We start from the raw sequence: 142,932 nt of genomic DNA, 5'->3' as shown, positions 1-142,932 counted from the left end.
CAGCCAGAAGGTAAATACATTGGGGCCAGTAGGAACCTCGTCAAGAATGCTGCCAGCTGGCTAAGCAGTTAATAAGGTTCCAGAAGACCCATGTTTGATTCTCAGCATCCATTTTGGTGGCTCACAGCAGCTTGTTACTGGAATGTGGGAGCTCTGGACTCTGAGCACCTGCACTCACATGCATATACACATTTTAATAAAAAGTGAAAACGATCTTTGGAGCCATGTGACCCAAGTGAGGTTGTAGGAAGCAGAAGGGACAGGGCTTCTGCACGTGGTACAGCACCGTGTCTGGCTTGTGAGCATCCATAGCTGCAGCACGGTGTCTGGCTTGTGAGCATCCATAGCTGCAGCACCGTGTCTGTCTGGCTTGTGGAGCATCCATAGCTGCAGCGCCGTGTCTGTCTGGCTTGTGGAGCATCCATAGCTGCAGCACCGTGTCTGTCTGGCTTGTGAGCATCCATAGCTGCAGCGCTGTGTCTGTCTGGCTTGTGAGCATCCATAGCTGCAGCGCCATGTCTGTCTGGCTTGTGAGCATCTATAGCTGCAGCGCCGTGTCTGTCTGGCTTGTGAGCATCCATAGCTGCAGCGCCGTGTCTGTCTGGCTTGTGAGCATCCATAGCTGCAGCGCCGTGTCTTGCTAGCCGTGTCTGTCTGGCTTGTGAGCACCCATAGCTGCAGCACCGTGTCTGTCTGGCTTGTGGAGCATCCATAGCTGCAACGGGAAGCTGGGCAGAAGTGTGTGCTAGACCGAAGGGTTGCTCTTTCCTTCTTTGCAATTTCAGATTTTGCGCATTTTCTATAGTGAGCTTCTGAGAGGAGGCAGTGAGTCAACAGTCACATGGACTCAGAGCAGGCCCATGGGCCCAATGGGGCCCAATTGGTGCATGCTCTGATTAAAATGGCTGATTGCAGTCATAACACCTATAAAAGACACCACCATCAACAACAACAAAAACCAGGCTTGGGAAAGAGCCTACTGGCTAAAGTATTTGTCATGCTAGCATAAAGACCAGAGTTGGGGTTCAGCATTTGGAGTTTGGACCCCCAGATCATACATAAATACTAGGCCAGTGTGGCAATGAATTCCAACCTCAGAAGGTGACAGGTAAACAGTTCTCAGAGCAAACTGGCCAGCGAGTGGAGCCATATCAGTGAGCTCTGGGTTTGATTGAGAGAGCCTGCTTCAGTGAATAAGGTGGCACCGGGATGGCAGGTGGTTCCTAACATTCCATAACACTCCCATACATATGTGCATAGTGTGTCCACACCTGTGAAACACACACATGCACGCCCACACACACACAGACACACACACACAGACACACACAAGACACCTCCAGCTCTGTCTCCTTTATTCCTTCTGAACCCGGGTCTCTAGCCCTGGACGCTCCTCCACTGCCGTTCTTGTGGGCTTTCTCTGTGCACACACATGTGCACACCACTCTGTTCTGCACCCCCAAAGTCCATAAGCTGGCACAGCTAAGAGATGGTCAGGCCCTAAGCACTGTGTGGCCAGGGTGGGTGATTTCAGCGTGTGCACTCCTGTTGGCTCTCCCTCCCTCCCTGAGCCTTCTCCTGTCCACCACAGGACAAGAAGATCCTCACTAGGTTCAGGCTCTCCCCTCCCCCCTTTCAGCTCTACAGAGTGTCAGATGCCTGCTTGTATCCCTGGATGGTCAGTCCCCAAGCAGCCCTCTGTTCCAACCTGTCCTGCAGCCACGGCCACGCAACAGTAAGAGCACAGCTGGAGATTCCCTTGAGGCTTCAGCAAGCCTGGCCACTGGCCTGCTGTGCTCAGTATGAACCATGTGCATGATGGTAGTGGCAGTGTGTGTGTGTGTGTGTGTGTGTAGGGGAGGGAGGAGAGGGGGAGAGGGTAGAGGGAGAGGAGACAGCTGAGGGGGCTGTCCACATTCTTCGCTTTCATCCAATTCCTTTCTGGATGCTAGATCTATCCTTTCTTGTTCCTTTGGTTCTCACACAACCAGTGAGCAGGGCGCTGGTCACATTACTGTGGGGCCATTGCTTGGACTTTTGTTTTGTTTTGTTTTGTTTTGAGACAGGGTCTCACTCTGTAGCCTAGGCTTGTCTGGAATTCGCTATGTATTTCAAACTAGCTTCTTCTAACTTGAAGCAATCCTCCTGTCTCAGCTTCCCAAGTGTTGGGGTTTGCAAGCATGAGCCACCACACTTGAGTCAAATCACTGTTTTATCAGGTTTTCAGACCAGAAATGCCATGGTGGCACACACCCAGCAAGCTGCCCACTTCCTGCAGGACCAGGACCTGTGTTTCGGCAATGAGTGTCTGCAGGAATGGAAGACACCCCAGCCTGGGATTTGAGAAACCACTAGAACAAAACTGGCATAATTAGCTGAAGATGGTGGTGGGGACAGGAGCTATGGGGGGGGGGGGTTGGGGGAAGACTAGAATGCCATACCGATGAGTTTGGATTTTTGCTCTTGCCTCTAGGGAGCTGTCCCAGCAGGGGAGGAACAGCTACAGATGGACACCTCTCTCCCCACGCTTTGCCAGCCTCAGCACCTTGGAAACCGACCGTTCCCTGGTGGTGGGAAGAGCAAAATTGACACTTAAAATAAAGCAAGCCCCAGGGCACCCATTCTGTCCCTGGAGGAAACAGATCTGTTACTAGGGAAAGGCTGGGATGGTGCTCACAGAGAGGGCCTCATGAATGCTGGTACAGACAGGAGCCTCCCACAGACAGGCTCCGGGCCCACTCCGCCTCTGCTCTTGTGGGTAGAAATTGAGGCGTCTCCTCATCAAGGGGCCTGAGCTGTTCCTGCTTAGCCCTGTGCTGCAGACTCAGTTTTCCCAGCAGAGCATGGATTACTCAGACAAGCCAAGTACTCCCTCCTCCTGCAGGAGGCAGGGCTCACCCACCTTGCCTTTTGTGTGTGTTTTGATTTGCTATTTAAGAAATCTTTGTTTATGCTGATGCATGTATGTGTGTGCAGGCTACAGCTCTGCTCATGTGTGTCGGCCACAGCACAGCCTGTAGGAGTCAGGTCTCTCTGTCCATCACGTGGGTCTGGGTATCAAACTCAGACTCGGGTGGCAAGCACTTTGTCCATTGAGCCGCCTGGCCAGCCCTCACCTTGCCTTTGTGGTCTGCAAAGCTTGCTGGTTGGTTCTGCTCCCGTGCACTTACCCAGATGTTCCTCCTTGGCTCACGTGGTGCTTTCTTCCCTGTAGGATCACAGGGTATGACCTGTGCAGACTTCTCAGATCTGTGCAGTGTCACGTGTGGGTTCAGCTGCCTCATAGCCTGAGAATGAAAATCCTTCCTTACCAGTAGGACGAAGAGGGTGGATTAGAATAGACATTGTCTTTCTAGAAGGTTCCTTAGGCCTCAGTACTGGAGACGGGGGAACAGGTGGGAGCTGGGTGGTAATGCCAGAGAAGAGGACAGGAGGTGGCTGGCCATCTACGTGAAGGACGTAAGGCTCTCAGGGGCTGTGAAGTGGGACCTGAAACCAAGAAAGTCCAGCAGGCAGTGACAGGGGGCCTTTGCCTACAGAAACTGGGGCAATGGGCCTGAGTCCCTAGATGCTTGGGGATGTTTTAAAGCACATGGCCTGGCAGGACAGGGAGGCAGCCCGCATCTCACAGGGTGTAGGGCAAATCCCATGGCGGCTGCCAGTGTTGAACAAGCTGAGCCTTGCCGTGAGGGCATGGCTGGATCTCCTTATGTTGTCTGGGCTAGCCTGGAACTTGTTGTATGGCTAAGCTGGCCTCAAACTTGACGGAACTTGAGGCCTTGAACTTGGCCTCCTGTCTCTGCAGGAATTGGCATGTGTAGGAGCACAGAGGAGGAACTGGGTGGGGACAGCTGACAGGCACCCTTGGTACAGTGAGGGTTGCCCCAGCCTTCCTTCATAATGCTGCCATTAACCTAGGCCAGAGCTGGGGTCTCCTGAGAGACACTAGCTTAAGGGCCCACTGCCTCATTTTGTTTTAAAATATCTTTCCCACTTTCAAAGCAAAGCTCAGTGCGAATGCTAATACACTCATGCTTGAAAGAAATCAGAGCAGAGCGTCGCAGTCCCAGCACAGTGCCTTGAGTCTCTCTCAGCCCTGAAGCCCCAGCACAGTGCCTTGAGTCTCTCTAGCCTTGCAGCCCCAGCACAGTGCCTTGAGTCTCTCCAGCCCTGAAGCCCCAGCACAGTGCCTTGAGTCTCTCTCAGCCTTGCAGCCCCAGCACAGTGCCTTGAGTCTCTCTCAGCCTTGCAGCCCCAGCACAGTGCCTTGAGTCTCTCTCAGCCTTGCAGCCCCAGCACAGTGCCTTGAGTCTCTCCAGCCCTGAAGCCCCAGCACAGTGCCTTGAGTCTCTCTCAGCCTTGCAGCCCCAGCACAGTGCCTTGAGTCTCTCTCAGCCTTGCAGCCTCAGCACAGTGCCTTGAGTCTCTCTCAGCCCTGAAGCCCCAGCACAGTGCCTTGAGTCTTTCTAGCCTTGCAGCCCCAGCACAGTGCCTTGAGTCTCTCTCAGCCCTGAAGCCCCAGCATAGTGCCTTGAGTCTCTCTCAGCCTCGCAGCCCCAGCACAGTGCCCTGAGCCTCTCAGCCTCGCAGCCCCAGCACAGTGCCCTGAGCCTCTCAGCCTCGCAGCCCCAGCACAGTGCCCTGAGTCTCTCAGCCTCGCAGCCCCAGCACAGTGCCCTGAGCCTCTCAGCCTCGCAGCCCCAGCACAGTGCCCTGAGCCTCTCAGCCTCGCAGCCCCAGCACAGTGCCCTGAGCCTCTCAGCCTCGCAGCCCCAGCAGCCTCTCAGCCTCGCAGCCCCAGCACAGTGCCCTGAGCCTCTCAGCCTCGCAGCCCCAGCACAGTGCCCTGAGTCTCTCTAGCCTTGCAGCCCCAGCACAGTGCCTTGAACCTCTCAGCCTCACATCCCCAGCACAGTGCCCTGAGCCTCTCAGCCTCGCAGCCCCAGCACAGTGCCCTGAGTCTCTCTCAGGCTTACTCTCAGGGGCGGCCATTTTCCACCTTGTCAGCAGGTTGTTGAAGTTGTTCTGTTTTGCTCCTGGGTTGACTCTGTAGTAATATTGCCTGTTTGTTTTCTCCTCTACCGTGTGAGAATTTGGGCTTTATACTCTCACTTCTCCCTTCTCTTCTCGCAGGGTCTTCTCAACATGGCGTCTAGGTGGGCAGTCACTGTGTGTGCACTGTGCCTGGTGCCTGTGGAAATACTGACTTTTCTTTTCTTCTATAGCCTTTTGTTTTTCCTTGGTGTTAATTATTGCCCTGGGTTTTAAAAACACACTTATTTTTAATGTATATGTGAATGTTTGCCTGCACCTGTCTGTGTACCACATGCATGCAATGCTGGTAGAGGCCAGAAGAGGGCGTCAGATTCCCCAGGAACTGTAGTTATGGACAGTTGTGAGCCACTGTGTGGATGCTGGGAAAACAAGCCCAGGCCTTGATTACTAGCCTGGGAGGAGAGGGAGAAGAAGGAGGAGGAGGAGGTGGTGGTGGTGGTGGTGCTGTCACCCAGGGTGTCTTGGATACTGGTCTCAGGTCAGTTCTTGGGTACTAGTTTGAGCTAGCCTTGGCACGATAGTTAATAATGTTAACTTAATTGGATTGAGACGTGCTGATCAGGTCTGGGAAGCTCTTCTGGCTGTGTCCACGACAGGGTGTCCACAGAGGCCTGAGAGGAGCCTGACCCTGAAAGCAAGGGCAGCGCCATCTCAGTCTGGGAACCAGAGGGAATAAAAGCAAAGAGAGAAGCTCACAGTCTTTTGCTTCTTCTCCTCTTCCTCTCCTCCCACCTCCCCTCCCCGCTTCCTTTCCCCTTCCATTCCCTACTTTTTGGCCTCAGTGAGATGAGCTCCTCCTACTCCTGATGAACTGAAACGGCTGGAAACCAAGAACCAGAATAAACCCTCCCTTTCTTAAAGTTTCTGTTGCGTGTTTGACACCACACTGGCCACCTAGAGGCTCCTGCATGCCTCTACCTCCCTACATGCCCTGCCCTCCAGGCTGCTGTGTCAGGATTCAAGGGTCCTAGCACCAGCAGTTTAAAACTCTCCCCCAAGAACTCCAACTTGCCTTGGAATACCAAGGTGCAAAGTGTGGAGCCTGGAGGTTCTGAGTCTTCACTGGGTCTTCACATAGAAAAAAACCATGAGACATCACTGGCATGAGACCTGACCCCTGGGGGTGCAGGGTTCCTTTCTGTGCTGGCTAGTTTCATGTCAACTTGGCACGAGCTAGTCATCAGAGAGGAAGGAGCTTCAGGTGAGGAAATCATGCTATAGGCAAGCCTGTGGAACGTCTTATTGGTGACTTATATGAAAAGGCAGCCTGTTGTGGGTAGACTACCCCTGGGATGATGGTCCTGGGTTCTCTAAGAAATCAGGCTGAGGGCTGGACGGATGGCTCACAGGTTAAGAGCACCGACTGCTCTTGCAGAGGTCCTGAGTTCAATTCCAGCAACCATATGGTGGCTCACAACAATCTATAATGAGATCTGGCGCCCTCTTCTGGCCTGCAGCTATACATGCGGGCAAAACACTGTGTTTGTGTGTGTGTGTGTATAAAATATTAAGTAAATATATAATATTAAGTAAATAAATCTTTTTTAAAAAGAAGTCTTCCAGTCTTCCATGCTGGCTCAGCAGTTAAGAGCACTGGCTGCTCTTGCAGAGGTCCTGAGTTCAATTCCCAGCAACCACATGGTGGCTCACAACCATCTATAATGAGATCTGGTGTCCTCTTCTGGCCTGTAGGCAGCAATCTATATAAATAATAAATAAATAAGCACTTTTTAAAAAGGCAGGCTGAGCAGGCCATGGGGAACAAGCCAGTGAGCAGCACCTCTCCATGGCCTCTGCATCAGCTCCTGCCTCCAGGTTCCTGCCCTGCTGGAGTTCCTGTCCTGGCTTCCTTTGATGATGAACAGCAATGTAGAAGTGTCAGCCAAGTAAACCCTTTCTTCCACAAGTTGTGGTGTTTCATGACAGCAACAGTGACCCTGACTAAGACAGGTACAAACAATGCTGATGGCCCAAGATGCCAGCAGGTAGGGGGCCCATGGCTGTGTGCCTCCAGGCTCCTGGACACCAGGCTGAGAGTGGCCAGGCTCCATGGGATCCTTCTAGCTTTGCCCGGAGGAGTCAAGTGAGCTGATGCTCTTCTCAGCTACCGGCTCTGGCTCCACAGCTGGCGTTGACATTCCTCTCTAAGCCATTTCCTGTCACCGCTCCTGCAGATGCAGATACAGGAGACCTCAGAAACTCAGGACAGTGGTGGGACAGAGGCCAGCCTTAGATATAATCCCCTCCATGGGCAAAGTGGGGGGAAGTGGTCTGGGGAAAGGCTGGGAAAGACCCTCAGGGAATGCAGTGCCCCACCTAGCAGAGAGGCCAGCTGGCTACGTGATGACTAAGCAAGACAGAGACAGACTCTCCCCCATGAATGGCGGTGGGATGCTTCATTGTGGAAGACAGAGACCGAGGGACGCTGCGTGGATACACTTGCTCGCTATCCAGGTGTGTGGAGGCTGTCACCTCCTGGACTCGGAAGAATCGAGTTTATGGCTGAGCAGTTGGGTTTGATTTTCTTTCTTGACCTCCCAGGATGGTCCCCTCCTGCACTATCAGATTTGCTTTTCCTGGGTGGGTGGCATGAGGGGCAGGCACGGTGGGGCCACCTCAGCTCCTGGATGGTGACAGTCCTGCTTTTGGTCCCTCCGGGACAAGTACCAGGCCAGGTGGGTTCCGAACTGGGGATTCCGACTTGGGGAAGGTGGGGCAGCTGGACACTGCAGTGGTTTGCTCACTAGCACTTCTCAAACCCGTCAAATGGGTTACTAGTAACTGTTCTGCTTGGCAGGGTGTGTGAGGCTGAAACCTGCTAATGGGAGAGGATTGGCTTCTTCGAGAGGCACATAAACACTGGGGTTTATACGCAGGCACTGACCCACTGCCTCAGAGGAACCACGAAGCTGTGTTCACAGTCCCTGGCCCCCTGTGGAATTGGACACTGTGAAATTAATTGCCCGTGGAAGCTCTGAGTGCAGCGTGTGCATGCCGTGCCGAGGAAGCACTTGCCGTGCCGAGGAAGCACATGCCGTGCCGAGGAACGGGGGGAGTTTGGCCTTTGCCTTTTACGGCAGCCGGAGAACCCAGAGCACTCCAAACCATCATTCTCAAAAAGCTTTTTTATAGCCCTTCAGAAGTTTATGCCTCTGTAGATCCACATATCACAGGTACTGGGCTAGCCGAGGCCCATTAAATCAGCTAATGCGGGGGCTAATTAAATGCTCTTGTCACTGGTACCATCTGCCGTGGATGAAGTGCAGTCAGAGTTCTGTGGGTTTTATTAGAGCCCCCTTGTGGGGCAGCCATCTCTGGCTCAAGCCCCAGGACTAGACAGACTCCCACAGAAGGGGGGGCTCTCTCCTTAACGGACTTCCATTTGAAGACAGGAGCTGTGGGGATTATGACAAAATGACTTCAGTTAATTAAAAAGAGAGAGAGAGAAGCTTTGAAGTAATTTACTAATGTTTGCACATTTTGTCCCAGAGTGGTCTCCCGAGGATGAGCCGGTCATAGGGCTGTGGCGCTCTCTCCCCTGTCTCTGACTGCAGCAATGGGGACTCCAGGAGAAGTGTTGACTTTGACTTTCTTTGTCATCAGAGTGTCCCTAGTGATTCAGGGTGAATGGTCTCAACGTTCTGATCAGTTCTAGGATGGGAAGATGAGAGCTTGGTCATTCAAAAAGCAGTGGTTTGATGTGGGTGTCATGTGTCACCCAGGAGCCAGAAGTTCAAGGACAACCCTGCCTACAAAGTGAATTAAGTCCAGCCCAGGCTCCATGAGACTCTGTTAGAAGGAGGAGGAGGAAGAGGAGGAGGATGACATGATGATGTGACGACGACAGCAGCAGCAGCAGAAGAAGAAGAAAAAAAAAAGAAGAAGAAGCAGCAGCAGCAGAAGCAGCAGCAGTGGTTTGGAAGGCTGGAGAGATGGCTCAGTGGTTAAGACCACGTGCTGCTCTTCGAGAGGCCCTCACATCTCAGAAGTGAGAAGAATTCACAATAGCCTATGTAATTCAGCTCCAGCCCATTGAGTCTAATACCCTCTTCTGGTCTCCTTGGGTACCTGCACACGCACTGCATACACACATATATAAATAAGAATAATAAAACAAATCTTTATTTAAAAAAAATAAAGCCAGTGTTTTGGTGACAAAAACAGTGGTTGTAGAAGAAATGTTAATTCAGAACATGGCTGCTCTCGCAAGAGATCACATCCAAGATCTTCTAGGTCTGTGTGATCCAGCTGGGATACACACATGCCTTTAATCCAGGAGACAGAGGCAAACAGATCTGAGTTCAAGGCCAGCCTGGTTTAGAACAAATATCAGGTAAAGAAAAACTTAGGTCCAGGTGTGGTGGTATCTGCCTCTAATCTCACCTGTAGTGAGAATTTTGGAATTTTGGTTTCTTTTAAAAACACAAAACGGAGCTGGGTGCCATGGTGCATGCCTGTAATCCCAGCACTCGGGAGACAGAGGCAGGTGGATCATCGTGAATTCGAGGCTAGCCTGGTCTACAAAGTGAGTCCAGGACAACCAAGGCAACACAGAGAGACCCTGTCTTGAAAAACAAACAAAAAATACACAAAACGGAGCTGGAGAGATGGCTGAGTGGTTTAGAGCACTGTTTGCTGTTCCAAAGGACCTGGGTTCAATTCCGAGCAACCACATGGCAGCTCACAACTGTCTGTAGCTCCAGCTCCAGGGGTTCTGACACCTTCATAGAATCAAGTGAAATAAACGATTTTTTACAACCCCACAAGCAGGGCGTGGTGGCGCATACCTTTAATCCCAGTGCTTGGGAGGAGAGGCAGGCGGATCGCTGTGAGTTCGAGGCCAGCCTGGTCTACAAAGTGAGTCCAGGACAGCCAAGGCTACACAGAGAAACCCTGTCTCGAAAAACAAAACAAAACAAAACAAACAAACAAACAAAAAAGAAAGAGAGACAATTTAACTGAAGGAGAGACCCAACCTGGATGTGGGTGACTGTAGCTGGCATTTCTACTACTTTGTGGATTCTTCTTTCTTCCACCCTTTCAACCCCCAACACTAGATAAGAGAGAAAAAAGGAGAGGAAAGAAAAGGAATCTCTGAATAAAGTCAGAGGTTGGAAAGGGGGTGACATATCATTAGGCTAATTCCTGCTGATTAGGGACTTTGCGTTCCTTGAGGCAAGTTTGATCTTTACCCTCTGAATATCTAATTTCTTCTTGTTGTTGTTTCTTCTTTGTTCATGACTACCTAACAAACAGGGACCAACAGGGACCATAGCATTTATATACCCTCTGAAAAGTCCAGCCGGGAGTGGTGGCGCACGCCTTTAATCCCTCCACTCGGGAGGCAGAGGCAGGTGGATCTCTGTGAGTTCGAGGCCAGCCTGGTCTACAAAGTGAGTCCTGAACGGCCAGAGCTACACAGAGAAACCCTGTCTTGAAAAGAAAAGTCCCCAGAATTCCAAACTTCACACACTTGCAGAAACTATCTGCAGCTGGCAAAGCCACGCCTCTGCTAGAGCACAAAGCAAATTATAGTCAGCTGCTGCAAAGCAGCCCCATAGCCCCTCACCTGGGATTAAAATGAGAACATGGTCTTACAGTTTTGTGGGGGGATTTATTTATTTATTTATTTATTTTTATTTTTGGAGACAGGGTTTTTCTGTGTAGTCTTAGCTGTCCTAGAAACTTTGTAGACCAGGCTGGCCTCGAACTCACAGTGAGCCTCCGGAGTGCTGGGATTAAAGGCATGTGCCACCACGCCCGGCTTCTCTTTCTTTTTTGATGATGATGATGATGATTGGTTTTTTGAGACAGGGTTTCTCTGTGTAATAGCCCTGGCTATCCTAGACTCTCTTTGTAGACCTGGCTGGCCTCGAACTCACAGTAACCCACCTGCCTCTGCTTCCCATGTGCTGGAATTATCTCTCTCTTTTTCTTAATTAACTTATTTACTTTACATCCCTCCCTCCTTTCCTCCCAGTCCCTCCTTCTCACTTCTTTTCTCTTGCAGCCCCCTTCCCTTTCTCAAAGAAAACAACCTTTTTTTTTTTTTTTTTTTTTTTTGAGACAGGGTTTCTCTGCGTAACTTCCTGGCTATCCAAATTGTCTCCTACAACCCCCTCACAGATGCACCTCACTAATCTCAGCCATCCTCAGTCCAGTCAAGTTGACTGTGACAGCTTACCACTGTGCATATGACCTGGCAGAGGGTAGCTCACAGGGTGTAGAGCGAAACCCAGTCATTAAGAGTCTACACTTATGAGAAATGGTGAGTCCATGGGTAGCTGTCATAGCATCTCTGTGTGCACCAATTGGAAATTGTCTATAATTAAAAAAGATTTTTAATCAAGCAGTTTGTTTCAAGTCAGAGTATTGGGTAAAGCACACTGGAGGCTGAGGAACAGCAGCCTCCAGTGTCCAGTGGGTCCCTGGCTTTACGTGCCACCATTCCTCAGAACCTACCTCATGGGACTGCCCTGCTGTCTTGGTGAGGATAGCGCATACGTTTCTGGTTGCCTAGCGATGGCTGGCTGCAAGTCAATGCCTTGTTCTGGAGCACAGTAGTTGAATATTGATTATCCGGGTGATTTGAGGATTCAGCTCACTGGAGATATGAAGATACACACACACACACACACACACACACACACACACACACACACACACACACACTCACACACCCCCTTGGGGAGTTCCAGATATGCAGGCTTCTAGCGCTTCTTTCCAAACCAGTCTTGACTCAGCACCCCGCAGCTGAACAGCAACTCTGAGGTTCAGGCTTTTGAGGGTGGGTCTCTGTGTCACCGTCCCAGAGGGTGCTGGGAGGATCTCACTTGCTAGCAGGTGGCTGACTCAGGGTGTTGAGGACAGAGCCTTGGCCTTGAGCCTGTCATTGACCAGTTGACTTCAGCAGCTGGGCTAGCCTCACTCTATTGAGGCAGGGTGTCCTGGGCTAGCCTCACTATTGAGGCAGGGTGTTCTGGGCTAGCCTCGCTCTATTGAAACAGGGTGTTTTGGGGTAGCCTCACTATTGAGGCAGCATGTCTAGTTTGCTTTCTGTTGCTGTGGTAAACCCAATGGCCAAAAGCAGCTGAAGGGAGGGCAAGGTTTATTACAGCTTGCACCTCCAGCCACAGTCCATCACTGAGGGAAGTCAGGGTAGGACTGGAAGCAGAGGCCAGGCAGGAACTCCGCTTACTGGCTTGCTCACAGACTCACGCTGAACTTCCTAATACAGCCCAGGACCACCTGCCTAGGGGTGTTGCTGCCCACAGTGGGCTGGACCCTTTCCGTATCAATCACCAGTCAGACGATCTCTCACAGACATGGCCGCAGGCCAATCTGACTTGAGTCAATTGTTCGATGGAGACTGTCTCTCTCCAGGTGAGTCTAGCTTGGGTCAGATAAAAACTAACTAGGATTTGGGGCCTTATGTATCCCTGACAGACCTAGAATTTACTATGATAATTGGCAATGACCTTGAAATTTTGATCCTCCTGCCTCTGCTTCCGCAGCGGAGATTACAAGTATGCATGGCCATGTCTGATTTATGTGGCCCTAGGGATGGAACTAAAGGCCCTGTGTTCAGTAAACAAGCAGTCTACCTACCGAGCTGTGTGCCCGGCCTCCTTACTCTCATACTGATAGGCATGAAGGTGATTCTTTGTTGGGGATCCTGGGAAAAGTAGGGAAGCAATTTCTCACTTCTATAAAGCTACTCTGAGTTCATGGTCATCTTTAAGGAGGGCCGTCAATGCCAATTTCTGCTAGTTTTGTATCCAAAGAACAATTCCGGAGGATGAGGAAGCCCCCTTGAAGTGGCCAGCTGTTCTAGGTTTGTTTCTATTGCTGTGATAAGGGTGGTGGCCAAAAGCAACTTGGGGGTGAGAGGGTTTATTTCATCTTCCAGTTCATAGTCCATCATGGGGTGAGGGTGGGAGGGGGACTCAAGGCGGGAACTGACGCAGAAGCCATGGAGGAGTGCTGCTTACTGGCTTGCGCTCCATGGCTCCCTCAGCCTGTTTTCTTACACCACTCAGGACCACCATCATGGGCGAGGGCACCGTTAATCAAGAAAATGCCCCCACAGACTCACCTATAGGCCCATCTGATAGGGGCATTTGTCTCAATCAAAGTTACCTCTTTCCAGATGAACTTACTTATGTTAACTTGACAGAAATCTAACTAGCGCACTGTGGTCATTACGTAACAGGCAACTCCAAACTCAACAAAGGCTCATACAACAGTGAGCCTTGATTTCTCAAGTAGTATGTCTGGGCCAGAGAGAGGTTTTGTTGTTGTTGTTTGTTTGTCTTTAATCCTGCAGTGGGCATCGTGCTCACTGAGGCAGGCAGATCTGCGAGAGGCTGTGCTCAATCGCAGGGCTCACCCAGCCCCATGCCCACCCTGTTGCCACAGGCCCAAAGCCAAGCTTCCCATAGGTAGAGCAGACTTCACAGAGCGTGCACAGCCGACACTTGCCAAAGGATGGTTTAGCCATTCACACCCCAACTCCCAAGAGATGGTCTGTATTCTAGTTTGAATAGTCTAAGGAGTTGCATTGAAGGAAGGGGAAGTTGCTACATAGTTTGCGGAGGTGGGGCCTGCCTCTGTCCTTGCAGCCCTCCGTGGTCCCTGTGGGTGGTAGGAGGTGACTGACAGAAGCTGGCAACTGCCAGCTGCCATGGGGGCAAGTGAACCCAAAGTGTGGGGGAAATACACCCACAGCTCCTCTAAGCTGAGCGGTTCTGCAGCATTGAAACTTCCTCTGTGTGTGTGTGTGTGTGTGTGTGTGTGTGTGTGTGTGTGTGTGTGTGTGTCTGTGTGTGATCTCTATTTATAGACTCCTGAGGAGGCAGGGATGAGGAAGGTCTCCATCAGCACCAGGCAAGGAAGCAGAGGGATTGTCGAGCCTGTCAAAGATGCGTCAGAAATGTAGTTGTGTTTGCACAGAAACCTCTGGTGCGTGATAAAAGCTGGAAAGAACAGAGACACTGAAATTAAAATACAGGCTGGCTACTTACAAAACACAGTGTTTGCAGGGGATGGTAGCAGCTGTTTAAATTCCAGGGCGTGGACTGGCATGTAGTTCCGTCTTACTTACCAGCTAACGAGACAAGGCTCTGGTGGGAAATGGTGTAACTGGGAAGGGAACTGCATCCCAGGTTTCCAACTTGGTGCAAATAGCCAGTGACCCTTGGAGGAGGTCTCAGTAATGGCCCTCAAGGAGTGGGTGGAGGGGAGGATAAAGTGCCCTTGACCCTGGCATGCGGACAACCCACAGCCCTGTGCCTGCCTTGCACCTACCACAATGCTTTCTCTCTGAATGCAGGATCAGAGATAATGTCTTTCTGGAGGTTGGAGAGGAGGGCCCTGCGGAGGTCTAGTTTTAAGCCAAGATGGGTGTAGAAGGTCATCCCAAAAGCAAGAAGTCAAATAGAAAACAGGGCAGTATCTAATCACAGCCGGCATCCCAATAATGCTGCATAACAAACACCCCAGAACTGCATGACTCAATACAACAATTTATTATTATTATTATTATTATTATTATTATTATTATTATTATTATTATTATTATTATTATTATTTTATTGGCTTTGGGGTATTTGAGATAGGCTCTCACTACATAGCTGAGGCTAGCCTTCTGCCTCAGCCTTCTGAGTCTAGAGACTGCAGACGTGTGTGCAACCACACCCAGCAAACAACCATCCATCCTTTTTTGGAGGGAGTGTGGGTGGGTGAGTGAGGGTACATGTGCCTTCCTCAACGACTCCATCTTATTTCTTTTTTTTTTTTTTTTTTTTTTTTTTTTTTTGGTTTTTTTGAGGCAGGGTTTCTCTGTGTAGCCTTGGCCATCCTGGACTCACTTTGTAGACCAGGCTGGCCTCGAACTCACAGCGATCCGCCTGCCTCTGCCTCCCGAGTGCTGGGATTAAAGGCGTGCGCCACCACGCCCGGCTCCATCTTATTTCTTGAGACAGTCTCTCACTGAAACTGAAGCTGGACTAACTGGCCTCCCCAGTGCTGGGATGACAGACTCGTGCCATCACGCTTGGCTTCTGACATGGACACTGGGGGTACAAACTCCTAATGCTTGCGTAGGACGCTCTTCACCAACAAAGCCATCTCCCCAGGCCAGGGGTACCTGCCCTTCTTTCCCTCAAGGTCAAGGTCACCATGGAAAGAGCTTAGGAAATGTGTAAGGTGAGAAAGGTTCTGTTCCCTTTTCCTCCATTACCGCCCCACCCCCCAAGACCCTCACAACCCGAGTGGACTCCTGTCATTGAGCAGAGCCTATGATCTGCGGCTCTCACTTGTGTTCTGTCTCCTTTGTGGGAGTCTGTGCCACCAGAAATCCTTGCAAATTTTTCCTTTTGGAATCCACATCCCCAAGGCCATCTCAGTAGCGTCTGAAACCAAGCCAGTCCCACTTAGCTCCCTCACTCCGTTTCACTGAATGTTTAATTTTTCTGCAGATTAACTTGAACAATGTCACATGACATCAAGGCACCTTGGAACATCCCTATTCCGATCTGCTAGCTGGCTGACACACGGAGTGACGCCACAATTTTCTCTGGGGGTCATTCTCCCCCTCCCCTTTAATGTGACTGATTAAAATACAGCTGAGTGCAGGAGAAGGCTCAATGGTGCAGCAAGCCCCAGAGATAATGAATAATGGTTTGTGGCAGTACTGATAATGTGCCGCTATTGTATTGACTGGGGCTGCGTCTCCAACTAAGCGTGCTAAATTGCTGGGCTGGAGCGCTGTTCCACGGGGGCTGGCTGCTCACTGCCTTTCTTCTTCTTTCTTTCTTTCTTTTTTTTTTTTTTTTTAATTTGAAATTTTCCCTTTGTCTAAAATTGAGTTCTTGCTTCTTTCTCCAAGCAACTCCATGCAAATGAGATGGCTAGTTTTTGCTGGCAGCTGGCTGCCTGAGGGAGCTTGCTACTGGGAACCCTGCGCGGCAGTGGGGCTCCATCTGTCCTGGTGTTGGAGTGAAGTGCGCCTTCTGAGTGTGTGCTGCTGTACATGGGTCCCGGTGGCAGCAGCTGCAGCACCTGGGAGTTCAGTATGTAGATGAGTGGGACGCACACCAGCAAAGGCACATCTGGACCGTGGGCTGCAGCTGGATAAGGCACAGAAGTTCAAGTTGCGATGCCCCATTTCTAGCCCTGTGGCTTTGGATTCTGGTCTAAGCAGGCTGAGCCCCTGCACCCACTGCAGAGTGCCAGGATGCTAAGAGGCTCACACACGCGAACTGCTGAGTGAGTGCACTTGGGACATGGCCGTTGTCCCTGTTGTCCCCGTAGCAGAGGACTGCAGGCCACAGGGAAAGGGTGGAAGGTTGAGACAGCGTCACGCAGGTGGTGACACAGAAGTTGAGTCTTGTGGAGAGAGAAGGGCAAAGGACTGAGGGGTGGGGGCCTGGCATGTCCAGAGTGGGCAGAAGGCTGGAGGGGTAGACAGGCCCTCCTGAGGAGTGGAAGCTGGTATTCAATGTCTGTGGTATCAGAGGTCCTTGTCCACTGCTAGGGGCTGTCTACACACACACACACACACACACACACACACACACCTATGCTTAGAGCATTCCTGAAGCACAGAAATGCCAGGCTCCCACATGGACCCTGGAGCCCCAAAGCTGGGGATGGTACCCTCCAATGCCACAAGGATCTGATCTCTTCCTGCTCTGGATGCCACCCCACAAGAGCCCTGCGTGTCTACAGCTGCTTCTAAGACTTCAACTAAAGGAGAAAGGCAGGCTTTCGATGGGTCCTCACTTGGGAAAGCAGAAACTAAGGGCCCACAGTCCACTCTGTGACGCCTTCCGTGTGGCCTGGTGTGTGGGAAGTCACGTCTACGAGAGACACTGGACAAGCCGGAGCAAAGCGATTCCTTCCAGCATCCCAGCTGCCTCAGAAGAGAACCAGGGTCTCCCCACAGCTCTGGCTCACCACAGATGTTCCTGGTACCCCCGGCAGTTAGACTGCCAGCTTCCTGGATGGAAGCAGGCCCTGGTCCGGTTGCATCAGACAGCTACTGCCATTGAAATGCCACCTAGCCAGGAAGCCTCCAGCAGCCCTAAGTAATGCACTTCTGTTTTTGTCCACAGGGAGGGGCTCTAGCATGGCAAGGCTTAGTTGGGCTCTTACATGCATGCATGCATTTTTAGGGGGCGGGGCTGGTTGAGGGCAGCTATAGCTGGGCTTCACTCCCCTCCTTCTCTCTGTGCCCAGCCTGGGCTTGTTGTCAAGGGGGGGAGCAGCAGCCAAAGAGAAAGTAGATATTGAGGCCTAAGCTGGCCTGCTTCTGCCCCCCCCCCTTTTTTAATCTTTTTTTTTTTTTTTAAGATATATTTACTTATTATTCTCACATGTACACCTGCAGGCCAGAAGAGGGCATCAGATCTCATTATAGATGGTTGTGAGCCACCATGTGGTTGCTGGGAATTGAACTCAGGACCTTCGGAAGAGCAGACAGTGCTCTTAACCTCTGAGCCATCTCTCCACGCCCCACCCACCCCCTTTTTTTAACCACACCCTTTTGGCCAAAGCAAGTCAAACAAAGAGGAAGTCCAGATGTCACACAGAAACAGGGGGAGGCCAGAGAAGTAAGGCCATTTCTAGTCATTTTGCCTCCGCAGAGAGTGGGGTAGCCTCTCTTGGGAAAAGAAGCCTCTTACTGTCCCCAGGCTGTCTTTTCTTGCTGTGTGACCTTGGACTAGGTGCTGCTGAGCTCTTTATCTTATGCAAAAGGAGATTAAGCCTATGAGGATTGTCTCCTGCAGGAACTCTCTGTCCATGTGGGCCGTGTTGGTGAATGTGGTCTGTGGGCTAAGGGTAGGCTGTTAGTGAGACATGAAGCCTTCTGTCTTCATAGATGACATCACGGCAGCTAGATGACATCACACAGCGTAGCAGGAACCAGGTAGAGAGGGGAGCCTGGAAAGGGACAAGGGTACAGACCTGCAGGTGCCCCAACAGGTGCCTATCACCTAAGAAAGAAACCCTATGGCTTTCTATGATAAGACGTGGTAAGGGTGGTCAGTGAGAGGAAAGGACAGGACAGCGGGAGCCATGGCTCACTCTGTAAAGTGGTCCACCTCCAGCGCACACAGAAAAGGCCAGGTAAAGTTTGTAATTCTAGCACTGGGGGTGGAGACAGGAGGATCCCTGGAGTTGAGTTCCAGGCTCAGGGAGATACACTGCCTCCTCTCCCTTATGCCTGCACATCCCATGATCCTCTCTGCCTCTCTCTGTCTCCCTACTGCACTGTTGTGGTGGCCCCTGTGAGAGGGCTTAGAGTCCATCTGACTTACAGCAGAGTGCTGACGGGCCCTTTAGCCCACAGACCCACTCATAAACACGGGCTACATGGACAGCCTCAGAGGTAAGGTGTGGAGTCACAGAGGAAGACACCTGACATTGATCTCCGGCCTTCACACAGGCACGCACGTACTCACGCACCACTGAGAGAAAGGAGACCAGCAGAGAGTGGACTGAGAGAAGAGGGTGGGTGGTTCCACCCCAGGCAAAGCCAGAGACAGAGGAAGCAGACATTTGCAGAAGGCCTCGGGGCAAAGCAGGGAGGTGACTATACACAGGCCAGTGCTGGGCACTGTGGGCCTCTGGCTGCCACTGCTCAGGACCTGTGTGGGTTTGGTCAGGTCATTGTCTCCGCTCTGTGCCTGTTTGTAAAATTCAAGGTTAACATGGCAGCACCTGACCCTCCTCAGGAGGGAACTGTGAATGCAGGGCTGGAGAGACGATCGAGCGGCTATAAACATCCACACTTCACACACACACTGTGGACATAAGCAGGCAAACACCCAGACACACAAAATAAACAAAATCGTATAAGGAGGCAGGGGCGTACAATGCTCTCAGGTCTGTGGCAGCAGGAACAAGGGCATGTTGAAAATCTGTGGCCTTGTGCTAATGACACAGGACACTGGCCACATCCAACCGACCCTGTGTGGAAAGGGAAAGGCTGCTACCACTGCCCCCACGCAGCACCACACAACAGGGACAGGAGGCCCTGTGGCAGTCACAGTAGGGCCTCGTGGTGCGGGGGAAGCCCTTTTGAACTCTAGGGTGAGCCCCATCTCCTCCTCTTTCAAAGGGCCATAAGAAGAGCCAGCGGCTGAGTTTCAGATATTTCCCCATTATCCAGATATTTCCTTCACTAGCCAAAGCCATTCGATTCCTGACTAGGCCTGAATCAGGCTTGCAGTGATGTCCTGGGGTACCTCTGGTGGGGACAGCATTCCTCTGATATCCCTTTAGGATCTGTGCCCACCTCTCTTGTCATCCTAAGTCTCCCTTCTGGTGGTAGTGTCCCTAGGTGGTAGAGGCGAAGGTCCTCTTCGCACCTCCTCCCCAGACACTGTCTCGTGTTGCGCAGGTTAGGTTCAGACTTGCTGTGCGTGTCTTGAGACTTCTCATCCTCTCCCTTTCTGGTGCTGGGGTTATAGGCAGACTCTACAGCATCTGGTTTCTGTGGCACTGGGGATTGATCCCAGGGCCTCGAGCATGCTAGGCAAGCGCTCTACCAATTGAGTCACATTCCCAGCCGCTCCTTTTTATCTTTTGGGTGCGGGGGTTTTGAGACAGGGTCTCTCTGTGTTAGCCTTGGCTGTCTTGGACTCGCTTTGTAGACCAGGCTGGCCTCAAACTCAAAGCGATCTGCCTGCCTCTGCCTCCCGAGTGCTGGGATTAAAGGCATGCACCACCACGCCCGGCTCGCTCCGCTTCTTAAAGAGGGTTTGTTAATGGACAGTCCAGCAGAAACTGGCACACACTCCTTGTTGGGGGTTTTATATAAGTAAATGGCTGAATCGGGAAAACAGCCTCAGGCAGACCATCTGTCTCAATTTGAGCTTTGAAAATACGGTCACCTAGCAATGTTCTTGTGTCAGCCTCTAAAACCAGCAACGAGGGCAGGCAAGTGCACATCGCTCTCCCAGAAGGCCCACTCTGCCTTGTGAGTCACCCACACTTCCTTCGGGCCACAGCTGAGGCTGCCTTACGAGGGCTGCTGGAGAGGCCAAGGCCATTGTGGGTGGCAAGCAGCAGCCTACCTGTTCTTTGGGCCCTGGGCCCCGGCTGTCAACACAGATCCACACAGGCACAGGTGCAAGGCACCCTGGTCTGTATGGCTGCCAACACGACCAGACCAGGCTGGTTTGGGAGAACTTGGGGTCTGCCATAGTGAAAACATCCTTCAGTGGCATGACACATCCTCAAGTCACTTGGGCCTCAGGGCTCAGTGGCCTAGGAACTCTAGTGAGAAGACAATAGAGTCTGCACATGGCACTTTCCTCTATGGGCAGCTGACAGGTGGCCTCTGGTCTCTACCATGCAGGCTCTCCATGGCAGCTCAGTGCCTTCAACAACCTGAAAATCAGAGGCAGAGATAGAAAGAGAGAGAGAGAGAGAGAGAGAGAGAGAGAGAGAGAGAGAGAGAGAGAGAGAGAGAGAGAGAATACACAGGAACACACCATATCTTTTTTTAAAAAACATTTTTACTTAATTTTTAAATTTATATGTGTTGGTGTGAGGGTGTCAGATCTTGGAGTTACAGACAGTTGTGAGCTGCCCATGTGGGTGCTGGGAATTGAACGTGGGTCCTTTGGAAGAACAGGCAGTGCTCTTAACCACTGAGCCATCTCTCCACCCCTCCCCACACCATATCTTTTATGACCTGGCCTGCACTCATCTGCTAAGGCTGCTTTATTTTATTATTTTATTTTATTTTTCAAGACAAAGTTTCTCTGTGTAGCCCTGGGTGTCCTGAACTTACTCTGTGGACCAGACTGGCCTAGAACTCACAGAGATCTGCCTGCCTCTGCCTCTGGATTACAGACATGCTCTGCCTGCCCAGCGCTAGGGCCCTCTTTAAACCCATCGATCTTACCACAGGAGGTGCACCCAGGGCGAGGATGCCAGATGGAGGCTCACTGCAGCTTCCTGGAAGCCTTCATCTTCACCCACAAGCGAACCCTCACTAACTCCTCGTGATTTTCTAGGAAGCTCTGTTTGTGTGCATGTGCCTCCCTCCCTCCCCGCTCCCTTCCTCTCCTCTCTCCCTCTCCCCTCCCCCCCCCCTCCCCCCCGCCGTGTGCTTTCTTGCCTGAATATACCCAAATGAAGTTTACAAACACATTTTGCTACGGATTTTTTTCTCCCTGCACATCCCTAAAGAGTCTTCTAGAATTCCACTGTATGAACAGCTGCCATTTATTTAACCAGTCCTCTGCATGTTTATAGGTTTTTTAAATTTTTTTATTTTTGAGACAGCATCTCATTATGTAGCTATGACTGGCTTGGAACTTGCTATGTAGACCAGGCTGGCCTCAAACTCACAGAGACATGCCTGCTTCTGCTTCCCAAGTGCTGGGATTAAAAGTGTGCAGCATCATGCCTGATTTTTTAATTTTTATGTATTATTTTTTATGTCTGTGTATCTGTGTGAGTTTATGTGCGCCATGTGCATGCAGTACCCACAGAGGCCAAAGGAGGGCATTGCGTCCCCTGGAACTGGAATTACAGATAGTTGTGAGCTGCTATGTAGGTGCTGGGAACTGAATCCAGATCCTCTGCAAGATCACCTGGTGCTCCTAACCACTGAGCCATCTCTCCAACCCCGGTATGTTCTTTCCAATATTTTATCACTTACATTTTTGTACCACTGCAACAACTATCCATACATCCATTATTCCTGAGAGGCTGAGTAGTTACAGGCTGAAGACAGGCTGCAGAACCCCTTGATTAAGACAGTGGCCCTGCATAGACACTGTCTGATGGCTGGGCTGCTCCTGTGACACCCTGGACCAGTGTGCCAGAAGTGGGTCCTGCAGCCTTGACAGTGTCCTTTCACCTTTGCCTAATCTGATGAATCAAAAGCAGCATCCACACGGAGGCACTTTTGGGATAGAGTTTAGGAAGTGCATGACTGATGGGCAGAGGGGGCAGGGCAGAAAGTAGCTTCTTTACCAGCTTCTCCCTGCCGGCTTCCAGTTCCTTCCATTGTAAACACAGTAAAACTGAGTTATCACCAGCACAGCGATGGGGTTTTGATATCCCAGCACAGCTAATGCAAAAGCCTTGCATGACATTGACGCTTTCACTGTTACAGGGTCACAGTGGTTCTGAGGCTACCCCTGGGTCTGGCTGGTTTATAGTTGAGCACCAAGGTACAGAACTCTGTGTGTGTGTGTGTGTGTGTGTGTGTGTGTGTGTGTGTGTGTGTGTGTAGGGGGTATGGATGTGTTCCTGTGGGTACACAGATGTGCAAGCTTAGGTATGTGTGCCTAGGGAGGCCAGAGGCTGACGTCAGGTACCTCCTCAACTGTTTATCCATCCTCCTTTTTGAGATAGAGCCTTTTGTTGAACCCGGAACTCTCCACTTCAGGTGGCCTGGCTGGCCAGCAAGGCCCTGGATTCTCCCTTTCCTGCCCCTCCCTCAGGGGTGGGGTTACAGGCACACCCGTTCTCCTTGGAGGACCCGGAACTCAGGCCCTTGAGCTTGAGCAGCAGGCATCCCAGCCTATCCTGAATCCTGAAAGTCTTATTTGTTATCTGCACAGGGCTGGTGTGAGGGATAAAACAATGCCAGGTGCCCCAGGCATGGGCACAGGAAGTGCTCAGGGAAGGGGGGCGGCAACTCCTCCTCCTATGAAGCAGTAGACAGCTGCTGTAGTGAATTCTATGGGTTCAGAGGAGAGGCGGTTGCACAGGGTAGAGGGAAGTGACGTCAGGTCTGGGTCATGAGGTGTGGCTGGGGGGGGGGCTCAGGGGGGGAGGGGTGGTGACTAGCAGGCAGGGAAGACTGTCCAGGGGAAGACAGCTGACTTGTTAGGGCTTGGGCTGGTATGGAGTGAGCCAAGCCGTTGACTCCCGGCCCCTCTTCAAAGGTTGCATTCACACCTGATGGGAAATCGACTTGTAAATTGTCCTCTTCTATTCATTCTAGAAGCGGCAAGATATTTGCCTCGGTAGACCCCGCCTTGTCAACTGGCGGCTGTGTGCCTTTTCAAACCAGCCAACAGGTCTGAAATTCAATCTTTCGCCTCAGGAACACAGAGCTCGACCCCAATTAATTTAATTTAGAGCGGATTATGGAGACCACCTGCCGTCCCTGGTTCCCCCGCTTGGGAGATCACCTGGAGAGGCCGCAGGAGGGTACCATCCTCTCTCCAGATGTCGACTGCTGAGGATGCTAGGACTCCATGGAAAGCAGATTAATGTCCCCAAGCTTGGCCGGCTGGCTTCTTTCTTCTCCATCCCCTGTGAACTGTTGGGCACTCCAGATGCCAGGAATACGACATCTTCATTTTATACCTTGCTTCTAGGTGAGAGGGCTGTGAGCGGCTCCAGTCCTAACGGGCGGTTCCTCTGGCCCTCAGTCCCCACTTCCCCCCTTTGTCTGTGAAGGGGGAGGTTTGGTCTGACTGCTCAGGGGTTGTAGAATGGCTAGTTAATGACCTTGAGTGGAAAGCTTAGGTTAGGTCCTGGCTTCTGACTGTGGAATCTTGGTGGGGGGGAAAAAGGCAGACTGAGCCTCAGTTTTCCCATCTGCAAAGTGGGTATCATACAGAGTTCGCTTCACAAGGTGACTGTAAGCATTTGCAGAATCAATATGATGAATTTAGAGCCTGAAGCAGAGTTCATTTGGCAGAGTGCTTGCCTTTGGGTGCACAGAGCTCTGGGCTCCGTACCCAGGCATGGTGGTGCACGGCTGTGTGAGACTGCAGTACCCAGGCATGGTGGTGCACGGCTGTGTGAGACTGCAGTACCCAGGCATGGCACGGCTGTGTGAGACTGAGGCAGAGGCAAGGGGACCAGAGATATAGTCATTCTTGGCCTCATAATGAGTTCAAGGCCACCCTCGGCTACTTAAGACTCTGTCTCAAAAGTACATGAAAGAGGGGGGCTGTAGAGGTGGCTTATCAGTTAAGAGCACTTTCTGCTCCCCTAGAAGACTGGAGTTCAGTGCCCTGAACTCAGGTCAGGTGGCTCAGGTGACCTGTAACTGGAGCTCCAAGGGACACGCTGCCCTCTTCTGACCTCCACGGGCGCTGCATGTACAGGGCATACAGACATACATTAAAAGCAATGAAACAAATCTTTAAAATATGTGTAATAAGGTGGTGCACGCCTTTAACCCCAGCACTCGGGAGGCAGAGGCAGGTGGATCCCGTGAGTTCAAGGCCAGCCTGGTCTACAATGCGAGTCCAGGACAGCCAAGGCTACACAGAGAAACCCTGTCTCAAAAAACAAAACAAAACAACCCCCCAAAAAAAACAAAACAACAACAACAAAAGATATACACACACACACACACACACACACACGTGTGTGTGTGTGTGTGTGTATAATAAATAAATAAATGTTAAATTTCTTGGAGCAGTTCCTGGCCCCACAAAGGCTGTATCTAGATGACCCTTGGAGTCATTCATTATTCAATCCCTCATCACTTATTAACATGACCCCATTCATCCACTCTTACTGCTTTCTTCACTCCTTATGCTGTGTTCACCCCCACGGGCCCTACAGGCCTGCTGAGGCCCTGCTAGTGACTTCAGTAATGGGAGCACACAGGCAACAAGTGGCCATGGCTCCTGCCCAGAGGCTTTCGACAGGGACACACACATATATATTTGTTTTGTCTGTCAAGAAGTGTCACTCCAGCCTCTTCATACTGAAGGTATCGAAGCTTCATGCAGGGTGAGTGACCCAGGCCTTCCAGCAGGCCCAAGGGCAGAGCCACAGTCTGGCCTGAGGTACCCCACTCTGTGTCACCTCCCCCCGCAGGCCTCCTAAGGGCGTCTGAATGTCCTGTCAAGTGGCAGTCTGAAAGTGGCATCCTCAGACAGACAGATGGGCTCAGCCCCCTGCAGGGCCTGGCCTCCAGTGCCTGTCTGGGCTGCCATGGCAGGGGGTGGACACAAGGAGCCCTGTGTGAACCGGTGTTCCAAGGGACTGTTGTGAAGGTTGTCACTGCCTAGGAGAGTTACCCTGGAGCAGCCAGCTTGGGCATTGGTGGTAGAAGACCTTGGTAATATGAGAGAGCATGAGCCACGGCCAGTTGGTATTCGACACTGTAATTGTTTGCACAAGACTGGCATCCATCAACATAACATGCTAGACCCCCCAGTGTGGTGAAATCAAGATCTGAGGGGATGGGATTGGGACACAAGACCCTGGGAGGCGACTAGGCTAAGGGCAGAACTTGTGGGCGGAATGAATGTCCTTATAAAAGAGGTCCCAGTGAGCTCCCAAGGGCCCTTTAGCCCCATGAGGACAGAGGTCAGGTTCTCCAGAGTAGGAACATGCCTTTCTGGTGTGTCACACCACCTAGTCTTTGAGACTGTTGTGTTGTGGCTTGTCCCTTGTCCCTGCTCCACCTCCCAGCAGCTCTGGCATAGTACCTAGCGAGGGACTTGCTCCTCAAATGGAGGGTGTTTGCTCTAAAGACTGAGTCCAGCAGACCAGGCTCACAGCCCAGAGCACAGGGCCTGTGGGGGAGTAGAGCAGGGTGAGCCTTAGACTCTGGCAGGGTGGCTGGTCTCCTCTGGGTATCACAGGGCCCAAGTACCGGGAACCAGTCCCAGAGGGCGCTGGAGGTGAGGCTATGTAAGTCAGGAGTCAACTAAGGAGCCACCCACAGGGCAAGTCACAGAGGTTTCTGTGGGCATGCAGGGCTCACCTCCAGACTTCTCCCATAAATTCAATATTTCTTTTCATTAACCAAGATAAGAACCTAATTAACATTGATTGCTCTGTGCCTTTACCGTACTTTAGGCTCCTGTAATTTAGAATGAAACACATTTACATACTTTAAAAATAAGTGACATTGTTAGTTGCAAATGCCTGGCATGGAAATAAATATATAGCATATATTATTTTATCTAAAAAAAAAATCCCCGTGTTTCCTCATTGTCTGCATATTTATAGTGTGTGTGTGTGAGAGAGAGAGAGAGAGAGAGAGATAGAGAGAGAGAGTCATGTAGTGCAGGCTAGCCTCAAATTCCCTAGGTTGCTAAGAATGACCTTCAGCTGTGATGCCCCTGCCTTTACCTCCTGAGCACTGAGATTGTAGTGTGCACCAGCCCACCTGGTTTATGCTGTGGGCCTTTGAGTGTGCAGGAGCACCCTGTCAGCTGAGCTACACTCTCAGTTTTTTCTTTTCTTTTTCTTTTTTTTTTTTTTTTTTTTTTTTTTTGAGACAGGGTCTCTCTGTGTTAGCCTTGGCTCTTGGCTGTCTTAAACTCTCTTTGTAGACCAGGCTGGCCTCAAACTCACAGAGATACGCCTGCTTCTGCCTCCCAAGTGCTGGGATTAAAGGCATGCACCACCGCCCGCCCCAGATTTCAATTTTTAAAGCCTTTTTACAGCAGTATCCGAGTTTGCTTAGCTGAAGCTCAGCTTTGGCCCACTTCTTTTTTCTGAGCTCTAGCTACGTTAGGCAGCGGCTCACACAGCAGCTGCTGGAGAGACCAGGTCTGCCTGCTGGTCCGGCTGCTATGTGCTGTGGGCAGGGACTATGTTTCTGGGAGTATGGTAGAGGATGGAACATCTGGGCTGTTGTTTGAATAGCCTAAAACCATGGCTTCAAGATTACTCTGTGGAGCGAGGCTGTAACTCAGAGTAAGAACACTTGCCATGTGTGTGCACGGTGAGTCCCCTCTCCAGGCCTGTCCTTCTGTCTGACAAAGCAGGAGACAGCAAAGAACCCAGAGCTTAGAGAGGCCCTGATGGGCCTTGGGCACTAAAGGTGGTGTACATACAAGAATAAATTCTTGCTTCTGGCACTTTCATGTCATCTCTGTCTCCTGGGGTTCCAGAAGGAGCAGATGTTTACCAGGAAAGGGTAATTAAAACAAGGAGGGGAGGAGAGTGGGCACCCACAGTGGAACTAGATCAGCCATGTGTCCTGGGTTTGCAGACTGGACACTGTAACATCTACTGTATGGCTGCAGATACCAGACCCAGACACACCTTGGTTTAGAGTTTAGAGTTTAGAGGATCACGTGACTGCTTGGCTCACTTTACTGAGGCCTCCTGTCTCCCAAGTTTTCACCACACACACTGACTCCCCCAACTTGAACAGCTCAGAGCCTGTACCTCACCCAGGTCCTCCCCTGGACTCAGAGCCTGCATCACTATCTACCGTGCCCTGGCCACCCTGGGGCTAGGAAGCAGACAACTGGGATGTCCAGGTCACGGTGATGCCCGGCACACAGAGAAGCGGTTCCCGCCACAGGTGTAACCCTCCTTTCCCCTGGCTTGAGGTCAGGAACTTCAGGGTCATTTTCTCCTCTAGCCCTGCCTGCTGACCTCATTGCTTCCCCAGTGTGTCCCTGCCTCCACACTGTGGTGGGCATGCTCCCTCTCTGTAAACTGTGGGTAAAATATCTTTTCAATGGCAGTTGTCTCCTGGGTCTGAGGCTGGGTGCCAGGCTTGGGGTCAGGTGGGTCCTGGCTTAGGATTTTATATTAATGCATCATATATATATATATATTATTTTTTTGGTTTTTCAAGATAGGGTCTCTCTGTGTAGCTCTGGCTGTCCTGAACTCACTTTGTAGACCAGGCTGGCCTCGAACTCACAGCGATCCGCCTCCCTCTGCCTCCCGAGTGCTGGGATAATGCATCATTTTTTAAACAGTAAAAAACACTCAGCCTTTTTCTATCTCCAGCACAGGCAAAAATAAGATATGTAATTTTCTTTTTACCAGCCGTACCCACTCATTCTGTCATCCCCTGTCCACCTGTCCATCTGTCCATGCGTCCATCCACTCATCCTCATCACCCATCCTTCCATCCATCCATCCACCTTCACCCACCCACCAATTCCCCATCCATCCACCACTCTATGCAGCCACCCAACCATGTATCCCCCACCTATCCCTCCGTCTTCCATCCATTCTCAGCCACCCACTCATCCACTGACGTATTATCCCTTACCGGTCACCCCACAGCTACCAAACAATACAATAGGTTTTACCTGGCTGTCCTAGAACTCACTCTGTAGACCAGGCTGTCCTAGAAACTCAAGAGATTTGCCTGCCTCTGTCCACTCCCTTCACCTCCGTCCGATCCTGTACTCCCTCTTCCCCCCACCCCAGCCCCCTGGGTTGGGATTAGGGCTCCAGGGGTCTAGTTTAGCTAGTCAGGCTTCGTGGCAAGTGCTCTACTTGCTGAGCCGTCTCTGGACCAGTTTGGTGGATTTGAAGGATCTCCCTTAGTGCTACTTTTTTAGTCTCCTTGTTATGCTATCTCTTTGACATAGAGTTTTGTGGGGTTTTTTCTCCCCTCCATGGTTAAACTGGATTTATCTCATTTCTGTATAATTTGTGGTTTCTGAATCTTAATTCTCTATGTTACTGTGAATAAATTCTCATATATCTCTGAAAAGTTTTTCAATGCTTTTTTAAAAATTGCCTTTTTTTTTTTTTTTTTTGAGACGGGGTTTCTCTTTGTAGCCTTGGCTGTTCTAGACTCATTTTGTAGACCAGGCTGGCCATGAATTAATAGAGATCTGCTTGCCTCTGCCTCCTGAGTTCTGGGACTAAAGTTGTGTGCCAACACTGCCCAGCAAAATATTGCCTTTTTTTTTTTTTTTTTTTTTTTTTTTTTGGTTTTTCGAGACAGGGTTTCTCTGTGTAGCCTTGGCTGGCCTAGACTAGCTTTGTAGACCAGGCTGGCCTCGAACTCACAGCGATCCGCCTGCCTCTGCCTCCCGAGTGCTGGGATTAAAGGCGTGCGCCACCACTGCCCGGCCAATATTGCCTTTTCTTATGTATTTATTCATTTATTCATTTTTATTTTGTGTGTGTGTACCTAAGGCTGGGTCTCATGTAGCCCAGGCTGACCTCGAACTTGACTATGTATCTTAGGATAACCTTAAACTTCTGATTCTCTGGTTTCTGTCTCCCAGTGTTAAGATTATAGGCGTGGGCCACCACTGTGTCTGGTTTGCGGGGTTCTAGGGGGTCCATCCCAGGGCTCCATACATGTTAGGCAAGGAATCCACCGACCAAACTCCCTTCCAGCTCAAGGTCTTTGATTCGCCTGAACTCGCATTCTAACAATCATATCCGTTCCCCGTGGTCAGCCACGCTGGACCGTCATACGGCAGTGTCTTAATCACTTTTCCTGATTCTAAAACTTTCAGGAAATCAACTAGAGGACAGAAGGGTTTGTTTGGGCTCGCAGTTTGAGGTACAGTCCTCATGCAGGGAAATCAAAGGCGGCAGCAGCTGGAGGCAGCTGCTCACGTTGGGTCAGCAGTCAGGAATTGGGCAGAGTGGATGCACTCACTGGTCACTTTCCCCTTTTCATACAGTTCAGGATCCAAGGCCAGAGGATGGTGCTGCTCACAGTGGGTGAGGCTCTTTCCTCAATTAACCTAATCAAGATAATTCCCAACAGGTGTGCCCAGGGGCCCATCTCACAAGCAATTCTGGAACTCGTCCAGTTGGTTGAGACAAACTGTCTGGGTGGCGGTGGGGATACAATTTCAACACAAGAATTTGGTCTGGGCCAGGCGCAGTAGTGCACACCTGTAATTTCAGTACTTGGGGAGGCAGAGGGAGGTGGATCACTGTGAGTCCAAGGATGGCCTGGCCTAGTGAGTCCAGGACAGCCAAGGCTACACAGAGAAACCCTGTCTCAAAAAAACCAAAAACAAAAGAAAAAGAAAAAAAATTGAAAAAAAGCCTGGCACTTGAAATCCCCCACCTCAGCCTTCCCAGTGCATACACCCCCACACTGGGCTTGCTTTGACACTTAACTGTGGTGAATTACTGTAGCAGATATTTTAGTGTCAACTGTTTTTATATTTCTGAATTGTCTGTGGATTTGTGATGAAGTGTTTCCATAGAGACCTGGTGGGCTTGGTTTGTTCGTTTTGATTAGGATCTGAGTCTTCATCTTCAAATTCTCCTCCTGGGCCCATACTGTTCTCGTCTGCTTTGGACAATTATATCCCCCTTACATAAGGAGTTGAGGAGTGCCACTGCTCCCCAGGAAATGTTGATGGAACAGTTTGTACCTGGTGAGGTGCTTGGCTCTGGGGGTTGGGTAAGACTTGCCTGGGACTCTCCATACTGTGTGCATTGACTGATGTCTGAGTTAACAGCCTTGGATACGCCTTCGATAACTTCTGTGTGTGTGTGTTTGTGTGTGTGCATGTGTATGTGAACCGGGGGCGGGGGGGCAACCTTGGCTGCCATTCCTTAGGCGCTGTTCACCTTATTTTTTTTTGAGGCGGGATCTCTCACTGGCTTAGAATTCACCTATTAGGCCGCTGACCAGACAGTCCCAAGGGAACCGCTATCTCTACCTCCTTAGAGCTGGGGTTACAAGCACATACCACCAGGCTGGCATTTTCTGTTTTTAAACTTGGGTTCTAGGGACTGGATACAGGTAAACACTTTAACGGTTGAGCTATCTCTCCAGCCCCAGTTTTTGATCACTTTTGATCACTTCCCTTATGTGTGTGCAGGTGCCTGTGGGGTCCAGGAGAGGGTGTTGGATCCCCAGAATCTGGAGTTAAAGGTGGGAGTGAACTGCCCAAGATGGGTGCTGGAACTGACCTTCGGTTCTCTGGAAGAGCAGCAAGGGCTCTTAACCCCTAGCATCTCTCCAACCCAACCTTTCTTTTGATTGTTTTCTGATTTATCATCTTGATCCTTAATATATTTACTTCTTTCCTCCTGTTACTGATGCGTTTCTGGTTTTCCCTCACATCTAGCGATGAGTACTAAATGTCAATGTTGCTTGTTAGTCTGTGAGCTTCGTTTATCTATTTTCATTTTGTGTTATTTTTGAAACAGGGTCTCACTTTGTAACCTCAGCTGGCCTTGACCTTGCTATGTACACCAGGCTATACTCAACGTCACAGAGATCTGTCTGCCCCTGCCTCCTGAGTGCTGCTGGGATTAAAGTTGTGCCCACTATGTCTGACCAGAGAGCTTTCTTTTTTTTTTTAAGATTTATTTATTTACTATTATATACACAGTGCTCTGCTTGCATATACATGTGCAGGCCAGCAGGCCAGAAGAGGGCATCAGATCACATTATAGATGGGTGTGAGTCACCATGATGGTTGCTGGGCATTGAACTCAGGACCTCTGGAAGAGCAGTCAGTGCTCTTAACCTCTGAGCCATCTCTCCAGCCCCAGAGAGCGTTCTTAATTGCGAGACTGCTATGTGAGTTTTATCCCGTGTTTGATATGCATTTTTCTCACTGTCATCTACTTCAAAATATTTGATGTTTTTAAAATTATGATTCATCTTCCGAACTACTTAGAAGTACTCCTTCAGGCTTCCAAGTATGTGGGTTCCTTGTTTCAGTATCTAGGCTGGAGGAGGGAGCCTTCACCGTGAGAATTCTCTGGTGTTTATTGAGACCCCCCTCTGCAGGCTGTGTGAGTCAGCTTTCCTTCCGTCACCAGGACAAACACCTGAGATGGTCAACTGTGAGGAGAAGATGTTGGTTTTGGCTCATGACGTTAGAGGTCACTGAACCTTCTCTCCAGCCCTGCTCCTACCTCAAGACCCCCTTGTCGGATCTTGATGCCCTGTAGTGTCTTCCCCGGGACATGTATTTCCAACATAGCCTTGTAGTGGATATAGACATGTTTTTGTTTTCATCCCAAGTATGGGATGGGGAACAGACTTGTGAGAGAACAGGTGATGTTTATCCTCTTAGGAGTCGAACCACTTTGTGGTAGGGGCTTGGTTTTTGCCAGCTGAAAAACATCCTAATACAGACTCTGAAAGGATGTGTGTGTGTGTGTGTGTGTGTGTGTGTGTGTGTGTGTGTGTGTGTGTGTGTGTGTGTACACCCAAAACAGGTGCAGGTGGCTGGGGCTTTTTGGGTCTTGGTATTGTTTGGCTGTTTATTGCTCCACTTCGAGACGCTCCTAGAGAGAACCACTCCAGCGAAGGCTTTGGGGCTCCAGGTTCCAGCTGCTGTTCCAGGTTCCAGCAGCAACTTGTTGGAATTGCTGGTCTGCTGAAATCCTGCTGACTACGCCAGGGGAATTGCTCCCAGGAACTGAATCCAACAAGATCTACTTCCTCTGTTCCCATTAACCTCCTTTCTCTCCTATCTAGGGTAGGTGGGTAGGAAGGGAGGTATAAGCATTAAACGAATGACAAATAAAGTAGGTTCGGAAAACGTGAAGCCTACATAGCCTTTCTGTGTTGTTGGCTCAACTTAGTTGTCAACTTGACAGATTTGAGAAGATGGAACCTCAATCGAGGAAGTGTTGCCATCAGACTGGACTATGAACTTGTCTGTGGAGCATTTTCTCAGTTGCTGGTTGATATAGGCGGGCCAAGCCCACTGTGAGTGGTACCATCCCTAGGCCAATGGGCCTGGGCGGTGTGAGAAAGGAAGCTAGAAGCAAGCCAACAAGTAGTTTCATCATAGCTCCTGCTCAGCTTTTGCCCAGCCCTTTGCTCGTTCTTTAATGATGCACTATACCCTATAAGCCAAATAAACCCTTTCCTCACCAGGTTACTTTTGGTCGTGGTGTTTATTACAGCAACAGAAACCAGGCCACATACCTTTTTCTTCCTAGACGCTGTCAAGTAGTAGATAAGCTTAGGACATTTACAATGATTGAAACTACTGATATATTTGGACTTAACTGGCATATTTGAAATTATATCTGATACATTCTTAATTGGGTTTTAATAATTTCTTTCTCTCATCTTGCATGTTATTGTTGGCTAACGTTTTAATTTATTTTGTTTAACTTCTCTGATTCATAATCATTATCATTATTACTATTGCTGTTATTTATAAGCGTCCAGATTTAATATCTACAGATCAAAGAAATCTCTTACATTTTTTTCCAGTGAAGATTCATGAGTAGAAAACCCTCAGTCTCTGTCTGAAGTAACCCCATCCCAACACTTGATTCTGAATCATAGTTTAGCTAGGTAGAAAATTCTGGCCCGCTGGGCGGTGATGGCACACACCTTTAATCCCAGCACTCTGGAGGCACAGGCAGGAGAATGGCTGTGAGTTCGAGGCCAGCCTGGTCTACAAAGTGAGTTTGGGACAGCCAAGGCTACACAGAGAAATCCTGTCTCAAAAAACCAACCAACCAAACAAACAAACAAAAACAAAACAAAAAAAAATCTGGACCAACAGATATACTCCCTTATACTTCTAATTGCTTCTGGCAGCCAATGATGATGCTGGGAACTCTGCCAATCAAATTGTCAGTTATTTTTAGGGACCCTTAGCTCTTTGGTTGCATTTAAGATCTCTGTGGCAATCCCAGCTCTCAGGAGACAGAAACAGCCTTGGCTGTCCTGGACTCACTTTGTAGACCAGGCTGATCTCAAACTCACAGCAATTCGCCTGCCTCTACCTCCCAAGTGCTGGGATTAAAGGCATGCGCCACCACATCCAGCCTTCATAAACTTAATTTAGCATTTCAAAAAAATTTTTTTAAGGATTTATTGATTTATTATTTATACAGTATTCTGCCCACATGTGAGCCAGCAGGCCAGAAGAAGTCAGCAGATCTCATTATAGATGGTTATAAGCCACCATGTGGTTGCTGGGAATTGAACACAGGACCTTCTGAAGAACAACCAATGCTATTAACCTCTAAGCCACCTCTCCAGCCTTCAATAATTTTTTTTTTTTTTTTTTTTTTTTTTTGGTTTTTCGAGACAGGGTTTCTCTGTGTAGCTTTGGCCATCCTGGACTCACTTTGTAGACCAGGCTGGCCACGAACTCACAGCAATCTGCCTGCCTCTGCCTCCCTAGTGCTGGGATTAAAGGTGTGCGCCACCACGCCTGGCAATAATTTTTTTCTTTAAAGGTGGGATTTAAATGACTCAAACTCAGTAGGTGGCCAAGGATGACCTTGAATCCTTGAATCCTCCTGCCTCTAGCTCCCAGGTGCTGGAATTAGAGGTGTAAGCCACATTCCCAGCCCAATAAAGACATTTCCCTGCTCTGGGACTGTTCCCGTCTCCTTTCCTGCTGCTGTGACAAAATACCCGACAAAGCAGCTCAAACAGGGAAGGCATTAATTTGGCTCCCCATTTCGGGTTACAGTGAGGAAGTCCAGGCAGGTGGTCTTCAAGCAGCTGTTGCTTCTCCACTCAGGAGCCGAGAATGAATGCATTCGTGCTTGAGCTCAGCTTGCTTTCTCTTCTCTTTGTTCCAGGCCCCAAACCCAGCAAACAGTGCTGCCCACATTCAGACCAGGCCCTCCCACTTCCATAATCAAGACAACCCCCACAGACACGCCCACGAGCCAACCTGATCTGGACCATTCAGCGCTGAGACTGTAGAGTGTGTCAAGCTGACAATTAAAATTCACCACCACAGCACTTGTTAGGTTGTTGTTTGTGTGTGTTGGTTGTTTCTCTCATTTCAAAGCGTTCTGTTGTTTCTGCATGACTCCGGTTCCCTCCTTGACTGCTGGATCATTTAGGTAATCCTTTCAAGCCGTGCTTGGAGGCTGGCGGGATGACTCAGCTTCCAAGGTGCTGGCAACAGAGGTTGACAGCCTGCAAGCACGGGGGTGTACACACACACACACACACACACACACACACACACACACACACACACGTGTTGTAAAGCCACGGCTTGGATGGTCTGTTTCACTAGGAGAGCCTGGCCTTCCTTTCATCGTTTCTCCTGTCTCTTCTTTCATGGCGGTTTATTGATGTGCATGACTTTGTTGTATTTCTGGTTGAGAGTCTATATTAAGAGTGTTTGCCCTGCCTGCCCTGTCAGGGTGCAGTCTGCTCCCGTTTGTGAAACTGCCTCTGCAGAGCAACCTCCTGTCTGCTTCTGCCGAGCCTCAGGAGGGTGAATGGCTCTGGACCAGTTTCATGTGTTTTGCCTTCATGATTCTCCTTCTCAACCCCTCCAGGGGTGGAAACTCACACTGTGCCCTGGTCTATTTTCAGCATAGGCCTGAGGTTTGATGCTTCTGTCCTCCTCCCCTCCCCCTCCTCCTCTTCCCCCCTCCTCTTTACCTCCTCCTCCTCTCCCTCTTCATCCTCCCCCCTCCTTCCCCCTTCCTCCTCCTCTTCCTCCTCCTCTCTTTTCTTCTCCCTTTTTGAGACAGAATCTCTCTACATAGCCCAGGCTGGCCCTGAGGGTTCCTCCCTCATCGTCCAGCCAGCTCTTCACTGAATCCTGCTTTGCTCTCGGGCTGCCCTTTACAAGGGTCATCTGAAATGAGTCTATACTTGTGTTAGACAGTTGAGTGCCAGTGAAGAAGAGAATCCTCCAGTCTCAGCCTTCCAAGTACTGGGTTTACCAGCATGCACCCCCACACCTGACTCCTTTTTTTTTCTTTAATAATTTATTTACTTTTATTGTATGTGCATTTGTGTTTTGCCTGCATGTATATCTGTATGAGGGTATCAGATCTTGGAAGTTACAGACAGTTGTGAGCTGTCATGTGGGTGCTGGGAATTGAACCCAGGTCTTTTGGAAGAGCAGTCAGTGCTCTTAACCGCTGAGCCATCTCTCCAGCCCCCTTTCTTTCGGTTTTTTGAGACAGGGTTTCTCTGTGTAGCCTTGGCTATCCTGGACTCGCTTTGTAGACCAGGCTGGCCTCAAACTCACAGCAATCCACCTGCCTCTGCCTCCCGAGTGCTGGGATTAAAGGCATGCGCCACCACGCCCGGCTTTTCTTTTCTTTTTTAAAAAAGATTTATTTGTTTATTTTCTGTAATGAGCACACCGTTCCACTGGCTGTTGTGGAACAAACTGTTGATTTAAGATAACTTCAAGGTGCCCTTTCCTTTGTCTGCAACTGAAACCATTTTTGAAAAGAGAGACGAAATAATTCTAGAAGAATTCTTCTTCTATCTTTACAAGAAAAGAGTGTTGAGAAGTGTTCTCTGCCGTGTCAACCTTTCCAACATGGCCTCTGTGACCTCAGCCAGGCATTGCCCTTGTATCTAGCGGCTTTCCTTGGTGAACTGAGCATGCTCAGTGATATACATCTTAACTGAGCATGCTCCGGTGTATGCGGCTTCCTAAGCTGCTTTCCCATGTGATTGTATATGGGATCCCTAGCTAAATCCCTGTGTTTCCTTTTTCTCTATGAGGGGACAGCCTGAAGGTGTCCTCCCCTGCCACTAGTAATGAGTCGGCTGTGCCCGCTTTTGGCTTTGCATGCTGTAAGATCCGAGCCCAGTGTATTGAGTTCCTTTAGTCGCCGTCTTGGTGCGGCCCTTCTTCACTGGTGCTGGAAACATGAATATGAACACGTACAAGGGACCCTGTGAAGAGCAGGTCAAGAGTGAAGGAGGACCCATGGTGGAGAGGCCGGCTGGACAATGCGAGAGTTACTGCTGAGTGGTCCTCAGGGTGCCCTCCAGGATGGACTTCAGGAGAACTCGTAGAGAATAGCCTACTTTCTTTGGCAGATTGGGGTGGGGTGTGATTTGAGAGGCAGCCCCAGAGAGCCACACCCCGTGTACAACTCACTCATCTCTCCCGACTGTGGGGACCACATGGTCTGCCAAGGGAAACCACCAGCCGGAAGACCTACTTTGACTCTTGGAGGGGAAGGAGCAAGGATGTGATGAGGATGCTGGGGGATAAGCTCCACAGAAAGCTAAAGTCCCGGAAAGGGAACAGTGAGAAGATATCGGTCTTAAGGAAACGGAAGCCAGCCTGGTCCCCGTTTCCATCCAATACAAAGAGCTGAGCCGGAAGAGGCAGCTACCACGAGCTGCCACAGCTCTGGGCTCACCACTGAGTAATTGCTCAGTACTTTACGTTGGGGACTGGGGGCTCTTCAGGCCATATATCATGTGAGAGATATTGAGCCCTCATCCCGAGGAAGAAATATGGCCGTTAAACAGGCGGCTAATGGCATGCCATTTCTCTGCTGGCAAGTCGGGGAGGCTCATTAAGCTGGCCAGCCCAGCCTGCCCTCCGCAAGAAATGCAAAATTAGCCAGAAGGGCAGAAACAGGATGGAAATGAAGGAGGGTGAACTCAGGACGAACTACTAACTACCGAGCCAGAGATAGGAAGGAAACGGAAGGCCGCTTTCTTCTCATTCTAGTCGGTGTGTGTATTGATTGATTGCAGCTTGGCTTTTGGAAGGGATCCCCCCAAATGCAGCACCTTCTACTGTTAATTTCCCAACTACCTCCCCAACTCAGAAAGCCAGCAGGCAGCACCCGTCTCTTCAAGCCAAAGTGTCGGTAATCAGAAAAAAATCAAGAATGGTTTCACCCCATCAGGGAGGGCTGGCAGCTCCCGCCCTGGGAAATCTCTATGTAAATGCAGAAGGCTGCAGTTCCGTGGATCCCATCCTTGAGGGCTCCAGACACTGAACCCAGATCAGATTCTGGCGCCTGAGGGGGTTCTGCTTGGGAGGAGCTAGTGCATGAAACCAAGGCTGTGTCCCACAGTCAAAAGTACCAGGCGGCCTTTTCTCTGTTCTAGGAGCCCAGCCTACGCCTCACACTTCAGTTCTTCACACTGTAGCTGACACTCTTGGAGTCGATGAGGGTAGAGTCTACTGGGAAAATAAGTCATCTGAGAATGCTTGGGTTGGTGGCGGCCCACGCCTGTAACTCTGGGGCTGGGGAGATGGTAAAGTTACAGCAGAGTTTGGATCTCCAGCACTCAGTCCTTCCCCTCTGAGAGTCAAGGAAGGTCGGGTGCAGTGGTGTGAGGCTGCAACCCCAGCCCTGGCAAGCCAGCCAACCCAGACTTAGCAGCCGACCCCAGGGTCCAGTGAGAGAGCCAGTCTCAAAAATAAGATGGAATACAATTGGCCTAAAGCCAACCCCTCCCCCACCCTCCCCCCTCCCCTCCACACCAGTTCTCACACACTGACTCTCAATACACAGCCTCACATCCTGTCTCTAGAAGCCCAGGCACCTAGGCTCCCTGGCTTCATGCCCTCTCCATGATCGTGGCTCCATGAGTAAATAGAGAGGCGCGCACCCTGTGAGGTCACAAGTGTCTCCCTATACCCACAGGGACATGGTGCAAGATGGTCCTCAGGTCATTTGTCAAATGCAGGAGTGACTCCGTATAGAGTGCTTGCCACTTGGGAAGTGCTAAGGTGAAGTAACAAGGCCAGTTGTCCGGTTCTGTCTGCCCCGCCCCGCCCCCCGCCCCTCCCCCGCACTCAACCAAACCTGCGGGGTAGGGCGGGGCGGGGGTGGGGGTGGGGAAGGAGAGTGGGCTCAGAGGGGACTCTAAGTGAAAGGAGCAGTGTGGGGTGACCTCCCAGTCTTGTGGACTAGGCCTCTAGAAGCACTGGTTTTAGGGGTTCTGTACTTTTGGTGGGCTAGCGCCGTCCTGAAGGCCAGCCGCTGAGCCTCCCTGTCCGCTCAAGTCAGGTCCAATGGTTGATTTTGACTGATAACTGCACTAAGATCAGCTTAAGGCCCTAGTGAAGCTTACATCTGAACCCTGTGAGGGTGTCTCCAGGGAGGGGGAGAGGAGGGAGACACAGCCTGAGTGTGGGTGGCTCCCTCCCCTGGGCTGGGGTCCTGGACTGAATAAAAAGGAAGAACAGAGCTGGGCGCCAAGATCCACCTCTTCTCCGCTTCCTGACAGAGGTCGCGATGTGACCAGCCACCCCACACTCCTGATGCCATGCCCTCCGGAATACTCTGATAAAAGACACCTAAGGTAGAAAGAGTTTATTTCAGCTCACAGTTCAAGGAACTTTCCAGCACCGTGCTTGAAACAGGTGGTCACATCACACGGGCAATTAGGAAGCGGAGAGAGATAAACCGCACGCTTTAGCTTAGCCCGCTTTTGTAAGGTCTGGGATCCTAGCCAGGGAACGGGCCACGCCTACAATGAGATGGATTTTCCCTTGCGCTTTAATAGAATAGAAGCAATCCCCCGCGGACATGCGCAGAGGCCCCAGTGAATCTAGACTCTTTACTGTTAACGCTGAGCATCGAGGATCATGAGTGATCTCATCAAGGCTGGAACACTGTTGTTTCCCTTTGGCTGGCATGGCCCGCTGGGAGCCGGGGGTGGGGGTGGGATGGAAGAGGTGGGGGTGAGTTGGAGGGAGGGGAGGGGGGTCACGGTCGCCATGGCATCCGGAGACACATCGTCACCCCAGAAAAGACCCACGTTAAAAAAAATGGTTTCTCTTGAACGCTTATGCCTCCCACTGCCGTAAAATTACACCTGAATTGTCTTCAGGTGGAGATTATGATCTGTCCCCTCTCGCTCGAAGTGGTGCTGTGTTGTGGACGGGAGAGGAGTCGCAAGGGCGAGTTCCACAGGGGAGAGGGGAGAGAGGCTGTACCCATCGCACTCGGGCTGCTCTCCGTGTGTGTGCCTCAGTGTTTCCTGTGTTGAAAACTTGACGGGGTGGGGATGGGGGTGTTGGGAGCCTGGGGAGGTAGCCTGGAGCCTTGGAGAAGCAGAGCCTCAGGGGAAGTCCTGGGGTCTTGTCCTAGAAAGGGTGGAGCTTTTGGCTTGGGATGGTGGGCACTGGAGAATAACCTTCTCCAGACAGTGCGTCTCCACCCCAAACCTGTCCCCACAGGACACTCGCCCTCTCCTACACCTGCTCCAGCCATTACCGCCTGCTGTGCTGTTGACTTACAGCCTTCAAGTGTGTTTAGACCGCAGCAGGCATTTCGTTTTAGTAGCACGAAACGGACTAGTGCGCTCCCAAAGTAGTGGCAATTTGGATGGAGTTCAGGATTGTAATTGGCTTTATTGCGTTGCCTGTGACTTTATTTTTTAATTTTTTTTCTAAATTATTTGACAATTTCATGGGTTTTTATAACGAGTTTTATCACCCATTCCTCTTTCTCATCCTCTTTTTTTTCTCATTCCTCTTTCTCTCTCCCACTAGAACCCTTTACTCCCAACGTGCCACCTCATGCTTCTGTGTCTTCTTTTGTGTGGGACCCAGAGTTTAGAGTTTCTTGCCAGAGAGTGAGTGTGAGGTTACCCAGTGGAGAAAGGGCAACAACTCAATACTACACCCCTGAAGAAAGTGACCCCTCACGACAACCCTTAGCTTCCAACAGTTCCTTGGGGCAGGTGGAGCCTCATGGAGTCTGCCTCCACCAGTCCTGTGCAGGTCAGCTGCAGGGATGTTGTGAGGACAACGGTCACACCAAATTTTCCACAATTTCTAAATCTGTGTTGCTTATGTAATTGGGAAAAAGTGTACTTTATTTTTGTTTTTTTTTCTTTCTTCTTCTTCTTCGTTTTTTGTTTTTTTGTTTTGTTTTTGTTTTTTTGGGGCAGGAACAGGGCTGACTGGAACACAAACTCACCTTCCTTTACAGTGGCTCCAGGTTGAGGATGCCTGGTTCTCCATGCCCCTGTTCTGCAGCAGGTCTTTCCACAAGCCCCTTGGCAGTGCCCTCCAGTCCGGGGAGGCCTGGGTTTGCTGCCCTCAGAGTCAGGAGCTGCAGAAAGACAGCTTGAAGTGGGAAGCTGGAGATAGTGGGGGAGTCGGAGAAAAAGAAAACCTCATTGTTTTTGACATTTCTGGAAAGCTCTGAGCTGATCTAAGTGTCAGGGGCTGCGCGTGGGACCTGCTGTGCCAGGGCGACTTCTGCAGCCTTCCTTAATTAGCTCTGTCTTTTTCTGTGGTGGCTTCTGGGTCTCTCATGGGACTGACTGAACCGGTCTAAAAACAAAGACCCTCTCAGAGGTGCTGAGGATTCTGGTAATTTCCTCTGTGTTCTGCTTATCTGGAGTTCACTAGGAAGCCTTTCCGATAAATTCCATTTCGTGCTCACAAAAGCACAGGGGAGGGGAGGACCGTTGTCATGGTGACCGGGGTGGGCGACACTGTTAATTTGTACGAGAACAATGATGGATGGCATTGACCCCCCACCCCCCCACCCCACCCCCCAGGCAGGAAGCCAGAGATTACACTGACCATTACCTCTCACATTTAAATGGAGGATGAAAGAGGATAGATGGTCAGTGCAAATGCAGAATTAAGAATATTACCTCAGACCCCTACCCCCACTTCCACCCCCGCCCCCAAACCCAGGCCTCTGCTACTCTGTGCTCAGGCTCCTTTCCACATAGTTTGCAAAATTCATCTGGGTCCCACGCTCTCCTGAGGGCATGCACTGTGAGGGCTGAACATTCAAGCCGATCGCTCAGTTGGCAGACTGTTTGCCTAGTGTGCACAAAGCCCTGGGCTCTGTCCTCAGTGTCCCATAAACATCATAAGGTGACACACGCCTGCAATCCCAGCGCTCGGGAGGCAGAGGCAGGCGGATCGCTGTGAGTTCGAGGCCAGCCTGGTCTACAAAGTGAGTCCAGGACGGCCAAGGCTACACAGAGAAACCCTGTCTTAAAAAACAAAACAAAACAAAACAAGCAAACAAACAAAACAAACAAACAAACAAACAAAAGAATTCAAGGTCATTCTTGGTTCCTTGTCCAGTTTGAGGCTAGTATGCCCATCTTTTTTAAAGAAAAAAAATATTAAGAATAACAAAACAACAAATCAAAAGTCTCCCTGTGAAGCCAGGCGGTAGTGGCGCACGCCTTTGATCCCAGCACTCAAGAGGCAGAGGCAGAGGCAGGCGGATCTCTGAGTTCCATGCCAGCCTGGTCTACAGAGTGAGTTTCAGGTCAGCTAAGGCTATACTCTCGAAAAACAAAACAACAACAACTACAAAAGGCCCCGAGGCAGGGTGTGAGTTGGGGTGCCTCTCCCCCCAACCAGTGCAGGAAAGAGTAGTCAGAGCCGCAAGTCCATATGCACTCTGTAAAACTCCACTCTGGATACAATGCAAAACCATGACAGTTCTCTGACCAGCAAAACCCAGCCCGACAGGCCTGGGGGTCCCCTGGTCCTCTGATCAGGCAAGCAGAGCCCCAGCAGAGCCCCAGCAGAGACACCTCCTGCACCCCGACTCTGGCTCACGTCTCTTTGTTTTAATGTTCTTGGTAGCAGAGCCCAGTCTTAGAAAGCGACCTTCAGCTGCCTGCTGTGCAGGCTCCACCCACTTCTCACCTTTGCAACAGTCTACAAACTCAGGGCAAACCACTCCTGTCTCTGACTTGGGGGGAAACTGAGGCTCGGAGATGTGGATTATCTGCCAATGGCAGACAGCCAAGAAGTGACCAGCAATGATTCAGACACCGGTCATGAATATCAAAGTGTAGTTTTCCGTGTGTCAGGTTTATATCGCTCAAGACTCAAGCAGACAAGGCCAGTGGCAGCCAGACACCTATCTTTTTTTTTTTTTTTTTTTTTTTTTTTTTTTTTTTTTTTGGTTTTTCAAGACAGGGTCTCTCTGTGTAGCCTTGGCTGTCCTGGACTCACTTTGTAGACCAGGCTGGCCTCGAACTCACAGTGATCCGCCTGCCTCTGCCTCCCGAGTGCTGGGATTAAAGGCGTGCGCCACCACGCCCGGCTTCAGACACCTATCTTTAAGCATGTAACCTGTCTGAGTGTTTATTAAAGGAAATTTTGCTCTAGGCAATGGTACAAGCTGGAAAGGCCTGATGTGAATCCTGGTTATGCCTGAACAGCTGTATAATCTTAAATTTATTACTTCACCTTTCTGGCGTCCTTGTTTCTCATATAGAGGTTGTCAGGGTGGCCTTTTGCTCTTAGGCTATCTGGGGCAGAATGGAAAAGGGCGCCCTCTATGGGTAGTCAAGCACTGTGAGTCAGTTCCTGATGGGAGAATGGAGCCTGGGCTCAATTGGTTATGCGCTAAGTGTTTTGGGCTTTTGTGTGACAAAACCCCAGCACAGCTGTAGATAGCAGCCTGGGCATCACCCAGGGCCTTGAACAGAGCGGGAGATAGAGATCAAAGGCAAGGGTCTGGTTGGTCTCACCAATATCTGTGGTGGAAAAGATGGCCAGCTCTTGTGGGCCACTTCAACCCGTGCAGGTTCTGTGTGTGGTCAGGAGCGGGAGGACAGAGGAGGGGAGTCCCTTCCCAGCCACTCCAGGGTCCAGCCGGTGACGATAACCCATTGTCTTAGGCAGCTCTGCCCACTCTGCTGACCCTGAGACGGACTGTGGCCTTAACTTCCTGCTCACAGCTTAGTTCTCCTCCTTCCGAACTAAGTCCGATACTCAGGACTCCGTGTCCCAGGATGCCAAGGAGACAGAGCTGCCCCTTGCGTCCAGGGTGTAGTGATGGGAGTGTGGTGTGGTGTGGTGTGATGGGGGGTTGTGGGAGGGGGAAATCAACCCTGAGGAAACCCACATTTTAATCCCACCTTTAACCTCTGAGAGGTCTTGGATGCGTCACAGCAATCACCCGCGTCTAGGGTGGGGAAGGGAGGGGCAGGAAGAGGATGTGCTGTGGCACCCAGAGGCATCTGCTCTCCTACTGAAGCTGGCTTCCTGAGGCCTTATAGACAAGTGACTGGACATTTGTGTGAGCAAGGGCTCAGTGAAACCACCCATGAGTGGAAAGAAAGGTTTATTGGGAATCAAACCATGGGGTTGGGGGACAGAGAAGCAAAATGTCAGGAAACAAGAGTGTTTTAGCTCAAAACCTCCTACTGACAGTCAGCTGAAGAGGGTCTTTGAGCTGACACAGGCCTTCTGACTAAGAACTTGGTACTCTCCAGAGGTCACTGACCTCTGGGCATAGATTAAAGGGTTCTGAGCAAACAAACCACTTGCAGAATGCTGAATTTCAGATGACCCAGTGACAATCCTGTTTTTCTGGTCAGAGTCCTTGTGTTTAGGACATTGTTGCTAGCACTGCCGTTGGGGGCCGGGTCACTTTGGACCTAACAAGGAGGTAACCCCAAATATGTAGCTGGTTGATTAGAAAGGATGGTGGTCTGGGAGGCCCTCCTGAAGACACACGCTTTACAGCAGGTGACTTAAGTGTGGGCAGACTTGGGCCTTTATTCTGAGGGGCCCAGGCATCCCTCTAGCTCAGTCTAATGATGGTCCCTGAGTTTTACAAGATGTCTGATTTGGGTGGGGCGGACCGCTCTCGGATGCCAGAAGAAAGCTGGTTCTGATAGAAGGGAAGGGATTGGATGGGGACAGAGAAAGAGGAATCTGCTCAACCCAGTGAGGTCTCTTCTGTAAAGGAGCCAGCTGCTCCCTGACCTGGTGCAGCACCTGCAGCGCTTCTGCAAAGGGGACTTTATTCCCTGTGGACAGTGAAGTGCGTCCCGCAGGCCTCGGGGGTGGGGGGTGAGGGGTGGGGGTGACATGGGGACTGCACCTTAGAGAAAGTAAAGATCTGATTCACCAGAGTCTCCAGGAAAGGAAAAGGAGAAGCTGCTTTGCCTGAGAATGACTTTCTGCCACACCTAAAGTTTCCTTTTTAAAACGCAGAGCCAGCACCCTGGAGCATTAAGCAGAAAAGGGATTTCAGCTTAGGAACCAACCCCCCTCCCCATTGGGTTTGTGGGACCCCTCTCTGTGCAGGCTGATCCCACCCACACTTTAGAAGTCATTTTAGGAGGCAGATGCTGTTTCCATATTCCTTGCTGGCCACCCTGAGGCAGAGTCTCCAAGAGATAGACATCCTCCTCCTATTTCATAAAACCTTGGGGATTTCCACTATTATATTAATGGGCATATTTTTTTGCAGAATTTTCTATTTCTGCTCATGAGATTTTATTTGTTTCAATAAGCAAGAGCAGTTAGACGCAGGGAAGAGTGGGATTTAATGTTTATTTGCTCTGGCTCCAGGAGATGCTGTGTTTGCTCAAATCCTGGAGCTGCTTAAAGATGGACTCATGGGTAGAGGACCAGGGGGGAGCCTGATCCTCAGCTGGGTCCAGAACAAACCTTGACAGACCTGGTTCTTATTATCTTTTTGAAGAGTTTATTGTTTAATTTTGTTGTTGTTGTTGTTTTTGAGACAGGGTCTATGTAGAATTTAAAATATTTTAGTTATATGTATGTAAGGATGGGTATATGCATGTAAGTGCAGGTGCCCACAGAGGCCAGAAGAGGGCGTCAGGAGTAGCCTGATGTGGGTACTGGAAAAGTCATGACAGCTGGTGTCGGGCAGTGAGTACACTTTCACCTTTTTCTGTTCTTGGAGAATCTATGCCATCAATGGCTTTTGATGTCCAGGTCTTTGGCGGAAGCTGTCTCTGGGCATACCAGTCTCTCTTCACCTTCTGCTGATGGATGACCCCTCTGTCTGAGGGTCCTCAGAAATGAAGACTTGCCGCTCGAGAGACACCAGAAGGAATATGTCAGCTTAGTGTTCAGATGGTTCACACGGCAAAAGCCACAAGAAAACAGGGGAATAGGATGTTTGCAGGTTCAGAGAGCAACGTCCGTGTTTACTGAGAGATTTCATTCAATCACCTCCAAATGGCAACAAGACTGGAGTGTAGAGTAAGGCTATTGGGGCCCCTCCGTCCCCACGCAGTGCCTCATATTTGGGGATCAAATTCATTCTTTCTGTGTGAGCCTAGAAGTCTCTTGCTGACAAATGCACTTAACAAAGTCCTGGCTTAAACTACACAGGGTACAGTCAGAAGAAAAAAAGCAAAACAAACTGTTCAAACCCAAATTGACATATTTCCCAGACAAAGCCTGTTTTTGTTCAACAAATCAACACAAAGATAAAAAGAAGGATAAAGACTAACTGTGTACTTTAAAAGAGACTTAAGGGGATAGGGGACAGCTGAGTCACTAAACTGGCCACTGTTCAAGCATGGGTTTAAGTCTCCAGTACCCACATGTAAGTCCAGGGTGGTATGTGCCCAGAACCCCAGAGCAGAGGGGTGTGTGGGAATATAGAGGCATCCCAGAGCTGAGGGGTATGTTTGGGTATGTAGAGACGGGCAGATCCCTGTTGTCTTAAATAAACTAAAATCCCAATGGTTTGGTTTTTACCAATAAAGATTCAGGAGCCAGCTGCTGCATTAAAGCCTGCTAGCTCAGAGGGGCAGAGAAAGCGCCCAGCTGACCTTCCTACTCAGAAAGAAAAAGCCCTTTCTCCTTCTCCACACGGTCTTAAGCACCTTTCAGCTTATTGTCCCTCCTTTCTACTTCCTGTGCATCGCTCATTGTCCCTCCTTTCTACTTCCTGTGTGCCTCTAGCCATCTTCTGGACTTCCTCTCACTCTATGTTTTTTCCCATGTTTCCTTCCTGTCAATCTGGTTGCTTGCTCCGCCTCTTGACCTAGGGTTAACTTTAATGTTGTTTACAGAGAGCTCTTGGATTAAAGGTGGTTCTAGGGCTGAGCCACACCACAGCTGCTTGTCTGCAGTAAAAAGAAAGCTCCAGGGTCACAGACAGAGCCATACCACAACTAGAAACAGGCTTTTACAGCTCACATTATTGGGGTTCACAATGGGATCAAATATTCCCGCAACAGACCCCTGAAGTTCATTAGCCGGCCAGCCTAACTGAGCTGATGCACTTTAGATTTACTGAGAGAGCCTGTCTCAAAATCAAAGGACTGTGGGAACTGGCTTTGGCATCAAGGAACCCTGAATCTGACGCTTAGCATCTAAGTAAAAAGCAAATGTGTAACCCCAGTGCATTGTGGGATTTCCACACTCAGATGCCACACCTGAAGGCATGTGTGCATACACCACCGAGACATATAAAGACAGAAAGGTGACATGTGATTGAAGAATGACACTTGAGTCTGTGGACTCCCACACAGAGGTGCCTGCACACACACATGTGCACAAACCCACACTAGTAAGTGTGTATACCACCACCCTACACATACAGACTTAAAATACAGCCAACTGTGATGTATGAGTTCCATGTAGATCTGATTTTTATTTTTGAGATTAAAAAATGTATATATATGAGCGCTTGGCTGCATGCGTGTTTGTGCACCGTGTGTGTGCAGTGCCACCAGAGGTCAGAAGAGGGCAGCAGAGGCCTCAGATCCCATCATATGCTTGCCATGCTTGCCGGGCTGGTGAAGAGACATCCCTGTTGGAAGGCCAGCAAAGGATGTGGCAGCAGCATTGATATTAACAGGTCAGTGGACTGTCTGGTGGCAGGTTGGTGGACTGTCTAGTGGCAGGTTGGTGGACTGGTGGCAGGTTGGTGGACTGTGTCTGGTGGCAGGTTGGTGAACTGTCTGTCTGGTGGCAGGTTGGTGGACTGTCTGTCTGGTAGCAGGTTGGTGGACTGTCTGTCTGGTGGCAGGTTGGTGGACTGTCTGTCTGGTGGCAGGTTGGTGGACTGTCTGGTGGCAGGTTGGTAGACTGTCTGGTAGCAAGTTGGTGGACTGTCTAGTGGCAGGTTGGTGGACTGTCTGGTGGCAGGTAGGTGGATTGTCTGGTGGCATTCAATGGTAAGCAGGCAAAGGGCAAAAGCATTTCCTCAGGGTCTCCTTATATCTGGACCTCTGTGGAAAGTGTGGTCCATGGTGGGTCTTAAATAGTGTCATCAGGAGAACTCCTCACAGGTACCCAGAGGTGTCAAGTCAACACAGCAGCATGGGTAGGGCTCTGGGTTCTACCCTTGGCACCACTGAAAATAATAATCACTTTAATTTTTAAAAAATCTGTTAGTTTTAATTGTGGGTACATGTGTACTGTGAGTGTGTGTGAAGAGGGCATCGGGTCCCCTGAAGCTCAAGTTAAAGGCAGCTGTGAGCCATCATGTGTGGGCGATAGGAGCGGAACTCTGGTCCCTGCAAGAACAGTGCAGGCTCTTAACTGCTAAGCCAAGTTTTGAAAAAAGGTTATATGTAATGGAAGTTTTGGTTTCTTTGTAGACTCAGTTATGTTATGTAAAAATGTTTTTGTTTTAATCCCAAGTGTGGGATTTTCGTTTGGGCTTCAGGATGTCCATGGCTGATAATTGCCTCCTGTAGGGCTTGGTCTTTGCCAGATGGTAACTGCATGCCTCCTGAGGCACAGAGGGGCGTGGTCTAGGAATCTGAGGGAGAGATAGGAGAACAGGGAGAGAGGAAGTGTGGCATGCCGTGGCGGCATGTGACATGTGGCATGTGGCGGTTTGGAGAGACCAGAGATAGACCGGTGTGGAGGCTTGGAGATACAGGAAGAGAAACGTTTCAACACAGCAGCTCGGAGGACACTGCTTGCTGCGTTTGCTGTCAATGGAGATTGGTATTGCCCCAAAAGAACCCACTGACCCTAAACAGCCAGGAGAAGTAAAGCGGTTTGCACCCCCTCTCCCCACTAACCTTTCTCATACCTGGGGTGAAGGGGTTGGTGGGAAGGAGTCAGAGGCTTCAATATCCCAAATAGAATAGTTTAAAACAAGTGTTAACAATGGTGTATTCTGCAAGGTTCTTGCTCCCTTCCCAAGAGATCTTCACACTGCAGGCCAGGCTCGCTGAGCCAGGGCTGCCAGGACAGCAGGCTGGCTTTTCCCTTCCTTAAAAGCGGGCCTAAGTGCAGCCATTAGCGCAGCAGGGCTCCTTTGAGGAGGCAGCCAGAGGGTGGCAGCATCCGTGATCAGTGTTTGTCTTCACTCTGTTTGCTTTACGACTCTGCTTTTGCAGGGTTAACGCGCCTGGCGCAAATGAAACTGTATGGAGCACTTAGACTGAAAGGCAGCATCTCTGGCTTGCACCCCACTCACCCCCCGGAGGGCTCCCCTTCCAACCACTTCTGATTTTTGTCTACCTGGTGGTTATCTGGAAATTCTAGATAATGCCCTGTAGTCTTACTTTTTCAATTTTAGCTGAAAGCTGTTGGCTTCACACTGGGGTCGTGAGAGTTCGCTGCTCCCTTGCCTTTCTCTTCACCCTGCTCTACCTCTTCCTCTGTCCCCGTAAAGTCCTGTCATTGCTGTCTGTGGCTGTTTGTGTCCTTTTGGAGTCTTGTTTAACTCCAACCGCGGAACACTTTATTTCAAGTTGCACCAACTTCTGACAGCGCCTCTGCGGTACCAGGACGTGTGCCCACCTACTCCTTCTTCAGCAAAACTTTCCCTCCTTGTAGCCTTCTCAAAGTTCCAATTTTTTTCCCCCCTCAGGGACCAAATACCTGACAGGAACACTTGAAGGGAGAAGGGCTTGTTGGGCTCACGGTTCGGGTGCATACGGCATCACAGCCTTCTCTGTGGAGGCAGGAAAATGCCTTTACATCTCGATGGGTTAAGAATCTGCACACAAACTGGGCATTTGGTGAGGCACGCCTTTAATCTCAGCACTCGGAAGGCTGACGCAGACGGATTGCTGTGAGTGAGGCCAGCCTGGTCTACAAAGTGAGTCCAGGATGGCCAAGGCTACACAGAGAAACCCTGTCTCGAAAAAAACCAAAAACCAAGCCAAAACAAAACAAAACAAAAAACCACACAAACAAACAAAAGAATCTGCACAAAGCTTGGGTCAAAGGCAGGAAAGACTGGCAGGGACCCGCCCCCACCGGCCCACCTCCACCTTCGAGATTCCACAGCCTTCCAGATCAGCTCAGAGCCCTGAACCAACAGTGGTTCCTGTTGGTTTTTAAGAAGGTTCAGAGCTACAGCCGGGGATTCGAGGGGCGTGCCCCTCCTTGTGCAGTTGCTTCACAAACAATGAAGCACAATTTCGCTACAGAAATGCGGTGCTTCCATGAGCCCCCACTGTGCCTGGCAACCTCGTGGGCTCTGCAGGGTCTCCCTCCCTGAGGCCAGAGTGCTGGGGTCTGGCTCACCAATCTCTCACTCTAGTCCCATGGAGGGCTGTCCAGGGCTGCACGCTCTCCACCTGTGTGGCCCAGCACCCTCTACCCTGGCCTCCCTCCCAGAGAGATGAGTGACCTCACTTTCCCACGCAGCACCATCATCGCTCCCTGGGAGTGTGCCTCCCATGTGCATATTTTTTTTTGTTTTGTTTTCGTGGGAGCTAGTGGAAGACACCATCTTCCTCTGGTTTAGGCTTCTATAAGTATAAACAGTAGGTGTTTGCTTAATGCTCAGTCTGGAGGCAGGGAAATCCAGGAAGAGAGGAGAGACAGACATACATACAGACAGACAGACAGACAGACAGACAGACAGACAGACAGACACACACACACACACACACACACACACACACACACACACACACACACACACACAGAGTAGATGGGTGGGTGGAGATGTGGCTGAACTTAGCCTTCTACCAGGAACCCACTCCCACAGTAGCTAGCCCATTCCCTGACAACAGCATTGACTCATTCTCAGTGTGGAAGTTTCATGGCTCAATCACTTCCTAAAAGCCCCTCCTCCCCATGTTGCTCCCCTAGAAATCAGACAGGCACCTGGAGGGGGAGTGTCCACCCCACAATACCCTGTCTGTCTGTCTGTCTGTCTGTCTCTCTTTTTGAGACAGGATTTCTCTGTGTAGCCTTGGCTGGCCTGGACTTGATTTGTAGACCAGGCTGGCCTCAAACTCACAGAGATCCACCTGCCTCTGCCTTCCCAGTGCTGGGTTCAAAGGCGTGTGCCACCATTGCCCGGAGATTTTTTTTTTTTTAAATATGGATTCAGAATATCAGACTCCGGTTCTTACCCTTGCAAGGCCAGCACTCTACCAGTTTAGCCGTCTCTCTACCAGCTCTGGGGATTGTACCATGCTTAGGGTTAGGGTGTAGCAACTGGGCTATGTCTCCAGCCACAGAAGCCACAGGAGGGCCTCCTTACGGTCTCTGGGGTGCCATCCTGTTCCCTCACCTGAGCGGGGTAGACAGTTCTATGACTGTGCACGGAAGGTTCGCTGAGGCTAAGGCCGAGCTGCACAGCCCCCAGCATTCTCACCTGTGTTCTTCTGATGTGCAAACTGAGTTGGAGAGACTTGCCAGAGACACCCAGCTGGCGAGGACTGTCAGAGCTTACTTTTAACTTCAGGTGGGAAAGCCTTTTGTAGCAGATGGTTCCTGAGCAGCTCCAGGGTTCCCACCAACACAACAGCCTGGTGTGACTAGAGGGCAACTCAATTCCCATCATGACCTCTGACCTCAAGAGTTCCCTGACCTCAGTATTGCCAAGGCCACCAGGTCATACGGTTGTTGGGAACTGTGTGTGGGGCGGTTGAGCCCTGGCTACTGCTCCCTTTCAACACCCAAAGTCTGGGAAAAGCAACCATAAAGCTGGCTGTGGCCTGAGCCAGGGCCCAGGGCTTCCTGGCCCAGCTGAGAGGTCCCAGCCAGGATCCACCCAGGCCTGCAGGAGGGGCTCCCAGTAGGGAGCAAGGCTTGGTGCAGGAGCTTTTCACACTGCCTCTCACTCACACCCAGAGCTGGCTGCCTGGCAAATGCTGCCAGAGGGAAGATGAGTCCAGGTTGAGAGGGACAGGATGTGCAGTCTGACGTGTACGGGGATTGTCACCAACATGGAGGTGGGACAGAAAGGCGTCACAAAGACATCTAACTCCGGGCCTCTCTCCAGGCAGAAATCTGCTGAAGAAGGGGAAGGCTGAGTGCTTGGGTCAGAGTGCCCGCAGGGAGGGGCTTTGCGCAGTAGTTCAAAGACGGAGGGGCCCTAGGCAGGGGGCTGGAGCCAGAAAAGGCCCCTGCTAAGGATGACTAGCTTAATGAGCTTATTCAGTTTCTTCCAATCTTCAGAAGGGGGGTTGGGCCCCACTTGTATGCCTGAGGAGGAAGGGGGCACCGGGGGAGGGGGGAGAATCTTGCAAAAGAAGAAAATTAACATTCTTGGGGCAGGAATGTGGCTCAGGAGGCCCTGGGTTCCACTCTCTGCACTACAAAGAAGGCTTTCCCGGTCTCACCACAAGGGTGACCTTGATCTTCATGATCTATCCAGTCCTCTGGGGACCCTCACCTAGAGCCCGCTCAGCCATCCCACCTGAGAGAAGACGCTGGCAGCACAGGGAGGATGCGTTTGGAAGGGGTCCCCAGGCTCCAAGCCTCCTGCATAAAACAGAGAGACCTTTTCCTCCGCAGCTAATCAAAACCTCTGGCCCAGAGATTGCAAATGAGGCCTTCGTGTCATTTCCCTTGCAAATGAGACGGCTGTTCCGCAGATCTCTCAGCTAACACCTCATCCGCACCGCAGTTGGCCTGACAGCTGCTGGGCACATTTCAATTAGCCTGATAGATACCCAGGAAGCAGATGAGGCCAGGTGGGCACCTTAGCCCCAGTTCCTTAACCCCACACAGGGTCTTGATGAAGCCTGGGGAGGCAGCATCCCATTCCTATCGGTCACGAGCAGATTTCCACTCTGGTGGCATAATTAGGCCTGCAGGAACTGCTGTGCACCCACCTCCACAGCCTTCACAAGTCAAGGAAGGAGGGAGGCTGGCATCGGGACACACGGGTCTCCGGTTAGGCTCAGAATTTCTCTCTCCTGGAAATCAGGCCTGGTCCCTCCCCACTCCCTGCAGATGGAGGAGAGATGAAGTCAGGCACTGATGCAGAGGCCATGGAGGAGTACTGCTTACTTGCTTACTCCCCCACAGCTTGCTCAGTCTGTTCTCTAATACAGGCCCATCCGCCTAGGGGGTAACACTGTGGGCTGATCTCCCCAATCCTACTTGAAGTAAATGTTCTACAGGCTTGCCTACAGGCCAGTCTTATGTAGACATTTCCCAATTGAGGTTTCCTCTTCTCAGATGACTCTAGTTTGTGTCAAATTGACAAAAAACATCCAACCAGGACACACTTGCTATGAAGCTTGCTCATCTCCCTGAAAAAGAGTCAAAACCCTCTTTATTTTCTGGAACTAAGAAGTCTGTCTCTCCCTTCAGGATCTCCATCACGCTGTACACGGTGGCCATTTCTTCTCATCTCTCCCACCTCTTGGCATGATTGGGACTGCCTGAGGTCATGTGACTGCGGTCATGTGTGTGTCTCTGTCCTAACAAAGCTCCTTTCTACAAGCCACCACCCTTTTCTCTTTTCTAGACCGTCCCAATTTCACCCATCATTAACATTCCTAGTTTACAGCGTGGACCCAGGCTAAGATGGCAGGTCAGAGGTCACACATCTCCTTCACAGCAGCAGGGCAAGGCCAGAACACTGGAGATCCCAGGCTTCAAATCTAGCCCTGCCATGCCTGGCTGGGTGATTTGGTGCCAGCTCCTGTACATTTCTGTGTTCTTGAGCTGCAACATGAAAGGGTTTTATAAGCCCCGAGGGCTGGAAGACATTGCCAGGTCTTTTTTTTTTTTTAGGTTTTCTGAGACAGGGTTTCTCTGTGTAGCCTTTGCTGTCCTGGACTCACTTTGTAGACCAGGCTGGCTTCGAACTCACAGCGATCCGCCTGCCTCTGCCTCCCAAGTGCTGGGATTAAAGGCGTGCGCCACCACGCCCAGCAGTCAGGTCATTTTTTTATAAAGGGAATATCATGGTTCCATCAAATAGAAAATGAACAGGCACCAGAGGGTTTATGTAACTTGTTAATTTGTGAGGGAACAGACAAGATGTTGGAACCCAGTGTTCAAAGGAGAATTCTGGAAACAGGTATGCTGTCAGCTGGGGAGATCAGATGAATTTGCAAACGTGCTGAAATGATTCTGCAGACAGCAGTGGACCCAGCTGGGCTATTGGGTGCTGATCGGCTGAGCTACAACAAGCACATCTTCACACCCAACATCCACTTGGTCAGAGGCTGTGCTGGGTGGAGTAGCCCAGCCTGTTCCAGCTGTGGCTTGGAAGTTCCCATAAACCCTTTCTCCCCTAAGTATCACAGCATCTGTCATAACAACAGGATGAACTAGAACACCTCAGAAGCCTTTCTTTTCCCTCCATCCCAGCCTCCTCCTGGGTACAGAGCCACAGCCTCAGGCCCACTATGGCTTTATCCTTCAGTGGGGTGCTCTGTCCCCTGTGGGTTGTGAGTTCTCTAAGGTCAGCGTTGGGTGCTTTCGACCTGCCTCCCCAGCATCAGCATGGCTCCTGACACAGACTGGTCAGGAACACCCCATGCTGACTGGACTAAGGAGGAGCTGGGCTTCTGCTCTTTCCTGTCCTCTTCTTTGACTATCCCCCAATTTCAGAGGTTTCTCTTATATTTTCATTAATTTCTACTGAATAATTAAAATAGGAAATTACTATTTTCATCATTACTGAATGCATTTTTTTTTTTTTTTTTTAGCACTGAGACTTGATGGGGTGAGGCCTCTGCTCCAGGGGTGGGGGGCTGGGAGCTCATCTCCAGCTTGCACACAGAGCCAGCTGGGCTAGGAGCTCAGAAATTGCTTTTTCATTGATGAATGAATGGGCAGACAGAAACAGCACTTCACTTCAAAGGCCAAGACAGCTGTTTGGAAGTTTCCAGAATTAGCGCTGACTCCATTCCCTCTGGCCTGCATCGACTTCGGCCTTTTGTTTTTGGAGGCAGGTCCTCACGTAGTCCAGGCTGGCCTCCAACTTGCTCTGCAGCCGAGGATAACCTTGAACTCCTGCAGCTCCTCCCTCTACTTGCTGAGTGCTGGGATTACAGGTGAGGGCCACTACACCCCGCCATGGCTTCAGTTTAATGCCTTTTATTAAAATAAGATGGAAATTGCAGGGGCTCCAGAGGGTTAGCACTGGCTTTAAGAATGTGATCTCTTCTTATTTCCTGCCCCTCCTGGCCACCTTCTACCAGAGGTTACTTGCTAGCTTCCAGCCTTACCCAAAAGGTGGGTTGTTTTGAGACAGATTCTTACTGTGCTGTCCTGGAACTCACTGTGTAACCAGGCTGGCCTTGAACTCAGAGATCTGCCTGCCTCTGCCTCCTGAGTTCTGGGATTAAAGGCATGTGCCACCATTGCCAGATAGGATTCTTTAAAAACAAAAATTAAAGGAACTATCTGGGCCCTGGAGGAGGTTGATGGACAGGGAAACAGAACCTGGGCTTGTAGTTGTCAGACTGGTCTCATGTGGAGACAGGTGGATTTGCTCAGAGGTGAAGATGGCCTCGGTCTAGCCCCGGTCATGGGTCCTCCATGTCATCCGAAGGCAGCCTTCCTTCTTCCAAGTCTTTTCAAAGAGACTTAGGAGTCAGTGGCTGGTCTGAACCCATGCTATCTGGAAACTTCTGTGGTTGTCTCTCCATCTCAGTTCATCCCTGGAGAATGGCTCTCAGCCTGCAGCAACTTTGGGCTTAGGCTGTCTTCTGTGCCCTTCACAGAAGATGTCTGCGTGCAGCCTTTCCATTTAACAGAGGATTCTCACACAGGTTGGCTGCTACCCCTGTTCCTCAGGGACCCAGGTGAGGGTCTGAGTTTCGCAGCAGTAGCTTTGGCCTGTTCCTTCGTGAGGATGGCCCCTGCTTCCAACCTTTCCAGTTTCCTGCTGGGGGCTCAGCTGGAGCATCTCAGAGGTCCATCCTGACCTTGGGCCTCTTCACTGGACCCTCCTGACCCTCCGGTCAGGCCTTTCCCCCAACCCCAGGCTCCTCCACAAAACTGGAGACAGAATCCAGAGGGGCTGCTGGGCATCAGTGCTGGCTTCCACTCCAAACCAAAGCTTAAAAGATGCCACTTCTAATTACACCGGACTGCCATGTGCCCTGAGGCCTTTTGTAGTAAATGTTCTCAATGAATTCAGTTTTTCATTCATTATTATTCATTATTTCCCTGAGCCAAGGCAAACGGGAGGCAGGGCCCTGCTCAGCCCTGAGTGCTCACATTGCTGTCAAATGCTGGGACAGGCCAGGGACAGGCTGACACTTGAGTTGCTACCCATATGGGCTCCAGGGAGGCTGGCCATGGGCCTGGACTGGGAGGGGCTGATGTGAAGTGAGCCTCTGTGCTGTAATGTGCCCACCATGGCCAGTGTGAAGATTCTGGGCATCTAACAAATGACTTGCAAAATCTCACTACCACCCCCATGGGCCCCTGGGAGACTGTTTGGGCTGGGGATGTGGCTCTGCACACGTGAAGCCCTGGCTTTGATCCCTGGCACTGAATGAAACCGAGGGCGCTACTGCACACCTGTAATCCCAGCATGGGGTGGAGGTAGGAGGATCAGAACTTACAAGTCATCCTTTGTTACATAGCCTGGGCTGTGTAAGTGAGCTAACCATCACCATACTGGAAACACCTCTAGTACTCACTTGGTCTAGACCAGTGATTCTCAAAGCTCAGGCTGTGGGGTGGCGGCAGCAGCAGCAGCTCCAGTTCCCGGAAGACCATCAAAGACTCAAGCTCCTCCACTCATGTCATCACTCTGGGCTGAGCTGGAAAACTGGGACGCTGGTGACCAAGACATGCTCAGGGGAGAGCCACTGGGCTAGAGCAGGGTTGGTTCACCTTGTACCGCAAAGTGTCATGGGTCAGATGGTTCTCTGTGTGGGAGTGGGGCGTGGGGTTTGTGTATAGGGGTCTTATGAGTTGCAGGAAGCTGACCTAACCTGCATCCTCTGATTGCACCCACTGGCTGCCAGGTAACGAGCCATTCCCCCAACTCAGGACATATCATGCCTGGACTGCTTCAGGGAATAAAACTGCCCCTGTGGAGAATCCCTGACTGGAAGGAGGGATATATAGTCCCTGACTATAGCTTGTCTGTATGTATTTGAGCCACACAAAACCAAGGACCCAGGTTCTGATGGCAGCTTTGATATGGTCCTGATGTCACAAGCTGTGTGACCTGGGGTGCTTCTTAACTCGGTGGGCCTGTTTGCTCACCTGGAACACAGGAGCAGGGTGGCCGGCATACAGGACATCACAGCCCCAGCCCAGAGTACTACACGCACCAGCCAATCTCTGACAAGGGACCTCAGGCTCTTCCACAGCGGGTTGATTCTCTCTGGCCTCACACCTCCACATTCCGCTGGGAGGCCAGCTGAGGCAGGTGGGCATGGCAGGACGCACTGCCAAGAGGGTCCTGTGGTCACAGAGCTGTGAGGACTTCTGCGTGCAGGTAGTACCTTATTTTCCAGCCCCTACTGCCATGTCTCATCAACACAGAGCAGCATCTGGGGACTCTAGCCAGTCCCCCCTAGGCTGGGTGAGCCCTGGGGGTTCTGGGAAAAGATTAAAAAAAAATCACATTTTTTCTTTACCATCTCACATCCCAATAAAATATTTATTTCAAGAAATAAATCTTTAAAAAAAAAAAAAGAGAGAAGAGTGTCTCTATTGCTTTCCTCTGACAGTCAGATCCTTGGACCCACAGGTCTCTTGATGCCCTGGGTTCTGCTGCCACAGGGGCCAACCAGGCCAGGGGCCATCGGCAAGTCCCACGCAGGAAGGTCCCTTCCTACAACTGTCTGGGCCCAGGAGGCCTGCTTTCATGAGGCTGGGGGTGGGCCACACACGAGCAATGGCAGTGTTCCTGGAGGCCTGGCTAGACTTGGCAGGCCCTGGCGGGGATTGGGGTGAGGGTTACCCTGGACTGGAGGGCATGCCACATAGAGATGGGTCCTGACTGAGTGTACTGAAGTGGCCTGAGGTTGGGGAAGCAGGAGGGGAGGGGCGAGATGGGACCTAGATGGGTGAGAGCCATGGGATGTCTGGTGGAGCTGTGTGGCACAACCAGCCAAGTGTACCGTGGGTGAAACTTCATCTCAGCCTGGCCGGCATGAGATACTGGAAAGTAGGGAGTGGTGTCAGAGCCTGTAGAGGATGCCGTGGTGGGGTCTGGGGCCCACTATCAGAGGCTGGGGTGGAGCCAGCCCCTGGAGGGGACAGAGATGGATGCTGTGGACCAGACTCAGGTCAAGCCAGAACTGGGTCAGAGAAGAGGCCTGAGGAAGCAAGAGTGAGGAACAGAGCGGGCAGACCAGGAGGGGGGCTAGATTCCCCCACCCGCAGCCTCCCTGAGTTCTCTGTCCCTTTGCTCACCCCAACGGCTGCAGAGGACCCTACTGGCCCTGCATAATTTGATGTCTCATATGGGGGCGTGGCCCTCAGAGCAGGTGTGGCTGTGGCTGTTCCCCATCCCTTGACACCTCTGGGAACACAGCCATGCTCCCAGCCTTGTGGATTGGAAGGCCTAGCCTGGGCCCAAGAACGGCCAGGGCCATGTTTCCAGCTGGTCCAGACCTCAGAAAGCCAGGGGCTGCCATTCACGTGCTCCTGGGCCCACTGGACAGGTAGGTCAGGCCAGCTGCTTGGCCTCGAGTCCTGTGGTGAGGCAAGGAGGCCCCTAGGATGGAGCTACTACCTCCTGAGCCTCCTCTTCCCAGCCTTGGCCACGGGAAGCTGCAGCCAGGAGACACTCAGTGAGCATAGCTGGGGCTCAGAAAAGTGCTGGTGCTTGCCAACCGTAGGTGGGCAGATGCTGGGCAGGGTGGCTCTGGCCTCACAGGCAGCCCTGGCACAAGGCCACCTGGCCCTTGCGGAAGTCACGGCATGGGCAGAGCCTCTGGTACTTGGTGCTGGCACCAGCACAGCTGAAGAGCAGCGGCTCTTTCTGTAGGTAGCACTCTTGGCCGGGTTGGGCAAAGGCCGGGTACAAGTGATGCATCTCCCACTCTGTGCTGTCACAGGGCACCTGCAGCCTGCAAAGGTGACATGAGCATCATCACTCTCCATAAGGTGATAGCTGCCCCCAGCCTGGCATGGCTCACCCCCTCCCTGGACCAGAGAAGACACAGTCTTGAATCCCTTTGTCAGAGCTCAGAGAAGCGATGGGCCTGGTGGGATGGAGTTTTGGTAACCCAGCAGAAGAGATGCCCACACAGGCTGGGCTGATTCAAAAGCATTGAACCTCCATCTACAGGGAAGCCAGGCACACGGGAAGGTGGGGACACAGGCAGGGGCTCAGACTCACTTGAGGAACGCATCTTGGCTGTTGAGGAAGGGGAAGAAGGAAGGCTCACAGACTAGGCCATGGTCCAGGCAGGCGTCCGTGCAGGCCCTCCCGGGGGCCGCCAGCCAGGCCCGCAGAGAGTGGGTAGGGGGCCAGGCTCCCGGAACAGAGCTGATGTTCTGGGCCCACTCCAGATGGGTGGCATTGGGGGCTAAGACAAAGGGACTCTGGGCGGTGCGGGCCCCTGGTGGGACCGGGCTTGGACCTGCACAGAAATCCTGTCAAGAAAAGAGATGTGGGGCTGGAGAGATGGCTCTGCTCTTCCAGAGGTCCCGAGTTCAACTCCTGGCAACCACATAGTGGCTCACAATCCATCTATGATGAGATCTGAGGCACCACTGGGCACTTACTGAACGCCAAGTGACGTCAAGCATTATTCCCATAATAGAAAGTAGCCCATAGAATGGATGGATGCTAAATATTGCACAAAGAGTAGAGGCCGAGGCCAGGGCATATGCCAGGGACTCACAACTGAATGGCAGAGGTGGGCTTTGAACTCACACTTGTTTGGGAGCTGTCTACCCTGCATGACCTCATTTCTGGGGTCAGATTCAGGGCTTCCACTTGAGACCCACGAGCCCTGCTCAGCGTGGGGACAGAGCCTTGTGCTGGCCTCCGATGCTCTTCTCAGGGGCCCTAGCTCCAGGCGAGTACTGTTTCTGTGAGCTTTGAGGACATCCGCTTTGGTGGTGACATGTGAGTGAGTGGGGAGCCGTAGGTTTCTGGCTCTGGCCTTGCACCCCTTACTATGACTCCCACTGAGTCTTTCTGGGGCCCCAGATCTGTAGAAGGACAGCTCAGAACCAGTGTCTAGGTTCCGATGCCTGTGGTTGGGCAAGAATCAAAGACATACATGACATCTGCCTAAATCTAACAGCCACAGCCGCTGTCCTCAGGGTCCCAAGCCCTACAGCTCTGCATCTTCTGGCTTCCTGTTTCTGGCTTCTTATTCTACCTAGGTCTGACAGAGCACTGCTCATCTGCGGCTTGTGGCAGCTCAGGTCGCAGGGTTCAGGCAGGTCTCCTGGCCTGCGCTTCACTGGCTAGCTACTTACTGTGCATTCTGCGCGGGGCTGGGGAGAAGATGGCTGCCTGTCAGTGCCTGTCTGGTGCTTGCTCACTGGGGCTGTACGGCATGGCTGAGCCTACATGAGAGCAGGCCTTCCCTCCATTTCTCAGGGCCCCCCTTTCACTGATTCCTTTGGGGGGAGAGTGCAGGGGGATACTGTCTGTTCTATTAGCTCAGTTATCAGAAATGATGTTTAAAAGACTAGTTTCTGGGCCGGGCGTGGTGGCACATGCCTTTAATCCCAGCACTCCAGAGGCAGAGGCAGGCAGATCACTGTGAGTTCGAGGCCAGCCTGGTCTACAAAGCGAGTCCAGGACAGCCAAGGTTAACACAAAGAGACCCTGTCTCAAAAAAACAAAAACAAAAACAAAAAAACAAAACAACAACAACAACAAAAACCCACTAGTTTCTGTTATTTAGGTCTCTAAAATAGGGGTCTGGATTGATATCTGTCACTGTAGCCACTGTCTGTACCAGCATGGCCCCAACTCTGATGTGATAGGCTTTGGAGCCCCTGGGGCGGAGGACACAAGGTGACCTACCTGGTGCTGGATGTAGGCGTGGATCCGTTCCAGCATCCCTGCACAGGTATACTCGTAGGGCAGGTAAGGGTCTACCTGTGGGAGAGATAGGCAGAGGGACCTGGCTGCCGGGGCCATACCCACGCTCAGCACCGGAGAGCAGGTTGGCCTCTCAGCCCCAAAAGCAGCCAAACAGCCACTTGGCCCCTCTGCTCGCTCACACTGCCTGGCTCCAGATTACCCTCTGAGGTGTTGGTTTAGAATCCACACAGTCTGGTCCTCAGGCCCCACCTAACTCAGGATTCGTTTCTCTCTCTCTGCTGCCCGACTCCTCTCCTCTCTGCAAAGCCCAGCACTTCATCCCATCTGAGGCGTCACCTACCCCTGAGCCATCCTGAGCTACCCATCCTTGGTGGGGGCTGGAGCGACAGCTCAGTGGTCAAGAGCACTTGTTGCTCTTGCACAGGACCCAGGTTAGATTCCCAGCACCCACATGGAGGCACACAGCTATCCCTAACTACAGTTCTAGGGGAGCCTGTTGTGTAAGTTTTGGGTTATATGTAAACATGTTTTTGTTTTAATCCCAGGTGTGGGATGTGAGGGCTGCTCCGGTTAGTCCACAGCTGATAACTGCCTCCTGAGTGGGCATGTGATGGGAAGGGACGCATTGCAGAAGTGTGGTCTTTGTCAGTGAGGACAAAAGCCAGATGGGGGAGGGGTGCAGAGAGAGGGAGGGGGAGACTGGGGACTCCAAGAAAGAAGAAGGCTGCTGGCACTTCCCTGCTGCTGCGATGGAACAGAAGTCAGAGATACCCTGAACCGAGGACTGGGCTTGCCCCAAGGAACCCTATGACCAACCCTAAACAGCAGGAAGCAGCTAAGGAAAACCATGCCCCCCTAACTTTCTTTCTCTCCTACCTGGTGTTGGGGTGTCGGAAGGGATTGGAGTGGAGAAGGGAGAAAGAGATTTAAGGAACCAAAAGTAAAAATAGATTTTACAAATACACCAGCAGGAGCCAGCACCCTCTTCTGACTTCTGCAGGTACCAAGGCATGTGGTATACATACATACACGTGTGCAGGTAAAAATAGTCTTGCATACAAAATAAATATAAAAAGTAAATAGAAAAGTGATTTTTGTTTAAAAAAAAAAAAAAAAAAAAAGGTGGTGATTACCAGAGGAAAAATGGCTGAGTGTTGTGGTACAGCTCTTTGATTCCAGCACTCTGGAGGCAGAGGCAAGCAGAGAGCTAAGTTCAAGGCCAGCCTAGTCTACAAAATAAGTCCAGGACAGCCAAGGCTACACAGAGACACCCTGCCTTGAAAAACAAAAAGCAAAAATTAAAAAAAAAAAAAAAAAAGGGAAAGAAACTTGATGTTGACCTTGGACCTCCACATAAACCTGCAGACATGTTTGGACACACAGGTATACATACCATGCAACCTACATATACAATCCACACACTATATACACAAAATACACAACATATAAAACACATACAATGTGAACAACACACACAATACACATAATAAACACACAACTGATAAATAACCCAGCAAAACAGCAATTAACAATAAAATTGGACAGTGTTGCCCAAGCCTGTGTCCTCCCTCCTTGGCAGGACGGGCGACCTTAGAACACCTAGTCAGGCTGTGCTAGGCTCTGCTCCTAGGCCCAGAGTCCTTTGCTGCACCAACTAGCCAAGAGTCCACCCTTGACACTGATGTTCCCAACAGGGAGAGAAGCCACAAGTACTCAAGATCCTACCAGGCTGACTAGCCAATCAGGATAGTTACGAAGAGCTGGAATGTGTAGATGCGGCCCAATCACCTTGAGCTATCTTTTGCCCCCCTAAAACCCACCTCTATGTCTGACCTAACATCCTTGTGACTGTGACGTGAAAGCTTCTGGAACGAGCATCTCAAAGCAGACTCCTGATTCCCACCAACCCAAAAACTAAGAATAGCACGAGCTAGCGCTGAGACCTGCCATGGGCGCTGCTTTTCAGGGACTTGCCCACCTGACAGTGCCACCAGTGTATCTGAAGTATGGAGAGCCGCCATCTTCTGTGACACCTCACAGAACTCTTACCACCTGGGAACATGATCTTTGGGGTCACTTGAATCTGTATTCTTGGGCCAACGCCCCTCATATTTGGTTCTAAGATAATCTATTTGAGGTGAGAGTCCTGTCTTGTGTCAACAATATCTAAGCAAACCCAAGAGGCGACGGCCACTGCTCTCTTTGACTCTCGAAGCAATATGCTGCTGTTCTGACCTGTCCCAGGACTGACTGCCAGGCATTAAGGGTGGGTTTCCGCATCCTGAGGCCACACCCAGCTGCCATGTCACTCACGTCCACCAGCACCTCTTCTCAGACTTATGCTTCCCACAGTCCTGTCCCACCCTGTTCTGGGACAATCTGCAGCCAGCTGCTATCTGAGCAGCGCTTAAGGAGCCACTGAGCGATGGTCTTAGATGCCCCTCAAGGACTGTGGGGAAAGATTGGAGTCAAGGTTTTAAGCAACCAGCCTGGGGAGAGAGATTTCTCTCCACATGAAGCTGCTCTGTTCCAGAGTGATGGCAAACAGCCCCCACCCCTGCCCAATCACTGGCATCTCAAAGGTCCCCTGTGTGAAGGGCATCCCAGGCCAGCCCAGCCAGCTTGCTCAAAGCTTCTACCTGGGACAGCAGCCAGAGATGACCCCACTGGGTCAAATTACGGGAGTGCTGTCATCTGTCTGTTAGTGACAAGTCTGAGTCCCAGTCCTGCAGAAAATGGGTGGTGTGGGAGGTCACGCAGAGGTAGCACCTCGCCCCCTGTCTGACTCTCACTGGGAATGGGCCCCATCTGGATTGTGTGTTTTCTTCAGGGTGGGGCGTCTCGCTGGCCAGCCTCCTGGCTCCTCCTCCCTCCCTCGCTGAAGGCTGAAAGACCTTCACACTCGCAGAACAACCAACTATTTATTCCCTCATGGGCATTACATTCCCCTGGGACCCAGCCAACTGCTACTAAACCTGTCTTCTGAAACAACAGCCAGAGTTACCCAGGGTGCCTGTTTGAAATGCAGGGCCATAGTTGGCCCTAAGGAATCTGCGAGGGTGGCTGGGTGGGGCTCCGTGCTGTAAGCTCCACCCTACCTCCCCTGACCAATCCCATCCCCCCACCACATGCCCCTGCCCCACCCCTCACTTGATGGTTTGGTTTGGTTTTCTGAAACAGTCTCACTGTGTAGCCCAGGGTAGCCTGGAGCTCCCAAACCTTAGCTTCCCAAGGGAGTGGGTCTTCCTGATAATTGAGCCCTTTGGACTAGAAGGTAAGATGGGGTTGAGGGCTGCAGCCTCTAGCTGCTTTGGGGTTCCCCTGAGATGGACAATACCTACTGGATTCCTTCATCCTTTTGCTTTAATTTTGTTTTGTTTTGACTAATAAAACTGAACAGATCATCATGTTTTAAAACAAAACAAAACACAAAACAAACAAACAAAAAAACCTAGGGCCAGAGAGACGTCTGCGCTTCCAGAGGTGCTGAGTTCAATTCCCACAACCACATGGTGGCTCACAACCATCTAAACTAAGATCTGATGCCCTCTTCTGGCATGCAGGTATGCAAGCAAATAGAACACTCATACATAAAATAAATAAATAAATAAATCTTTTTTTAAAAAAAGAAAAATCTAGACTCAGAAGGTAAATAATAAGACATTCTCCCTTTGGCACCGCCCATTGCCAGGAGTCACCAGCAGAAGTGACTCCCTGTACTGTGCCCTCCCATGGTCACCTGCTTGGGAGTCAAGGAAGCACAGCTGTGAGTGTGTCTGAGGGTATTTCCAAAGAAGGGACAGAGCTACCTGAATGGCCCAGACGGAACGAAAGGGGACAAGGGGAGAACACTCAGACATTTTCACTGCTTCCTGTCCATCACGTGATCTGCTCCCCTCTGCCACACCCTCCCTACCAAGATGGATGGAAACCTCAGGAAACACTCAGCCCAGTACAGTTTTAAAAAATAAGTTCTCAAAAAAAAAAAAAAAAAAAAAAAAGTTCCCTTGGGAAAGCTGGAGAGATGGCTCAGTTACCAGTACTGGCTGGTCTTGCAAGAGGTTCACAACTGCCTGTAATTACCGTTCCAGGGGACCCCTGTGGGCACCAGAAGCACACTTTGTGGGAAAGAATAAGCCTTGTCACAGGTGGGAGCAGTCTTGGAGGGGTTTACCCTTGGGGCACCCCATGAATACCTTGTGACAGACTGAGTGGAGCCATCCTGGGTCTGGAATTCAGGAAGCAGACCTGGGAACCCCAACTGGACTATTGTCTTTCTAATGGACCCTCACCGGGAGAAGGAGATGGTCCTTCCCACGAGACTCAGGCAGTTGGGAAAGAGAGAATAACAAAGTCGGCTGCAGAGAGAGCGTGCAGAGCAGCGGACCAACTGGACCAGCACGCAGGCCAGAGAGACACCTAAGGACCCGTCCCGTGGAACGGCTACCAGAAGGTTCACTCTTTTGTCCCTTTAACCTTTTCCCTTCTTGTATAAGCTAGTTGGGTTGTATAATAAAGTTTAATTGCTAAGCAACAGAGTCAACAACACTTGCTGCACAGACACACAGGCAGGCAAAACATTAATACACATAAAATAAAAAGAAACAATTTCCTTTTTCTGATTTGCTTTGGTGTTTTGAGACAGGGTTTCTCTGTGTAGCCTTGGCTGTCCTGGAATTTTGTAGATCAGGCTGGCCTCGACCTCACAGGGATCCACCTGCTTCTGCCTCCCGAGTGCTGGGATTAAAGGTGGGTACCACCATGTCTGGCCAAATCTTGCTTTAAAGTGTTTGATGCTCTTGCAGAGAATCTGAGTCTTATTCACAGGACTCACAACAGTGGCTGATAACTGCCTGTAAGTCCAGCTCCAAGGGATCTGATACCCTCCTCCTGGCCTCTGAGAGCGCTCCTGCTCATATCTACTCATATGCACGGCACACACACACACACACACACACACACACACACACACAGAGAGAGAGAGAGAGAGAGAGTAAAATAAATACTTTAAAAAAGAGTAAGTTTTCTTGGAGTGAAGTGCTAGTGACTAGGAGCTGAGACAGTATCTGCTGCTTGGGTGTAGTCTTCCTCACCTTCACATGCACACACACCAGGCCTCCTGCGCTCCCTAAAGGAGCCCCAGTGTTCTGCTCTTGGTATCCCATAGGCAGTACCTGGACCAGTGCTGTGGACATCAATGCCAGACCCACGGGCTGAGCCCAGCCAGGCTTGCGGAGCTACAACTTGTAGCCAGGCAGCGTCCTCAGAACAGCTGTATGCAATTACAGTTACCGACTGCGGGCTCGAAAGGTACAGATCAACCCACGCCTATGGCGGGGCTCACCCTGAGCACACCCGCTCAGCTCCTGACCAAGCATGCTTGCAGGGCCTGGCCCTCCAGGCGCTCAGTGCACGACTTCTGATGCACAGCTGCCAGGGAAAAGAGTGCAGGTTGCTCACTGCTGAGGAGAGTTGGGACATGGGGACCCGTGCCTTTCTTTCTAGTCCCTATGGCCTGATTTAGGGCTGTGTTTTAGCAGGAAAAGGACTGAGCCCTCTCGTCTCTGCAAACCTGAACAAATCCTCTAGAAAGTTCCTCCTTTCAACTACGGGCAGACCTATAGTCCGCTGGCGGCAGAGCCTCACCTGGGTGTCCATGATGGCCTTGATGGCTGCTTCGAACTCATCGGAGTTGTTATAGTCAACGGTCCACACGTGAGGCTTGCCAATAAAGTTCTCTGCATAGGGATGCTGGGAGAACACCTGCCCGGGACCAACAGGTGGTTTCTTGAGCCTGCAGCTGGGGCTGGACTCAGATACCCACCCAGGTCCTTTCCCTCTCTGTACCCCAAGGCTCAGTCCCCACTTCTGGGGTCTTTAAGCACACACCCCCTTCTCGACCCCCAGATCTGGGACAGGCCCCTTCAGCTCACCTCCCTAGAGGTGGGTTTGCCCCGGAAGAACTCATGGTTGAGGGAGCTGTGGGGCGGGCTGAAGCGAGACTGCAGGAAGATGCAGCCGTTGGCGATGGCCTCTAGTGGTGCTGGGCCCTCATAGGGGAATCCGAACCCTATGAAGAGCTGGAAGTAAAAAAAAAAAAAATCTGGAAGCAGAGGACAGGCAAGATGGCTCCGTGGCTAGAGGCACTTGCCACCAAGCCTGGTGACCTGAGTGCAACCTCCATGTGGGAAATATAAAAGAAATACACTAGGGGTTTTTGTTTTGTTTTGTTTTGATCAGTGGGTTAAATGAGGTGAATAAAGTTTTATGTGCAAAGAAATTAGCAGAGACGCCATGTGGAACAGTCCCTTCCCGAGTCAGCGTTATTTTTTTTTCCCCTCTTGTATTTCTGTGTTGAGGACTGCTCTCTTTGCTAACCAGCTGCTCTGGGTTAGCCAACTGTGTAAGGCTGTGAGGCTGAGCTCTAGCTCCCTTTGCATTTGGAACCCAGTGCACTCCTTGCCTGGCCGTGCTCCCATCTGCAGAAATGGAACTCTTTGCCTTCCGTGAAATACCTTGGACTGTGTGGTCATTCTCTTGGGACCCCGGAGCCATTTAAAACACCAAGAACCCCACATGATGGAAGGAGAGAACCAACTCCCAGAAACCCTTCTATGACCTTGTATACCTATATCTGACCCCAGCTCCCCACCAAACAAATAAACGTTAAAAGACAACAAAAAACAAAACCTTCAAGTGGTGGGAGTGAGCCAATGGTCAGAGAAGCTGGGCCAACCTCAGCCCAGGACTCCAGAAGCCAGAGGTAAGGACAGCCTCAGCATTCATAGGCTGCGGGAACAGGCATGAAGAGAGCTCTGTGACCATGAACAGATCTCACCCTCCCGGGCCCTCAGTTTCCCCGTTGTGAAAGGAGCAGTCTGATTAGGTTTTGTAAATGGCCGCTCCTTGCTCTATCAGGCTCTGCTTCTGCGGAAGGAAGGGAGGAGCAAGTGTTCCCACCTTGGACATCCCAGCCTCCCAAAGGACCTTTGCTCAAGATGCTGTAACATCCATCCCATAACTGACAATACTGCTGCCAGGAGGGTTCTTAATAAGTCATTCTGGCTCCGGGGCCACTGTGTGGGGTTACCTCATCCTTCCTGCTCCCAACACACACACACATCTAAGAGAACTAAGGAAAGACCAGAGAGGGTTGGGTGCTAGAGGGAGACTCTGGCCTCAGATGGACTCCAGGGCCAGCTACAGGGTCCTTTCCAGTGTAGCAGCTGTGGCTGCAGAAATCCAACTCTGGGGGCCTATACAAGTGCCCCTATGGAGACTCACCCCAGGATCCCCTCGGACCATGTGACTGCCCCAGCAGCTTTTACAGTCTGGCCAGCCCCAGGACTCGGCTGGGACTGAGCAGGGACAACTGGACAGCCCATGCTACTCCTCCAGTCCTTCCCAACGGAGGGCCTCCCGGCCTGCTGGACATCTTCACGTCTGCCAGGCTTCTGGGTGGCAGAGCACATGGATACGGCTGGCCTGGTAGATGTCTGTCACCCATGGCTGTGGCCTGCAGGGAGGGACAGTGGCCAGAGCCTCACCTTGGCCTTACGCAGCAGCTGCTGGAACTCAGGCTGTGGCAGGAGGCCGTGGTTCTTCACAAAGGCAGGAACCTCGGGCGGCCGCTGGCTCTCGTAGTACACTGTGCCGTGGATCTCCATGTACTTGTTGAGGATGGCCAGGAACTTCTCCTTGCCCTGCAGGGGGAGAGGGAGGCGATGATGGGCCCTTCCCTTGCACTCAGGAGGCAGAGCTGGTAGGTTAGGCACCCCAGCTCTGCGGTCAGAAGATAGAGGCTTGTCTTGGGGTGATTATCAACTTGCTGTGTAGACTTGGGCAAAGTCCCATCTTCTCTCTGGCCCTCAAGTTTTTCATCAGTGAGGGCTGCAGGGCTTGAACTAAACCTGAGGCATTAGGGTTGGTTATAGCCATAGAAGTATTTCCTATAGAAGACCAAGGAGACCCAATGCTTAACCGTGTCTGTGAACCTGGATGCTCTGACAACCTGCAGATCTCTCTGGAACTCTCTCACACATCCACCCATCCACCTGTCCATCCTGCCATTCATCTGTCTACCCACACCCTGTCCATCCATCCATCCATCCATCCATCTGTCCATCCTTTTACCCACCCACCCACACAGAAGTACAGCAACCCACCTGTCCCTCCATCCACCTTTCCACCCATTCACCCATACACCCATCCTCCCACCAATATTCATCCACCAACTTATTCATCCCTCTACCCATTTATCCGTCTATGTCTCCGCCCACCCACCCATCCATCCGTCTGTCTATTCCCTGTCCATCCATCCATTCTTCCTTTTATCTAGGAAAGAAGAAGGTGGTGGAAGTTCTGGGTTGGAGGTGAGGGCATTAGCTGACGGGAGTGAACCAGAGCAGCCCTCATAGCCGCCACTGCTGATCCGCGTCGTTTCAACTACTATAAATGATTAAGGTGACCTGGGACTGTTAGGGATTCAGCTATAACCCAGGGCTTAAAACTAACCCTCTCTGAAAGAAAATGGCATCAGATTTTTACCTCAAATTATTATTATTATTATTATTATTATTATTATTATTATTATTATTATTATTACTACTACTACTACTACTATTGTTATTTAGTTTTTGGAGACAGAGTTTCCCTGGGTAATTGCCCTAACTGTCTTGGAACTCTCTTTGTAGACCAGGCTGGCCTCGAACTCACAGTGATCCCCCTGCCTCTGCATCCCGAGTGCTGGGATTAAAAGCGCACACCACCCTGCTTGCAACTTCAAATTTTTTCTATGCTTTCTTTCATATTCATTCTCCAGAACACACTTAAAACAAAACAAAAACCAAGCTAACAACAACAACAACAAAAAATTCCAGAAGGCTTTGCTACAGAAATGAACAGGGTGAGGCTAGAACCCATTGGAAATGCTGAGGACCTACAATAGATGGAATGGCTTTGGAAAAGTACAGCATCAGCAGACAGAGCACCTGACCCCAGGCCTACGTGGGGCAGGAGGGTGGGGACAGTATGGTTCCAACAGCAAGGCCACACAGATTAGGGGGGATGAAACATCTGAGTCTAGACAGAATCCTCAGTGCTCAGAAGGGAGGATGTTTCTGAGGAGAAAGAAAGGCCTATCCAACAAATGGCACAGGGCATTTGTCATCCACATGAAAAGAGAAGGAGGGGCCATCTGAGCCTGGGACCTAGGCGAGGCAACGTGGAATTGGGAAATTTTGAATCTGTATGTCCCATTATATGGCAAAGTTAAGTCAAAACAGATCATAGACTCCAAGGCAAAAACAAAACCTTGGAACTGGCAGAGGCTTTGGGATAAACAGGGACTTTGTAGCTAAAATACCAGAAGAGTGGGACACGCTTCAATTTTTATTAAAACCAGGGCTTAGCCAGGCGTGGTGCATACCTGTAATCCCGACACTCGGGAAAATTGTGACAAGGATGGCCTGAGCAACATGGTAAGTTCAAGGACCCCTGGGTGACACAGCAAGACCCTGTCTTCAGAAAACCCAACAAAACGAATAACGTTTGCTCTGTGTAAACTTCCATTAAAGCTAAAGCAAAAACAACCAGACCTGGTGTCACACACCTTTGGTCTCAGCACTCAGGAGGCAGAGCAGGCAGATCTCTGTGAGTTCGAGGGCAGCCTGGTTTGCTTAGGGAGCTCCAAGACAGCTGGACGGTGAGATTGTGTCTAAAAAACAACAACAGTGACTGAAGCCAAAATGGAAGATAAGAGGGAAACAAACAAACAAACAAACAAAAACCAAAAAACAAACAAACAACAAAAAAGAAACTAAATAAATAAATGAAGCAGGAAGGAAACAGCAATGTTCTAATATATTTGTGAATGGGGTCTAATGGGGCCAAAGCAATATTTATTTATTCTAGGTTTTTATTGGTGTTTATGAACATTGGTGTTTTGCTTGTATGCATGTCTATGTGAGGGTGGCAGATTCCCTGGAACCAGAGTTACAGACAGTAGTGAGCTGCCGTAGGGGTGCTGGGAGTTGAACAAGGGCCCTTTGGAAGAGCAGCCAGTGCTTTTAACCTCTGAGACATCTCTCCAGGCCCCCTTTTTTGCATGGGTTGGGGTGGGGGGGTGGGGAGAACCATAGCCAGCCCAAAACAATATTTAGAGAGGTAACAAGGGAAGATTTTTTAAAAAACTTGTGACAGATTAAAGAACAAGGTTCAAAAAGATCTATGAACTCCATATAGGTGAAAAAGAAAGCCAAAGGCAGCAGAACCGCAGTGAGATGGTTGAGAGTCAAACCTGCTGAGGTAAAGCAGAGAAAGAGAAAGAGCAAACTGCCTGCCTGCCGGGGGCAGCGCTAAGCCTTGAGGCTAGTTTATGAACAGAACCAAAGGGAAAGGGGAGGGGGCAAGATGTTTTTATGACACCAAAGTGAAGACACCAAGCTGGGATTCTGTGCACAGCAAAAAATGGCCTCCAGCAACACAGATGAAGAGCTGGTGAGATGGCTCAGCCAGCAGTGTCACTTGCCACCAAGCCTGACAACTTGAGTTGACCTGAGTTCAAGTCCAGTGACCCATATGACAGGAGAACAACTCCAGCCAGTCGCCCTCTGACCTCCAGCAGTGCTCTTCAGCACACACGAAGTAAGTAAGCAAACGGAAAAAGAAAAAGAAAATGAAAACGGGGCGGTAACTCCAGAAAGATCACAGACAAAGGACCTGAGATGAGGTAAGGAAAGACATGCAGTAAACCTCAGTGAATTCCCGACTCTATATAAAACAACTGGGTGTGTTGTGGGTACAAAACAGCTGGCAGGAGCAAGGTGAAATTAAGGCAGGATTAGGGTCTCTTATTACCCAAAACAAAGTAAAAGTGCTTGCTTATATCGGGCCCTGGTAAGGATGCAGGCTGCTCTCTTTGGAGACACAGGTGATAACAGGAAGTGGTCAGGTGAAGGGAGGTGGTCAACATTGGGCCTGCAAGATGGCTCAATGGGTAAAGGGGGCTTGCAGTCAAGCCTGCAATTCCTGGGACCCACAGGATGGAAGGCCAGACCTGTTTCCTGAAAACTGTCCTCTGACCTCTGCATGTGCAAACACACACACACACACACACATACACACACACACACACACACACACACACACACACACTCCAGAAACATGTGTCTGTTGTGCATTTGTGCTCCTCCACCTGTCTGTCATCCATCGGGATTTCTCTCTGCTCTCAGAGAGCCGTGATGACTCTGGCTGAGTTCATGTTACCATTTGTCCTCTGTCTGCCACTGACTGTCTGGGTTGCCTGCTGTACAGGCATGCTTTCTCTGGGGCTTGCTAGATGCCTGTCCTCCTCCTGCCCCTTGTAAGCTTTATAATCAAACTTGCCCAAAGCCATAGCCTCCAGCAATTCTGGGAAAAGGAGACAAGATAGGCCTGCTTAGCACAACACACACAGGACCATATGCACGCATGCACGCATGCAGGGACACACATGTGCATGGACACCTATCCTCGAGAAATCCCAGACACCTGGTGGGATGCTAGCTTCTGCATGAGACAAAGGTGATCTGCTGTCTCCCTGGCACCTGCCCCACTGCCTCCTGCCTCCTGCCTCACTGGCTGGGATGTGTCTCTGAAAACCAGATGTTTGTGGCCATCCTGAGCCTGCAGCAGCCTCAGGGTAAAGACCAAGCATTACCAAGGGACCATGTACCTCAGCCTGGACACCTCCTGAAACTGTGACAGACACCCGTCTTGTCCGATCAACACAACCCTGTGACAGCTGATCTAATCCTACCCAATATGGCATAAGAATTTTCAAATAAGACAGCCATGTCACAAGACTTGACCCAGGACACTGGCTATGTACCCCGGGACAACCTTGAACTTGTCATCCTGTTTATTTGACCCTGCTGTCGTCCCCCCCCCCCCCCCCCCCCCCGCCCCATACTTCCATGGAGCTAATGTTAGAGTCAAGGACACACCCTCAGGCACGTGCAGGAAGGGTTCTGTTCCGTACCTGGAGCTGCCTCACCGCCAGAGAGCACAGGGAAGAGAGAAAGCAGGTTAGTGACCAGAAGCAGGCATCACCCCCTCACAAGTTTCCCAGGATAGGGGACCCAAGCTGGAAGGTGGAGTCTCTCTGTGGAGCTTTGACTATCCTGAACTCGCTTTGTAAACCGGGCTGGTCTTGAACTCACAGCGATCAGCCTGCCTCCTTCTCCCGAGTGCTGGGATTAAAGGCGTGTACCACCACCGCCCGGCTGAAGGTAGAGTCCTCCAAGCAAGCCCTACCTCTGCCTCTCATCCCACCAAGCTCCATTCTAGCTTAAGCCTGTCGGTGAGGTTCACGTCACTCGGTGGTTCCTAGAGGTGGGAGTGGAGGGTTTCCTCAGAGTCTTCTACAAAGCAACCATCTAGGTCACTGGGAACAGTCCAGGGGCTGAGGGGGACGGTCGCCATCCGGTTAGGGACAACCTGGAACCATTTAGCAATAAATACAGTACATCCTGTAGGCTGCAGTGCTGTAGATGGGAGCTGCATTCTGGACCTACACACCCATGCCTGCACCTTCAGGCTTGGGCTGCAAAGGTGGGGCAAGTCTTGTAATTGTGTGGCTGGGGCCTTCACAGCTGTGATAGAACCAGGTGCGGTGGGTGTGGCCTGGGCTGGCAGTGCTGTGGGCGTGGCTTGTGGCAGAATGGGTGCGGCCTGCGCTTGTGTAGGCATGGCAGGCACAGTGGCTAGATCCGTACGGCCTGTGTTGGGGCCGCCACGGTTGGCAGTGGGTCTGCCGGGGCTCACCTTCCAGATACTCGCCTCCTTGCCGTACACCACCGCCATGTCACTGGCCTTGCCATCTTTGATGAGCTGCTTCTCAGTCTCATTGAGCTCCTCAGACACAAAGCCCATGAAGGAGTTGTCTGGGGTGTGAGCTACAGTCCAATCGCAGAGGGGGAAGAAGGGGTTATCACATGTCTAAGCAGCGGCCCCTGTCCCTGGACCTCCCTCTCTCAGGGAGGTCCACCTAACTCAGCCCCTCTACCCACTAGCACATTGACAGCCACCCCTTGGTTCCAAAGCTCTTTTGGCAAACTCTTTTCTCTATAGAACAATCCTCTCTGACTTGGGTCCCCTCAGGCCACGCCCCCTCGCGCAGGCCGCGCCCCCTCTCCCTAGGTTCCCAGCTCACCTTAGTGCCCGCAGCCAGGGCACCTTCTGTGTCGCACCTTCCAACCTTTACAGCTGCTGTACCTTTGCTCTGCCTGGACTAAGCTCCTTCCTTTTCTGAGAGAGAAAATCCCACCGGGTTCCCACCCCCTTCCCTTGCCCCATGAGCCGCTCAGGGGTCCACCGGCCTTCCCCGGACAACACAGAATTGAGATAAATATTTCCTAATTCTTTTCCAGAACCCAGCCCAATCAGAGCAAGGCCGGATTTCCTTTCTGTCTTTTGGGAGCAAAGGGAGTTTTATCTTTTTAATAATTCATTTGTTATTCACTTGGATCCTCAGAAAAGCATCATTATTGCATTGTTGTTAAGAGATTACTCAATGCATGATTTGCCTAACAGATTATATAATCAAAAGGGCTCTCTCCTTATTTAATTAATGCTTTCTAAATTTTAACCTTTTTTTTAAAGGTGTTTTTTAGGTTAATGAGGAAATTCCTCCTACTGCAACAGTCCGGCTGTGGTCAGGTGTGGGTAAACCTGCCCATCTTGATAACTAACTAATCACCTGTCTCCTCTCTTGCTCCCCTCCCATGGGTCTGCCAGCTCAGGCAGCCATCCTGGGAGTTGCTAGAACCTGCAACCAAGTGTCTCCAGAGGCCACCGTCTTCCTGTGTGAGCAGAACCCTGGTGAGTGCTGGCTGCAAGCAAGGCATACTCAGTCTCCTGGGACACCGCCAATTCCTACCCCGGATGCCTATGATCTGCACCTTAGTTTCCCTTACCAGGGAGAGGTGTGCTAACCAAACCCAGTGTGGCATCCCCACCCACTCCTTGACGGTTCACATCTGGTGCACCTTAGGCTGTCATTGACACTCCCCCTCCTCCTGGTACTTGAGGATAGCTCAGAAGTTCTGAGTCTCCTGCCTCCACCTAACTGCTGGAACTATACGTGTGTGCAGCTATGGCCTGTTTATGTGGCCCTTGAAGCCGGGGTTTTGTGCACGCTATGTAAGCACCCTGCCAAACAAGCCATATGCCCAGCTCCTGATGCCTCCCATGCCTGGGAACGCTCATGGCCCTAGGCTGGCTGCAGAATAGACCCAGGGCGCCTTCTCTTAGCTTTAGGAGATGAGGCTGAGCCCTGCCCTGAGGCCCAGAGCTCTGTCTGTGTGGGCAGTCAGGACAGGGCACTTCCACCGTCTCCTGGGCTCCTCTCAACTTTAGAAGTACCCCCCACCACAGAAAGGCAGCCAGACCTTCTGAATGGATGGATGCCCGTATGCCTCCCTCCCACCCACCTCCAGCTGGGCTGGCTGCCTCCCCTCTCCTCAGCAGCTGAGGACACATCAGGACTGCCCTGCACTCCACCAGAAGGGACAGATTTAGAATACAATTAGCTGAATCAGTCAGTGTGAATGGGCAAGAAAGCATGGTGACCAATTAAAGTAACAAGGACAATTAAGCAAAGAGCTCAAGGCAGGTGAAGGTTAGGCCAGGAGAGGGAAAGAGAGACAGTCTGGGCTACACAAGACTCTGTCCCAAACCCTAAAAAAAAAAAAAAACCAGAATAATCATGAGGTTAGGAAGCCCACTACGTTTGAAACAGGAGATGAGGGGAGAGTAGAAGCAATGGGAAAAAAGAAACATTTGATTAGGGCTCAGGCAGATTAGTGGGAGCACGCCACATCTGTCACTCCATTTACAATAAGCTCTGCTGTGGGACAAATCTCAATTTTCTCATGCAGATTCTTTTAAAATATTTTATAGCATTAATTAATTAACTTGGTGTGTGTGTGTGTGTGTGTGTGTGTGTGTGTGTGTGTGTGTGTGCGCGCTATGATGCATGGATGGAGGTCAATTTGTGGGACTTGATTCTCTCCTTCCACAGTGTGGGACTCAGGGATTGAACTCAGGTCGCCAGGCTTGGTGGCAAGCTCTGTTACTTGGTGGGTCATCTTGGTAGGCCTCATTAGGTCCTTTTTTAATTTTTTCTTCAAGGCAGGGTTTCTCTGTGTAGCCTTGGCTATCCTGGAACTCTCTTTGTAGACCAGGCTGGCCTCTAACTCAGAGATCTGCCTGCCTCTGCCTCCCCAAAGTGCTTCTCAGGTTCAGAGGCCTCTTAGCCCACCTTCTGTCCCCCACTGACCTCCACCTCCACCGACTCCATGTGCAGTCGACCAGTACACTCTGCCCTCAAAGGCCGAGCCTAGTCCCCCAGGCCTCTCATCATCTCCATACCTGGACCGCCTAAGCGGCTCATCGCTCAATACTCAAATGCTCCCCAACGGCCCCTGCCCCTCTTTATATCCTTTCACACCCTGTGACACAGCATAGCAGAACCACACACCCCCTCAGGACCTCACAGACTTTCAAATGGGCTCCCCCAGCAAAGAGTGGTATCCACAGAGCTGTGTGTCTGCAGACAGGTCGCCATGCTTCTCTGGTCCCTCATCTAGACTCCGTGGGCTGCAGGAATTGTCCTACCCTTCTGGGAGCTAATGAAGCCATTACTCGCTGACTATGATATCTCATCTCTGCCCAGCGCAGCCCGAACCTAAGCTGCTGACAGAAATGTCATGAGTTTGATACCTTGAATAAAGATCATATCCTCTGCAAGTCCCTGGGTGCTGCAGAACCCACTCTGCTCTTAATTTATACACAATCCTAACGAAGCGGCTTATCTGGCTTTCTGGCCTCGTGCCCCTGAAGTACCACAAATTAGATGGTTATGATGCTGCTCTGCTTACAGCAGCAGTGGACCACAATTAAGAGTGACAGCTGAGGGCCAGTAAGATGGCTCAGGGTGGAGGAGGTACCTGCCGCCAAGCCTGACAGCCCGAGTTCGATCCCAGGGACTCACAGGACAGAAGGGAAGAATGGATTCCTGCAAGTTGTCCTCTGACCACCACACACTTGCCACAGCATGTGTGTGCTCTACTGCCATGCCCCCATATGCACAAGTAAATAAATAAATAAATAAATAAATAAATAAATAAATAAATAAATGCAATAAAAGATATTTTAAGTGATACCAGATAGACCCTCAAATAAGAAGCACACACGACTGAAATCCCAGCACTTGGCAGGCTAAAGCATGAGTTCAAAGTCAGACTGGGGCACATATTGAAACCCGATCTCAAAAATTTAAAAGCAGGGGAGGCTGTGGATATAGCCGGCCTAACATGCACAAGGCCCCAGGTGTGATCCCCAGCACCAGAAGTAAAAAACAAGATACAATTGGCTGACACCATGTTTCCGAGGAGTTCCCCTCCTTCAGGCTCCCATGTTTCCAGAACCTTCAAGCTCACCTGCCTGCTTAGTTACCACCCCTTTAGGTAGAAAGGCCCATATTTTCTTTGCCCCACCCTCTTCCAGTTTCTCTGGTTGGTTCTGGAAGCTTCTGGAAAGCCACTGGGCCCCTGCTCTGAGTTATGCGCTTCTGGACGCACCTGCAGTCTCTGTGATTGTTACCCAAGGGAAGGCAGGTGCTTGCCCAGGCCATTCATTTCACTGGCTCAGGAAGAAGAATGCTGGGCTCTGCACACATGGGGAGCCCCACCCTTGCACATACAGGGAGCCCCACCCTGCACATGGAGGAAGACCCCGCCCCTGCACATGTTGGGGAAACCCACACCTGCACATACAAGGAGACCCCACCCCTGCACATGGAGGGAGACCTACCCCTGCACATACAGGGGGACCCCCTTCTCTCCCAGTAGCACTTACGGAACATGGTCATGAACTGCTTGGGGTTGAGGTTCCAGTAACCCCAGTTGGTCCGGTAGCCGTGTAGTGTGGCATATTCCTCATGGTTGTACGCTGGCTCCGTCCCAAAGGTGTCGATGACTCGGATTCTGCACCTGCACCTCCCCCCCCCCCGGAGGAACCAGGACTGAGGTCATGCCTTTCCGTGTGTCCCTGGGCTAGGGGTGCCCTGCGATGACGTTGTGGCTAGGCCAGGGAAGTACAGTACTTGTCAAGAAAGTCACCTAGGCGCTGCCTCACTATGTGACCACAGCAGGTGCTTCACCCTCCACGCCGTCTCCCGCAACAGGAAGAGCAGTCCAGCGGCCTCAGAATGGCATGGTCACTCTTTTTTGTTTTGTTTTGTTGTTTTGAGACAGAGTTTCTCTGTGTGGCCTTGGTTGTCCTGGACTCGTGGCTTGCCTCAAACTCACAGTGATCCGCCTGCCTCTACCTCCCTGAGTGCTGGGATTAAAGACGTGCAGCCGGCTGCATGGTCACTCTTGATGCCTGCAGGGCCCCTGGTTGTTATCCAGAAGACAAGCCATCATCACCTCCACTGGAGGAAGGCTAGGAAGGGAGGTAGTATCTGAAGGGGGCGGGGCATCACTTTACTGTCCAGAGTCATTTGTAAGTCGTGATTTACTAGGAAGACAGTGTTCACTGGTGGGATCCTGGGGATCTGGGCTTGGGAGACTTCCCTGAGCCTCCTCTTCGAGGGGAGGCTCTCCCAGGAATCAAAAGAGGTTCTGACTGCCGGCTTTCCTCTTCCACTGCCCCGCCCCCCAAGCTTATAAGTCTAAAGCCCAGCGCTGCTGGAGGATCAGCTAACCTAGGCCCAGGTCACCTCTGAGGCTGGCTAATGAAGAGCAGTGCTGACATGCCTAGACACCCCCACACAAAGCTGCCAGGGCCTAGCGCTCTTCCAGGTGACCCAGAATCTTACAGAGTGCTGAGGTCGGCAGGACTCCCGATTCCCGGGGAGAGGGGGTGGGGTGGGCAAGATGGCAGTGTGCAGACAGCCCGCATTAATAATAAAAGCAATAACGCCAGCCGTCACCTTCCTCTAATGAAATCACACTGGGTGTTGATGGCGTTAGAGCATAGGAATAAACAGCGGTGCACTCGGTGCTAAATGAGCCCGCTGCTGCCGGTTGCAGCATATTTGCCCTAGATCCTGGGGGGGTCACTGAGGAAAGGGCATTGGCCAACTCCCCCACTTGAGGCTCCATGGCAGAGACCTTGACCCCAATGGTGCTGGGGCTGTTTCCTACCCTCCTTACTCCCTGGGATGCCTCAGACCCTCCATCAAGGTCACCTCCCATCCTAAGGCTTTAGCCCCCCATTCTGTAGGGGGATGGAAGGCTCTCCAGGGTTTCAGGGATCTTTTGGGGTGGAAGTGGTTTGGAGAGGGAAAGCAAAGGCCGAGACAGGAAGAAAGGGGGCTGTGCAGTGCTCCACCCTGGGCTAGCTGGCAGGAGGGAAGGAGCTATGGTCCCCGTGGTCCCTGGGCCTCTCACCGGTACTTCTTGAAGGACAGCCCCATGTGCTGTTTCATCTGCTGCAGGCCATGATAATCCGTATAGATGAGGTCAAAAGGCAGAGGCACGGTGAGCGGGCAGTTCCCCCGGCCTGGCGGTACCCCTAAGTTACTGAGAGAAGAGCCCATGAGTCTGAGTCCCAAGAAACCCACATTCCCAACCACCCCAGCGCCTAAACAGTTCTCACAGCCAAGGACGGAAGCAAAGGGAGACAGCCCAAGGGCATGTTGATGAGGGCACACTGTCAGAGGTGAATCAAATGGGATGGTACCAGAAAGTTGTATGGATTTTTCATGGCATAAGGGCATCTTCCTAGGGGCAAGGGTGGGTACCGAAATCTACCCAGGCTACTTTGCCAAGCAGTGCACCTGGCCTGGGTCACCTGCCAGAGGTAAGGGGATTTCTGTAATTCTCACAGGGCTGAGTTTGCTCAGAGAGCAAGTCTGGCTTTCACAGACGACCACAAATGTGAGCCAAAGTCCTCAGAGTCCCCTTAGAGCTCACTTAGTGCCAAAGATTCCAAATGTCATGGCAAACCCAGCTCCCGCAAACTTCCGGGGACCCCCTCCCTGCTCCAGTCGGCCATAGGACTGAGTCCCCTGGGACCAGGAGCCTGACTGTGCCTGGCGCTTCACAAACACTGCGACAGGGCCTGCCTCAAGTAGCCCAGTAGCTATGGCTGGGTCAGAAAGGAGTGGCAATCCTCTGTTGTGTGGCAGGAACCTGGGTATCACTCATCTCGTCTCACTGGAGCTTGAAGGACATGGTCATAGCCTTGTGGCTTCTTCTAGAACAACCATCTGCTCAGTGGTTTGCCTGGAGAAGGCTCTAAGCTTTGGCACAGCCACCACAGCTGCCCATTTCATCATTGCTAAGAACCCAACTCTCCATCCATAAACCCATCCTCCCCAAGGCCCCTGAGGAGCTGACTGGGAAGCCCCAGTTTCTCCCCTTCACACTCTAGCATTCAGTGAGTCTGCACTGAGCCCCAGTGTCAGATGGAGAGTGGACCGCAGCTGCCCACGGCCCCCTCCATCTTCTCCTTATACTGGGCCAGAGAAGAAAGCCCAGGGCCAAAATATCACCAGTCAGTTTGGAACTTGCATCACCTCCTCAGGTCCTCCCATTTGACATACATTTTGTGGGATACTACAGGGTGCCAGGCCCTGTGTCCCAGGAGACTTGTGGTCCTTGGATGATGTGAGCCCTGGGAAGAGTGACTGACCTGGATGGGACAGGGAATATGGGAAGACAGAGCAGGCATCAGGTCCAGCTGTTGGGAGCTGATTAGACATCGAGAGCAAAGAGAATCCTATCCAAAGATGCCAAGGATGCGTAGAGCCCTTGCCTTCCAGTCTCGGCTCCTAGGGTGCACAGTGGCCTTTTAGTGGGCTGGATGACCCACCCTTTGCCTCTGCCAGGCCACTGGCTACCTGCAGGAGCAGGACAAAACCTCCTTTGGTTGTGTCTGAGATGCTCAAGTTCTGGAAGAGGCCCCAAGGCCCTCCTGGGAGCCCACACCATAAGCAACCTTGGCCTAGGGAGGTGACGGGTTCTGACAAGGACAGATTCATTAAAAGACACAGGACCATGACGGATCCATTGCCTGGTTGTGTCTCAGGCTCTCTGAAATAACTCAAGCCAGGTGGAAAAGTACCAGCCCAGAATGCACTGTACTGTTTGTGCTCGCTCAGCAAGCACATCCCCAGGCCGGGGTGGGGGAGGGGCAGGTGCAGTCTTCTGGATAAAGCACCCACAGTGGCCCCTTTCTGGTGATGTAGATGGCACCTGCCCGGAAGGCTGCCCAGAAAAGATGCCAGGGCTTGGTTACTGATGGATATGGTGGCATCAGGGGTGGGTCTGTCCCTACAAAGCCATGATGGCATGAAGGGCAGGTCCAGCAACCTGCCTTGCTGTGCAGTTCCCCAACCACGTGACCCCTAACTGTGCAGTGCTGGGATCTGAACTCGGGTCCTCAGCCTTGTTCTGTTTAGACTAATGCACTCTGACTACTGTATTTCTAAATAGTAAATCAGTAAAGATATGCCCATTTCTCTGGAAAGGCACAGATTATGGCTCTAAGTGCGCGCGTGCACACACACACACACACACACACACACACACACACACACACACACACACACACACACACACACAATTAGCTAAAGCTCCAAATAGAGGATGTCCAGTGTCCTTGGAACCAGAAGGCCCCTCCATTCTCTGCCCATTATTTTGGTCAAGTGACAACTTTGAGCCAAACCTCCGGCTTCCTGCCCCTTTCATGTTATCTTGACCAGGTGTCATACCTAATGTCTAACCCAGGTCGTGTTGTCTCAACTACGGGCTCCTGGAGAGCGGCCAGCTTTGAAATTTCACCACTGAGTCCAGGATCTTGTCCAATAACATCTGCCAGAGAACTCTCCCCGGACAGAAGACTAGAGAGGCAATGGATATGGTGACCCGGCGTTCAGGTGTGGCAGGTCCAGTAGAACATGTTAGCTTAGGCCAGGGGGAAGGCCAAGCTTGCCCCGGCAACTGGGAGCTCCTCCACCCTTAGACACCAGGGCCCCGTGTGCACCTGGAAAAGCAGAAGGATGGGAGAAAACCCCACACTGGTCCCCTCATGCCTTGTCCCGGGAGGAGGGGCTGAGAAGCTGCAGCCAGGACTGAAGGACCAGGGTTTCACCTGATTCGCTGAAGGGGAGGCAGCAGGCAGAGCATCATTGCTTCCAAAGGCACCTGGGTACCAGGGAGCACAAAGGTCAGCTGCTCAGGGGGCTGTAGGTTTACAGCCTGTAATTGAAGTGCAATTTTATGGGCGATCTTACACTAAGTGGTTGGTGCTTGAATTGGGGGTCGGGGTGTGTGTGTGGGGGGAAGGCCAGACTGCCAGTCTCCTGGCAGGGGTGGTTGCACAGTCCCAGCCAGAACACTCTCCTGATGCTCCTGCATCGTAGCACCAGCTCTTATTCTGCAGACTTTGAGTCACAAAATAAAACCTCAAGAGCTTCCCAAGGAAAAGGTGCCCCACTGGAAGGGTGCACTTAAAACTGCCAAATCTGGTGGCCAGAGAGTAGTTCCCTGGACCACGTGCCTGGGTGGACTCTAAACATGCAGATAGGCTAGCGAGATGGCTCACCAGGGGAAGGTGCTTGTTGTCAAGGCTGATGTTGAGAGTTTGAGCCTCACTTACTTACACACACACACACACACACACGGCTTCTAGAGGAAGGAGGAACAGACCTACAGTATAGTGAGAACAGTCTTAATTTTACAGGAAGAGATCTGAAAAACGGCAGAGAGTGACAGCTGTGTACTAAGCTGAGTGTACTTATAGCCATCAGACTCTACCCTGTAAAATGGTTAAGACAACACATTTCATGTGATGTGCATTTTTACAATAATTAAACAGCCGCCCCCTCCATATGCCCAGTTCCCAGAATTTTGCCTCCCAGAGGCACTAGGGTCTCATCCTGCCTGGGAGTCCCAGCTGGTTGCAGACAGCACAGGGCAAGGATCAGCTCCCTTGCTTTCTGCTAGAAGATCAGAGTAGAAAGGCTTATGCTGGGTTCTGGTGCAATGAAAGCTGTCTGTGGACATGAGCTGCCAGGTGGCCTTGTGCAAGACCCTGCATCCCCCTTCTGTACTGTGTCGCTCAGATGCATCTCCACTGTCTCTCCTAACTTAAGCTCCTCCACTTTGTTTTCTCAGTGCCATTGGTCCATGGCTAGAAATAATCTCCAGACACTGCTCACATTTGGGGAGAAACTATTCTTATCCTCTCTCTCTCTCTCTCTCTCTCTCTCTCTGTGTGTGTGTGTGTGTGTGTGTGTGTGTGTGTGTGTGTAGGAAGGACCTAACAGAAAAGATTCTCGGGGCTGGAGAGATGGCTCAGCAGTTAAGAGCACTGTCTGCTCCTTCAGGGGTCCTGAGTTCAATTCCCAGCAACCACATGGTGGCTCACAAACTGAGATCTGGTGTCTTCTTCTGATGTGCAGGTGTATATGGAGGCACAGCATTGTATGTAATAAATAAATAAATATTAAAAAAAAAAAAAAGATTCTCGGGCTGGGTGTGGTGGCGCACGCCTTTAATCCCAGCACTTGGGAGGCAGAGGCAGGTGATCACTGTGAGTTTGAGGCCAGCCTGGTCTACAAAGCAAGTCCAGGACAGCCAAGAGAAACCCTGTCTTGGAAAATAAAAAAAAAAAAGATTCTCTACAAAGCCCTCACATACCTTTGGCTCCAGTGCTAAAGGGCACCTGGGGGATGCTCAGCGTCCCCAGTTGGGTAGCACTGCTGGGAACTTGTGGCCAGGCAGACTTGAATGTTCTGTCTCTCCTAAGGTCTGTGTCCATCTCCTCAGCATCGATGGCATTGCCCTTCCCTCTCCCATGACCCATCACTAGCTCAGGTCATTGTCCCCATCCCAGAACATCAAGTGGACCAAAGAAGGAAGCCAGAGGTCTCACTGGGCATCTATCGAGTTGCTCAGGAAGCAGGGCAACTGCTACTAGGGAATTACAGTCTCCTGCCAGCACGGCTTGCCATCCTTTGTCCAGTACAGGGCTTTTCATGCCATCCCAGAGAGCTCACCCTCAGTTTCTGCCTCCTGGAGAGGCAGGTGTCCTTGGACACCCCACACCACCTGGCATGCACAGATACCCTTAAAGGGTCCTGAACCGCAGCCAAGGAGAACTACCAGGTTCCCACAGGATGAGTGGCTCAGAGGAAATGAAGCAGAGAGTCAGGTTCAGAGACATCCAGCTGCCCCTTAGCCGCTGTGGCCATGGACCAAGGGATGCAAAAGGAACTGAGGAAGCAACATCTCTCCCTGCTGGGCAGACACGACAGGCGGGTTGTCGAAGGCTAACACCTACTTCCCCAGCGTTCTCTGCTAGCAAGCCGAGGGCTAAGGATAGGACTGTGGCTCTCCTAGGAGAGCCCTGGAAACCACATGCTCAGCCCTCTGGCTACCAAGCTACCAAGCTGCTGTTGCTCTGGGAAGAAGCTAGGAGCAGCAGGTTTATATAACCCAGCTGCGCGAATGCTTGGCATGATCTGAGACTCCCTCACCCACACCGTGTTGCCAAGAACCAGGACAGACTGTCTCAGCAGCCCTCAGTGGTCATTGTCCCCGAGGGCGACCCATTTCAGCTTTTGGATGCCCAGGCTGACCCATAGGCTGGTCTCTCAGTTTGACACTGAGATTTTTTTTTTCTTTTTAATCTCTCAGGTGAGCATTATGTTCCAGGGCTCTTTCTCCCTGACCTGTGCAGCTCCACAACGCCTGGCTGAGGGCCAGTCTATTTGGAGGTCGCAGGAGGCACAAAGATGTCAGGGTTCTGCTTCCAACCCTAAAACAAGACTCCTCACTGGAGATTTGGGCTGAGTGTTTTCAAGGGCCTTTGCATCCCCAATGAAGAGTAAAGTGCAGCCTGGCTCCAGGGAAACTGTTCCTACTGCCGCACAGGCAGTACTTCCATCAGCCCCACCAGGACAGCCCTGTCCCTTCTGAGAGGCGGAGGAACCAACCTTGGCCTTTTCTGTGGGCAGCACTCTCCTGTTTACCATCCCCCTCGCCCCACCCACCACCCTGACAGAACCTCCCCTGTTCCGCATGTGGCAGGGCCCACAAAGCATGGGCCTCTCTGTGTGAGAGCCCCAGGTTCTGAGCATCAGGGAAGAGGAGGGAGACATCATAAGGACGCTTCTGTCCGGCTCTGGGAAGAAGAGCTGGTCCAGGACAGCCTGACACCCCTCCCATCCCCCCCTGGGGAAAGGCTGAGTGAGTCTGGCTAGTAGGGCCCAGTATCCTACTGTTGGTGTCAAAGCTTGGCCAGGTGGCACAGGAGAGTGTCCCACCAGGGTCCCAAGCAGGAAGAGGGGACAGAACCAGCCAGGGACCCTACAGGCTCAGGATGGGGGAGAGGTTAACAGGCAACACTGAGGAGGAGGAGGGAGAACTGGAGAGGTGAATCAGTGTCAATCAGAGACAGCCACACCCTCTTGGGGGCGGGGCACTGCATAGGAAAATCGGTATGTCCAAGCAGGCTCACCCTTCCTCTTCCTGTTCCATGTACTTATGAGTTAGAAAATATACGAAGCACCCAGAAAAGTATATAAAATAATACAATAAGTTCATGGACACTGCACCTCCACTACTCAGCCTGGCTCCGACCTTATATCAATCATATCTGACTTTATTGTTTTGTTTTCCAGAATAACACATTATGAGTGTGGAGACAGGCTGCCAGGAAGAGTCTTCTCTGTCCTCCTCGAATCTCCTAACCTTCCACCTACTTCCTATAAATCTCCCATCTTGTCTCAAAACAAAGCAGAAGTCACCATAGGTGATGCTCAGTTCCCGGTCCGCAACCTTGGCCTGTCACCACACACCAACCCCAATACTAGGTTCCCTTTCTTTCCTTTCTTGTTAGTGCAGAGGGCTGATTCTAGGGTTACCCTTCAGCCCTATGTCTTCAACAGTCTCCCTCCCGTGGGCTCCTTCAAGGCAGCATTTATACACAGCGAGGCACCGTGCCTTCTGATAGCGCTGGCCCATCTCACCAGAAGATCTGTGAGTCCCAGCCTCTGTTCCCATGGTTATGACGGTATTCGGAAAAAACGGATCTTAGCAGATGGGATTGATGCTGAGATGGGGTTGCTGAGTAGAGCCCTGATCCAGCATGGCTGTGTTCCTAATAAAGGAGGGAGGGTGCACACAGAGACACACTCTGACTGAAGAAGACGAGAAAATCAAGAAGTAGGTCACCCACATGCCAAGAACACTGAGGCTTCCAGAGCAGGCCTGGGCTGGGCCAGCTCTAAGGGCCTAAGCCCCACCAAGCTCTAATCTCAGACTACAACCCCCAGAACTGCAGACAATACTTTCCCATTACCTGAGGTCCCAGCCTGTGGCTTTTTGATTAATCACCTGCTCCTTCATCCAGGTCCCACCCTGGCAGTGCCTATTTCCTCTTCAATCCCTGTCAGAGCCAAGCTCCAGGAAGAGGCTGCCCAGTCCCTGTCACTGGTACCCAGCTGTTTTCTCCTTCTATTATTGTCTTTGTGCTTACAACTCAACCAAGATGTTTTATTCTACAGATGACAGTGACACCCATGTCACCAAATTCTTTGTACATCCTTCCAGCTCCTTTCTGACTTTTCCTTGGTGTATGTGCTGAGCAGTTTTATGTCATTTGACACAAGCTAAAGTCATCTGAGAGGAAGGAGCCTCAGCTAAGAAAATGCCTCCATGGAGGCAGCAGTGGTGGTGGTGTACGCCTTTAATCCCCAGTACTCCAGAAGCAGAGGCAGGTGGATCTCTGAGTCTGAGGCCAGCTTGGTCTACAGAGTGAGTTCCAGCACAGCCAGGGCTACACAGAGGAAACCCTGTCTCAAAAAATAAAAATTAAAAATAAAAAAAAGAAAGAAAGAGAAAGAAAATACCTCTGTATGATCAGGCTGCAGGCAAGCCTGTAGAGTCTTTTTAAAATTAGTGGTTGACAGGAGAGGGCGTAGCCCAGGGTAGACCTATCCCTGGGCTGGCGGTCCTGGGTTTTATAAGAAAGCAGGCTGAGCAAGCCATGTGACCAAGCCAGTAAGCAGCACTCCTCCATGGCTTCTTGCCCTTTTTGAGTTCCGGCTTTGACTTCCCTGAGTGATGGACCATGACATGGAAGTGTAAGCCAAATAAACTATTTTCTCCATAAGTGGCTTCGGTCACGGTGTTTCGTCACAGCAGCAGTGACTTTGACTATGAGACAGTGTGTTTTCTTTTCTTGTCTTTTGACAAGATGTTGATATACGGCCTGGGCTGGCTCTGAATTATCTATCCTCCTGCCTCAGCCCCCAAGTAGTGGGTTTGAAGGGTACACTCCACATCTTGTTTCTTACTGGCTCTGTGTGTGTGTGTGTGTGTGTGTGTGTGTGTGTGTGTGTGTGTGTGTGTGTGTGCATGTGCATGCATGAACCTACCTGTGTGGGTGGTGTACTCACACTCGCTTATATGGCTTATATGCAGGTACATGTGCCTGTGTACATGTGGAGGCCAGGAGAGGTCCTTGAGACAGAGTCTTTCGCTGAACCTGGGCCGATGCTGGTGGCTGACAAGCTCCAGTGGTCCTCCTGCCTCTGTCCCCCATAGCACTGGGGTTAAAGGAGCATGGCCATGCCTGGCTTTTTTTTTTACATGGGTGCCATCTAGTGAGAGAGCAAGTGTGCTAACTCTGGTCTTTCTTCCTTTACTTACAAAGTGACTAATGCCACCCAGGAGACCTACCTGACCATGATCATGTCCTTAAGACTCCACCTCCAAATGCCACTCACGTGACTGTGGTGAGCAGTCCTACACATGAATTCTGGGGACACCCTCCATCTTAGTCTCACGTCTGTTTCTGTGATAAAATACCCTGACAAGAGCAACTTAAGAGACAAAGGGTTTTGTAGTGGAAGCTTTGGTTTCTTTAACAAGTCAGTTATGTAATGTAAATGTGTTTTTGCTTTAATCCCAGGTGTGGGATGTGGGACTGCTCTAGTTTGTCCACAGCAGATAATCGCCTTATGTGGCTCAAAGAGGGGCGTGGTCTTTGCCAGCTGAAGTTAGTGGGATTCTGAGGACCCTGGGGGAAATACAAATGCCAGGGCCCAGAAAGAGGAAGGAGGAGACGGATGGAGGAGGAAGAAATCTGCTTATTCACTGTTGCTGGACATCCTGACGACTGAGATCGGTATTTTCACAAAGAACCCAATGACCCTAACCAACCAGAACTAAGTCTAAAAAGGTCTACATCCCCTACCCTTTCCTTTCTAAAACTTCTTTCTCTCCTACCTAGTGCTGGGGGTTGGGGTGAAGGGTGGTAGTGCTGATGGAAGGGGAGTGGGGTGGGAGGAAGGGTTGGAAGGAAGGTAGAGGCATTTAGAACCCAAGTAAATTAGATTTAAAAAATATAGCCAGGTGTGGTGGCGCATGCCTTTAATCCCAGCACTAGGGAGGCAGAGGCAGGTGGATCGCTGTGAGTTGGAGGCCAGCCTGGTCTACAAAGTGAATCCAGGACAGCCAAGGCTACACAGAGAAACCCTGTCTCGAAAAAGCAAAATAAAAATAAAAATTAAAAAGTACACACACACACATGCTACAAGTGGTGCCCAGATATTGAACTTAGAATAAGGCGGGGTGGGGGATGGGGGTGGTGGGAGTGGGGGATGGGGGTGGTGGGAGTGGGGGATGGGGGTGGTGGGAGTGGGGCTCTGAAAAAGAAGAATGTCGCTGCTCTCCCCTGCTACTCTTAGTTGCTGTTGTTGCAGGTTGAGAAGTTGGAGATGTCCTGAACTGAAGACTGGACTTGCTCCAAGGATCCCAAGGACCGTAAACAGCAGGAAGTAGCTGAAGAAAACTCCGCCCCCTCTCCCCACTAACCTTTTTTGTCTCCTACCTGGGGTTAGGGTGTTGGAAGGGATTAGGGTGGGTAAAGGGTGGAGTAGGGAGAAAGAGATACAAGGAACCCCAAATAAAAAGAGTTAAAAAAAATAGCACCTACAGGGCTTATTTGCCTCCCAGTTCCAGATTACAGTCCGGCCCTGTGGGGAAGTTGAGGCAGGAGCTTGAAGCAGTTAGTCATCATGTTTACAGTGAACAGCAGAGAACAGTGAATCCACGCACACATGCGGGTGCTCACCTGGCTGTGTGCACCCTCATACAGAGCGAAATCCCCACAGTGGGGGGGGGGGGCGTCTTCCCACCTCGGCTAACACAGCCACATCCACAGGCTGACCTAACTGAGACTTCATTCAGGCTTCTGTCAAGCTGGCACACCACAGGCTCCACCACAACTGTTGTCAATCACCCAGCTCCGGTTCTAGCTTCTGGGCCACACCCCATTGGGCCAAAACGGTCTGAGACAGTCATAGCCAGATCTGCACAGGTTGAAACCCCGGAACACGCCACAGTTGGTGCTACGGCTTAATAGAAAGTGTCTCTCACAGATTGTGATCTGAATGGTTGGTCTCTTGCTGGCGGTGCCATATTGGTTGGTGGTAGAATGTTTAGGAGATAGAGCCTGGTTGGAATAAGTAAGCAACTGGCAGTGTGCCTTGCAGGGTATCTTGGGCCTCTCACTTTGGTACTATTCCATGTATGTGCGTGCATTTTCACACACGTGTGGTGGACATTCGAGGTATGGAAGCCAGAAGTTGATATCAGGTTTCTTCCTCCATTACCTCCCACTTTATTTTTTTATTTTATTTTATGGTTTTGTTGTTGTTGTTGTTTTTCAAGACAGGGTTTCTCTGTGTGCGTAAGCATGTGTGCACAGGTGTGTAAGTGCTTGTAGAGGCCGAAGGTTAACCTTGGTGTCACTTAAGTGTCCTCCACATCATTGTGTGTGTGTGGTTTTTGTTTGTTTGTTTGGTTGGTTTTGTTTTGGTTTGGTTTTTTGAGACAGTCTCTCTATGTAGCCTTGGCCATCCTAGACTCATTTTGTAGACCAGGCTGGCCTCGAACTCACAGCGATCCGTCTGCCTCTGCCTCTCGAGTGCTGGGATTAAAGGCATGCGCCACCACGCCCAGCCCTACATCATTGTTTTTAGTAAAGACTTTTTCATCTGTCTCTGTGCCACACTTTTTGCTATTTTATTATATGTATTATTTATTTTGAAAGATATATTTACTTATTTATTTGGTTGGTTGGTTTGGTTTGGGTTGGGTTTGTTGTTGTTGTTGTTGTTGTTGTTGTTTTGTTTGTTTTTCTTTTGTTTTTTTTAGATAGAGTTTCTCTGTGTAGCCTTGTCCCAGCTTGGGGCTCTGGGGCTCCGACCCTGGTCCTTAAGCACTGAGCCACCACCCCAAACCCTTCCTGTCTCGCTTTCTGCTCCCTAGGAGCCCTGACATGAGCAGCCTCGGCTCTATGCTCCCACCCTCGCCTCACACCCCAGCCTTGGCCAGGCACCACCATGATGTCCTCTTTGCCTTGCCTCATGCCAAATGCAATGGACTCAGTGGAACTTGGACCAAATCCTCATAAATAAAGTGTTACTCTCGAGTATTTGCCATGTTAAAGAGAAGTCTGATGGGCCCAACTGGCAAAGCTAAGCACATAAGACGAAAAAGATGTGGTCCCTGCTTCTGACATTCCCAGGGGAGGCGGGGGAGAGGGGCCATCCTTGAGCAAATGTCCCTGGGCCCGAGTCCGATTCCCTGCCTGGCTGCACACTGACAGCCACCAGTTCTCTCTCCTCGGCTTCCTTGTCTAAACACCCGCCTTTCACACTTCCATCATTTGCCAGTTAAGTCAACTAATTTTCTACTAAACCCAATTTCACTCATGGATGGAGGAAGAGCCCCATCGTTTTTCCTCATGCCATGTACTGCTAACGCTTGAAATTATGCAAATAAAATTGATGAGCACTGCCAATTCTCCTCAGGCAGGAAGGGCGAGGCTTCCCTTTCGAGCATCCACTGTGGAGACTCGGCTTGTACACTGCTTGTAGCTCATTCACAGGCCTTCAAGAGGATGGCTCAGGACGCATGAGGGGACAGGGCCCCGGCTTCACATCTCCTTCCCTGTGCACACACTGAGGGAGCAAGGAGTGGGTGTGTGACACCACCTGAGCGCACACTCCTCACAGAGCATTGCTCTCACACATCACCTCCCTCATCTGGAAATATCCTGATGCACCAGAGCCAAATGTGGATTCTGCACGCTGCCCGAGACATCCCTCCAGTGAGCTGGTTAATTAAAATGCCAAAACACAAGGAACAGAGAAAAGCTGGCTCATCCATCCAGACTTCTCGTTAGTCAGTGGCCGAGACACCTGGCAGGGACATCTGTGAATGAGCTACAAGCAGTGTACAAGCCGAGTCTTTATCCCAGTGCCTGCCCCACACAGGGCCTGGTTGCAGCCAAGGGCGCTTTCAGAATGCAGTGGCCTTCAACTCCCTATCGCCTGCTGCAGGGCTAACAGGAGTGACCATGCCTCCTACCCCATCCGCCCATGCTTTCAGGCCCATCCAAGCTGACCGCTGTTACAGGTTGCCTTGTTCCCCTCCACACGAGGTTCACATGCTGTTACATATGACCCCGCCCCCCCCCACCTCAGTTTCTCAGCGCGTAGCCTTATTTGGAGACAGTGTCTTTACAAAGAAGACAAATCGAGGGCTGGAGAGATAGCCCAGTGGTCAGGAACACTGGCTGCTCTTGCAGAGGACTGACGCTCAGTTCTCAGCACTCACACGGCAGTTCACAACCATCTGTGACTCAGTTTCCAGAGGAACCCAACGTCCTCTCTGGCCTCCACGGACACCAGGCACACATGTGATGCACGGACATACGTGCAGGCAAAATACTCACACACATAAAAAATTATTTTAAAGCAAGCAAAACACGTGGGTCAGGAGGCTGGGCCCTCCCTCATGTGACTGTGACATGTTTCTGTAGTTTATGAGTCTCATTTCTGTTGCTATGATAAATACCTTGAAAGAAGGCAGCTAGGGGAGAAAGGTATCTGCCAGCAACTCCAGTCATAGTCCATCCTTGTGGGGACATCAAGGCAGAACCTCACAGCAGCTGTTCACACACAGTCCAGAGCAGAGAGAGTGAGTGCGCAACCACCTGGCCTGCTCTTACCTCACCCACGACTCCTCGCCTAGGGATAGTGCCACTGCCATGGCCTGGGTCTCCTCACACCAAGGAATCAAGACAACTCCCACAGTCACGCCAGGCTTTTAAAGACAACCCCTCTAGGTTGTATCAAGTTGAGAATTAAAACTAACCATCACAGGGTCTTAATCTGTAGCCCACGCTAGCCTCAAACTCATGGCAATTCTCCTGCTTCAGGCTCCTGAGCGCTGGTATCTCAGATGGGACTGCCTTGTAGTGGGGGAAGTTTGGATACTGACACACACGCAGGAACGAGGCCAAGCAGAGGGAGGCAGGGGTGAGGCCAAGCAGAGGAAGGCAGGGGTGAGGCCAAGCAGAGGGAGGCCAGGGTGAGGCCAAGCAGAGGGAGGCAGGGGTGAGGCCAAGCAGAGGAGGCAGGGGTGAGGCCAAGCAGAGGGAGGCAGGGGTGAGGCCAAGCAGAGGGAGGCAGGGATGAGGCCAAGCAGAGGGAGGCAGGGGTGAGGCCAAGCAGAGGGAGGCAGGGGTGAGGCCAAGCAGAGGGAGGCAGGGGTGAGGCCAAGCAGAGGGAGGCAGGGGTGAGGCCAAGCAGAGGGAGGCAGGGGTGAGGCCAAGCAGAGGGAGGCAGGGGTGAGGCCAAGCAGAGGGAGGCAGGGGTGAGGCCAAGCAGAGGGAGGCAGGGGTGAGGCCAAGCAGAGGGAGGCAGGGGTGAGGCTGGTGTATACACAGAAGCCTCTGAGGAAGTGAAGCCTGGGAGACAGACAGAGTCTCTGGTGAGGTGTTGGAAGGTGTGTGTATGTGTTGAACATGCATAAGCATACAAGTGCACATGTAAGCATACATAATCACATAGCATATGTGTGCGTATGACAGCAGAAGCCATATGGACATGTGTGCACATATGTGTGAGTAGGTGTGAGCATAGTCATATCCATATAAGTGGGTACGCATGCATCTTCATGCAACAGTACACATGCACATGAGTACAAATAGTGTGCACTGTGTGTGCAGGAACATTTGTGTTTATGCATGTGAGTGCTACACACATAATAAGTTCATGTGTGTAAATGTGGGTGTCACGTGCACAAGTTCACACAAGTGCATGAATGTGGACATTTACATACAGATTCATGTATGTGCATGTGTGTTATATGTCTGCATGTGTTATATGTCTGCATGTGTGTTATATGTCTGCATGTGTTATATGTCTGCATGTGTGTTATATGTCTGCATGTGTGTTATATGTCTGCATGTGTTATATGTCTGCATGTGTGTTATATGTCTGCATGTGTGTTATATGTCTGCATGTGTTATATGTCTGCATGTGTGTTATATGTCTGCATGTGTGTTATATGTCTGCATGTGTGTTATATGTCTGCATGTGTATTATATGTCTGCATGTGTGTTATATGTCTGCATGTGTGTTATATGTCTGCATGTGTTATATGTCTGCATGTGTGTTATATGTCTGCATGTGTGTTATATGTCTGCATGTGTGTTATATGTCTGCATGTGTATTATATGTCTGCATGTGTGTTATATGTCTGCATGTGTGTTATATGTCTGCATGTGTTATATGTCTGCATGTGTGTTATATGTCTGCATGTGTTATATGTCTGCATGTGTGTTATATGTCTGCATGTGTGTTATATGTCTGCATGTGTTATATGTCTGCATGTGTTATATGTCTGCATGTGTGTTATATGTCTGCATGTGTGTTATATGTCTGCATGTGTTATATGTCTGCATGTGTTATATGCACAAATTCATGTATGTGTATATATAGGCATTATATAAGTTCATATGTATGAGTGTGTGTTACGTGCAAAAATTTGTGTGTGCGTGTGGGAGTTATTGTATATACACATAAGTTAGTATGTGAGGATTGTGTGTGCACAGACGAGTGAGCGTAAGTAACAAGGGAATGGCTTCAGGTGGGTGTTTCTCAACTGTGTCACTTTCTATCAGTGCCCCCCACGTCCAAGAACCCTGCAGTCACTGCTCTGTCCATGACGGGCAACGGCAATGGACACGCGCCTCAGGCTCAGCATCCAGGAATTCTTGAGGTGTGCAGAGGAGCTGGCAGTGCTCAGGGAGGGAAGGGCTGGGGGGGGGGGAGCTGGGAGAGGAGAGGCCTGGCCCAGGCTGGAACAGAACAACTGAACTACATCCCCGCCTCCCACGAAGACCTTGGAACTCTCTGTTCCTCGCCGCAGGGCAGGGCAGGTCTACTAATGGTTCTGGGATGGGCGTATGGAAGAATCTCTCCCATTCCTTCAGGGACCAGGCCTAGAAGGACAGCTCACCTCTCTAGCACTGATTCTGGTGGGTCAGAAAAGAATCAGGCTGAATGAACCTGATAGGATGTCCTCTGACCCCAAGGATTTGTCCTGTGCAACTTGGGATGCCTGACTTCCTACCAGACTGCTGATGCCATTTTACCCAGGCCCATGGTCTGCCTCCTTTCTCTATGAACTATGTGACTTTTCTATAGGAAACTTCCTAGCCAGGGAAAGGTTACCTCATTGTCTGCAACAGTTGGTTGTCATCAAAGCACCCTCATCAGTACACTCACTAAGCTCTCTGCTTGAGGGAGTAAAGTAGACATGGTACAGGCAGGCAGGCAGAGGGCACTGGTGGGCATGGTGCAGGGAGGCAGAGGGCACTGGTGGGCACGGTGCAGGCAGGCAGAGGGCACCGGTGGGCAAGGTACAGGCAGGCAGAGGGCACTGGTGGGCACCATGCAGGCAGGCAGAGGGCACCGGTGGTTGATGAGCAGGCACATCTCAGCAATGAGTGGCCCATGCAACTGAACACACAATATGCCTGAGTAAGAGACTGCTGTGTGCCTCCCTACATCCAGGAGAGTTAGCCGGTCTGTGAGTTCAGCACCAATGCTCTGGGACAGTTCCCCACAGGGCTTTTTTGTTTTGTTTTGTTTTAACTTCATTTTATATGCATCAGTGTCAGATCCCTTGGAACTGGAATTACAGACAGTTGTGAGCTGCCATGTAGGAGCTGGGAATTGAACTCAGGTCCTTTGGAAGAGCAGATAATGCTCTTAACCACTGAGCCATCTTTCCAGCCTCTTTTTTTTTTTTTTTTTTTAAGCTTCCGTGGTTCTTTGGTTTTTAGAAGCAGAGGGGCCGTTTCCCAGCTGGCAGCAGCCTGCATCCGGTGCTTCCTGTATCAGAGGTATGCAGCACCACCCGGTCCCCTTCAAAGCGGGTCCAGTCTTGTCCCTCTCACACTCTCTCTGGAGATATCTTTTCACCTTTACTGTGCCCATAAGACAAGAGTGTTACCACAAAGAATGACTCTCAGGCCATGAGGACGAACACCCCAAACAAACCACTGGCCCATTTTAGTGGCCCCTCAACAAAACAGCCTAGTCCCCTCCTCCTCATCCCCTGACTCAATGAGACTGGTCCATGAGACAGAATTCAAGCTGCAGGTTTCCTGTGGAATAGGCAGAAGGCGGCTGGGGAGAGAAATAGCTGAGCACGTGTCCTTGGTATTCTCTGTCTTAAGGTGGATGGCCACGTATTTTAGTTGCATTAGTACATTTTCAGTGTACTGTGGTATATATCCAATGCCACACAAGAAATACGAAAAATAAAGTAAGAAAGAGCTTATATTTGTCTGCAGCCAACAGATGAGTGGTTAAAAAAAATGGATCATTCCAACTAGACATTAGGAAAGACACACCCAGAGCCAGGTGTAGTGGTGGCGCACACCTGTAATTCCAGCACTCGGGAGGCAGAGGCAGGCAGATCTGTGTGAGTTCAAGGCCAGCCTGGTCTACAGAGTCCAGAACAGCCAAGGCTACACAGAGAAACTCTGTCTCAAAAAACTGGGGGGAAAAAGGAAAATAAAAGATACACACAAACAACTTAGACACACACACAGGTGGCCCTTCATTTGTCTGTCTGTCTGTCTGTCTGTCTGTCTCTCTCTCTCCAATTTCTTGGTAACCCACTTACTCTTACTCCTTATATCCCCCCCAAATTCTCACACACAAACAATCTTTTAGACCCTCTTCACCACCAAGCACAGGTTCAGGGTGTATCTATCTTCCACCATGCTAGAAGGACACCAGCAAGCCTGGCACTGGGAGCCGGCATTTCCTGCCAATCCTAGTGCCCTCATAGGAATACCAAAGAGTCCAACTCCAGAAGAGACACGCTGAAGACTATGCCAGCCCACCGGGAAGGCAGATGGAGGGAACCCCATGTGCATATGGTAGCTCCTCTCTCAAGACGTTATGCACTAGCCTGTGAGCACAAACCCAGACCCTAGTGTCAGTCCTAGCAGAGGTCAGGAGCCCGTGGACTGGTGTTTCCGCTATACATTATAAATGCAAACAGGTGTCCGCATGGAAGAGGGGGTGGGAAGCAGATGAGCAGGTAGAGGAGGGAACCAGGGAAAGCCAGCATCTGACAGAAGGCCACCTCCCTCCGGGCTGTGGGCCCTGCAGGTAGAGCATCAGCCCGGTGGCCTGGCCCACCTTCATCCCCTCCCCACCCCACCAGGATGTGACTGGCTCTCTGGCACTCACCTCTGCAGCTCCTTCAGGGAGACTGTGATCCGCAGGCTGTGGCCCAGCACGTAGAGAGCAGCCAGGATGTCTGCCCACTGCACCATCTCTCCCAGAGGCCCGCCTTTCAGCACCCTCGGGCTGAACACGTCCCCAGACTCCTCAGTCAGGAAGCCAATGTGGACAAGGATCTGGTGAGCAGACAGAGCCTGTCAGTGGGAAGTAGCAGCTCTTAGGCCTGCCCCCACCCCCACCCCCAGGATCACCCACAGCACATAGGGTCTCCAGGGCAGGCCTGGCTGGCTGCTCTTAGACACAGAACGTTAGGCTGTAGGTGAAAGAGGTGGTTGTGCGACTACTTAACGGAGCTCACTATGTGGATGGAAGTAGTGGACAATAGTCCACACAGACAAGACAGAGCTTTGTGAAATGACAAGGACTCTGGAAGATGCAGAGAGGTGACAAGCATGCAGTTCTCTATATGTGGACAGAAGGATGGGCAGACAGACAGACGTAGACCTTCCTCAGTCTGTTATTCCCAGACACCTATAACCTTTCTGCCTGACACTATCAAAATGCCCCAAGGATGAATGACTCCAGGGGCTGGTCATCCTGCACCTGGGAAAGGGCCAGGGACTCCACCATCTATCCTGACCCTGCCACCCTCAAGTCCTGTGTCCAAATCAAAGAAAAAGAATCTAATGCTACTGGTTTGAAGACATGCACCATGCCCAGTCAGAACTCACTGTTTACCTGTTCCACTTGGAACCCTGTGCCCACTTGGAACTCCAGGCTCATGCCCACTCAGAACTGTGTCTACTTGGAACCTCACATCCATGGCCACCTGGATCCCCATACCTACCTGGAGCCCCACACCCACCTGGAGCCCCACACCCACCTAGAGCCCCATTCCCACCTGGAACCTCACACCCACCTGGAGCCCCACACCCACCTGGAGCCCCACATCTACCTGGAGCCCCACACCCACCTGGAGCCCCACACCCACCTGGAGCCCCACACAACACCTGGAGCCCCACACAACACCTGGAGCCCCACACAACACCTGGAACCCCACACCCACCTGGAGCCCCACACAACACCTGGAGCCCCACACCCACCTGGAACCCCACACCCACCTGGAGCCCCACACAACACCTGGAGCCCCACACAACACCTGGAGACCCACACAACGCCTGGAGACCCACATCCACCTGGAGCCCCACACAACACCTGGAGCCCCACACCCACCTGGAACCCCACACCCACCTGGAGCCCCACACAACACCTGGAGCCCCACACAACACCTGGAGCCCCACACCCACCTGGAACCCCACACCCACCTGGAGCCCCACACAACACCTGGAGCCCCACACAACACCTGGAGACCCACACAATGCCTGGAGACCCACATCCACCTGGAGCCCCACACAATACCTGGAGCCCCATTCCCACCTGGAACCTCACACCCACCTGGAGCCTCACATCCACCTGGAGCCCCACACAACACCTGGAGCCCCACACAACACCTGGAGCCCCACATCCACCTGGAGCCCCACACCCACCTGGAGCCCCACACAATACCTGGAGCCCCATTCCCACCTGGAACCCCACACCCACCTGGAGCCTCACATCCACCTGGAGCCCATACAACACCTGGAGCCCCACACAACACCTGGAGCCCCACACAACACCTGGAGCCCCACACCCACCTGGAGCCCCACACAACACCTGGAGCCCCACACCCACCTGGAGCCCCACACAACACCTGGAGCCCCACACAACACCTGGAGCCCCACACAATACCTGGAGCCCCACACCCACCTGGAGCCCCACACAACACCTGGAGCCCCACACCCACCTGGAGCCCCACACAACACCTGGAGCCCCACACAACACCTGGAGCCCCACACCCACCTGGAACCCCACACAACACCTGGAGCCCCACACCCACCTGGAGCCCCACACAACACCTGGAGCCCCACACAACACCTGGAGCCCCACACAACACCTGGAACCCCACACAACACCTGGAGCCCCAGACTCACCTAGAGTACCACACCTACCTGGAACCCCACACAACACCTGGAGCCCCACATCCACCTGGAGCCCCACACCCACCTGGAGCCCCACACCCACCTGGAACCCCACACCCACCTGGACCCTCAATGCTGTAAGCACATTGTTCAAGCACTCCCTGAAAGGATGCCATACCTGCTTCTGGTCCCTCCGGATGTGTCCCAGCTTCTGTGCCAGGTACTTGGCAGCCTTGGTCCACTGGGCGGTGAACCGCCGGGTTCGCTTCTTCATGAAAATGAGGGACTCCTTCCCACTGCCCATCAGCTCCAGGAGGTGGGACAGGTTGCTCCGGAACATGGCCTGGGGTGGGGCCACAGGCCAGCTTTCTCAGTCTCTGACCGTCCCATCCCCTGTTCTCCCAGGACAGAGGCTGCCACCTACTATAGGTGGATGTCTGCTCCACTATCAGGGCAGGGGTTCTGCTCTTACTGCTGCCCAGCCTCCACCCCACCCCCCCAGTTAACCACCTGCCCAAGCCCTCCTGGGGAGCTAATCAGCTCTGAATCACTAGGGATGGGCTGGCTGCCTTTCAGTGGTGCCATGGTCACTTATGCCTTGAACCTCTTAACTCTGTAAGCCAGTGAGTCTTTATCCATTAACTGTAACCACAGAAGGGTAGATACAGTACCCCGCACACAGAAAGCCCTCAGTACATGACAGCTTTTAAGAGATACCTCCAGGGCTCCAGCCTGCCTCCCAAGCAAGGTCCCTGTACAGGATTCCACAGGAGGTGAGCTGGGGACCCTCAGCTGGCAGAGCTTGGAGCCCCATTCCACGGCAGCAGAGGCAGCCGGGGCATTGAGACAACTGAGGTTCCCTCCCACTGTCCCTGAGGACATCCAGCTTTCAAGGCCTACCTGGACTTTGGGAAGGGACTTGGGGGCTGTCCGGGCAGCTGTCTGGTTCCTCCAGGGCAGCGGGGGGCAGAACCATTCAACCTCACTGAGGTAGATGAGGAAGGAGCATTCGGTGCCATCCACCCCAAAGAAGGCATAGCAGGGGTCAGAGGTCCAGCGGGCCCGCATCCACTGTGGAGAAGGTCAGGCCTGGGCAGGCAGCCAGCAACCCACACACCACCTCATAGACTCCCCCAGCCACAGGAACCCCAAGATCCCTCCAGCCAGCCTGGAGCTATGAGGAATTCCCTAAACTAAAGATGTGGTGGAGGGGCTGGAGAGATGGCTCAGTGGTTAAGAGCACTGTCTGCTCTTCCAGAGCTCGTGAGTTCAATTCCCAGCAACCACATGGTGGCTCACAATCATCTATAATGAGATCTGGTGCCCTCTTCTGGTCTGCCGGCTCACATGCAGGCAGGATATTGTATAAGTAATAAATAAATAAATCTTTAAAAAAAAAAAAAAAAAAAAGATGTGGTGGAAAAGTGGAGACACACAACTGGACCCGGGAGTGTGATCCAAGATCAGCCCTGTGCCACTAAGGACCAGAACAGGAGGCAGGCCACCTTCCGCCCAGCCCCGCCCCCCCCCCCCATTCCCCCGGAGCTTCACAGAGGAGTGTCTTGGACCTGAGGTTTGGTGGACATAAAGAAGCCAAGCACCAATGCAAAGATCCAGGAGGTTTGGCAGCCACAACTCGCATCTCCCTTGTCTTTGTCACCTCAATTAGAGGCAGGGTCATATGGCATCCTCCATGGGGGGACAGGGACAGGGCAGGTCTTTCCTTAGTGGTCCCAGGTGCTCCCTAAGGAAGGGGTGTGTAGTCCCACAGCCTGCCCCTTACAGGTTCAGAGCTGGAGACAGAGCTGTCTTTAGGCCTGTGGCTTGGTTCTCTGCATGCAGAGACATTATATAGTCAAAAGTGTCCCTAGAGATGGGCAGGAAAAGCCCTTGGTCCAACCAGACATGTGTTGGGCAAGAAGAACCAGGAACAGAGTGACTCAAGCCCATTCCTGGTCAGGAAGTCAGAACGGGGCTCTAGGTAGCAACATGCATTTAGCTGTAAGAAAAACGCCAAAGGCCCCCCTGAAGGTGATTGGCCCCAAAGGGCTTCGGGCCGATGATCACGGTAGGTCCAGTAGAGAAAACATTTCTCTGAGGTTGGTCGCCTCCAGCTTGTACTGGATTTAGGGACCTGGTCAGTTGGGACAAAAATCCAGAGCTGAACTTGGCCGAGCCCTTAGGGGAGCCTTCTATCTGTCTGCTATCCTCCACCCTGCACCCTACCTCGGGGAGGGGCCCCTAGGCCTCACCTCCACTTTCCCCGAGCAGTCAGGGAACTTGGGATCACTGGGTGCTTCACACTGGTCCCTCCGGCCTTCAGATACTGCAGAAAGAGATGGCTTGAGACACTGGGGCCTGGAAGCAGCTAAAGGGACATGGCAAGGTGGAGGGATCTGTGGCCACCCTCTCCTGTCCCCTCCACTTGGGTTTTTTCCAGCCCACAGTCCTGGGGTCTCAGCTACCTTCTTCCGGGCTTAGAGCCTCAAACTCTTTCAAACAGCAACAGAGCAGCCACCCCAGGCTCCCCACAAAATATATCCTTGCTTTTCCTGAGCATGGCAGATGGGCAGGAGCCTCCAGCTTTCCCCAAACCAAAAGGAATAGTGGCTTTGCTCTTGGAAGGCAACCCACTCTGTCCTCCGCATCCTCAGGCAGGCCAGGGTGGGTAGACCAGATGCCCTTACGGAGAACATCAAGGAGGCCACCAAGAACTAGGCAAGCGTTCCCAGAGGAAAGGGACTTCTAGGAGGCTCTGCCCTATCCAGCAGGGCACTGGCCTCTGGGGACACAGGGCGGTGTCTTGGCCATGACGCACCCTTGCTATGCAGAATCAGGCTGTGGCGCAGGATCTGGTCCACCTTCACAGCGATGTCAGACACATTCTGAGCAATGGCCTGGATCCTCTCAATGAGGCTGGCTCCAGGGGTGAGCCTAAAGGGGAGGGGAGAGCCAGAGGTGAGCCCACGAATAGCACACATGGCCTTGCCACGGCCTAGGCCAATCAGCAGAGGCCACAGTGGAAACCAGGTGGGAGTGAAGCTGAGCTTGCCTCCATCTGGTTCACACCTTGCCCACAGCAGGAAAGCACACCTCTGCAGGAGCCTGCTGTGTCTATCATCCCGGTTCACACCTTGCACACAGCATGAAAGCACACCTCTGCAGGAGCCTGCTGTGTCTGAGTATGTCAGAGGCTGCACTTGGAAACTTCTGTCTTCCTGCCAAGACCCTGAAGGGATGAGCCCCGGAACCCCTAGATGGCAGAGGCCTTTTCCTAGGCCCAGCCAGCTTATCTGAGTCTATTCACACCAAGACAAGTTCACACCAGCAGCCTGGGGACCTGCCAATGAACTAGCATTAATTTCCTGAGAATGTGTGTGTGCGTGCGTGTGTGCGTATATGTGTCTATGTGGTGTGTGTATATGTGTGTGTGTGTGTGGTGTGTGTGTGGTATGTGTGTGGTGTGTATGTGTGGTATATGTGTCTATGTGTGCTGTTTGTATATGTGTGTGTGTGTGTGTGTGTGTGTGGTGTGTATGTGCTGGAGAGGGAGGCAGGACAGATTGATTGGTGTCTTTCTCTATTGCTCTCCATCTTATAGTTAGAGGAAGTGTTGCTTATTGAGCCTGCAGCTTCCTGACTGGCTGGATGGGCTGGGCAGCAAGGTCTAGGGCCCTCTTGTCTCTGCCTCCCTAGGGCTGGGATAATAGGCATGTGACAAGACATTAAGCTTTTTACATAACTGCTGGGCCATCTCTAGCCCCCTTTACTTATATTTTAAGATTTATTTTATTTGCTGGTTGCCGTGGCACACGCCTGTAATCCAAACATTCAGAAGGCAGAGGCAGGCAGATCACTGTGAGTTCCAGGTTAGCTAGGTCTACAGGGTGAGACCATGTCTCAAATAAAACAGACTAAGATTTCTTTTATTTATGTGTCCATGAGTCTGTGTGAGTGTATGCACTCGTGTGTGTGTGCAGGTGTCTTCAGAGGCCAGAGGTGTTAGAGTTAAGGTATTTGTGAGCCTCCCAGCGTGGGAGTGGGGATGTGAACTCTGCTCCTCATGACTGAGCTACAAGTGCTCTTACCCTCTGAGAGTCTCTTGTAGCCCAGTTGGCCTCAAATATACTGTGTCGCAGAGGATGGCCTTATACGTCAGATCCTCCTGCGTTTCCCTCCCAAAGGCTGGGATTACAGGCATGCACCATGGTGTCGGGTTCCACGTGGTGCTGGGGATGGAATCCAGGGTGAGGCAGGCATTCTACCAACGGAGCCACATCCCCAAGGCCACTTCTTAATCTTGAAAGAGTTTTGGCCACAGACATTAAACCCTCTATTTTTCTCCATCAGTATGTGGCTGCTTTGATTTTTGGAGAATTTATTTTCTTGTTGATGACTGGCAAGTACTCTGGGAATCATGTTCGTTGTTAGATGCAGTATTTATCTCGGTGCACAAGCTGCTACTGAGATAGATCCCACCTCTTTGGCCTTATCTTCCTGTCAAGCACAGCCCTGGGGCATTCTCCATGAGGCCGCTTGCTTTCAATACTTTAATTCCACTTGCTTTGATTCTTACCTCACCTTCTGGCTTCACAGTTTTTACACACACACACACACACACACACACACACACACACACACAAAGCATATGCACATATACAGATAGACACACATATACATCCACATGCACACATATACACAGACACACACACGTGTGTGCAACACACACACACACACACTCACTGCTGCTGCTGCTACTTAAGCTCTGTTTATTCTGGCTCAAGTACTTGGTCTGCATGGATACCTGACATGGAAAGTGTATGAAGGGTCTTTCCAACCCATGATCCACTGGGGCATGCAAACCTCGCCTCTCATAGGCTGGGTGACCCTAGGTAGCAAACTGCCACGTCCGAGCACCTACCTCTCTTCCCTTCACCTGATAAGGAGCACAGAGAGTGATGGAGAAGAAGTTCCAAAGGCAGATCGGGCCCGCCTTCTACACCAGCAAGGGATAGGACGGTACCTCTGACGGATGCACACTGCTTCCCCCACCCAAATGCTGGGATTACAGACATGTGCCACCATGCCAGGTTTATGGGATGCTGCAGATGGAACCCAGGGCTGAAGTGGCTGGAAGAGGGGCCCCAGCACACAAGCCTTGTGTCCTGGGGCTCCCCAAGCCTTAGCTTATGAGATCATCAGGCCCCCGACCTGAGACTCTACCTTTCACTTGCATGGCCTGGGGGTGCAGCAGTATAGAGAGGGGGAAGGCTGAATGGGGCAGGGCTCCAGGGTTATAGTCTTTGAGAGCTGTCACCCATGGACCTTTTCAATGATGCAACTGCCAGAGTCACCCATGTTTCTCCTATACATAGCCCCCTTGCTGGCTTGGACAGACTCATTTGGTCTGTGGGTCTATCTGGGTTAAATAGGTGTTTCTGTGTGTCTCCGGGCAAAATCCAAGGGACAAGTAGGGAGTAAAGTGATGAAGGCCAGGAAGTGCCATAGCTAGCTCTGACCTGCTGAGCTAGGATGTACCCAGAGCTCTGGGCTGGGGGGAGGGGTGGAGACACCCTGTCTTCAGACATTAGCCCCCAGAACTGGGAGGGATTAAATGTGAAATGTCGGTTATTTTCTGCCACACGGCTTGTAGTCACTTCATCTAGTTACCCACACTTAACAGCCACAACTGCTGAACAAAGAAAGTCGCCCTCACTCCTTCACCAAGTCAGGCTCCACTGGCTAGGAGTTCTTTTTCCAGCTGGTTCCTCTGACTGAACTCAAGCACTGTCCTACCACGATGGTGGCTCTCATTGGGGGACAGAGGGATCAGTTGACCTTCAAGCCTAGCTAGGGTTTAGATTCTTGGGAACAGTGGGGCTGAGAGCCAGAGGACCTAGATGTTTTTAAAGCTGGCTTCCCGTTGCAGCACCGTGACCCTGGGAGGGTGACATAACCTCTCTAAACTCAGGCATTAAGGCAAAGTTGCCTCAAGGATTCAGGATGAGACAGAATAGTGACACCTCAGTATAGCGTGGGTATTTATAAAGGATTGAACCTGTGGTCTCATACATGCTAGGCAAGTGCTCTATCGATGTGCCCACCTCCCCAGCCCTGGTGGCGTGCTTTTCCTCCCTATCTAAGCAGATACTCTGCCTCTAAGAGGAAGTAGTGAAGGCTCAGCCACTGAGGAAAAACACTGAACTTTTTTGGAGGATTCAGCAATTCTCTTACAATAAGCGGATTTTTGCATAAGGCATATCGCCAGCATGGGCTTTAAATAATGTCGTGGCGTCTGTTGGACTTAACACGCTCAAGTCATTCAAAACAAAGTCATTTGGCATCACTATTATTAAACTGGACTCAGCATTCGCACAGCACTTTCTATATCCAAATAATATATGATTAGGCTTCTCACGCTGAGATGCCCTGCCACAAATGGCAGGAAGCAGAGTCTAAGGCCTCAGAGCCCAGATCTGTGGCTTGGGAAATGCCCAGGTAGAAAAGAAAAAAGGGGACTGAGGTGCAATCAGCAGAGGGCTCACCTCATATGCACAAAGCCCTGGGTTTGATCACATAAACTGGGCACAGGGGTGTGCCTGTAACCATAACACTTGGGAGGTGGAGGAGAGAGGATCAGAAGTGCAAAGCCATCCTCAGCTATATAGGTAGTTGAAGGCCTGGGATAAATCACACAGAGAGAGAGAGAGAGAGAGAGACAGACAGACAGACAGACAGAACTTCTCATCCCTCCAAGCCACAAGGAGGTGCCACAAAGTAGATTGAGACAGGCAGGACTGCAGCATGTTGCTCAGCGGGGGCCCGCACTCAGTCAGGCCAGGACTGAAGAGAAGGCCAGCAGTGCAGAACTGAGACCTCTAAGGTGCAACCATCCCCAGTGCAGGTGGCAAAAGCCAAAAGTGATCTAAAGAGTTTCCTTGGCAACAACCATGCTGTTCCCACAGGGCCATCGGCAAGACTTCCTCCAGCTGGAGCAGTGACCCCGAGCCTTTTGATCCTGATCGTAGTGTATTTGTTTCCTTCCCTTCCCTTTCCCTCCTGAGGTGTTTGCATGGAAAGAGAGCCAAGTGTGAGCCATGACCAATCTGGGCAGGTGGGCTCCAGCAGAGCAGCATGGTCAGTAAGAGGAGAGGACTGAGCTGGGCGTGGTGGCGCACGCCTTTAATCCCAGCCCTCGGGAGGCAGAGGCAGGCAGATCGCTGTGAGTTCGAGACCAGCCTGGTCTACAAAGTGAGTCCAGGACGGCCAAGGCTACACAGAGAAAGCTTGTCTTGAACCCCTGCCCCCCCCCAAAAAGAAGAGAGGGCTGGAGACATCTGAAGACCCCCAGGTGGGATTGCACTGCCCAGGTGCCTTTCTCAGCACCTGCTCACCCTGGCCTAGAGTCACAGGCCCTTTCTCACACCCACCCTCAACAAATGTGGCAGTTACACGGCTGCCCTGGCTCTCCTGGGCAGGCAAAGCAAGCTCTGTGACCTTGAGCAGCCATTGCTCTATTTGAACTCTCGTCCCTCATCTGTAGCCTGGACATGGCCGGGCTGTCGGTGAAGATACAAGTCCACCAGAGTTCTGAGAGGGTGACCTTGCCCATGCGACTACCCCATCACCCCTCACTTTTATCAGTCCACTGAGTCCACAACATGCTGCTGGAACCCAGGGCCACCTCACACATGGTCCTTGGCTGGAAACAGTCCCTGATGCCCCAAGACTGATAAGGATGCCCAAACTTATTACAGAGCTCCCCCTGTAGGTACTTTAATCTCAAGGGCCTGCTGAGGGGCCAAAGTCCTGGGATAGGTTCCCAAATCTGCCAGCTGACCCTTTATTTTATAGCTTGGACTGGGAAATGGCCCACAGCGGGCAAAGGGACTTTCCTGGGTTCACAAAGGGTTGGGGGAGGCTAGGGTACCCTGTGCCAGCTCTGGCTGCTTCCCTCTGCATCTGCCAGATGTACCAAGGTTAAGGCCCACTACCCCTTCCTCCGTTCCTACATGCCTGCCAGTCCCCATACCAAACAACCAGGCCTCATTCAGGAAGTAGAGAACGCTGACCCAGGCTGACAACCGGCCTCCCTGATTGCCAAAGCTCATACTGGGAACTGCTCTACGCTAACCCAACAGACAGGTAGCATCACAGGCCTGTTACCCCAGGTGCTCTGGGGAACCTTAGCCCAGGGTATACTGTTCTCTACAACTTCCAAACCCACAGGCATGACAGGACCCAGCAGGGAATTCTGGGATCTGCTGTCACTACTTCCTACCAGACCACTGTTCCAGGCCTGTCCCGAGCAACACCCCCAAAGGCAGGGCCCCACAAGCTCATCATCAATTCCAGGCCAGTCCCCTTGCCCCTGAGGTGGCACACTAGGCCTCCTGGAGACAAAGGTTTAATTCTACATTCTTCTGTGATTTACTAGGGTCACACTCAATTAACAGGAGCATTGATTTCCCTGCAGCTGGCCAGCAAGCTCACTGGGAATCGTTGTATTATGAAACAAAGTGCTTTTAAAACACAGAAACCAAACCCCTACCCAGATCTAGCCAATGGTCAGAACATTCTCCACAGTTGAGTGGAGAGTGGGATATGACTTTCTCACGTACTCTGGTGCCTCACATTTGACCACGTTCCCTGGAGGGGGAGACCTGGTGGTGCTCAGAGGAAGGACAGCAGGTTGCCAAGAAGAGACTTGATACCTTATGAGCATATAAAGGGGGAGGAAATCCCCCTCAGGAACAGTCATAGGGGAGGGGAGTAAGGGGAAAATGGGAAGGAGGGAAGAATGGAAGGATACAAGGGATGGGATAACCATTGAGATGTAACAAGAATAAATTAATAAAAAAGAAAACACAGAAACCTACATATCTAGGACCCTGCAGAATTACACAGCAATACACACACACACACATACAAACACACTCTATGGGAAACAAATGTGTTCTATGGCTCCCTGCATCACACACACGACATGGGACATCGGACACTACCGTGACCTTTCCCCCTGCCCTCCTCCAGTCTCCATTCACCCCAGCCCCTGTTGAGGGGGTCTGGAGGTTGACCCATGCCTTTCTCGGTGGGAAGAGAAAGGGCAATCCGCCCCAATGCCGAAAATAAGCTCATCAACCAGTCAGCTCTCCAGCCACCTAGGAGACAAGCTTGTGGGCTTGTGGTAAAGAAAGAGTTTTAAGATTGAGTTAGCTGCCAGTCGAGGCCAGCCTGGTCTACAAAGCAAGTCCAGGACAGCCAAGGCTACACAGAGAAACCCTGTCTCGGAAAAAAAAAAAAAAAAGATTGAGTTAGGTACCACTTGGCTGAGGTCTACAGCAAGCTGAGCATCTGCTTCCTGACCGTGGGGGCCTTCCCTCCTGAGACCATGCCTTCTCCTGCATGACGGACAGTTCCCTCAAACTGTGAGCCACGACAAGCCTGCCCTTCCTTGCATAGCTTTTGTCAGTGTAATGCGCTGGATGACTGTTGGCCACTGTCAGGTTTATCCTGCTGCAGATTTCAGTGAGTCCCAAGGCACCGCCTCCACACAGCCTATAAGTTTCAGTAGGAAGGACCCAGGGCTGGCTCCCCTGCTGCCTGCTGGCCCCGGGACCTTAGACATTGTCCTGCTCCTCCTCCTGGCCCTTCCTTGACTTTTTCTTTTCTTTCTTTTTTTTTTTTTTTTTTTTCCTTTTCTTTCTTTTTTGGTTTTTCGAGACAGGGTTTCTCTGTGTAGCCTTGGCTGTCCTGGACTCACTTTGTGGACCAGGCTGGCCTCGAACTCACAGTGATCCACCTGCCTCTGCCTCCCACCTTCCTTGACTTTTTGGCTCCTTGCAGGTTATCTTGAACTGGTGCTCTCCTCACCCTGACCCACTGAGGATCTGTTTCTCAGCTGGTTGCTGACAATCACCACTGTCCTATAGTCCCTCCCTGCCAGCCTGGCTCCTCTCCTGCCCTAAAGACCAGCCAACTTTGGGTGGTTAACCAAAATGTCTTCCTGTCAGCCAGCCTTGTGTCAAACCCAGAGCCTCGCCCAGCACAGGACTTGAGAAAAATGGGACCCATCTTGTAAAGTTAAGATCGTTATCATCCTAAAAAGGAAGCGCCCCCACCTTGCACTCACACAGAGACCCCAGGAGGCTGACCTCCCTGTGGCTGCAGTCCCTGAAGTACATAGCCACCAACCCGGAGCTGGGGAGAAAAAAAAAAGCTACATCTCCCCCAAACAAGAACATTGCTGCATCTTCTTCACTTTATGCTGAATTTTCCACACTATGCTATGGCTCTATTTATAGCCACAGAACCTGAGTTCCCACTTAACACTCAGATCCCAGCATTTGGGGCTAGCCGTGGTGTCACACACCTGTAACCCTTAAAACTGTCCTTTCCATGTGCCTAGTAGGGTCACCTCAGGTGAGCAGCTGGCTCGGGTGCCACACCACACAGTCCATGGGGCCATGCCAGACACAGGATGCGTGGCCTCTGACAGGGCACATCTGTTTATCGCCCAGCCAATTCCTCACTGATTCTTGCGCCCCCTCCCCCACTCTGGAGCCCCCAGCCCAGACTCTGCAGACCCAGGCAGCAGTCAACAGACAGATGTACTTGAACAAGGCCAGCCGCCAACTTCAGAGCTGTCGCCACTGCAAAGAAGCCTGATGGGAAATTCAAAGATCATAGCTATTTGGCTGTACATGCATATAATACGGTGGTGCTCGCCTCAAAGCTGCCTTCCTAATTATGTTTTCATAGGCTAAAATAGCAAATTTTCTTTCCCCCAAGGACACACCAGCCACAGCGGAAAGGAAGGCAGCTAAGAAGCTTCCAGAAGGGCAGGGGGAGGACAGTTCCAGATAATTCTGAAGTGGACACCCAAGGGCACATGATGAAGTTGCTAGCAGGGGTGGAAGAGCTTTGCAGGTGGTCCCTGTGGCTCTGGCTGGTTGATCAAGGCTAACCCCAGGGGGCTGGGGCGGGATGGGGCTGGTGTGCGTGTGAGCACATAGACTCCTATGAGCACCCCCACCTCTCTCCTTGTGTCCCAAAGCCACAGTGTCCCTGCAATTTATAGCTCTGCCTGTGGAGTTTGATGGGCGCCGCTGGTCATGATGGATGGCTGCTATTTCCCCTCGCTAGAGCTTGGAGGTGGCGCTTGCTCCCCCACCCGCAGGGCTCCCTCCTTCCCAGGGAGCAGATGAAGGGCAAGGAGTGGAGGGAGGGGCAGGCCAGCCCTGGAAGAAGACAGAGTGAGTGAATGTGCAAACCAGGTCCCTGGACCCTTAACCAATGCAGCTCACTGAGCAGGAGCCATGGTGGTGGTGGTGGGGGGCTGTCCCCTGAAGAAATACACCTGTGGCCTGCTGTTGTTCCTGGTCCTAGATGGAAGATGGAACAGAGCCACAAGGGGCGGGGGACTAGGGCCTGGGGAGGGAAACACAAAAAGTGATGACAGGAAATGCAAAAGAAAACTGTCTCGTGTTGTAGAAGCCCAAGGAGACAGGGACACCTTAGGCCCCTCGCCTTCTCCTTCCCAGCATCCTCTCTGCTTCTGCTCTTGCCAATGAATAATCCATTTTTTACACTCAGTCAGAGATATATTTTTAAATAAATCCATTCAATCCTCCATCTCAGTGTGTGCGTGCGCACACACACACACACACACACACACACACACACAAATTAAATTTAAATCTGAACAGCCAGGCTGGTGAAACGGCTCAGCAGGCAAAGGCAGCTGCCTCAGCCCTAATAGCCTGAGTTAGGTCCCCGGGTCTGGTAGAAGGAAAGAACTGACTTCCATAAGTTATCCTCCGACCTCCACACACCTGCCGTGGCACCTGTACACATACACACAAATAAATTTAAAATAAAAATAAATTAAAAAGAAAAAGAAGTAAATCCAGTCAGGCGTGGTGGTGCATACCCATGATCGGAAGGTGAAGACAGGAGGGTCAGAAGGTCAAGTGATCCTCAGGTACAGATCAAATTTAAGGCTAGCCTCGACTACATGAGACCCTGACACATAACACCCAAACTATGGGCTGGGGAAGTGGCTCAGTGGAGAGAGCACTTATGGCACAACCAGGGGGCCCAGAGCTGAGTCCCCAGAACGCATGTAAAAGCCAGGCAGGTGTAGCAGCTACCCATAATTACCAGCACAGGGGAGGCAGAAACAGGCCCCCCGAGGCAAACAGGCTAGGTGGAGTAGTGGACTTGAAAGACCCCACCTCAATAGATAAAGAAGAAAGCAACCAAGGGAGGCACCTTTGGTCTTCCAAATGCACCCACAGGCACATGTGTGCACCCCTGCACATGCATACACAATACACACACAAGCAAACATCAAAGCAAAATATATAAATAAGCAAACAAGTGCACCCAACAGCTATTCATGGCTCTTAGAACTGTCCCGTGGCTGATACAGCCCCTTAAGACCTGTCCCTGTTGGCCTCTCCCCTCACTCACCACTCTCTGCCATATCAGCCTCCATATAGCCTCTTTCTTTCAACACAGCAACCCCAGGGCCTTTGCACTTACTGTTCTTGCTGCCTCTGCTCCCTCATCACCTGTGTGAATAGCGCCTCTCCTAGTCACCCACCCATCCATCCTTTGGAGCCTGTGCCAGTGTCTGAGGCGATCTCACATGCTCCTCACGAGATATTGCCAGCCTCCTCACACAGGGCTTCATATAGCTCATTGCCTTGGCTCTTGGTACCTCCAACATCCAGCTCTCTCCTTTATTCTGTTTGATACTAAATCCTTAGCGGCATTGGCTCTAAGTAGGGAACCAGTACTGAGGAGGCAGAGCTCCCTGCAGGAGTAGGGGTGGGGGGTGGGGGTCAGTTCTGTGGCAGGCACTGCACAGGATGCCTCCCCAGAGCCCTGGTTCCTGCACTGTAAAGTTGGTCTGAACATTTTCCGCACCAGAACACAGTGGCCAGGGAGTGTCTCAGCTGGTAGAGGGCTTGCCTAGCCTGAGCTAAGCCCTGGGCTCCATCCCCAGCACCATATAAACCAGGTGTAGAAGTGCATGTCTGTAATTCTGACGCTCAGGAGGCAGAGACAGAGGATCTTAGAAGTTCGGGGTCATCCTTGACTATAGAGTGAGTCTGAGGCTAGCCTGGGCTACATGAGCCTATGTAACTATCCAACCAGAGTTGGATCCCCAGGACCCACACAGTGGAAGAAGGGAACTGACTCTTACAAGCTGTCCTCTGACCTCACACACGTGCCATGGTGTGCATCTGTGCGTACACACGATAAATAAGTAAAATGTTCAGTCCGCAGGGATTGGACAAACAGAAAAACAAACGTAAGCTGCACGCTGCTGACAGGAGCATTGTGGTTCTGAAGGGGAGCTGTAGGACAGACAGACCTAGTGCCTCCGAGTGGTACAGCTTTGGCTGCTTCTGAGCACCTGTGCCTCAGTTCCCCACCCCCACAGAGATTAATGCACCCCGTACAGTGGTTGTGCAGTTGATGTGTGACTGTGCTAGAGGCGACTCCGTGAGGACACCAGATATTCAGCGTTGTACACTTAAATGTCCCCTCCTCCTGTCGCTGGTGATGTCCACCTGGCCAGGCTAGTTTGGGGGTGACCCTTGACCAGCAATCCAGAACAGGCAAGCCAAATGGCAGGGAACCCCATAGCAGTCCAAAGAGTCCTACTGTGTCCCACTTCACGCACAGGGGATCCCACTATCAACCCTCACTCCAGCACGCAGTAGGCTGAAGTAGGAAGATGGTAGGTTCAAGGCCATCTGGGGCAGACAACACCCACACACCCACACACCCACACACCCACACGCCCACACACCCACACATCCACACATCCACACACCCACACACCCACACATCCACACACCCACACACCCACTATGCATTTATAATGGGTATAATAAGTGTGTGTAAAAGAACTCAGAATGGAAGAAGCTTAGCACTAAGTGTGAACTGCTTGTCTCCTGGGAAAAGCAGTTAAAAGGCCCTCCAGGTTTTCACCTGTTGTATTTTATTTAATGAAGACAAAAGAGTCTACAGGCACGGCAAAATGTTAATGGTTGTTGAGTCTGGGAGGGCGGAGCCTGCACTCTGGGTGTGGCTTTTCACCTTTTTTATGCAGGGTGGGGATTGTGGGGCATGGCTGGGTGGAGAGAGACAGTGAGCGAGCACACACACTGGGGTATGCAGAGCCACAAAACCTGCTCTATCACTCTCTGTCTTGCTCCCTGGAGACAGAGTCTCTCACTGGAGCTAGTGAGCCCCAGTATCTTCCTGCTTCTACCTCCCCCAGCAGCACAGCTGTACCAAGGTGTTACATGGGTGCTGGGAATCGAACTCAGGTCCTCATGCTTGAACGGCAAGGAGTTTGCACACTGAGCCACGTCCCCAACCCTGGGTTTGGTTTTTTTTTTTTTTTTTTTTTCAGTCTTAAAGTTTTCCTAGTTCACCAAAAAGGGAACCTTGGCTAAAGCTCAAAGGTGCATTTGAAGCTCTGCTGGACCCCAAGCACCAAGAGGCACCCCTTTCTGTGTGCCCCGCCCCACCTCTCCTTACCTGTCTGTAGCTAAGTGTGGGACACTGGCCGCGCGGTGTGGCTCGCTGCCGTTCTCCAGCCTGGCCAGCATGTCCATGCGCTTCATCATCAGCTCCAGCAGGTCACTCATCTTGCGGAGGGCACCACGGGACTCGAGGCCACCGGGCACTGTGGGCAGAGTGTGGGTGTGGTCAGGGGCAGTCACACTCCCAGCTACACCTCACAGGAGGGGTCAGCAGAGCAGCCTCCTACACATCCACCCTGCGGTGGGGGGAGGACCCCCACCCCCACCATGCATTGCCTGTGTAAGAAGAGATCAGTCTGTTCGGCTAACCCGACCCCTCCCCGCTGAGGAGCCTGTGGGACTTTTGCTATCTCTCTGACTCCTGATATGTGGACTGTGTGACAGAACTCTAGGTATAACCTCCTGGGTGTTTTGAGCGTCAAGGGTCTGTGAGTGCCAGGAAGGCCCAAAAAGAAGGGAAGCCTGGAACCCACACGCCTTGGCCTCAAGGTCCCTAAGTCAAGAGAAGAATATCACAGCCTGTCTGCAGCCCAGCATCTTGCGCAGGCAGCAGGAGCCTCTGAGCACAAGAGGCAGAAGAGGGAGATGGGAGAGAGGCAGATGGATGGTGATGAGCCAGCGAAGAAGCAACAGGGCCTGTGTGACAAGAGCTACTCTGGACTTTCTCCTCCTCTTCCTCACTATTCTGCCAGGCTGAGACACTGCCCACTTCCCCTCTGGCTGGGCTCTCCCACCAGCAGGGGGCTGCCTGCAGCCAAAGGCAGGCCACAGGAGCCAGGAGGGATCTCTCACAGTCTGGCCTGGGAACCAGCAGGCAGGAATCTGTTGCTAATAACTCCTCCCCAGAGTGAGACTCAAACAATATCTACCCTTTCTCTCAAGGCCCCAGTCACAAGCTGAGGCCCAATTCCACCAAATCTCACTCGGGGCGGGGGTGGGGGTGGGGGGAACGACAATAATATTGGGCTTCCTTGTAGAGCACAGGTGAGGGGTTACTTACAGGGTGTGGGTGCTCCTTCCTCATAGGACACCCCCAGAAAAGGCTTTGCCCAGTAGGGATGAACGCTTCCCAAGAACTGCACAGGTACAGCAGCCCCTCCCCCCCTTTCTTCTCTTAGCTCCTCTAGTTCCTCCGCAAGGCAGAGCGGTAAGGAGAGGCTAGACACTCAAGTGAGGGTCTCATGCCCTTCCTCAGCCCTTGTGAGGATGAAAACAGTCAGCAATCCCAGGTGGGATGATCCTTTTGCGAAGGGGGTGCAGCTGAACTTCCGGAGATGAAGTAGAGGAAGAAGAAGAAGGAAATGGAAATGTCCTAGGAGCCACATGGGATGGTGGAGATGGATGGGAAGGACAAAGGAAGGAGGGAGGGAAGAAGGGAGGAGGGAGAAGGAAGAAAAAGAGGGAGGGAGGGAGAAAGAAAGGGAAGGAGGGAGGGAGGGAGAGAGAAAAAAGGGGAGGGAGGGAGGGAGGGAGGGAAGGAGAGAAGGAGAATATGGCTTCTCCTGTCCCTTAGTAAGAGAAACAACAAAAGACACTGCCCCCCAATCTGAGAAGGTGAGCATTGTTTTGCTTTGTTCTTTTTCTTGTGACATCAAGAAACTGAGCCCAGAGCCTTAGGCATGCTGGGCCAGCGCCCTACCACTGAGTCACATCCCCAGTCCCCCCGAATGGGTTTCTTGAAAGATTTGTCAGCTTCAGGAAATCTTATGACAGCCTCAGATAAATCAGCATTACCAGTCCTACCACTGTGCCCATGCCCTGCCACTCACATGCAGTCTGGGAGGCAGCCAGTTAGCAGCTCCGACAAGACAGAGGTAGTAGCCCTCTCCCAGTCTCAGAGACCGGGGCAACCATCACTCATTCAAACCTGTCTCCGCCCTGACTGAATCCACACTCTAAACCCAACACCCAACACCCAGCACCCAGCTAGTGCTTGGAGCATCAAAGAGAAAGAAGAGGCAGGGACCATCACTTCAACTCATGAGAGAGGGGGCAATGCAAGTTTCGACCTGGCCACTGCCCTGTAGAACCCTAAGGGTACTGCGGAAGCCCGATGGATGCTGCACAGCCCGCACAGTGGACCACAGCTCATAGCTTCCTCTGTGGGAGCCCCTTCCCCAAAGGATCAGGATGAAAGAGAACAAATCAAGACTACAGCTTTCACTCTAGAACTGGGGCCTGCTTAGCCACGTGCTGGCCAGAGCCTGGCTAGCACTTCAGCAGGAGCAGGTCCAAGCCTTGACTTCCCTAGTGGTGCCCTGCTTCCTAGAGAGACTCACCAGCTCCCACCTCCCTGTCCCATCACCAGCCCCTCCCCCCTGCCCCACCCCTAGCCCAGCCCCAGGCTTCCCTGCCCCTGGTCCCCTTGCTGTCACCTTCAGGCCCACCCTGAGCCCCATCCATATTCCAGGTTGCAGAACTGTCCAGGCAGGGGCCAACGGGGAGGAGGGGGGATCAGGAGACGAAGCCAGCAGCTTGGTAGAGTCTGAGGAGAATGACAGGGGCCTGGGGCAGGCTGGAGTAAGAACCAAAACCTTCATTCCAGGCCCCGCTCTTCTCTTGGCCTTAGTTTCTCCTTAGGTAAACTGGGGTGGGGGTGGGGGCAGGTCAGAAGGGGGGCTGGAGTCATTGACTTCTGTGGTTCTATCCTCCTGTCTCCTCCCTACTTCTTGTAAAATCAGGGTCATAGGAAAGGGAGGGAGGAGGAAGAGGAGGAAAATGAAAGAATTGGAGATGCAAGAAACACAGATGGGTCCCATGAAACTAGAAATGGGGGGATGGGATGAGTCCCATAAACACTGAAGCGGCTCGGGTTTGGTCCCCTGGCCCTCGGGTGGGCCTGGGCACAGCAGGTACTCTGCAGAGAGAGAGAGATAAATGACTCTGCATATTCACACAGGAAGACAATTACCTGGCACAGCCGGAAAGACTGGAGAAGGAAGGTCTAGAGACAGGGTAGAGGGTCTAAAATGGACACAGGAAGAGCCTGCTACAGCGATGACCATGGTGTAGGGGGGAGGACACAGGAAGAGCCTGCTACAGGGATGACCATGATGTGTGGGGGGGGTTGTGGGACAAGGTTCCTGCCATCAATGAAGGAGATTGAATCTGTCTGCTGTGCTTGGCAGTGGTCTGAAGGCCCTGCCCCCTGGCACTCACCCCTTTGTCCTCACGCAGACTTTTGGACAAGGGGCTTACGAATAATGGGGTGTCCTTCCTATCAAGTCAGGGCCAGAAAGATGGAGGAGTCAGGAGAGGAGACATAGCTGGTTCTTTTGCTGAGGCAAGAAACCAGAGGAAGAGATGACCAGGGAAATATAGATCACCCACGCACAAGACTCTCTGAAGACATCTGGGCATTGGAGGGTGCTTTTCACAGCAGGAATTAATAAGGCTTTCTTATGGAAAATTTTTTTTTGGTCAGCAGGAAGTGTGACCCCAAAACCAGAGGACTTGGAATATGCAAGTGTCTACCGCCCAGGTTTCATTATGGCTTTGATTGAGGAGACAGTTCAAACTGCTCCTGAGCCATCCCCCCTGTTCCCAAAGCAAGAAAGATTCCGGGGCTCAGGAGTGCCTCCTTCCTTCTGCAAAAGCCCTAAGGGTTGGTGGCTCCACCCTGCCTGAGAAGCACAGTTTTTGTTCAAGAAATACCTAAGGATAAAGCCAGATGTAGGTACCAAGGGCCACAAGCCAGGAGGCAGGCCCTCCCCGAGTGACACACTCTCAGATGCCACCACTGGCCCCAGAAGGATCAGTAAAGCAAGCTGACACATCTTGCCCTGAGTCACTTCCCTTTCTTGGCAGTGACTGAATTGAAATGTTCTTACTACGAGGCCCAGCAGTAAGTCTGGGAGCTAGCACGCTCCCCTCTGATTTCCATATAAAGAAGTCTGGGATGCCGCAGATATGAATGGACCCCACATTTAGAGATGAGTGGTGTTTTGGGGGGTTTTTTTTTGGTTTTTGTTTTTTTTTTTGGTTTTTCGAGAAAGGGTTTCTCTGTGTAGCCTTGGCCATCCTGGACTCACTTTGTAGACCAGGCTGGCCTCGAACTCACAGCGATCCGCCTGCCTCTGCCTCCCGAGTACTGGGATTAAAGGCGTGCGCCACCACGCCCGGCGTGAGATGAGTGTTTTTATTACCCACTGAGGCCAGCCAGTCTGGATCCTTCCCAGACACCCTCTGTGTGTCTCTGCTTCTCCTGTTCTCATGCCCCCATCTCTACTCTTTTTTTTTTCCCCCAAGACACGGTTTCTCTATGTAGCCTTGGCTGTCCTGAACTCGCTTTGTAGACCAGGCTGGCCTCGAACTCACAGCGATCCACCTGCCTCTGCCTCCCGAGTGCTGGGATTAAAGGCGTGCGCCACCACGCCCGGCTCCCATCCCGACTCTTTCCCTTGATCAAGCCCCCACCTGCCAGAGAACAGAACCTTCCCTGACACTTGCAGAGGATGCTGGGACTGGGTGTCTGGACAGCTGGAAAAATGAGCACATTTTGGTTCCTGTATAGGATAGCGCTGCAGGCCCAGTTGAGACAGTAGAGCTGTGGGCTCTGGACTGCAGAGACCAGGGCAGGCCCGAGCAGGCCAAAAGCTCTTCTTCTACCTGTCATCCCTCTTCTCCAAATCCACAGCCAGTCTCTCAGAGCCATCCAGGGGACCTGGGACATCCTCCAGTCAATCTCTGGCCTGGAGCCTGGGTGGTCCAACAGAGCCAGGACACAAGGAATCCTCTCAGGGCAGACACAAGCAGCTGAGCTAGGACCTCCAGCCTGGATGCTCCCTAGAGAAGCTCCTACCTGCGAGGCAACTTGCTCAGGCCTGACTCCATGAGAAGAAAGCAAGGACCTCCTTAGGAGGAGGGAGAGGAAGAACTAGGCTGGGGCCTTACTGCACAGGAGTACAAAGGCTCTTTCCCCACCCAAGCCGGAAGTCCCACCTCCTCTGAGAGATTCCCATTGATGACTTTTGTCTAAATCTCAGGAGACTTACCACTAGAGCACTTAAAACTAGAATATTTTATCCTGAAGTATAAACTGGCGTAGAGAAGGGGCCTCCCATGGCCACACCAGAGAGTATAGAAACTGAAAGGAGACAAGGTGAGAGTTCTAGAAACTGAGCTTGTTGCTCCTGGATCCAGTTGCATGGACTGTGAGCACACTCTGTATCTGTGAGACTTGAGTTTCAAAATGTTGAGGACCTGCATGTACACACACACACACATACACACACAGATGCACAAAAACACAGACACACATACACACATATACAAAAACACATACATACACACACAAACACATATATATATATACACACACAGACACACAAATACACACAGATACACAAATACATATAGATACACAAAAACACAACATAAATACACACACAGACACACATACCCCTCTAGTGTAACTACATGTGTAATTGGGGGGTTCTCTCCCTTCTATGGCACAAGACCTAGGGCTTGAGCTAGACCCTTCCCAAAGCACTGCCAGGACAGAGCTAGGGCGGTGAGGTGGGAGTGCTGTCTTGGCCCATTAATTCCTTAGGGACCAGAGTCCAGGCACAATGCCCCTTCCTAAAATGTCGTTATCCTCACCCATTGGACTCCTGAGCTTTGTGGAGGGCTGGGTTCTTGAAGCCCTGACAGGTATAGCTAACGTCTTCTAAGGGCATTCCCAGGGAGCTAACACATCCTCCTCTGTGCTGAGCCCCCAACCACCTATTCCCCCTCCCCATCTCCGTCCCAGGGAGCCTTCACAACTGCCCCACCCCTTCTCTAACCTCCACCCTTGAGCATCTGCTGCGTAGAGAGAGATCCACACACCTCGTGGGTCCTGCTGCTCCCCTAGTCGCCCTTCCCTGGAGCAGCCCCTCTTCCCCATACACAGCATGTCACTCACTGTCCCCTCACAAGATCCCCTTCTTCAAGTGTCTTAACACAGGCTCATGCCACCCTAGGGAAGGCAGGGCCCTATCCCACTTGCCAGAGGGGATCCAAGGCTCAGATATTGAGGGGGTCCCCGGAAGCGAGAGACGGGGTCGGTTGTGCTTAGCTGGAATGGCTGATGACGACGAGCATGGGCTGGCTTCAGAGAGCTGTTGCAGGTTTAAAGACTCCTGTGTGGAACTAAGGAGCGAGTGGGAGGGTGGCTACCAGATGGCACGGTAAGTGCCTCTCAGAGCCCACTTGAGCGGACAACCTGCAACGCTCAGAATGCCTACAGTGCTCATCACTGAGAACCGGGAGCCAGGCGAGCTCGAGGGGGTGATTTCCAAGAGAGACTCTCTAGATAAGCAGAAACCTCCTCACAGCACCAAACAGCTCCAGAAGCCTCACTTGCCTCAGTCTCCCCTCCAGGCCACACTCCTCCTCCCCACTACTGACCCTAAGGGGCCCCGTGGCATGCTATGCAGCCCCACGAGTAGGAGGGGGGCAGGGCCAAGGACTCCTAGTTATTTCCAGCACTGTGCCAGGGGTTTCTGCACAGCGGCCCATTTGGTCCAGCATCCGAGAAGGTCTTTACTCTGCCCACCCCACCCCCGCCCCTTCCCCTCTCCTATTCTCTGTAACTTAAGAATTTGGCAACAGTCCACAGCTAGAAGCTAGAAATGCAGATCCCAGGCTGTCTGGTCCCCAAATGCCACACTCGGCATCTTTATCTCACACCTAGCAAGCACCGTGCAGGCCAGGGACAGAGAAGGACCAAGTGACACCAACATCCCAAGAGCTCAGACAAGAACCCTGTGAACCTTTTGCAAGCCTGCCCCCTACCACAGCTCTGCTGGGGTGAAAGACACAGACCATGACTCTCAGGGAGAACAGGCGCCATATTCAAGGACACCATCCCAGACACGCCAAGAAAAATCAACACAGGAGCCCTTCTGACCCTAGGAGCTCTTCCCCCTTGGCCTGAGAATCCTGGTGGCACAGGCAGCGTGTGCATCAGTAAGCTGGAGTCTTCCTTGTCTCACACATTAACATGTTCAGAGGCCAGGGTCCCAGAAAATCTGCTGAAGGGGCTGAGCTCCGAGGCATGTTTCCTTTGACTTTCAAACCCTCATATTTATTGCTGGCTTTCTTTGCCCTCAAGGTACCTTCTGTGCGGATGGTGAAGGGTGAGTCCCCCAGGCGCCGGGCAGAGAACTGGCCTCCCAAACATGTCATCAGGAAGCAGAGAGTGAAGAAACCGATGCCGAGGACAAACAGCCTGCAGGGAGAGAGGAGGGTGGGTCAGCAGAGCACAGGAGCCATCGGGGGGCCCCACGTCCAGCTAGGAAAGGCACAAAAGATGTTCTAAGCTTGAGCCAATGGGCTGGGTGAGGTGGTTACAGGAGGCTCAGGAGTTCAAGGTCATCCTCAGCTACATAACAAGTTGTAGGCCAGCCTGGGCTAAATGAGCTCCCAAGCCAACAGAGAACCAGTGAGTGAGAGAAGGGGGCTTGTGGAAGCACTTCACCGAAGAACCAACCAGAGTGGAGGGTGGAGCTCCAGGGCCCAGGAGGCTCCCACCTCCATGGGACAAAACAAAAAACAAGAACTGAGAAACAAACAAAACTGACCACATAAAAAAATAAACAATAAGAATGTGTGTATAGGAAGAAGTCTGAGCAAGGGTCAGCCTCAAAATAGAGGCCAACTTATCTGGAGTATGCATGGACCAAAGGAAGATGCACGGACCAAAGGAAGATGACGCATGGACCAAGGGAAGATGCATAGACCAGCACCAGCTCCCACGAACCACTAGGAATCGGTGTTCTGGCTAGGGATGTAGCTCAGCAGTAGAGTGCTTGCCTAGCACACAATAGACCCTAGGTCCAAGCTCTAGCGTGAGGTAAAAAGAGGGGGGAAAGAAAGGGAGGGACATTATAGGTGCCTTCCTAGACCATCTGTTTTAACCAGCTCCCTGATGACTCTGGTCTACACTGACATGTGAAAAACACCGATACAGATGGAACAGTGAGACCCACTGCTCCCATCAATCACCTGGGCCACCCTTGGCACTGTGTACACAGCCTCCACCATCTGTCCTGACCTCACCTCTCTGTGTCCTCATAGGGTGCCACATTCACCCATCACTCTTCTGTGGTAATGTCTCAAGGCAGGGCCACATCCCCTCTGCTCCCTCCCCACCCCGACTGTGCCTGTTCTCTCCACACACTTCTCGATCAGTCGCACACACCCTGACTTGTCACCCTGCACCACCGAAGGAGTAAGGATGTGGAGTGTCACACAAGTGTGCCTGCAGTTATGCAGGGAGGGAGAGCAGGCCAAAACATGACATCATGCATTCTTTCAATACATAGTCATTATCTAAGAGGTGGCAGACACTGGTGTGACCCAAAGTGACAGCAGGAATCCAGCCTCAGAGTCCCTGCCCCAAGCTCAGCAAGACCCAGCTTTCCGCCAAACAAGACTGAGCTGTCAGCACAGCCTAGAGGGAGGGCAGAGGCAGAAGTTTCAAGGCCCCAAATTCATCAGAGGACTTGATGAGCTGGCAGGGCTAAAAGGGGACCCTCCCTTGTCCCAGGTCAGAGTGAGAAACCCCACCTGAAATAAAGCCAGAATAAGGAGAGGCCCCCCCAAAGTCATGCCAGATGCTTTCACCTGCCCCACTTTCATTATGTCCCCAATCCTGGTGTCTGTTTGTGTCTTTCTACAAGACTTGCTTTATACATTTTAAGCTGCATTATTTTAAACTGGTGGAGTAGTAGTGCTTAATTAAAATTTGGTCCATTAAAGAAAATGCGTAATTGCAAAAGAAAAGAACACAACAAATTCTGAGCATATAGTTAAAAGAAACTGTTGGAAATTGAGTCAATGAGGCAGGCACGGTGGCACACACCTGTAATTCCAGCACTCAGGAGGCAGAGGCAGGTGGAACTCTGTGAGTTCGAGGCCAGCCTGGTCTACAAAGTGAGTCCAGACAGCCAAGACTATACAGAGAAGCTCTGCCACACACAGAGAGAGAGAGAGAGAGAGAGAGAGAGACAGAGACAGAGACAGAGACAGAGACAGAGACAGAGAGAGAGGTGTTTGTGGGGGGATCATGGGGAGCTGCAGTAGGAAAGATGGCACAGGGGACACTCCTCTAGAGAGAGAGAGAGAGAGAGAGGTTTGTGGGGGGATCATGGTGAGCTGCAGGAGGAAAGATGGCACAGGGGACACTCCTCGAGAGAGAGAGAGAGAGAGAGAGAGAGAGAGAGAGGTTTGTGGGGGGGATCATGGTGAGCTGCAGGAGGAAAGATGGCACAGGGGACACTCCGAGAGAGAGAGAGAGAGAGAGAGAGAGAGAGAAAGAGAGAGAGAGAGAGAGAGAGGTTTGTGGGGGGATCATGGTGAGCTGAAGGAGGAAAGATGGCACAGGGGACACTCCTCTTACTTCAAAGGGACCTCACTGAATCCCTTTAAGCCCAGAATGAGGTTCAGAGAACACTGAAGGAGATCTAGTGGGAGACCTACTATTCTTCTCCCAGCCTAAGGGGGAGGAGGGGGAAGGACTGTCCTATCTCCAGTCTCTCAGTCCCACCTTCTCTCAGCCATGGGATTGTATTTAGGGTTGGAGATACAGGGTGCTTGACATGAGGAAGGCCTACACCTTCAGCCTGGACTTTGAGGCACCAATCCACTCACTTCTTTAGCATTTCTCCACCCCACCCCCACCCCTACCTTCTCTCTCTCTCTCTCTCTCTCTCTCTCTCTCTCTCTCTCTCTCTCTCTCTCTCCTCTCTTCTCTCTTTCTCTCTCTCTCCACCTGGGGCCTATGCCCTCCCCCTCCCCAAAAAGAGCTGGTGGTCATTTATAGTAGATTCAATGGTTCCATCCATCCAGGCAACATCTCAGGGGCACCTACAAAATAAAGGTCCTGCCAGGAGCATCCCCAGACCTTCCTTCCAGAAATGAAGTTAGGATGATGTAACCAAAGGGTTTCCCCGTGGCCTCCAATCTAAAGATCTGAGGGAACCCAAAGAAGACTGGTAGCTGTGGGTCCGCATCAGCCTTGACAGACCAGGAGGTTAAAAAGTTGCAGGGCTGGAAAGGTTGCCTTGCTCAGGGGAATCCTGCCTTCCTGGGCACACACCGGAGGGAAATCCAGCTCCGGGGTGAGGGCGCTGTCCGTGGTGCTGGAGACCGTTGTCTGCAATCATCACACCAGAGCCCATCGGAAGCCAGGCTTCCAGCAGTCCACAAAGATGACTTGGGATTTGAGACCAGCCAGAACCCTCTCAAATCGCCCGACAGGGCAGGAGTCCAGGATCTCTCTGGAGGAGGCAAAGTCTTTCCAGAGATGCCGGCTTGGCTTCCCTGGGTCCTTAGGTCAGGGATTTCTGAGACACTCCAAATAACACTCTGAAAGCCAGGCCCTTAGCTCTCCGACTTTACAGTCCTTGGCATTCACATAGACAACCTGACTGCTGCTGTCCCTCGAGGCAGCCATCTCAGCCCCACAGAACCAGCTCAGCATGCTGATGGTAAGAGCCAGGTGGGCCACGTCTCCCCACCCCTAACCCAGCTGGGTACAGGAGGTTGTCTGGAGGCATCAAGGATCAGCCCAGGGCCTGAGAGAAAAGCCAGCACCTGACTCAAGGTTTATGACTAGACTCCACCTGTGGCCTAGTCCCAAGTCCCACCCCTCACTATGTTGTCTATCTCTCCCTCTGCACCTTATGGGACCCACCTGCCAAACATGGCAATACTTCCGGCTCCCAGGACACCCACCACCCTCTCCCCAGCCTGGCCTGAGGGTCTAGCTCTGCTGGAATCTGGGAGAAGGAAGTAGGGTCCCCGTCTGAGGACCAACAGGTCCTAATAAGTCCCTCATAAACTGCGCCCTGCCTGGCCAGGACTGTCCACGGTAAGGGAAGAAAGGGAGGCGTCGGTCCTACTATGCCTGTCTAACCTTTTGGAGATCTGCGGCTGAGAACGAATCCCCAATAGAAGAAGAGGTCCTTGCCCCAATCTTTGGGACCTACCTGTCAGACTCAGGTTCGTGCCCCATAGGAAGATGAATAAGATGCAAAGGCAGGGATGGGGGGTGGACTAGGCAGAGAATATGGGCGGGCCAACCTAGGAGGTGACAGGCGGAACAGCAGGGGTGCCTTTAGGTCCCCCAACTAACTTCGAAGCTCAGATGGGACCGACGCGAGGTGGAAAAGACCTCAAGGGGCAGGAAAGGGACTTGCTAACGGGGGCCACTTTGGACCCCAGGACCTTGATCTTGGTGTTTTCTGACCCCATTTTATCTCTCCATACTTGCTATCACCCCAGTCTCGATCAACTCAAGAAAGGTCCAGACTTGTACCGCGCGCGCGCACACACACACACACACACACACACACACACACACACACACACACACACACACACACACACACACACACACACACACCCCGCGCGCGCGCAGATACACATATCCCAAACCCATCTCCATCCGTTTCCCCATCCCCATGGCCCTCATGGAGAACAGACTCTCGAACCTCCTTTGCCACCCGAACTTGCACCCCCGGAAGGGACCGGCCATTCCCAGCTCCACCACCAGCCCTTTGGGAAGGTCTTGACCTCCCCGCGCCAACCAGTAGAGAACTTTACCGAAAGGGTCTCAGGGTGACCAGGCATCTTCTGACCATTATCTTCCCATCGGGGTTGACCGTGATCATTGTTCAAACTTGTCTGGGCGAGAAGCCGCGGGCGAGGCCGGACGCGCCGTCCTGGGCCCGGCTCTGGCCGCCTCTTGGAACCGCGAAGCCGCAGCGGGCCGTAGCCGGGGTCGCAGCGCCGAGGGCGCGCGGGGCGCGGTGGCTTGGTTGCTCTGCAGCCCCGATTAGGGGACTACGCGGCCTGGGCGCGCAGAGCAGGGGTTTGGCGAGAGCTCCCGGCCGGGCGGTCTCTGCGTCTCCGCCCTCCCCGCTTCACATTTTGGGGACGGCGAGGCGGCGCGCCCCCAGATCGCTGGCCGCGCGTCTGCCTGCTCAGGCTCGCTGGCTGGGCGGGACGGCGCCGCGGCACGCAGACGGGCTTCCCGCGGCGGGCGCCCTCATCCCCGGGGCCCGCGCCCTCGGAGCCGGCTAGAGGCGGCCCCAGGCCGGCGCCCGGGCCCCTCGCACCTTCCGGCCGCGCTGCTCTGCAGCCGCGCGCCGCGCCGCGCCCATGATTTCGGGGAAGAGTCGGTTGCGCGCACGCCTGTCCTCGCCCTCCCTCGCTAGCCCGGCTGCCTGCGTTCCGGGGTCCGCGCTCCGGGGTCCCGCTCGGCTTTACAACCCGAGGCGCCGCATTGTTCCCTCTGAGGAGGCGGACCGGGAGCGGCGGCGTCGCGCTTCCTTGGCGCGTGGGCGCCACCTGGTGGCTGCTGCCCCGTCGCGCTCCCTCCCCAGGCTGTGCTCGGAGGAGGGGAAGCGAGCCAGCGCGGGAGCTCGGGCCTGTAGCCCTGCGCCCCACCCCTTGGCCATGCAACTTCCTAGGGACTCCAGCATCCTGGACAGTTCAGGCTGCTCCGGAAACTGCAAAGAGCAAGGGAGATCGACGCGTACATGGGACCCTTGTCCCTCCTGCGGGGCATGAGCCACCCCTCCAGAGCTTCTATACTTGCTGCTTCGTGTCGCTGATTCTCTCAGCAACACCCACCCTCAGAAACAACCCGAGTCCTCCCACTTCTCATTGGTCTATAATAAGCTGAGTCGGTGGCATTCCTGTCAGGAGCCATCAGCAGTGTGCCTGGGGTCTAGCCTCGGATCCTCTTAATCAGTGAATGATAAAGGGCTGGAGTCAGCGGGCTTTGTACTATACAACTAGTGACCCAAAAAAAGGGCTCACCAAGCTCTTTAAACTCCCAAACCCACAGGCTTGATTTTCAGCATTGTTGAGCCCTGTGCATACTCCGTGTGTGTGTGTGTGTGTGTGTGTGTGTGTGTGTGTGTGTGTGTGTGTGCGCGTGTGTGTGTGTGTGTTGCTCTGGGGCTCAAACTCAGGTTGTCAGGCTTAGTGACAAATATCTTTACCCTGTAACCATCTTACCGGCCCGTCACTTCATTTCTTACAGTTGATGTGGCTTTGGTCTTGACAGGAATGAAATTATCACCCAGGCTTGTGGCAGCTGGAGGCACCCAGACAAGAGGCATGATTTAGAAGCCCAGCAGAGACCCCGTTGCCCTCAAACATTTTCTTAGCCAGCCAGCTGGAGTGCCCAAATTTCCCTCCGCCATCCGTCACTCTTTTTCAATGAGGCTCGGTCAGCCTGTCCTTGCTCAATGCAAATGTGTTACCTAGCGGAGGTAACTCATCAATTTGCCAACACCAGTTTATCACTCCTTTTCACAAAGGCGTGGAGGAAGGCAATGAGATAATGGCGCTCAGGACAGGTGAACGCTGGTGAAGAAGCAGGAAAGGCAGGCAGTCTGAGACACCACTGCTGAGAAAAGGCTCCCAGGAGACAGGGCAGGCTGCAAAGGGTCTGAGGGTGCCAGGTGGTTGGATGGAACCAGGTTAAGATGGAAAAGAGTAAGGGTGCCCTAGTTAGGTGTCTTACTATGATAAACACTGTGACCGAAAGTGACTTTGAGAGGAAAAGCTTTATTTAGCTGACACTTTCACTTTGTTGGTCTTATCATGAAGAGAATCAGGGCAGGGGCCTGGAGGCAGGGACCTGGGGCGGGGTGGGGGGGGGGCTGTCTGGAGGCAGCAACTTGGAAGCAGGGACCTGGAGGCAGGAACTGAAACAGAGGCCACAGGGAGTGGCTGCTTACTGGTTTGCTCTCCAAGACTTGCCCAATGTGCTTTCTACATCATCCAAGACTACCTTCCCAGGAGTGGCACCACCACAGTGGCTTGGGACCTCTGACATTATTAATGAAGAAAATGCTCATAGGCTTGCCTATAGGCCAATCTGATAGGTGCATTTTCTCAACTGATAACACTAGCTTTTGTGTCAACAACAAAAACCTACAGGGCACAGGGCTTCCTCCTGAGCGAGGGCGGGACAGCCTTCAAAGACCATCTTTGTACTCAGTGTCCAAGCCTTTGGGGGCACTTCCTGGTGGGAGTTGTGTCTGCATGTGGTAGAAGTCTAGTCTTGGGTAGTGCTGATCCATGTCTTCTTAAAGCCATGCGGCTCTACAAGCTCTTCAAAGTCAAGAAATTTGAGTGGGGTCCAGGGAGAGGGCTCAGCATGTTAAGGCATCTGCCACCAAGCATGATGACCTGAGGCCCATCCTTAGGAACCACAAGGTAGAAAAAAGAACTGACTCCCTCAAATTGTTTTCTTTGCCTTCACACATGCAACATTGCATATGTGTGATGTGCCCACACATGTGCACACAAAATAAATAAAATGTAATGACAGACGAAGAGGAAGAAGAAGAAAGAGAAGGAGAAGGAGAAGGAGAAGGAGAAGGAGAAGGAGAAGAAGAAGAAGAAGAAGAAGAAGAAGAAGAAGAAGAAGAAGAAGAAGAAGAAGAAGAAGAAGAAGAAAGAAAGAGGAGGAGGAGGAGGTCTATTTTGACCAGGAGCCTCCTATCCCCCCAAGCTCAAGGGGTTTTGTTTATACCTAGTTGACCTCCCTGAGGGTAGGCCCTCCCTAGTAGGTATGACTGACAGTGTACCACCTGGGGAGGTGGCCTTCCCTCAACCAGAAACTTGGATTTAGAAGATGGCAAAGGACACTACCAGCTAGGTGTGATGGCATACATCTGGCGTCCTGGCACTTGGGAGGTAGAGGGAGAAAGATCAGGAATTCAAATCTAGCCTTGACTACATAGTGAATTTGAGTTCAGCCTGGGTTGCATGAGGCTGTCTCAAAGGGAAGTATCTCCCCACTGCCCACTTCCTCTGGGCCTTGCTCTATTGGATCTGTCCATAAAGGCAACAGAAGGATTGCCCACCCCCCCCCCCCCTTTTGCCAGCCTCATCTCTACAGTGCAGCTCAGTGCACAAGGCCCCCTTGCTAGACACATAAGGAAAGAACACAACAGCTCTGTGCCTCAGTTCCCCCACTGTGAATCAGAGTATTTATAGCACTAGCTTCGCATGGTTGCTGTGAGAATGGAGCCTGTGGACGCATGCCATTGTGACTGTCTGCTGTAGCCGGCACTGCTGGTGCCCTACCCATATCTCCTCTGCACACTAAAATTATTGTTGCTGAGACACCCTTTCAGCTCTGCCTGAAGATTCTGTCTGATGGCTGCGGGGATATGACCACATTCAAAGAGAACACTGAAGTGCCCCCAGAAACACCTCTTGCCTGCCTGTGTCACACGTAGGTGTGATGCCCTGAGCGACATTCCCCACACGCTCCAGATAAGGCAGCGCTCTGGTTGCTGAGGTGGCCATTGCTCTGTGGTGCCCAGTGCCTGGAGATGGCTGCTTCCTCTGCCCTGCATCATCTGTCAGTCTTCAGCCAATGTTCCTGGGGTCAGCTTCTAGACAGACTACTGCACTCACCAGAGCCTTGTCGAACAGATCAGGGTGGTTACTCCTGAGCCACAGGAGATTCAGCTGTGGAACTTAACAAAACAGAAGCTTTATTCTAATTAGGCCCCTGAGGTTGTGCTGGGGCGTGTGTGTGTGTGTGTGTGTGTGTGTGTGTGTGTGTGTGTGTGTGTGTGTGTGTGTGTGTGTGTGTGTGTGTGTCTGGGGTTTGTATTACTGTGTTTTATTTCGAGGCAGAGTCTCATGTAGCCCAGTGTCTGTTCTATTGTGATGAAGAGACACCATGACCAAGGCAACTTGTAAAATTTAATTGGGGGCCTGGCTTACAGTTTCAGACCTGGCCCCCCTGAGTGACACGCCTCCTAATCCTTCCCAAACAGTTCAGCTGGAGACTGAGCATGTAAACGTATGAGCCTGTGAAGGCCTTTCTCATTCAAGCCACCACACCCAGGCTGCCTTCAAACTTGCTATATATTGGCGCTGACTAAATTTCTGGTGTGCCTGCCTCTGCCTCCCGAGCGCTGGGATTAAAGGCACGCGCCACCATGCCCCTTGGCTCTTTTCTTAAATGTTAATGGGGAGTATCCCTGTATAATCCATCTTGGAGCAGGCAGAAAAAAAACGGAGGCTATTGTTAAATTATCAGTAAGACCTAATAGTGTTTATTATCAGGTCTGTAATTATTATTACGGCAGTATTTTCTAACCCGCTAGCAATCAATCAAGACACAGACACCTGTTATATTTTAAAATGGCCTTAGTTAACCTGGGGCAGGGCAGATATGGGACACCTGCCCCAATCCCATGCCATCTGCTTCTAATTTCTATCAAGCTACCTCCCACCCATAAGCCTAAGTGCTTGCTAATTATCATCATCTGGGCCAATTCTTCATCCACGCCTACCATGTGCTTCTACTCCACTTAACCCATGATGGCTTTCTTCTCCTCTGGTCTCACCTCTTCCCAAGATTCTCTCTGTCTCTCCAAGCCTGGGAACCTTAACCACGCCTATCTCATTTGCCCTGCCCAAGCAGAATGGCTTTTTTTTTTTTTTTAATTAGCATCAAAATGCATCAGACCAACAGGAGGCAGTCCTGCTGGAGGGCACAACTAAGCAAGTGTCTGGCCTGAGAGGATGTCTCACCTGAGCCCTCTTCCTCTTTGTAACTTCTCTTACAGGAGAACTGGTCTTGCTGGAGCCCTGGGCTCTAACCGCCAGGGGAAACCCAGAGGCAGCAGCAGGCCTGGCTAATAGTGAGTCCCTCTGATGAAGAAAGTGAAAGAGCATGCGCACACACACACACACACACACACACACACACACACACACACACACACGCAAAGGCTTTGTTTGGTTGATTGGTTTTTGTTTTTTCGAGACAGGGTTTCTCTGTGTAACCCTGGCTGTCCTAGACTCACTTTGTAGACCAGGCTGGCCTTGAACTCATGGCTATCCACCTGCCTCTGACTCCCAAGTACTGGGATTAAAGGCATGAACCACCACACCCGGCCCCCTAAAAAGATTAAGGAGTGAGGGGCACCCCTGTTCTGGGTCTTGTTCTCAGTGGGCAAAATCAACCAGTAAGCCACTGGAGTCGTTTCCTAGGTTACCATAGCACACCATCATGGGAAGAATAGCTTAACCCTGCAAGCCATGTATGCTCTGATTCCAGAAGCCGGAAGTCTGGACTCAAGTTATCAAGGAGCTGGGTCCTTCTGGGAGCTCTAATGGAGACGCTGTCCCAGCCCTCGCCCAGCTGCTAGTGGCAGCTGCAGTTGCGTGCTGTTTCTGGGTTTGCAGCTGTAATCACACTGCTCTCCGCTGTCTTCACGCGGCCCGTACATGTCTTTCTATGTGCAAGGCTCACTTTGTGTAAGGACATCTGTCTTAGCATATAGGGCCCACTCTGATCTGGGGTGACATCGTTCTGTCTGAGGATATCTGCACATTTCTAAATCAGGTTGATTTGAAATGTTCTGTGAGCACACTGCACTTCAGGTGATGCTGTTTTGCCCTTTACAGGGACCTCGTGGAACAGGCCAGAGTGGTAAGAGATGCCTGAGGACTGCACAGGTGGTCACTGCTTTGAGTGGCCATGGGCCCAGCTACATGAAACAAGCCAAAAATCTGTGAAGCTGCATATTTTAAAAATGTAGGCTCAATGTTTTTAGAACATTGTGCAAGACCAGTAAAATCAACTTGATGGTCTGCCTTACAGTGCTCTGTGGAAGTCCCCATCCAGAGGCGGAATGGGATCTGTGGCCCTACCCATTCAGCAAGACCCGGCTTCCTGGAGTCAAGCCTTCATCTCTCTCTTGCTCAAGCCCAGAGCCCTGTTTTACCCAGGAAAGAAGGCAAGCACTGGGTTTGGTCTGGGAGCAGAAAGTAAACTGTTCCCAGGAGCTTTCTGCCCTCCTCACTCGCCCCCCTCCCACCTCCCCTTCCCTCTTTACTCACACCCACCCACCCCCCTTACCCCACCCACCCCTGCCATCCCTTCCTCGCTCACCCTCCCCCCACCCATACCCTGGGTCCCTTCAAAGCCTCTCTGATCATCAGAGCCTCGACTACTGTCCTGCCTTCCCAGGGCTTCAAGAAGCTTCTGCAGCTTGTAGACCTGGGGCAGGAGGAAACAAGCACTTTGCCGCGTTTGAAATCCCCATTTCATGTGCTCACGATGCAGCAGCAGACAGCACATTACGAGGCAATAGGCCATTGTCCTTAGCTGGAGTGCGGAACATTAATAATGTCATAACAGCATTTACCGACACCGCGCACAAATCATCAACGGCAGCAGGCGGGAAAACCAGCCCCGCACCCTGCGCCTAGAGCCACGTGGGAGGCCACCAGTCAGGAGGGCCACTTTTTCAATGCATATTTCATGCTTTCTGTTTCACAACATTTAGGCTAATCCTCCGATTGAAAAGCAGCATCTGGGGTTTATTTTTATTTATGCCAGAGAGCCATTCTGCTGCACAGCTTGTGGAAGCCGACAACAGAACTGCTGTACCTTGGCAGTTCTGCTGGGAAGGTAGCAGCTGTGTGTGTGTACTTACATGAATCCACCCATGAATGAGTGTGTGTGTGTGTGAGTGAGAGAGAGAGAGAGAGAGAGAGAGAGAGAGAGAGAGAAAGAGAGAGAGAGAGAGAGAGAGCATGTCAGGGAGCCAACAAGCCCTTCCCAGGTAAACCCCAACTGGACACTGCAAACACAAACCAATACTTACTATGGTCTAGGATTGCATTTATTTCCTACCTCTGCATGCCAGGAAATGGCCAGGGACCCAAATGTGTCACTAGGCTTATATTTTTGCTGTGGCAGTTACACACACATCGGCATGGCAACTTTAAAAAAAAAAAGGCAGTTGTCAGTTCTTTTCCCTCTAAGGAGTCCCCCAGTTGCCCCACAGGCCTGTACAGGAGCGTGGGGGCAGCTGTCAGCAGCGGGAAGGCCAGGAACTAGTCCCCCTCACCTATGAGGATGTTCTCACACAGGGCAAGACCAGGGCAAAGCTGCCTGTGGGTATCAGTTGCTAATCAACTTTGCTTAAAACACATAGCGTTGGGGCTGGGGCTCAGTAGTTACGTGAGAGCATTGTCTGCTCTTCCAGAGAACCCAGGTTCCCTTCCAAGCACCCCACACTGCATCTCACCGTCATCTACAACTCCAGTGACAGGGGATCTGATACCCTCTCTGGCCTCTGTAGGCACCAGGTACACAAGTGGTGCACAGACATCCATGCAAGCAAAACACCCATACACATTTTTAAATTTTCTTTTAATACAGAGTGTTGCGCTGATGAGATGGCTCGGCAGATGAGGTGATTACCACCAAACCTGACAACCTGAGTCTGATTCCCAAACCCCACAAGGTGTGACACACACATATACAGAAAACCGGCCGGGCAGTGGTGGCACATGCCTTTAATCCCAGCACTCGGGAGGCTGGTGGATCTCTGTGAGTTCGAGACCAGCCTGGTCTACAAAGTGACTCCAGGACAGCCAAGGCTACACAGAGAAAACCTGTCTTGAAAAACCAAAAACCAAAACAAAACAGAAAACCGGCGCTATGTAATAAAACCCTGCCTCAAAACAAAACAAAAAAGCATAGATGATCATGGATTTGGGGGGTGATCTGATGAAATCTCAAGCATCCTTATATGGAAAGAGGAAAGAGGCAGCAGGAAAAGTCTCTATCAGCCTTGCAGATGGAGGGAGACACCCAAAGCCTGGGAGTGCAGCTGGCCTCTAAATTCTGGAAAATACAGGGGACAGAGGACAAGTGCTGCTGAGGACATTCCTTGCTGCAGCCACTGGAGACCTGGGGCCTGCCCATGCTTCAAGCTTCTGTGTCTTCATTACAGGAGCCACAGGAAGCCAACACGGTGTCGCCGGAGAGCCAGCACTGCTGGGCACCATGCTCCCGGTGGTGGGTAGTATAGACCACCTCACAAATGAAGAAGCACGGTCTTACACAGAAAGGCTCATGCGTGCCAGGACTCCAAACCCAGGCCCCCAAGACCTCGGAGCCCGTCTGCTCAGTCCCTGAGCTCAAACTTTGATCAGGGGTCCCAGGGCCAAACATAGGCAGGAATTGGACCTGTGTGCTTGTGCACCAGAAAGCTCAGGCCTCAAGACAGGCTTTTTCTCTCCCACAGCTACTGGAGAGGTTAGTGCCTAGGCCACCAGACCATAGAGACAGAATGAGTGGATGTGAAAGACCTGAGGAGGCTCTGCTGGGGACGTGCCTTAGAAAGGAAGGGATTTCTGATGGGTGTGCCCACACACACCTATAACCCAGCACTCAGGCCAGGCCCTGAGTGCCACCCCCAGCACAGCAAAGGTGATGGTGTGTGGGCAAGAGTGGTGAGTATATGTGTGCAGTGGTGGTGCGTATGAGTGCAAAGGTGATGAGTGTATTGTGCAGTAGTGGGGTGTGTGGGCAAGGGGAGTTAGTGTGCAAGGCCGATGACTGTATTGTGCAGTGGTGGTATGTGTGTAAAGCTGGTGACTGTGTTTGCGAGGGTAATGAGTGTGCGTACAAGGGTGGTGAGTGTGTGTGCAAAGGGTGATGAGTGTATATGTGCAAGGGTAGCGGGCGAGTGTGCAAGGGTAATGAGTGTGTGCAGGGGCGGTGAATGTGTGTGCAAGTGTGTGTGTGCATGGTGGGGGGTGACTCTGTCCAGAGCCAAAAGGTATGGTAGATGGCTGCCAGGGACTGAGGGAGGGAGCTCAAGTGACAACTAAAGAGCAGGGGTTTCTTTCAGTATGTTGAGAACATTCTAAAACTAGGCAGGGGCACACGTCTTTAATCCCAGCACTTGGGAGGCAGAGGCAGGCAGACTGTTGTGAGTTCGAGTTCGAGGCCAGCCTGGTCTACAAAGCAAGTCCAAGATAGTCAAAGCTACATAGAGAAACCCTGTCTCAGAAAACAAAAACAAAACAAAACAAAAAACAACTAGGCAGGGATTGGATGTGTGCATAAACAGAAATACATTACAAACATGAATATACTAAAAATGACAGACTCAAGCCAGGTGCACCTCTGTAATCCCAGCACTCTGGAGGCAGAGGCAGGTGGATCGCTGTGAGTTCCAGGACAGCGTGGTCTACAGAGCAAGTCCAGAACAGCAAAGGCTGCATAGAGGAACCCTGTCTCCAAAAGCAAAAAACAACAACAAATAAATAAATAAATAACAATGGCTCCCAGGGTGATGAGTGCTTTATTTCCTTTGTTTTGAGAGACTGGGTCTCTCCTCTGGTGCCATAGTCCAGCTGTCACCCAACTCAGTCAGTAGCTGAGGTTGACCTTCAACCCTGGATCTTCCTGCCTCCATTTTCCAAGGGCTGGAAGGAGAGGTGTGCACTGCCACACTTGGTTTGTGTGGAGTTGGGGTGAGACCCAGGGCCTCAGCTTGAACTCACTCTTTCACCTCCACCTCCTTAAACGCAGGAACTTGTCCACCGTGAGAAAGGAGGTCATATTACCTCCCTCCCTGCCCCAAGCCCAGGCTCCCAGACACCCCCACCCCCACCCCCACGCTGCAGCTTCTCGGCTCCTTTGCATTCTCGGATGTGTGAAGAGGGATCCTGGGGCACTAAAACGGAATAAAATCCACATCTCTGACTGACAGTCTACGGGGAGCAACAGCTAAATAGGAAGACCTTCCACCCCCCCCCCCCCACCCCCCAACCCTCCACCCCCCCTACCCCCCCTCACCCCCGCCCCTCACTCCTGCAAAGATGGCACGTCCTCCTGAGCCACTTTTCTCCCTAGAGGTGGGGCAGGAGCTCTTTTCTCCCGCTATCTTCTCATCTCTGGCTGATGAAAAAGACTCTTAATTAAGTGCTCCTCGGCTGCAGGTTTAATTTGATAAGTATGAAACCAAAGCATGCTAATACATCCATCCATCTTGTAGAAGCCCAGACTTTTTTATTTTTTCCTTCCTAAATCAGTTTTTGGGCTGATAATGAATTGGGTCTTGTTCAGGAATAGCAGGGAAAGCGACAGCCTTGTGAGATGACACTGAGATGGGGCTTTTGGGGACCTAAAAATAAAAAGACATCAATGGGACACATCTCCGGAAACTTGGAAACTCTGGGGGCCCACCAGCCTTCCTTCTGTCCAGCCCCCACTTAAGGCCAACCCCCTCCTCCAAACAGCCCATTCCTTCTTCCTGCTTCCTCATGGCTCTGGCAAGCTGGCCTCTCTCACCTCCATCTGCCATTCACAGAGCAGGAGGGATTTTGCGTAGCTTGCCAATGATACCTTGAGAAGTCCTTCATTTACCTGTGGTGCCCCCACCCCCCCCACACCCCCACCCCCGTCCCATGCTCCGACCTCAGCAGTTGACTCACAAGTGTGGCCACTCCACCACAGGCAGCCCTCAGTGGCCTTAGATGCTGTAATTTTCTATGTTTTGGTGGCTGTTGACCTAAAGGAATAGTTAAATCTGTGCAGGTTAGCCAGGCATAGTGGCGCACGCCTTTAATCCCAGCACTCGGGAGGCAGAGGCAGGTGGATCGCTGTGAGTTCGAGGCCAGCCTGGTCTACAAAGTGAGTCAAGGATGGCCAAGGCTACACAGAGAAACCCTGTCTCGAAAAACAAAACAAAACAAAACAAAATCTGTGCAGGTGGGGGGCTCTCCCCTAAGTGCCTCTCTTACCTTGTCCAAGCTTCTGTCTGTCTCAAGGCTGTTTCTGTCTAGGGGCTCCGGATGGCACAGACTTGCCGTCTTCCGACAGGTCCTTCTGGGTCTCGCTGACAACTCCCTCCACATGAGACTGAGAGCCACACAGAATGCTTGCTTGAAGAGGCTGAGAGAAAGTTCTGGAATGTTGGCCAGCTGCAGTTGCCCTGACAGATCACCAGAGACCCAGAAGCTTCAACAGTAGAAATGTACCTTTCACTTCCGTGGAGGTTGAAACCAAAGATCAAGATGGCAGCTCATTTGCTGCCTCTAAATACCACCCTGTTCAAGGAATTGCGGTGTGCACTAACACACACGGGCGTTCAGGCCATCCCCTGGATCTGCCCAATGCAGCCCAGCACAGCACCCAGTATAGAAGCACAGACTTAATAAAGCCTGGGTTCAAGACCCAGCCTTGGCAATTACAGGTTTATAGATCAGGGCACTGCTTTGGCCTGGGTGAGTCTTGGCCAACACCATACTGTAGACTGTGGACTTGAAGGACCTCTCCCTCTGTCGTGGGAGGAGTCCCTGGCAATAGATGTACCTGCACACACTAAACAAACAAGAATGGGCTTGCAGCTGGCTCCCTAGGGGACCTGACACTTGACTCAGCACAGTCCACTCAGAGCCTTACATCCTTGAGACACAGAATGCCAGAGGTTAATAGCAGACCGTGCTGTTGGCTGCACCATACTAAAAACACAGTTATTTGTCAGGCATTGTCTGGCGGTTGCCCCAAGTGCTATTTTGGTTGATTGCCGGTTAGCTGTGTGCCGTCACATTTAATTTGCACAGTGGCAGCATACAGTGTTGACAGGGCCCCCCCCCCCCAACAGTCTCTGGAATTTAGGAAATCTAGGTGCTGACCGGGTAGAACGGAGGCAGGCAGCTGCACGTACATGGAAGGGACAGCTAGTGCTCCTGTCCCAGTAGAGGGGCCCACTGGACCTGCGTACCCAGTGTTAAAGTGGACATCTCTGTGGGATTCTGAATGCTGGCTTTGTCATTGTGCGTCTACCTGCTCTGTTTTCAAATCAGTGCTGGGGAAACCAAAGCCAGGGCTTTGTGCACAGTCAAAGTAAGGACTCTACCAACTCAGGGTACCCTTGGTCCAAAATGCTTTTCTTTGGGGGTATTCCTTTGGATGCTGCTGGGTGGAGATGGATAACATGACCATCTCCAGTGAATCATGGGATGATAAGTCTCCAGTGGGTGACCCTGGGCAGTCACACTGTACATAGCACTGCACTCCATCACTGGGGACCCAAGAACACTGTATTCCACTCACAGAAGGAAGGGGCACTCAAAACCTACTAACTCATCCAGAGCGCATCAGCAAAGCCACCAAAAGGGCTCAGGCTATCTTAGAGCCAACCCAACCCAAGGGAGATGGAAAGGTGACGGCCTAGTAATGGGTGACTCAGGACTTGAGAACTCTGGGTGCTTTATTTATGTATGAGTTGTTGTTGTTGTTGTTTTGTGTTTTGTTGTTTTGTTGTTTTCGAGACAGGGTTTCTCTGTGTAGCCTTGGCTGTCCTGGACTCACTTTGTAGACCAGGCTGGCCTCAAACTCACAGCGATCCGCCTGCCTCTGCCTCCCGTGTGCTGGGATTAAAGGTGTGCCCCACCACGCCTGGCTGTATGAGTTGTTTTGACAGCAGACAGTCCCAAGACTTAGAACACCCCTGGACCCAGAAGGACAGTGTGAAATACTGGACCGTGCTGACCCAGGAGGACTGCCAAGGGACAGTGCAGAGGTGGCATAGAGAGGCACCGCTGGCGTCATATCTTCCGTCGTCAATCTGTTCAAAATTCCAGGGAGTGAGAGCCAGGCTGGGCTGTGACACCTGCTGGACAGGGCACCCAGAACTTCACCATCAGGCTGAGGATAAGGGTTAAGCAATCCCCTTTCCAGGCCACCGCCGCTTGGTAACAAGACCTGTTTCCAAAGTATAGATCCTCATCCTGTCCAGAAGGCCTTTCTGGTGAGATGTCTACACCTCACTCTCATCTGATGCTCTCCCTTCAGCTGGGGGGGGGAGGCATAGGAGGGGAGCGCAGCCCTTTGCTGTGCACTGTCAGTGGGGTGCCCCCTGCCTTGACCCTGGAGCATCAGGACATCACAATTTGACAGTGACTGCTTGGAGGATCCCTTCCCTGGGAAGAAGTAAACAATATTTACTCCCCCACCACCCCAAGGTCCTGAGATCAAGACAGGGAACTCCAATGAAGTTCAACCTGGGAACGATGAGTTTTTGTCGCACAGGAAGGGGTCGCTTACAGGACACAGGTGCCCCCGGAAGAGCTGGGGCAATGGGTAAGTCTCACTCGCGTGGATGATGGCTTCCCCACACCCACACAGCAGAGGACCCCCCCCCCTCCAGTTAACTGTCCCCAGCCTATATCTCACCCTAGAATCAAGGCCACCTGTAATGGCTCCAAAGCCAAGCATGATAGCACACGCCTTTAATCCCAGCACTCGGGAGGCAGAGCACCTAGTGCTGCCATGAGCACCTGCCATTAACATCCTGGGATGCAGCTGGAGAATACCCCAATGTCCCCACACTCACTCCAGGGCCAAACTTAGAACCCTCCTTTCTCAATCTGCAGAGTGCTGGGGTTAAAGGCGTGAGCCACCATGCCTAGCCTCACCGCCTCTCTTATTATTATCTTATAATTTTGGGCGAGGGAAGTGTGTGCACATGCCATGGCACACATGTGGAGGTCAGAGAACTATGTGGGTTCCAGGTCATCCGGTTTGAGGGCAACCACCTGTAACAGAGGTCCTACCCTAAAAAAGACTCAGGTTAACTTTTAAAAAACCACCCCTTTAAAGACTTTCTCTCCAAATATGGTCAACACACTCAGGTCCTGGGGTTTAGGCTTCATTGCGAGCTATGGTAAGAGCAGCTCCAATCCAAAGCAGGAACCCACTCCCCCAGCAGCAGGAGGGTTAAAGCCAGTAGCCCAGGTGGGCTGGGTTGGACTGGGGAGTGTCTGAATTAAGCAGATTATGGGGAAGAGCTGCTCCAGACCTCGGCTATAATTAGTGGAATTACAGTCAGGCTGAAGAGAGCAGCGCCTCCCCTGCCTCGTGATTAGAGTGAGGCCCCCCGCTGGGCTGACTCTCTACTCTGGGAGGTCTGGGTTCACACAGCCAGGATCTGCACGGAGGGGTGGGCCAGCAGAAGTGGGCACTCTAGCACAGGTCCTCTGTGATTTGCCTAAGGCTAGACCAAGGTGGGGGCCTGTGGGCACTCCTGGTGGGGGAGGGACAGGCAGGTAAGGAAGCCGGGCAGGAGTCCCCTACTGCGCTACAGCAGGAGCAGCCAGCCAGCTGGGGCACGTGGCCATAATACGTCAACTTCCTGTGGTCAGGAATTCTACCTTCTGTCTTCCTTTGCCCTTCCCTCGAAAAGAAAAAGAAAAGAAGAAGAAGAAAAAATCAGAAGAGAAAAAAAAGGGAGTTGTGAGAGCCGAGGCAAAGATAGAATCCTGTCATTCTCAGAGGAGCTGCAGGGAAGGCAAGGTGGGGACTGGGAGAAGAGAGAGCAAGGGAAGAATGGAGAGAGAGAAGGGGGTGGGGCTTGGCTCAGAGTCTCAGACAAGTATTTTCTGGAACACAGTGATGTGCAAAACAGGTCAGACCGGCTGCGGGGCTCACACCTGGGATCTCAACATTCTGGAAGCTGAGGTAGGATTGACCGTGAGTTTGGGGCCAACCTGAGCTACATGGTGAGGTCTAGGGCATCCTGGGCTATAGAATAAGACCCTGTCTGAAACAATAACAACAACAAAAAACCCAAAAATTAAAAGGTGGGGCCCTGGACTGGAGAGTCTTCCACATGGGGAGGGGGATCCCCATCTTGGGGACTGCAGCCCCCCACCAGAAGAGTTCACAGCCAGGTGTAGTGATGCCCACTTATAATCCTAACACTTACAAAGTAGAGGCAGGAGAATCGGGAGTGTTGGGTTAGCGTCAGTCGGTTACACATGGTCAGAGGCTAGTCTGGCCTACATGAGACCCTGTGTTGGGGTGAGGGAAGACAACTACTGTGTGCTAGGCTGGGGACTGGTGAGAGAAAATCACCCTTCAGGAGGGAGGGAGAGATGCCACATAAACAGAGGAAGGGACCCTAAAGAGCAGTGAAGGTAACTTGGAAGTCTACTCTGGAGGGACAGAGCCACCAGGACCTCAGTGAACAAACCATGGGAGCACGGACTGGAGGGATGGCTCAGTGGTCACAAGCTAGTACTATTCTCACAGAGGAACCCACATCCAGCAGCTCAGGACCAGGTGAGACTCCGGCTCCAGGGGGATCAGATGCCTCTGTCCTCTGTGGACACATATGCGCTTGTACATGTGCGTGCACACACACACACACACACAATCACACAAATGCACATATACATACATATACACACATGTACACACATACACACATATATATACATACACACAATCACACACGCACACACTAGTACACACCTCCACACACACATACATACACATATACACACATATACACATATACACACACACATATACACACGCATACTCATTCACACACACGCATATGTCCACGTGTGTAAGCACAGGTGAGCGTGCACCGAAAAATAAAATAAATCTTGGGGTGGTTTTGTTTGTTTGAGATACTATGTAGCTCTGGGCTACCTGGAATTCAGTATAATATGCCAGGCTGACCTTGAAGTTACAGAGATCCACTTGCCTCTGCCTCCTGATAGCTGGAGTGAAGGGAATGCAACACCACACCTGACCAAAATCCATTGCTGCTGCATAGGATCAAGATCTGTTCCAGCTTCAGGAAGTGAGAGCCTTGGTTGGGGCCTCTGCTTGGACATCCAGCTGTCTCTCAGGAGGCAGAGGCAAGTGAGCTCAGTGAGTTCAGGGCTAGCCTGGTCTACTTGGCAAGCATGAATCAAGTGTCTGGGAGTTCCTGCCTCCTTCTTCTGGGAGGATAAGCCTGTACCACCATGCCTGGTGTGTGTGGTGTTGGGGATCTAATCCAGGGCTTCCTGGATGCCAGGCAAGTGTTCAACCAGCTGAGCCACACCCCCAGCTCCCCAGTGTGCCTAGGCCGCTTCTGCAGAGACAGACAGGGGACAGCTCACCTGTAATCCTAGGAAGGTTAGCCAGGGGTGTGAATACTACAGACTAGAGTGGGTGCCGCTTCCAGCCCTCATCATCTCGGGGCTCTGTGGATCCAAGCTGAACCCCTTCCTTTTTCCTAAGATCAGGGCTGGGTGGGGTGCCCTGGCCTGAGTATGACAGTGAGGCCCAGCCCAGGTCTCCTACCCAAAGCTGGAGACAAAGGTTTCAAGATCTGAGGCAGCAGATAGCAGTAGCTATAGAACACAGACTTGACCCCAAAAAAGCAAACTATGGTTTGCCGAAAATATCCCCAAGTTAGGAAAGGCTCTCCCAGCAGTGCCCCCCTCCCTATTCAAATCCATGAAGAGCTGGATGCAGGGGGCCAAGCCAGGACTGAGACCAGACAATTAGGCCTTTTAAGACACTCTTTCAAAGCTCAGGTGGATTCCAGCCACACAAGGAAAATGTGCACTTTGCGGATAGAATGAGAGGAGATTAGCCCTCCACCCCGCTCTCCTCCGCCCCTGATTTAGAAGGGTGCAATAGAAGTAAACAAGCCTAATTCAGTGCACAGACAAGAGAAAAATGAATTTGACAAAGAGGACATCGTGTGGCAAGGTACCTGGGAGCACAGCCTGTGGGCGTGCTTGGCTCCTGTGAGATCCACTGTGATCCACAGTGCTCCCAGATGGCAAGAACAGGGGTGCCACCGACCCTACCCTGGGGAAAAGGAAGTCCACTGGGATCAGAGGCCCAGCTCTCCAGGGACCACGGTGGCTGAGGACTGCAGCATCCCTCCTTCCATCTGAGAGGCAGTCCTCCCAAGAGAGATGGACAGCAGGTGCTGCAGGGAAGACAGAGCTGCAAATGGGAAAGCTGTCCCAAGGAGCCGGCTCCAGCTGCTGTCGCAAAATGCCACAGCCTGGGGCTCCAGTGGAGACTGTCCCTGCTTACAGTTCAGGAAGCTGGCAAGTAAGTCCAAGGTCAAGATTCTTGCTGAGGCTTCGTGGTTTGCAGGATAGCCACCTGGCTGCTGTGTGCTCATGTGGCAGTAATGCCACTAATCCTAGAACAAGGCCCAGTCTCATGACCTCTGATCCTAACTGCCTCCCAAAGGCCTGTCTCTTTGATGCATGTGTGGAGGTCAAAGGACACATATGGGTGTTGCTTCTTCTCTCCGGCTACTTTGGGTCACAGGAATGAAGTTCACGTCATCAGGCTTGGCAGCAAGTGCCTTTCTACACTCAGCATCTCAGGGCCCCCTCCGCTTTACTGTTTTGAGACATGATTTCTCACTGAGCTTGGAGCTCACCACCTGGCAAGTCAGTAAGTCTGACTGTGTCTGCCTTCCAGTGTTGGGGTCACAGCAGGTGTCACCACCAAACCTGGCCTTGTACATGGCTGCCAGGACAAACTCAGGTCTTCCCATTTGCCCAGCAAGCCCTTTGCAGACTGAGCCCTCTCCCTGGTCCCTGGAGTTGGATTTCTACATAAGAATTTGAGAGAGACACAGTCTATGGTGGTATCCAAGGCTCCTTTTCTACACACACATGCGTGCGTGCACACGCGCACACACACACACACACACAAACACGGACAAAGGAAGCTGCTGGGCCAAGAAGCTCCCTGCAGAGGAATAGATTGGAGCTGTCACTGGGGCAGGGCTGGATCAATGGAGCAGCTTCTCCAGCAACCCGAGGCCCAGTCGATAGCACCATTGTTGCTGTTCCCAGAACGAAAAGTCAAGCAGAGCCCCATCCGCAGGCCATTCTGCTCTCCCCTGAGCCTGTGCCTCAACCCATTGACTCACACGCTCTTCCCTTAGCCTACTCATTAGAAAGCAACACCTGCTGGGCGTGGTGGCGCAGGGCTTTAATCCCAGCACTCAAGAGGCAGAGGCAGGTGGATCGCTGTGAGTTCGAGGCCAGCCTGGTCTACAAAGGGAGTCCAGGATAGCCAAGGCTACACAGAGAAACCCTGTCGCGGAAAACAAAAAGCAAACAAACAAACAAACAAACAAACAAAAGCGACACCCATATGCAAAGACTGTCTTTATCAAGATGGAAAGGAAGGTTGGATTTGGGTCTGAGGTGGGAAGGACAGAGGAGAGAGACCTGCGCTGTCTGCTGTGACACCAGGCTCTGTGTGAGCTATCCATCTGTACACAACCCTACTGAGTCGGCAGACAGAAGGGGAAACTGAGAGCTCAGGGCTGGGATGCTTACCCTCACCTGCCATCCTGCTCCTCTCAGAGGCGCTGGGGTCTTCTGGGTTGAGTGTGGTTCACCCAAGGGGCAGAAACTTACAGAGGGAAGTGGGACTAACAGACTGATGACAGACGTCACCCATGTCACCCTGAAGACATCCCCAGATTATGGGATAACATGCCAAAGCATTGCCCCAGCGATCCTGGGGCATGGTACCCCAGGCTCAAAGTATTATTTTTATTCATGTGTCCCCTTGCTTGTTTATTTGAGAAAGGGTCTCCTGTTGCTCAGGCTAGCCTCACACTCACTATGTAGCTGAAAATAACTGTGAACTTCTAGTCTCTTCCCTCCAAGCGCCCAAGTGTTGGACCACAGGTGTGCACCAATCACACAGGTCCTGCAGGGACAAAACACAGAGCCTCATGTGTGTTAGTTAAGCTGGGCTACCTCCTCAATCCTCACCCCAACTTTGATTTTT

General features: G+C 51.7%; 1 protein-coding gene across 1 annotated transcript; it reads right to left on the bottom strand.

Annotated features, from left to right (window-relative positions):
• Positions 1-58,012: 58,012 nt before the first annotated feature.
• On the bottom strand, positions 58,013-124,510 carry Mgat5b (alpha-1,6-mannosylglycoprotein 6-beta-N-acetylglucosaminyltransferase B). The gene is made up of 18 exons (XM_051159119.1): positions 124,110-124,510; positions 119,618-119,730; positions 112,513-112,660; positions 100,769-100,884; positions 100,203-100,276; positions 98,851-99,021; positions 98,129-98,293; positions 95,939-96,108; positions 78,744-78,875; positions 77,206-77,339; positions 73,111-73,241; positions 72,326-72,331; positions 67,854-68,009; positions 66,240-66,386; positions 65,953-66,069; positions 60,286-60,360; positions 58,636-58,892; positions 58,013-58,363 (listed from the first exon to the last, which is right to left on the bottom strand). The coding sequence occupies exons 1-18, from the start codon at positions 124,175-124,177 to the stop codon at positions 58,165-58,167; spliced, it is 2,379 nt and encodes a 792-aa protein (XP_051015076.1). The 5' UTR covers positions 124,178-124,510; the 3' UTR covers positions 58,013-58,164.
• Positions 124,511-142,932: the final 18,422 nt, after the last annotated feature.

This window comes from Acomys russatus, chromosome 16, assembly GCF_903995435.1.
Source record: "Acomys russatus chromosome 16, mAcoRus1.1, whole genome shotgun sequence".
Lineage (NCBI taxonomy): Eukaryota > Metazoa > Chordata > Mammalia > Rodentia > Muridae > Acomys > Acomys russatus.
Note: the sequence above shows the minus strand (reverse complement) of the source record. Positions and strands in the feature narration are given on the sequence as shown.

What these genes read in the sequence shown, in the direction of transcription:
- Mgat5b (XM_051159119.1), bottom strand. Translation starts at nt 124,177, where the DNA reads ATGATCACGGTCAACCCCGATGGGAAGATAATGGTCAGAAGATGCCTG. An exon ending in TCCCTGAAGGAGCTGCAGAG is followed by an intron (nt 78,876 to 95,938) that starts GTGAGTGCCAGA and finishes CTCTTCTCTCAG; the next exon opens with TAACTTAGGGGTACCGCCAG. An exon ending in AGGCCATCATGGACACCCAG is followed by an intron (nt 60,361 to 65,952) that starts GTGAGGCTCTGC and finishes TCTCTCCCACAG; the next exon opens with GTAGACCCTTACCTGCCCTA.